Here is a 144179-nt window from a genome sequence, read left to right as displayed (position 1 = left end):
TATTGAGGCAAGATACGCGCTGGGTGATGAGCGTGGGATCTTTCACTATTGGGGATTGTGACTTGGTCCATCTCGATTGATGATTTTACCGAATATTTGACTGAAATTTATTTGTTATCGTCATGATTTAGGCTGATTGCCATTTTGGGCTTCTTGCCAACTATTTGAACCCTTCAGGGATTTTTATCACTGTTTCCTTACTGCTTGACTTATTATTTGAACTCAGTCCTATTGATATCTACTGTTTTACAAGCTCAGCCACTTTTACTCAAGTTTGAAACTAAAGCGATATTTCTACATCATGTTTTGGGCTGAGAACTACTATTTTACTAATGCCCAAGGGGCTTATGATGATTTCCGGACTGAGTAAGGCCGAGGGCCATATGTGAGGATATGCTGAGTGATATGAGGCCGAGGGCCTTAGTTACTATTTATGCCACACAGTGGCTTGAGTGATGTGAGGCCGAGTGATATGAGGCTGAGGGCCTGAGATACGTTATATGCCACGCAGTGGCTTGAGTGATGTGAGGATATGCTGAGTGATGATGCCACGAGGTGGCTTGATATAGCGATTGGGCCGTAAGGGGACCCTCCAGAGTCTGCACACCCATAGTGAGCGCGGGTACCCATTATGCTGAGTGATTGATACTATGCCCGAAGGGCTAATATGAGTGATTGTGAGGTAGCCCGCGGGGCTGGTACTGTTCTGAGAGTGAGCCCGAGGGGCTGATACTGTACTGAGTGACTGATACTGTGCCCGAGGGGCAGATTTCTTCTTGTTATTTTGATATTGTGCCCAAGGGGAAAATTTCTACTTGTATTTTGATACTGAGCCTGAGGGGCAGATTTCTACTTGTTATTTATTACCAAATTACCTATTTTAATTGCTTTAAAAGAGATTTCATTTGATACTTCACTAATTTACTGGTTTTAAGTGATTTCACTGCTTTTGTATAGAATGTTTTGTGCCTGTACATGTTTTCTTGCTTTCAGCCATTATTTATTATTATTACTCACTGAGTCGGAGTACTCACATTACTCCCTGCACCATGTGTGCAGATTCAGGCATAGCAGAGTCCGCACCTGAGCGTTGATTCCTTTCAGGCTAGGTAGTGATTTAGAGTTACGAGGTAGCTGTTGACGTCCGCAACCCCTTGTCTCTCTTATCCTCTATCATTTATGTTTTATTCAGACTGTTGTATCGGATTCCGTACTTTGTAGACCTATAGCAGATTCTGTAGTAGGTCAAGACTTGTGACACCCCGATTTGGGCTGTGTCGGGATGGTTTCCACTGTTGTTATCGTTAAAGTTTTCGCAACCTATGGATATTATATTATGTTTATTACTGTTTATGATAATTAACTGCTTAAAGAGGTGTCCTATTTTGGTCTGGCTGGCCTTGTCTTCACGAGAGGCGCCATCACGACTGGGTTCGGGAATTGGGTCATGACAATATATTATACTCCCTCCGTTTCAATTTATGTGAACGTATTTCCTTTTTGGTCTGTGCCAAAAAGAATGATTCCTTTCCTTATTTGGAAACAATTTACCTTTATGCAATGATTTATAGCCACACAAAATATATGTGCATCATTTTACACCACAAATTCAAAAGTCTTCTCTCTTTTCATAAACTCCGTGCCTAGTCAAATGGGTTCTCATAAATTGAAACCGAGGGAGTATATATATAAGCTATATTCGATATAATATTAGCCAATGCACTAAAACTTAGTGCACATTATATTGTAAGTGTGTGTGTGTGTGTATATAAAGAGGTGTTCTGTTTTGGTTTGGCTGGCCTTGTCTCCGCGAGAAGCGCCATCACGACCGGGTTCGAGGATTGGGTTGTGACATATATATATAAGCTATATTCGATATAATAATAGCTAATGCACTGATACTTAGTGCATAGTATAGTGTAAGTATATATATTATATATATAAGCTATATTCGATATAATATTAGATAATGCACTAATACTTAGTGCATAGTATAGTGTAAGTATATATATATATATATATATATATATATATATAAGCTATATTCGATATAATATTAGCTAATGCACTGATACTTAGTGCATAGTATAGTGTAAGTATATATATATATATATAAGCTATATTCGATATAATATTAGCTAATGCACTGATACTTAGTGCATAGTATAGTGTAAGTATATATATATATCTATATTCGATATAATATTAGCTAATGCACTGATACTTAGTGCATAATATAGTGTAAGTATATATATTATATAGAGTATATATATAAGCTATATTCGATATAATATTAGCCAATGCACTAAAACTTAGTGCATATATATAGTGTAAGTGTGTGTATATATATATATATATATATATATATATATATATATATATATATAAGCTATATTCTATACAGTATGACCTAATACACTTATACTCAGTGCATAGTATAGCGTAAGTATATATATTATATATATAAGCTATATTCGATATAATACTACCTAATACACTTATACTTAGTGCATAGGAAATCTTCTATTAACTGTGAATTCCTTGTTTTATTATTAATTCTCTTTGGATATTGTGACGACCCGACCAGTCGTCTCATGAGTTACCGCTCCATTTCCCCCATTTCAGCTTCTTTACGCTTTGTTATCCGTGTTTTATGTGATCGAGTTTATTAGTTCGAGTTCGGAGAGGATTTGGTAAGAAATGAGACACTGAGTCTCTTTTAAGAAGGCTTAAGTTAGAAAAGTCAACCGGATGTCGACTTATGTGTTAGAAGTCTCGGAAGTGAGTTCCAATAGTTCGGTTAGCTTCGGGAGGTGATTTGTGACTTAGGAGCGCGATCAGAATGAGTTTTGGAGTTGTAAAGAAGATTAAGGCTTGAATTGGCAAAATTGATATTTTGGCAAATTTCGGTTGATAGGCGAAATTTTGATATAGGGGTTGGAATGGAATTCCGAGAGTTGCAGTAGCTTCATTGTGTCATTTGGGATGTGTGTGCAAAATTTCAGGTCATTCGGACGAGATTTGATAGACCTTTTGATCGAAAGCATAATTTAAGAGTTCTTGGAGTTCTTAGGCCTGAATCCTATATTAAATTTGTGATTTGATGTTGTTGTGAGCGTTCCGTAGTTTTGAGCAAGTTTGAACGATGTCATGAGATGTGTTGGTACAATTGGTTTGAAGTTCCGGGAGTTCCGGGTAGGTTTCGGGATGTTTTAGTGCAAAAATCATAGCTGTAGCAGGCCTACAGGGGTTGCAGGCCCCAGAAGTCACCCATGCGGTCCGCACAAAATGAGTGCGCCCACGGTGAGTTCCGTGCGGACCGCACAAAAATGGATGCGGCCGTGGTAGGTGTCATGCGGACCGCACAAAATGGTGTGCGGCCGCGTGGGGAACGATCTGCTGGTCCTACTTTGGAAGCTCATAACTTTTGATCTACAATGAATTTTGAGGTAATTCAAAAACAAAAGATGTAGATCTTCGTGTCTAGTTTCCAGAAAAGTAAAGATATCACAATTTGGATATTTTTAGCAAAGGTTATGGCCAAAATACTAAAGGCTGTAACTGCAGAGGGAGGCCTGTGCGGCCGCACGTTGCCTTTGTGCGGACCGCACTGGCTTGTGCAGACCGCGTGTGTTTTCTTTAATATGTTGACCTAGAGAGCTCGGATTTTGGAGATTTTTCAAAGGTTTTTCAAGAAATTCATCGGGGTAAGTGATTTTAACTTAGATTTGGCTAGAATACATGAATCTATCACTAAATTCATCATTTAAATAGTGATTTGAGATGGAATTTGGGAAGAAAATTGTGAAACCTTTCAAAAATGTAAAATGATGATTTGAAGGACCTAATGGTATCGGAATTGGATAATTTTGGTATGGTTAGACTCGTGATGGTATGAGGATTCTGAAAATGTAACTTTTACCCGATTCTGAGACGTGGGCCCGGAGCTCGGGTTTTGCTAATTTCGAGATTTTTGATATTTTTCGAATGTTTTCGCTTGGGCTATGTTCCCTTAGCATATTGTGACGTATTCGTTCTGATTTTGGATAGATTCGACGCACGTGGAGGCCAATTCGAGGGGCAAAGGCATCGCAAGCTAGAGAATTAGCCAGTTCGAGGTGAGTAATGGTTGTAAATGATGTCCTGAGGATTTGAAACCCCGGATTGCACATCGTAGTGCTATATTGAGGCAAGATACGTGCTGGATGATAAGCGTGGGATCTTTCACTACTGGGGATTGTGACTTGGTCCATCCCGATTGATGACTTTACTGAATATTTGACTGAAATTCACTTGTATCATCATGATTTGGGCTGATTGCCATATTTGGGCTTCGTGCCAACTATTTGAACCCTTCGGGGATTTTTATCACTGTTTCCTCACTACTTGACTTATTATTTGAACTCAGTCCTGTTGCTATCTACTGTTTTACAAACTCAGCCACTTTTACTCAGTCATGTTTTGGGCTGAGGACTACCGTTTTACTAATGCCCAAGGGGCTTATGATGATTTCTGGACTGAGTGAGGCCGAGGGCCATATGTGAGGATATGCTGAGTGATATGAGGCCGAGGGCCTGAGATACTATTTATGCCATGCGGTGGCTTGAGTGATGTGAGGATATGCTGAGTGATGATGCCACGAGGTGGCTTGATATAGCGCTTGGGCCGTAAGGGGCCCCTCCGGAGTCTGCACACCCACAGTGAGCGCGGGTACCCATGTGATTTGAAATAGTGGTAACAATGACACTGTATGATGCAATTTGGTCAGGTAACAATGACTGACCATTATGCTTAGTGATTGTGAGGTAGCCCAATGGGCTGATACTGTACTGAGAGTGAGCCCAAGGGGCTGATACTATGCTGAGCGATTGATACTATGCCCGAGGGGCGGATTTCTACTTGTTAATTACCTGTTAAATTACATGTTTTACTTGTTTTAAAAAGGAATATCATTTGATTTCTTCACTGATTTACTACTTTAAGTGATTTTACTGCTTGATATGGAATTGCTTTGTGCCTTTACGTGTTTTCATACTTTCAGCCATTATTTGTAATTATTACTCACTGAGTCGGAGTACTCACATTACTCCCTGCACCGTGTGTGCAGATTCAGGTATAGCAGAGTCCGCACTTGAGCGCTAATTCCTTCCAGGCTAGGCAGTGATTTGGAGTTACGAGGTAGCTATTGACGTCCGCAGCCCCTTTGTCTTTCTTATCCTCTATCATTTATGTTTTCTTCAGACTGTTGTATCGGATTTCGTACTTTGTAGACCTATAGCAGATTCTGTAGTAGCTCATGACTTGTGACACCCCGGTTTGGGCTGTGTCAGGATGGTTCCTGCTGTTATTATCGTTAAATTGCGCAATTTTTGAACATTATATTATATGTTACTACTGTTTTTGATGATTAACTATTTAAAAGAGGTGTTCCGTTTTCGTATGGCTGGCCTTGTCTCCGCAAGAGGCGCCATCGCGACTGGGTTTGGGAATTGGGTCGTGACAAGTTGGTATCATAGCCTAGGTTACTTAGGTCTCACGAGTCATGAGCAGGTTTAGTCGAGTCTCGCGGATCGGTACGGAATGTCTGTATTTATCCTCGAGAGGCTGCAGAACCTTTAGGAAAAATTTCATATTCTTGAAACTCTTGTCGTGAGAACTTGTTGGTTCGAGTACTAAACTTCTGATATTCCATTCTCTCACAGATGGTGAGGATGCGAGCTACCGAACGAGGTGGACGACCACCAGTGCCACCCACTGAGGCTACCAGAGGTCGTGGACGCGGTCGTGGATGTGGCAGAGGTAGAGCAGCGAGGCCAGCACCTGTTGATACACCGTTTGCCCCGGCTCCGGATCAGGCTCCCGCTATGGATGCTCCAGCAGCTCCAGTTCAGGCACCAGTTGTGCCTATCGTGGTTCCGGGTCTTCAGGAGGCCTTGATACAGATATTATCAGTTTGCACTGGCCTGGCTCAGGCAATTTTATCCACTACAGCAGCAGCTACTTCACAGGCCGGGGGAGGCAATCAGACCCCCGCTGCTCGCACACTTGAGCAAGTAGTGCAGGGACTATAGATACTGAGGGCACCTCCAGCTCAGCCGGTTGCACCACCTCAGGAGTTTATTGTGCAAGTTATGCAGGATGATGAGCAGCGTCATCTTGAGAGGTTTGGTAGACTCCAGCCTCCGTTATTCAGTGGTGCCGAGGGCGAGGATGCCCAGGGTTTTCCTGATAAGTGTCAGCGGATGCTTTGTACAGCAGGGATTCTTGAGACTAGTGGTGTGGCATTTACCACGTTTCAGTTTACTGGGGCTGCCTTCACATGGTGGGAGGCGTATGAGAGGCATAGGCCGGTTGGAGAAGCGCCCCTTACTTGGTAGCAGTTCTCCACTCTCTTCTTGGAGAAGTATGTGCCGCAGTCTCGTAAAGAGGAGCTCCGTAGACAGTTTGAGTGGTTGCGATAGGGGGATATGACTGTGTCACAGTATGAGTCGAGGTTTTCTGAGTTGGCTCGTCATGCCATTTGGATGGTTCCGATAGATCGTGAGAGGATCAGGAGATTTGTTGATGGCCTTAACTATCACCTCTGTATTCTTATGACCCGAGAGAGGGTGTTGGGTGCTACGTTCGAGGAGGTGGTCGATATCGCTCGCGATATTGAGACGGTTCGCCGTCAGGATCGAGAGGAGAGGGAGGCCAAGAATCCTCGAGGATCTGGCAGTTATGGTTGTGCTTCTTCGAGGTGCCAGTTTCAGCATGGTAGAGGTCGTTCTTTTTGGCATGCTCAGTCAACCCGCCTAGAGTGTCACGGGGCATCTTCGGGTCATGGTCATCATGGATCTCAGCGGGGCCAGTCATCACTCAGTGCCCTTCCAGCCCAGAGTTCATCTCGTGCCCCGTCAGCTCAGGGTTCTTCTATGCCGAGTGCATCAGCTGGTCACTCCGGTGTGAGGGGTTCCCTTCAGTCCCCTTCTCTAGCACCTGAGAGTTGTTATGAGTGTGGAGAGTTTGGATATGTGTGGAGGCAGTGTCCTCGTCGTATGGCTAGTTCATCTCAGCAGAGGGGTCAGCCCTCGACTACTACTCCAGTTATCTCACCACCCACCCAGCCAGCTAGGGGTGGATGTCATGCAGCTAGGGGTCGCCCCAGAGGGGGAGGTCGATCAGGGGGCGGTCAGGCCCATTTCTATGCACTTTCTGGCAGACCAGATGCTATTGCTTCAGATGCTGTCATTACAGGTATTGTTTCAGTCTGCCATAGAGATGCCTCTGTATTATTTGATCCCGGTTCCACCTTTTCTTATGTGTCATCATACTTTGCTCGTTATTTGGGTACGCCCCGTGAGTTTCTTGCTTTACCTGTTCATGTATCTACCCCAGTGAGCGATACTGTTGTTGTAGACTGTGTGTACCAGTCATGTGTGGTGACTATTGGGGGTCTGGAGACCTGAGTGGATCTATTGCTATTGAGCATGATGGATTTTGATGTCATTTTGGGCATGGATTAGCTATCTCTGTGTCGTGCTATTCTAGACTGCTATGCTAAGACAGTCACTTTGGCTATGTCAGGTGTACCGCGGATCGAGTGGCGTGGTGTGACTGATTATACCCCTAGTAGAGTGATCTCTTTCTTGAAGGCCCAACGTATGGTTGGGAAAGGTTGCCTTTTATATCTAGCATTTGTGAGGGATGTTGGAGCTGAGACTCCTAGTATCAATTCTGTCCCAATTGTGAGGTATTTTCCCGATGTTTTTCTTGCAGACCTGTCGAACATGCCACCGGACAGGGATATTGATTTTGGTATTGACGTGCTACTGGGCACTCAACCCATTTCTATTCCGCCGTATCGTATGGCACCAACAGAGTTGAAGTAATTGAAAGAACAACTTCAGGAACTCCTAGATAAGGGGTTCATTCGGCCTAGTGTGTCCCTTTGGGGTGCACCAGTTTTGTTTGTGAAGAAAAAGGATGACACGATGAGAATGTGCATTGATTATAGGCAATTGAACAAAGTAACAATTAAGAACAAGTATCCTTTGCCTCGCATTGATGATTTATTTGATCAGCTTCAGGGAGCGAGGGTGTTCTCCAAGATTGATCTCCGTTCGGGTTATCACCAGTTGAAGATCAGTGATTCAGATATTCTTAAGACTGCCTTCAGGACCAGATATGGTCATTATGAGTTTCTTGTTATGTCTTTCGGGCTAACCAATGCCCAGCAGCATTCATGCATTTGATGAACAATGTATTTCGGCCTTATCTGGATTCATTCGTTATTGTATTCGTTGATGATATTCTGGTGTACTCGCGTAGTCAGGTGGAGCACGCGAAGCATTTGAGAGTTGTGTTGCAGAGACTGAGGGAGGAGAAGCTTTATGCAAAATTCTCCAAGTGTGAGTTTTGGCTTAGTTCAGTGGCTTTCTTGGGGCACGTGGTGTCCAGCGAGGGTATACAGGTTGATCCGAAGAAGATAGAGACGGTTCAGAGTTGGCCCAGACCGTCCTCAGCCATAGAGATTCGTAGCTTTCTTGGGTTAGTACGCTATTATCGCTGGTTTGTTCAGGGATTTTCATCCATTGCATCGCCCTTGACCAAATTGACTCAGAAGGGTGCTCCATTCGTATGGTCGGACGAGTGTGAGGAGATATTTCAGAAGCTCAAGACAGATTTGACCACAACTCCAGTGTTGGTTTTGCCATCAGCTTCAGGTTCATATACTGTGTATTGTGTTGCTTCAAGAGTTGGGATTGGTTGTGTGTTGATGCAGGAGGGTAGAGTTATTGCTTATGCTTCTCGGCAGTTGAAGCCCCATGAGAAGAACTACCCCATTCATGATTTGGAGTTGGCTGCCATAGTTCACGCATTAAAGATTTGGAGGCATTACTTGTATGGCGTATCTTGTGAGGTGTTCACTGATCATCGCAGTCTTCAGCATTTGTTCAGGCAAAAGGATCTTAATTTGAGGCAGCGGAGATGGTTGGTGTTGCTTAAGAATTATGATATCACTATTCTGTACCATCCAGGAAAGGCCAACGTGGTGGCCGATGCATTGAGCCGAAAGGCAGTGAGTATGGGGAGTCATATATTCCAGTTGGGGAGAGACCCCTTGCAGTTGATGTTTAGGCCTTGGCCAATCAGTTCGTGAGGTTGGATATTTCGGTGCCCAGTCGGGTGTTGTCTTGTGTGGTTTCTCGGTCTTCTTTATACGATCGCATCAGAGAGCGCCAGTATGATGATCCGCATTTGCTTGTCCTTAGTGACAGAGTCCAGCATGATGATGCCAGAGATGTGACCGTCGGGGATGATGGTGTGTTGTGGATGCAGGGCCGGATTTGTGTGCCCAATGTGGATGGGCTTAGAGAGCTAATTCTGGAGGAGGCCCATAGCTCATGGTATTCCATTCATCCGGGTGCTGCAAAGATGTATAAGGATTTGAGGCAGCACTATTGGTGGAGAAGAATGAAGAAAGATATTGTGGGATTTGTAGCTCGGTGTCTCAACTGTTAGTAGGTGAAGTATGAGCATCAGAGACCGGGTGGCTTGTTTCAGCAGATGGTTATTCCCGAGTGGAAGTGGGAGAGAATCACTATGGACTTTGTAGTTGGACTTCCTCGGACTTTGAAGAAGTTCGATGCTTTTTGGGTGATTGTGGATCGGCTGACCAAGTCTGGGCACTTCATTCCTATGTGTACTACCTATTCTTCAGAGTAGTTGGCAGGGATTTATATCCGGGAGATTGTTCGATTGCATGGCATTCCTATTTCCATCATCTCAGATAGAGGTACTCAGTTTACTTCACAGTTTTGGAGAGCCGTGCAGAGAGAGTTGGGTACTCAGGTAGAGTTGAGCACATTGTTTCATCCTCAGACGGACGGACAGTCCGAGCGTACTATTCAAATATTGGAGGACATGTTGCGTGCTTGTGTTATTGACTTTGGAGGTTCATGGGATAAGTTTCTACCACTTGCAGAGTTTGCTTACAACAACAGCTACCAGTCGAGTATTCAGATGGCTCCATATGAGGCTTTGTACGGGAGGCGGTGTAGATCTCCGGTTGGTTGGTTCGAGCCCGGCGAGGCTAGACTATTGGGGATAGATTTGGTTCAGGATACCTTAGAGAAGGTGAAGGTGATTCAGGAGAGGCTTCGTACAACGCAGTTACAACAGAAGAGTTAGGCGGACCAAAAGGTTCGAGATGTGTCCTACATGGTCGGTGAGAAGGTCTTGCTGAAGGTTTCACCCATGAAGGGTGTTATGAGATTTGGGAAGAAAGGCAAGTTGAGTCCCCGATTCATTGGGCCTTTTGAGCTGCTTCGGAGGATTGGGGAGGTGGCTTAAGAGCTTGCTTTACTACCCAGCCTGTCGAGTGTGCATCCGGTATTTCATGTTTCTATGCTCTGGAAGTATAGTGGGGATCCGTCTCATGTTTTGGACTACAACACAGTTCAGTTGGATGATGATTTGACCTTTGATGTGGAGCCAGTAGCTATTTTGGGTTGCTAGGTTCGGAAATTGAGGTCAAAGGATATAGCTTCAGTAAAGGTGCAGTGGAGGGGTCGGCCTGTGGAGGAGGCTACCTGGGAGATCGAGCGGCAGATACGGAGCAAATATCCTCATCTGTTTGAGGCTTCAGGTATGTTTCTTGACTCGTTCGAGGACGAACGTTTGTTTAAGTTAGGGAGGATGTGACGACCCGGCCAGTCGTCTCATGAGTTACCGCTCCATTTCCCCTATTTTAGCTTCTTTACGCTTCGTTATCCGTGTTTTATGTGATCGAGTTTATTAGTTCGAGTTCGGAGAGGATTTGGTAAGAAATGAGACACTTAGTCTCTTTTAAGAAGGCTTAAGTTGGAAAAGTCAACCGGATGTTGACTTATGTGATAGAAGGCTCGGAAGTGAGTTCCGATGGTTCGGTTAGCTTCGGGAGGTGATTTGTGACTTAGGAGCGCGATCAAAATGGGTTTTGGAGTTGTAGAGAAGATTTAGGCTTGAATTGGCGAAATTGATATTTTGGCAAATTCCGGTTGATAGGCGAGATTTTGATATAGGGGTCGGAATGGAATTCCGAGAGTTGCAGTAGCTTCATTGTATCATTTGGGATGTGTGTGCAAAATTTCAGGTCATTCAGACGAGATTTGATAGACCTTTTGATCGAAAGCATAATTTAAGAGTTCTTGGAGTTCTTAGGCCTGAATCCTATATTAAATTGGTGATTTGATGTTGTTGTGAGCGTTCTGAAGTTTTGAACAAGTTTGAACTATGTCATGTGATGTGTTGGAACAATTGGTTTGAAGTTTCGGGAGTTCCGGGTAGGTTCCGGGATGTTTTAGTACAAAAATCATAGCTGTAGCAGGCCTACAGGGGTTGCAGGCCCCAGAACTCACCCATGCGGTCCGCACAAAATGAGTGTGCCCACGGTGAGTTCCGTTCGGACCGCACAAAAATGGATGCGACCGCGGTAGGTGTCATGCGGACCGCACAAAATGGTGTGCGGCCGCGTGGGGAACGATCTGCAGGTCCTACTTTAGAAGCTCATATCTTTTGATCTACAAGGGATTTTGAGGTGATTGAAAAATGAAATTTGTAGCCCTTCGTGTTTAGTTTCCAGAAAGGTAAAGATATCGCTATTTGGACATCTGTAGAAAAAGTTATGGCCAAAATACTAAAGCCTGTCACTGTAGAGGGAGGCTTGTGTGGCCGCACGTTGCCTTTGTGCGGATCGCACTGGCTTGTGCGGACCGCGTGTGTTTTGGTGCGGCCCGCACTAGCTAATACCTGAGGGGTACCTATAAATATGAGGTTTTGGGTTTTATTTAATTTTTTGACCTAGAGAGCTCGGATTTTGGCGATTTTTCGAAGGTTTTTCAAGAAATTCATCGGTGTAAGTGATTTTAACTCAGATTTAGCTAGAATACATGAATCTATCACTAAATTCATCATTTAATTCGTGATTTGAGATGAAATTTGGGAAGAAAATTGTGAAACCTTTAAAAAATGTAAAATGGTGATTTGAAGGACCAAATGGTATCGAAATTGGATAATTTTGGTATGGTTAGACTCGTGAGGGTATGAGGATTCTGAAAATGTAACTTTTACCTGATTCCGAGACGTGGGCCCAGGGCTCGGGTTTTGCTAATTTTGAGATTTTTGATATTTTTCGAATGTTTTCGCTTGGGATTTGTTCCCTTCACATATTGTGACGTATTCGTTCTGATTTTGGATAGATTCGACGTGCGTGGAGGCCAATTCGAGGGGAAAAGGCGTCGCGAGCTAGAGAATTAGCCAGTTCGAGGTGAGTAATGGTTGTAAATGATGTCCTGAGGGTTTGAAACTCCGGATTGCACATCGTAGTGCTATATTGAGGCAAGATATGCACTGGATGATGAGCGTGGGGTCTTTCACTACTGGGGATTGTGCCTTGGTCCATCCCGATTGATGACTTTACTGAATATTTGACTGAAATTCATTTGTATCATCATGATTTGGGCTGATTGCCATATTTGGGCTTCGTGCCAACTATTTGAACCCTTCGGGGATTTTTATCGCTATTTCCTCACTACTTGACTTATTATTTGAACTCAGTCCTGTTGCTATCTACTGTTTTACAAACTCAGCCACTTTTACTCAGTTTTGAAACTAAAATGATATTTCTACATCATGTTTTGGGCTGAGGACTACCGTTTTACTAATGCCCAAGGGGCTTATGATAATTTCTGGACTAAGCGAGGCCGGGGGCCATATGTGAGGATATGCTGAGTGATATGAGGTCGAGGGCCTGAGATACTATTTATGCCATGCGGTGGCTTGAGTGATGTGAGGATATGCTGAGTGATGATGCCACGAGGTGGCTTGATATAGCGCTTGGGCCGTAAGGGCCCCCTCCGGAGTCTGCACACCCACAGTGAGCGTGGGTACCCATGTGATTTGAAACAGTGGTAACAATGACACTGTATGATGCAATTTGGTCAGGTAACAATGGCTGACCAATATGCTGAGTGATTGTGAGGTAGCCCGAGGGGCTGATACTATACTGAGAGTGAGCCCGAGGGGCTGATACTATGCTAAGCGATTGATACTGTGCCCGAGGGGCGGATTTCTACTTGTTAATTACCTGTTAAATTACCTGTTTTACTTGTTTTAAAAAGGAATATCAGTTGATTTTTTCACTGATTTACTGCTTTAAGTGATTTTACTGCTTTATATGGAATTGCTTTGTGCCTTTACGTGTTTTCATACTTTCAGCCATTATTTGTAATTATTACTCACTGAGTCGGAGTACTCACATTACTCCCTGCACCGTGTGTGCAGATTCAGGTATAGCAGAGTCCGCACTTGAGCGCTGATTCCTTCTAGGCTAGGTAGTGATTTGGAGTTACGAGGTAGCTGTTGACGTCTGCAGCCCCCTTGTCTCTCTTATCCTCTATCATTTATATTTTCTTCAGACTGTTGTATTGGATTCCGTACTTTGTAGACCTATAGCAGATTCTGTAGTAGCTCATGACTTGTGACACCCCGGTTTGGGCTGTGTCAGGATGGTTCCTGCTATTATTATCGTTAAATTCCGCAATTTATGAACATTATATTATATGTTACTACTGTTTTTGATGATTAACTGTTTAAAAGAGGTGTTCTGTTTTGGTTTGGCTGGCCTTGTCTCCGCGAGAAGCGCCATCACGACCGGGTTCGAGGATTGGGTTGTGACATATATATATAAGCTATATTCGATATAATAATAGCTAATGCACTGATACTTAGTGCATAGTATAGTGTAAATGTATATATTATATATATAAGCTATATTCGATATAATATTAGATAATGCACTAATACTTAGTGCATAGTATAGTGTAAGTATATATATATATATATATATATATATATATATAAGCTATATTCGATATAATATTAGCTAATGCACTGATACTTAGTGCATAGTATAGTGTAAGTATATATATTATATATATAAGCTATATTCGATATAATATTAGCTAATGCACTGATACTTAGTGCATAGTATAGTGTAAGTATATATATGTTGCACATCAATATATATATAGAAGCTATATTCGATATAATATTAGCTAATGCACTAGTACTTAGTGCATAGTATAGTGTAAGTATATACATATATATATATATATATATATATATATATGTGTATATATATATATATATATATATATATATCGAATATATCGAATATATAAGCTATATATATATATATATATATATATATATATATATATATATATATATATATATATATCGAATATAGCTTACACTATACTATGCACTAAGTACTAGTGCATTAGCTAATATTATATCGAATATAGCTTCTATATATATATTGATGTGCAACATCATTTTCTCACAGATAATGTTGAAAAAGGTCTTATCTACATGAAGTGTTGCAAAATAGAGGACCAAGTAGCAGATATCTTCACCAAATCACTGAGTAGAGAGCACTTTGAAAAGAATCGACGAGCATTGGAGTTGATAAAATCAAACTAAGCACCAGGTCCCTCGATGATTGGCTATGGAAGAATGAACAGGTAGAACTGCTAAAGAGTGTTTTATGGAAATTTCTAACTTATCTCTATACCTTTACAAGTTAACACGCATGGCAGCTATAAAGCAAACAAGTAGCTAATGATGTTGTATCTTGGTAAAAGGATGAGACTCACATTTACAAAACTATTTTAGGGAACCTGGTTCCTTTGACTCAGGTTAATAGTTCCTTTTTACTCTCATGCACATTATAAATGGCTATAAAATTGCCACATCATTAAATATTTCCGTCTCTCTCTTATCTCTTTAAAACTCAAACGTCACACCCGTTATAAACTGACCCGCCTAACCAGTAAATTATACCCGTTTGTAACCGGTCCCTCACCCTCTCTAAATAGCCCCAAAAGATGACAATTTCCCATCTATCCACATCAAATCCAAATATTTCCTTTATCTATCAAAACAAACCCTCTCTTTCTCGTGTCTTTACTTCCAACCTCCACTATGCATCAAAATCCATAAATTTCAAACACTTCCAATGTCATCCCTACTGTGTCTTCGTCTCACAAAGCACTAGAATGAGAGTCTGAGTCCCAACTGTTACCTAGTCAAAACCCCATACCAGACCAACAACCAATTACAGTTTCTTCTCCAACCCCATCGAGTTCTGGTTCTCACCGAAGTCGTAAACCCAAATCCCCAAAAGATTTATTGCTGAAAACCTCTCCCTCTGCCTAACTAAAAGAAATGGCAGACAACGAATCATTAGACGAATATGAGGGGCAAGAAGTCTCGAGTCAACAGGTTGGGAAAATTTCTGAAGCCCAACAAGATGTTGTTGGCAGTGGTGAAATATCAAAAGTTCCCTGTGTTACCATATGTCCTTAGTTTTGTTGTACCTTTGTTAAAGTGATCAACTTGTAATTCCTACTTAGCTTAGCTAGAAGCATTGTGTAGGAAATCATCTATAAAAGCATAAACCTTGTGCTTGTCTCTTGACTAGAGTTAGTCGAGTTGTGAGATTTGTAATAGAGTTATTTCAAAAAGGCTTAAAATAGAGTTATTACAAGTAGGTGAGGGATTAAGAGATTAATTCCGAGGTTACAATAGTTTTTCATTTGAATTTCCCTCAGTTAGTGAAATTGAAATTCTACGAGTGTAGGTCATGGTTTTAATCCCGTGATTGGGAGTTTTCCACGAAAAACTTGTCGTGTCATTTACTTATCTTTGATTGTGTGCGTTCTGTTGGAACTGACAGAGAATCAGGTTCTCTATACAGTTTGGTGGACCCTAAGTTTCTATCAATTGGTATCGGAACAGGTTCATTCTATCAGGCTAAAACCTAGAAATGATTCACATGGCTGCTCCACCATACTTCAAAGAAGGTCAATCAACCTACAGACCACCAAGATTCAATGGACAATACTACGGATTGTGAAAGATAAGGATGTATGATTTTATCACAGCTGAAGATTCAGAGCTCTGGGATGTTATTTGTGATGGACCCTTCATCCCTATAAAGACTACTAGCGAGCCATTAGTGATAGTTCCAAAGTTAAGGAAGGAGTATAACGATGCTGACCGTAAAGTTATACAGAAGAACTTCCGAGCAAAAAATATCCTCATCTGTGGTATTGGACCAGATGAGTATAACAGAATTTCTGCCTATCAATATGCCAAGGAGATCTGGGAAGCTCTCCAAACAGCACATGAAGGAACAACTCAAGTCAAGCAGTTAAAGATCGACATGCTCACCACTGAGTATGAACTATTAAGGATAAAGGATAATGAGTCCATTCAGGACATGCACACTCGATTCACCTCCATCATCAATGAGCTTCACTCTCTAGGAGAGATCATCCAAGGAAAAACTTTTCAGGAAAATACTTAGTGTATTACATGGTTCCTGGGAAAGCAAAGTCAATGCTATCATAGAGGCAAAGGATCTGCAAAAGCTGACCATTGATGAGCACATCGGGAATCTGAAGAGCTATGAAATGAAGAAAAATAAGGAACATGAAAGAAGAGAAACCAAAAAGGAGAAGAACCAGGTCCTCAAGGCCGACAACCATGACTCAAGTGGATAGGATGCTGATATAGCCTATTTGACAAAAAGGTTTTAGAAAATTGTTCGCAGAAACCGAGGCATTCCAAAAAAGGGTAGCTCCAACAGATCAAAAGGCTATGAATTGTGCCGTAAATGTGGGAAGCTAGGACATTTCATCAAAGCCTATCCTTTGCACAAGCAAGACTAGTACCAACATAACACAGACAAAATAGCTAAGAGGAACCCGATTCCTAACAGAAGATTCAAAAGAAGAGATGCTGCCGACAATGTTGTGAAGCAAGCTCTTGCTGCATAGAGAGATTCCCCTAGTGAATCTGGGGAAGATGATGAACAAGGGGACACCTTCAGGATGGTTGTTGAAAGCGAAGCTACTAAATATGACTCTATCTTTGCATTGATGGCAAAATCTGATGAGGATGAAGATGATGATGATGATAAGGTAAATTTTCTGGACGTTCAAAGAAATTTGAAGTCTTATTCTCAAAAAAGCTTATATCCTTGGAAAATGTCCTGATTTATGTTTATCATAATCTCATTAATGACAAAAATGTGTCAACTATGGAACTAGGAGAGATTGAACATGAGAGAGATGATCTGGTAGTCGTAGTAGTTGACTTAATTGAAACTATTGAGGATTTAAAAAAGGAAAATGATGCTTTAACTGAGAAAGCTTAAAACATAGATCATGAGAGAGATAACTTGTTGGTGGTAGTTTTGGATCTAAAAGAAACCATTGAGGAACTAAAAAGGTTAAACAACTCTGGGAACAATCAAAGGGAAGGGAAGTTGCAAGTGAGGCACACCTTAAGCTTGAAAATGAGCTAAAAATGGTTAAATCTAGTATGTGTGCTGAACTTGAAAGAAACAAACAACTTTAGGAAGATCTTGGCAGAGTTAAGAATGACCTAGAGAATATCTTAAGTAGGCCTGGTCCTCTAGTGTAGTCACTGCCATGTATAAGAACAATGGGGCGGAATAGGCAGGGAGTCGATAACTAGCTTTGCACACTGTGGTAACACTGGGCACTTTAAAGAAACTGTAAAGCTAAATTTCAATCCTAATAGAAAAATAAAGCTTTTGTTGAAAAAGCAACTACTGCTAAAGAACGTGGTCTCTCAAATAAAAATGTGTGATGCCTGCTTGGACAAGATGAAGTTTGATTCACCCTTTTACCTCACTACAAAGGACCCAAACTTGTTTGGGTTCCTAAGTCTAACCCTTTATTTCCATGTGTAGGGAGCAGTGAAACAAAGTGTCCAAAGATGGTATATGGATAGTGGCTACTCTAAGCATATGACTGGAAGCACCGATGATTTTCTTTCACTCAAAGCCTTGCAAGGAGGGAGTGTGTCCTTTTGCAATGGCAAAAAGGGATACATTCTGGGAGTAGGAAGAGCTGGAAAGACACCCACTCATTCAATTGAGAATGTGTACTATGTGAATAGATTTAAATATAGCCTACTAAGTGTGTCTCGAAAACGGAAAAAAGTGGAATTCTTATCAAAAACTTGCACTGTTACAAATCTTATAATTGGTGAAGTGGTTCTGATGACAAAAAGATTCAAAAATATGTATGTTGCTAATTTTGAGTCTTTAAACAATGGGAATCTTACATGCTTGAGTGTTGTTGATGATTGATAACGTCCACAACACACCTCGATAGGAGATGTGATACGGCCGTATGCAATATAATTTACCAAACGATAAGTCGGGGTCGAATCCACAGGGAGTTATAAGGGGTGTTAGGAGTATACACTTGAAAAAGCGAATGGATTAACCAAATTTGCATTTCTAGAAAAAGTTTTGATTTCTACTTGTACTGTTACTCTAATAATTGTAAGCTAAGGAAAAGAAACTAGAAATGATCAATTGTTTTTGGTGTTTACGAAATAGTTAAAAAGCCTAGGGATGTGATCGCTGAATGGGTTAAAGATGTTAATACTTATTTTATTGATTGGGGTATATTATAGCTCTTAACTCTAAATTACCCACTCAATACCTCTCGGTTAAAGAGTGATTTTGCCTAATTTGGCTTTCTCAAGTCCAAATGAGTATCAAATAAAATAGTTGATATAAGCTCAAGTCGGGTTCTTACTATCTCTAGTTGGAACCCTTTAATTAGGCTAATCAAAGTCTCAATTAACCCAATTCCTTGTTAGCCAAGTTATCCTAGACTAGGTCCCTCTTTCTCAAGTAGAGACTAAGTCAAAAAGGCATGAACCAATGTTTGTAACTACTAATTCTAAAACTGAAGCATGAACTAAGCAAAATAATCAATACCAAATCATAAACAAGAATTAAATTAAATACCCATAAGGTTTACACACTCGGGTTGGGTCACAACCCTAGTAAGAATCTAGCTACTCATAGTGGGAATTGAAGAATATTAAGAAGAAAAGCTAATTAAACTCATAATCAAAAATTAAAATGAAAAATATAATGTTTACACACTAATATAATCACAAACTTCCTAAAATGGGAAAATGTAACAGCTACAACAACTCAAACTTCGAAACTTAACCTAAAAATATGAAACTCTTATATTTATAGTGGCAAAAAATTCACTGAAATGCCCCTCGGGAGGTTCTGCGGTCGCACAATTCCATGTCCGCAGATTTCTTCTGTTGGCAGGAGCTAGGATTCTGCAGCCTCACATTTATGGATTGTGGCTGCAAAGTATCTTCTGCGGCTACACAATTCTTGTTCGGTTTACACTTCTGCAAGGCGGCAGGACTTGGTCTTTTTCACACTCTCTGAACTTTGAATCATTTGTCAGTGAAAACCTTGTTATGTGACCGCACATTTCTGCGGTCCGCAAAAATCTTTCTGCGGACCGCACTTCTTTATTTCGGCGCCTTTTTTTGCCTTGTGATTTGAAGCACTCCTTTTTGAGTCTGATTTCATTATAGGAGACCAAACTTCCAACGTTCCTGTAATTTGCAAAACTTCATTTGTTTCGAGAACATAAATCAATACTTTCAGACGAAAGCAAAAGCAAAAAGGTTCGAATAAGTAGTCAAAATCCCCACTTATCAACTCCCCAAACATAAGTCTTTGCTTGTCATCAAGCAAATAATTAGTTCCCACATCCTAAATTAAAGGGTCATTTCATTGAGTCAAAGGTGAGCCATTCACACATCAGTTGGGACCAACAATTACCCACACTAATCATGCATTATCAACGAGGGCACAAGTCAAATATTCATGCACATATAGTTCTAATGTGACATTTGAGCTTTAAGAATTGACTTTACTCATCAAGGACTCTTGTTCTATCATGTAGGTCATGGTGGACTTTAAGCTCTTCGTCCTCTACATTCCATTTTCCAAGGTCATTTAAGAAATTAGCACTCAATTCGAAGATTCATGAAAGGCTCACTCATCTCTCACAAGAGAATGTCACAAGTACGACTTCAAGTACCATAGGCTTGTCCCCCATGTAGATCTCCACTAATGTAAGCTCACTTAGTTTGAAATCAAGTAGGACATCTTTTGGGATGTAATGAAGACTTTTGTATTAGGGTAGGAGACCATATGGGTAAGTGGTTACACATTTCCTTAAGCACTCCACACTTTCATTTCTCGGCTCACAATTGCCAATTCTTATAGGCACTTTCTTTTCATTGGGGACTAGAGAGACTTAACATCACTCTTTCTTGTTCATCTCATTCTTTTATTTTTTCCTTTTTTGATTTCTCAATGTTTGCGATCATTACCTCTTTGTGAATCCATCAACCCTTCCACTTATTCACGTTTTTTATTTTTCTTTTTGTTCTTTTCTTTTCTTTCCTTCTTTTTCATAGAGATAATTTCTTTTCTCTTTTTTGTGCCTTGATACCTTTTTCAAATTCCTCATCTCTCCCCAAGCATATGTTTTAAGCCATTTGTTTCACAAGAGTGTTAAGGAAAGTCCGGGTGCCAAGAAATGGTCACGACAAAATGGGTAAAGGCTTATAACATGGTTATCAAATGAGAAAGGCTAGAGGCTCAAAGCGGTTGACTAGGGATAACATTGTTTGGCAATAGAAAACTCAAACGGGCCAAGGAGAGCCTACAATCACTTCTCAACCCGAGCAAAGCTTAGGATTTCTCCTTGAAACACATTCGAGGCAAGCTCTAGACTCTTCGCACGGATACTTGGACTAGCAACAATTCATCTCACCCCTCATGCAACTAGATTGTAAAAGAGGATAGAGTTGAGAGCCTACAAATACCAAATTCAAGTTTAAAGATCATTATAGTCCAATTAAACCACTCGATTATTACCAAAGTCAACTCAAGAGTCACAAAATCATTAACTAGAGCTATTTCTCTTAAAAACATTGTCTATAAACATAAGCATGTAGTTAAGTGTGTTGGTTCCAATTGTAGCATGGTTGACTCTTCGAGCATGACTTAATTAGGTCTTTTTATTCATTACTACTACTATTATTACCTAAACATAAAAGCGGACTCATTCCCTTAAGAAGGTTGTCACGCCACACATCGTCGGGGCGAGTCACTAGGTTCACACAACAACTACCTTTAACATGAACCATGGCGTTAAGAAAACCAAATTCTTATTATCTACTAAAGCATAAAAAGAAGCTACTTAACAAAACAAGAACTAATATGGAAAACAAAGATAAAGAAGTTAATAAGCAAAAACTACTAAAGTTAGACTGAATATACATCTTAAGAAAGAGTGAAAATAGATAAATACAAATAAGAAATGAAAAAGTATCATCAAATTATTACAGACCATATGTATCAAAGTGTATCAAATTTTTCAAATAAACTCCACCCCTCGAATAAAAATAAGCACTATCCCCAATGCTTAACAAAATAAGAGTAAAAGAGGAGAGGGTGAAGAAAAATCCCTATAGATCCTTGGACATCTTTGTGTCCCCAGCAATTTCATCACCCTTTGGATCAGCCAACTGAATCTCATCATCCTCAATTCTAGGTGTGGTTGCGTTGGCGAACATCTCAGGAACTACCTCATCAGTGTTGGCAGTAAGGTCTGGCTCTTCAAACTGGCCCGCTGGTGCTACCAGTACATATAGGGTTGAAGGATCTGAGGAGAACTGGTGTGGGTCAAGCAGTATATTAAAGGGAAGGTCTCCGGCTGTAGCAATTCTGGTCACCTCCCCCCGAAGCTTGTCCACTGATTTCTTGCTCACCTGGGACTTCCTCATCTTCTTTACTTCCTTTCCCAGCTCTTCAATCATTGGCCCGTGATGTACCAAGGTACTCATGATTGTCTTCTGGTTCTCCAAAATCTTCTCTAGTGTCTCATCAATGGTAGAAGGAGCATGAGAAGTGGATTGCACTACAAAAGTACTGGACAAGTGCGATCAGCTTTGCGGTAGCTGTCTGCATCCATTTGTTGAGACTCGCAACACAGATAGTGGAGCAACGGGCTTAGGCACTGCTTTAGAGAAACTCTAGGAGTTGTGGTAGTAGTTGTGGATGATGGTGGAGGCATAGCTGCGGAACATGAGGAAGGCTCAACCGAGGTGGATGGAATATTTGCTGTCTTGTAAATTACCACTGCTGGCTTATCAGACTGGCCTGTGGTGGTAGGAGGTTGTGCTTTCTTCTTCGGGTTGCTCGCATCCATAAGTGAATACCAATCTAAGGGCTTCTTTGCCTTCACCTTGGCATGAAAATTACTCGACTCTACCTTAACATAAGTGAGATACTCTGTAATAGTGTTGGGATAAAGGTAGGATGAGCTATCCTGCCGTGCGATCATTGAGGTGTTGGCCGACATCACATCACCCACATTGATTGGGTACCCTGCCAAGAGGGGGGAGGGTGTTGTTTTATATGGTATCCAATTTTTGCTTAACTTGATTATAGAAGGACCCGATTCTTCTTTGTGTTCCAACTACTACTGTTTACGGAATAATAAGTAAAGAAAATAAAGAACACAGAGATTTTTATGTGGAAAACACCTGACTCAAAAGGTAAAAAAACTGCGACCTACTACTCAGTAGGGTTTTCCCAAACTTCCACTAAAATCACTGAGCCAAAACCTACATTTACAAAAACTCTTTTGTAAACCTAGGATTAACTCTAATCCCGTTGTAGCACACAACCTCAACTATTGCGACAACTTCAAGTTAACTCTAACTTAAACACTCTAAGTACCTAATACAATTGCTTCTATATAAGCTGAAAGGTACAATGTAAAATCACCTACTACAATTGAACTAGAATAAAAGATAGACACTTGGAACTGATTTTTCTATCTGGTTCAAGTAGCTTCAGGATTGCACACTTGAATCACACGTAAATTGCTTGAAAAATTGCCTTGCTATTTTGCTAATTCACGTTTAACTTCTGCTTATGTGCATTACCTATAAAAGAGAACAACACTGATATTTAAGGGGTTAGTAATTAGAGATTGACTGGGATATAGATGCTACTCTTCTATGGTAGAAGAGTTCTAGTTGATCTCATACTCTAACATTATCCTCTTCCTAAATTGTGTTCTCTTCGTGTAAGGAGTCTTTCTCTCCTTATCCAATATGTAACCTTTTCGATCAGATCAGGAGATATTACTTCTGATAAATTAGATTTATCTCCTTTACGTGCATCTCATATGTTTGGGTTGATCACGACTGTGCTTCACAAGATAGACCTGGTCCATGTCTGAGTTCCTTTTGTCAGTCTTCAAAACTTTACATTTACTTGGGCCAACAAATTCTCCCTTTTTGATGATGATAAACTCTGTGCTTTTTACTCACTTAGACCTTGTAAGAACACAGCTTAACCATCAATACAAAGTTAAAAAATCCACTTATCATCAAGGACCAGGCTAATTAGGTTATAAATATCACTTATTCAGATTAGCACAATATCTCTTCCCCCTTTTGGTATCATCGAAAAGTTGCATAACAAAGTGTGAGTCCCAGATTTTAATAAGTACTCATGGCCACTGGGGCAAGTGCAAGTGCAATCATAGATTAATCATCTGTAATTAAGCAAACATATTTAAACTATCAAGGAAATATTAACATTCAACAAGAGCAAAAAATAATAGATATCATTGATAGAAGATATGTTGCTACCACAATCCACAACCAGAAAGTAAAAATATTCAAACCATAAGCAAAATGAAAGAAAAATCCCTAATTCGGGTCATTGAAGGTACTAGACAGGTTCAGGAGATAAAGGCTAGAATTCCTAAGGCTTGGGGGAGGTAGAGGGTTGGTTTTGGGCTTGGAAAAGATTCAGCATATTGTGAAGAATCCCATCATTCTTCTCTTTTTCCTTGGTAAGCTCAATTCTGAGGGCATCCCTCTTAGATTCAACCTCTGTCAAACGAGCCTTTAGCCTAGCTATATCAGCATCATTGGCCTCATTTTCCTAAAAACGATCCCTGACTTTACTGTTGATAGTTGTTTCCTTGGATGAACCAGGTTCATTTGGAATGACATTGACTAAATAGTCACAAGAAAGCAAAGTATTAATGCCAAAGTAATCCTTGCTTGTGGCCATTTCCCATTTCATCAGAGGCACATTGCACCTATCCAGAACCGTAGTCAGAATAGAGCCATAGGGGGTGGCATGAGCCTTGGAGCCATTGATAACCCTGTCCAGTAGCTTGATGATGAATGCAGGCCAGTGAATTTGCATTCCACTTTCAAGGCACTCCATCAGAACTAAGTCCATATAATTTACAATATGCCTTCTCTCTTGCCTGGGCAGTAGGCACTTGTTGACAAACTAAAAAATGACTTTGTGCTGTGACTTCATTTCACTCTTGTGAAAAAACTTAGCCTCATTCACTTCTGCAACATCACAGAATCTCCTACTGATTGTAAGGGCAGATGGAAGGGAATCCAGAGTTGGCCGCTTCTGTCTGGTGTAATCATCATATGCCTCAGCAGGGATGTCTAGAATCTCTCCCAGCTTCTCCGCATCAAATGTCACTTGAACTCCTTTGACTTTGCTTATAACTCTGCCATCTTTTACCTCAGCATTTGCCATGAATTCAATGATTTCATTTCTGGCCAATCTCCTATCCATCTGAATGACCATGTCCTTCTAGCCCTGAGCAACTAGGGTGTCAGCCAAACAAACCATACATGGTTCCAACAATTCTTTCAACAATCTTCCCTTCAAAAATTTTCTTTTACCAAACATTGCCAGCTTGTCTTTTTCACTATTAGACTCACTTTCTTCTTCACCACTCCATTCCTCATCTTTAGAAACTCTAACTTGTTTGCATTTCACTGTAGACATTGTCCTCTTGGCCAATGAAGGTTCAGCAGCCTTTGACACAGATGAAGACTTCTTAGAAGAAGTCTTGGAATTTTTGGGCTTGGGGGTATGAACCTCCATTGTTGTATGATCCTCCTGATGGACCTGTTCCATCTCCTGAGCTTCAACAGCTTCAGAGGAATCTGCAACCTTACCTTTTCCTTTATCTATCCTTTTCTTCTTACTTTCAGCCAAAGCTTTTTGTAGGTCATTCTCACTCTGTTTCACCTTGCTTCTTGTGGCTCTTCCCTTTGGCAAGGGAGTTTCAGTAGTTGTTCGGGAGGAAGCCTTTCGTTTCTTGGAAGGTTTAGCAGCACTAGGGCTTTTGGTGTGGGAGTTCTCCTTTTCTTTGGATAGTAACTTGCACCTACCTTTTTCAGAAGGTCTGCTAGAGTCTTTTCAGTTGATGAACTAGGTTCATCTCCCTGTGAGCTTAGATTAACTAGCCCCTCAGCAGCCTCCCCTGAACCACTTCCCCCTGACTTCTTGCCAATTTCTTTAATAGTTTCCTGTGCAACCCCACAAATAGCAGGTACATGCAATTCAGCAGTGGGTGAGTAATCATCCACTCCTTTCCCTTTTCCCCTTACATCACCACATTTACCCTCTCTCTTCTTTTCTTTTTCAAATTTCTTTTTACCTCCACTCCTTCCTAACTCAGGTAATTTCACATTCCTGATAGGCCCAACCAGAACAAACCTATTTTCTAAATTTTTAGCCAAAGAAGAACTTATCTTAAAAAGGAATTTTTGAGCCTTTTTAGAGTCAGAAGATCAAGGTCCTTCCCCCTCACTAGCAGATTTGAACGAATCAGAATCATATTCAGAATCAGAATCTTTGGCCTGACTTGCCTTTAATTTCTCATTCAATTTCTTTGAAAGAGCACTAGATGCCACCGTTTTGCGAGCAAGAATTTTACTCTCCTTCACCTGGGTTAGGGAGTCATGCTAGGTGGAGGAGGGGTAGATGAATCAGAGGGAGTAGGCTATGGAGGAGTTCCAGGGTTGTCTTGTGGCTTCGACATTATAGCTGATTTCTTGAGAGAATTGGTGAGTTAAACCTTTGGAGAAGAAAGCAATTGAAAGTGAAGAAGGTTTTTGATGGTTTTGAATTATGATGGTGGCAGAAAGTAATAATGAGTATTTAAAGGGAAAGACTCATTTAATGGAAAATGATAGCTTTAGCAGTCAATTAGAGGTCTAATGAACCCGAAATTGCAGGTTGAACGAACGGTTAGGCTTCCCTAGATTTTAGGCATTTTTTGTGGTTAGAATTCTAATAAGGACGAAACTAGTTCAAAGACAAACGGATAGGATTTTCTAATGTGTTGAACAATGGTAGGACTCTGCTCATGATTTAAATATTTATATTTCTAATTATGCAGAGTATAGAAAACATACCTTGGCATTCATATGAACCAATACTTATGAACCAAATTCTTCATTTAAAATTCTCTTGATCCTGCCTCAATTTACCACAATAGAGAAAATTATGTTAGAGATCAGTGAGTCATATTAACACATGTCACAAGAATATACTATTTACAGTATGAAGCTGAGTAAAAATTAATCTAGATATTTACACAAGTTCCAGATTTCCTAGCCATTATTTTCATATATTTTTTTCATTGTGCATTCTGAGCTGGTCCCATTAGGTGATCTTAATCATCCCTAATTCTAACCTGTTCTTTTCAAAACTTTCTCTAGTAAGTGCTTTAGTAAAGATGTCAGCAATTTGTTTATCAGTAGCCCAAAATTCTATGGTAATCAATCCTTTCTAATAGTTGTCCCTTAAGAAGTGATATCTAACATCTATGTACTTAGTCCAGTTATGATGAATTGGGTTCTTTGTCATACTTATAGCACTAGTTTTATCACAAAATATAGGAATGCAACCAACTTCAATGCCAAAATCTATCAGCTACTGTTTGATCCACAATAATTGAGCACAACAAGAGGCAACAACAACATATTCAGCCTCGGCAGTGGATAAGGCCACTGAATTCTACTTTTTAGTGGCCCATGATACAAGACATGTGATAGGTTACAAGTACCTTGGGCATAAGTACTTTACTTTATGATTTGATGATCTAACAAACTTACCATCCAGAACTAGATACGGAACCTATTACACATCTACAAGATCTTGAGATCACAAAGTTCAAGGTTGGGATTCAGCCCATGGGAAAGAAGGTGAATGCTATTACTGAATCAAAGGACCTGCAGAAGTTGACCATAGAAGAGCTGGTTGGAAATCTGAAGACCTATGAGATGAAGAGGAAGATAGACAGTGAAAGAAGAGAACCAAACAAAGAAAAGAACCTGGTACTCAAAGCTGATAGCAATGACTTAAGTGAGGAAGAGTAGAAGGAACAGCTTAGGGAACATTCCTCTACCAGTTCCCAAGGAGACTGTATGAAGTCACCTCTCCAGCAGGAAAGTTGCTGCCTGCACACGGTATTGTATAGGAATAGTGCAACAGTCAACTTTCTTTGGAAGGCTTTTTACCTACCTTGCTTACATCATTGTAAGTGATGTCACACACATATAAATACAATAAAGGAAGGTAAAATGACTTACTTCATGAGAGAACCAGATAAAGGACCTAAAGCATGTCTGGTACAATCATTCAAGTTAATCGACTCAAGATAATCTGGGTAGTGTGCTTTAGATTCACAAGAACCAGATTATGGACCTGATACCTTGGTGTTCCCCTGACAGAATTATAAGTCAACTGTACAGTTGGAAAGCAACTATAGAAAGTGACTGCCTGCAACAGTACAACAGACAGTGCAGTAATCACTTCACATTGAGATTGGACGTCACTAAGGTAATGTCTTTTGTAGTATAAACCTTATGCAAGGCACAAAATCCAGGTTCCAAGACCTGCAAAATCAGTAACGAAAATATTCTCTCAAGTGCAAGAACAACATCTCTCTCAAGAACAAAGTTGTTTCAACCTCAAGGAATGGATCTAAGATTGAAGATGTCTTAAGTCCTTAGGTTTGTTGAGTCTTTGTTATTTATTCTTCAATTATAACTCCTATCTTGCTTTCTTAGAAGCTGTTGTAGGAAACCCAAAATAACAAACCCTCCAAGCTTGTGTCTTGGCTAGAGTTAGTCGAGTTGTAAAGCCTTTGTAATAGAGTTATTACAAAGTGGCTTGTAATAGGGTTATTACAAGTTAGAGTGCTTAATGTCTTTGTCACTATAGAGTGACAAAGTGGCTTGTGGTGAGAACATCACAAGTTAGTCAAAGTCTTTGTAACTAGAGAGTCACAAAGTGGCGTGGGTGAGAGTGCCACAAGTTAGTTGAGTTGAATCCTTTGTAATAGAGGTATTACAATGTAGCTTGTAATAGGTGTTTACAAGTTAGTGAAGTTGAAAGCCTACAAGTGTAGGTCGTGGTTTTTGTCCTCTTGAGTTCGGATGTTTCCATGAAAAAAACCTTTATGTTCTTTCCTTATTGCCGAGCTATTGTGGCAATAATTAGAGAACCTGATTTACTATACTGATTGGTTGCACAGTCTGTTGCTTACAGTAGGAACTACTAGAGAATCTGGTTCTCTATACAGTGGGAACTTATCCTGTGTCTCTTCTACATACTGGTTGCGTATTTAGCACTGTACCAAACTGATATAGGACCAGATCGCTATACAGTTTGGTTCCTCAATATTTTCAGTGGAAACTCTTAGAGAACCCGGTTCTCTATACAATTTGGTGGACACTTACTTTCTAACAATTGGTATCAGAGCGGGTTCTTTCTAAATGGTTAACACATAGAAAGGATTTACATGGATGCTCTACCAGACTTTGAGGAAGGTCGATCAACCTACAGGCCACCAAGATTTCAAAAAATGGTTAGTAGAAATGGAGGCATTCCCAATAAGGGTAGCTCTAGCAGAAACACTAAAGGATATGATTATTGTCACAAGTGTCGAAAACCAGGACATTTGATCAAAGACTATCCTCTCCACAATCAGGTCCATTACAAACACAATGCTGGCAAGGTGGGTAAGAGGAACCTGGTCCCCTTCACAAAGGTCAAGAGAAGAAATGTCGTTGACAATATTGTAAAGCAAGTTCTGGCTGCCTGGAGAGATTCCTCTAGTTAATTTGAGGGTGATAATGAAAAGGAGGATACCTCCATGATGGCTGCTAAAAGAAAAACTGCAAAATATAATTCCATATTTGCATTAATGGCAAAATCTGATGAGGATGAAGAAGATGATGATGATGAGATAAACTTCTTTGAGTGTTCAAAGAAATCTAAAGTATTATTCTTCGAAAAAACTTATGTCTTTGGCTAATGTTTTAATTGATGCGTATCATAGTCTTATAAATGATAAAAATAACTTAACTATAGAACTGGGAGAAGCAGAACAATCGAGAGAAGATCTAGAAGTTCAAGTTATAGACTTAGAAGAAACCATTGAGAGTCTGAAGAAAGAAAAAGATGCCTTAACTAAAAAAATTGCAAACATATGACATGAGAGAGAAAATCTAGTGATTGTTATGGTCAATCTAAATGAGACCACTGAGTGTGTTAGATAGGAGAAAGAGGTTATAACTGAGAAGGTTGTTAACGTTGAGCATAAGAGAGATGACCTATCAGTTGTGGGTGTAGACCTAAAGAAAACAATTGAGGAACTAAAAATGGAAAGTAGGCCTGGGAACACTCAAAAGGGAAAGTTGCAAGTGAGGCATACATTAAGCTTGAAAGTGAGTTAAATTCAGTGAAGTCTAGTTTGTGTGCTGAGCTTGAGAAAAAAACAACTTCAAGAAGAACTAGGTAGAGTGAAGAGTGATCTTGAAAAATCACTCAAGTAGACCTGGTCCTCTGATGCTATCACTGCCCTGTACACAAACAAAAGGGGAAAATAGGTAGGGAATCGGGTTCCAAAAGGAAAAGACTCGCCACAACCCTTATAGCAAGTACGTTACTATACCTGACAATTGGCTTTGCACTCACTGTGGCAACACTATGCACTTTAAGGAAAATTGTAAGGTCAGAATTCATTCCCAATAGAAAAACAAAGTTTTTGCTGAAAAAGTCACTACTGCTACGGAACCTGGTCCTTCACATAAAAACCGTATAATGACTGCTTGGACCAAAAGAGCCCTCATTCACCCCTCTTCTCATTACAAGGACTCCTGTAAAGTTAAAATTCAGTCGTTGTAGAGAAATAAAGTTTTTTGAAAAGAGGCGTATTCATGAGGAACCTGGTTCCCAGAAAAGAAAATATGTGCTGCCTGTAGGCAAAAAGAAGTTTGATCCACCCATTCTATCATTATAAGGGACCCAAGCTGGCTTGGGTTCCTAAGTCAAATCATTGATTTAGTGTGCAGGGAACAATGAAAGGGAGCAGTCAATAGTGGAACATGGATAACGACTGCTCAAAGCTCATGACTGGAAGAACAAATGATTTCCTTTCACTGAAGGACCTGTAGGGAGGGAATGTATCATCTGGAAATGAAAGAAGTTGTACATTCTCGGTGTCGTAAAGGTTGGAAAGTCTCTCAAATCTGTGATTAAAGGAACAAAGTAGAGTTCTTGTCTAAAGTTTGTACAGTTACTAATCTGATGATTGGTGAAATGGTCTTAGTAACCAAAAGACACAAGAATATCTACGTTGCTGATTTTGAGTCTCTACAAGCTGGTAATATGATCTACTTGAAGAAGGACCAGGTTTGTGGTCTGCCAAATTCAAATTTCAAGGAGCACATAGTGTGTGATGCATGTGCTAAGGGAAATATCTGATATTTCAGATGGCAAGGTTGATATGATGAGTTAGATGAAGAAGGCAAGTGAAGACAATTTTATATCCTCTTCCACTTCTCAAGAGGAACCTAGTACCCTAATTGCTACCACTAAAGCTGAAGAAAGAGTTGGAGATGCAACATTAGGAACTCCTGATGTAGAACAAAATAGTGGAAGTCATGATTCTGTTGATGTCAATGATGATTCACATATGGAAGAACCTGGTCCTTCAATTTTGAAGTTCAAGTATCCAACTAGAAGCAAAAGAGTTCACATCCCTTCAAAATATAATCACATCCTTATACTTTGGTATTCAACCTAGTTCTAGGGTAAGGAACATGTTTTCCCTCTCAGCATTCTTGACTTAAATCAGCATAAGAACATCAAAGAAGCATTGAAAAATGCTAACTAGATAGCTGCTATGCAAGAAGAACTCCATTAGTTGAGAGGAATCAAATGTGGCCCTTGGTATCTAGGACTTCATATAGAATAGTGATTGGAACCTGGCCAAAACACTCTCAGTTGAAGGGTGCCAAGGGAAGTTTGAGGTATCCTAAGGGAACGAAAGACATGTCCCCATCTAGTGTTCAGGAGATTCTTTTGATTTGGTTGGATATGTTGATGCTGATTATGTTGAATATCTGGGTGACAAAAAAACACTTCTGGAACGGAACATTTTCCAGGGTCATACTTGATCTCACGGGGTACAAAGAAATAAACTGTGTGGCTCCTTCTACTGATGAAGCTGAATATGTGGTTGATGCTTCTTGTTCTGCTCAAATAGTATAGATCTGGTAATATCTTGAAGACTTTGGTGCATTTACAGCTTGAACCCGATACAAAACAAGAGGACAAAGCACATTTATGTCGGACACCATCTTCTCAGGGACAATGGGGAAAAGGTTCTGATTTGTATGAAGTTCTGGAAGACGAAGGATCAGGTAGCAGACATCTTCACCAAGGCGCTGAGCAGGAAACTTTTTGAAAGAAATTATCTGGAGTTGAGGTTTATCAAGCTCAACTGAGGACCTGGTCCCTCGATGATTAGCTATGTTAAGAAGGAAAGGTACAATGCAAAAAAGTGTTTTTCGGTGACATATAACTCAAATCTATACTATTACAGGTATACATATATTTCAGTTTCAGGACAAAAACAAGTAAGAATGACATTGCACTTCTAAGAGTCTTTGCTCAAAATTTTCAAAAACAGTCTCGGAACCTGGTTCCTGTGACTCAGGTTAGTAGTCTCTTCAATACTTATATGGCTTTTTAAGCTGCTGAAGCTCATGTCATCAATTTGTTTCTACCTTTCTCCTGCCTCTCCTCCTGACTTTTGAAGTCCAAAATGTTAAAACTTTTCTAAACTGACCCGTTGCCCCAAAAAGGCATTTCTCTATCTTACACCCAAATAAAACCGATTCTTTTCTTCAAAGCCAAAAATCAACATTGTCTCAAAATAATCCTTCTTTCCAAATATGCCAGAAGTGAACCCAACTTTCTCACTTTCTAAAAACCTAACTCCATTAGAATCAAAACCCCAAGAATTCTTTGGTAGATTTTGATGGAAGTTTAACTGAAAGGGAACATGGCAGATCTAATATGCTAGAGCGTATGGCTGAAGTTGTTGCTGGATTTGTGGAAGCCTTGAAGGATGGAGAAATTGGTAAATGTGAGGACTGAATGACGGACCTGATCCCTCAAGTCCTTCATATGAAGTTAATTTTAATGATGATCCTTTTCTCTTTGAGTTCTGTGTATAAATGATCTTTTGATCAGTAAAAAGGATTGATGAAAAGTAGGCTGATTGATGATGAAGTGGTGTGAGTTGCTGATGTTATTGTGGAAGAGAGAATGAAATGAAATCTTTTCCTGTAAGAAAGAATTTATTTAAAAAAAAAGGAGAGGGTTGGCTAAAAAAATGCAACAGATGATAAGGGCAAACAAATTGAGAAGAAAAAGAGGGAGACATGACTGCTTAGGGATAGAAAGGGTAGTGTAAGTGAGGAACCTGGTTCCTTACAGAAGTAAAAGGTTGAGCCATTAGGTTTGGAGGGAGCAGACTTTGAATTTTCAAAAAGTACTGTAAAGCAGAGCATTGACTCTAATATTGCCGAAAAATGGAGGAACTTCTTGACATTGTTGAGTTCCAAAAATAGAATCACCTCTTTGTTCCTCCAAGTCCCAATATTTTCTGAAGAAGACGTAAAAACTTCTATGTTTTGCGTGATACTATGATGCTATATGTGCATGAGACAGAGTCTTTTCTTGATGTGACAAAGCTTGGGGAGATTCTTGGTGATCTGATTGATGGTTCAACCTACTCATATAGGTTGAGAAGCTGGTCCTCGAGGACCCTTGGCAGAATAGAATACTAAGTTGAAGGGTGAGAATGAAAGATTGAGGAAACAGGTGGAGGAACTGAGAGAGCAGATGATAATTGATCAAAGGAGAGTAAATAAACGAATGGTTAAGCTCATCAAAGCCTTAGCTCCTTACTTTTCTTCCTGCCCAGTGATCCATGTCCTTCACTCCTTCAAAATTCCCTTGAATTCTTATCCTCTTTTAATCCCTATATTGGATGACATTGGTACTTCAGTTGTTTAAATTGTCATATAATGTATTGTTAAAACGACTGTGCTTTTGTTATAATTACTCCACTATGGGCAATCACTCTATTTTGTATCATGACATTCACTTGTTGTTCTTGTTACTGTTCATGTTGTGTTGCCCAAGTGGCCTGAGTTAATGTTGCTGAACGTTTTTTTGGTGGTACTTCTTCTGTTATTCTTTTAGATGATGCCAAAAGGGGGAAGTTATATAGGTGTCAACATGGGAGAGGAACAGAATCTAATTGATATATTGTGTTGTGCATGGAAGATGGATTTGCTCCGCAGGGGGAACATTACTGATGGCTCTGCTTCAGGGGGAACATGTTGAAAATATGTTGATTATACGTCTGATATGCAGGGAAACATTTGAGGAATATAGTTCTCAAGAGGAATAAATAAGTTTGGGTTTGTCATCATCAAAACGGGGGAAGGTAATCTAAGTTACTCTATGTCCTGTTTTGATGAGGACAAACGTTCTCAATGTACTGGGTACGGAGCAGATATGATCAAGTGCAGATAAGGAACCTGATTATTAGGGGGAATAATTCTGGGTTTGTCATTCATCAAAAAAGGGAAATTAATAAGTTATGGTACTTTGAGTTTTGATGATTTGCCAAACAGTCTTGAGGAACCAGTTGTGATCAGCTCCTTAGGTTCGGTTCTCATGGGGAATATGGCTGATTCATAGGGGGAACAATGTGGAGATCTAGTTCTCAAGGGGAATATCAATTCTAAGTTTGTCGTTATTAAAAAGGGGGAAATTGATAGGTTACAAGTACCTTGGGTATAAGTACTTTACTTTATATTTTGATGATCTAACAAACATACCATCCAGAACAAGATACGGAACCTGTTACACATCTACAAGACCTTGAGATCACAAAGTTCTAGGTTGGGATTCAGCCCATGGGAAAGAAGGTGAATGCTATTACTGAATCAAAGGACCTGCAGAAGTTGACCAAAGAAGAGCTGGTTGGAAATCTGAAGACCTATGAGATGAAGAGGAAGATAGACAATGAAAGAAAAATACCAAAGAAAGAAAAGAACCTGGTACTCAAAGCTGATAGCAATGACTTAAGTGAGGAAGAGTAGAAGGAACAACTTAGGGAGCATTCCCCTACCAGTTCCCAAGGAGACTGTATGAAGTCACCTCTCCAGCAGGAAAGTTGCTGCCTGCACACGCTATTGTATAGGAACAGTGCAACAATCAACTTTCTTTGGAAGGCTTTTTACCTACCTTGCTTACATCATTGTAAGTGATGTCACACACATATAAATACAATCAAGGAAGGTAAAATGACTTACTTCATGAGAGAACCAGATAAAGGACCTGAAGCATGTCTGGTACAATCATTCAAGTTAATCGACTCAAGATAATCTGGGTAGTGTGCTTTAGATTCACAGGAACCAGATTAGGGACCTGATTTGCGAAACAGTCTTGAGGAACCAGTTGTGATCAGCTCTTTAGGTTCAGTTCTCATGGGGAATATGTTTGATTCGCAGGGGGAACAATGTGGAGATCTAGTTCTCAAGGGTAATATCAATTCTAAGTTTGTCGTCATTAAAAAGGGGGAAATTGATAGGTTACAAGTACCTTGGGTATAAGTACTTTACTTTATGTTTTGATAATCTAACAAACTTACCATCCAGAACCAGATACGGAACCTGTTACACATCTACAAGACCTTGAGATCACAAAGTTCTAGGTTGGGATCCAGCCCTTGGGAAAGCAAGGTGAATGCTATTACAAAATCAAAGGACCTGCAGGATCTGACCATAGAAGAGCTGGTTGGACATCTAAAGACATACGAGATGAAAAGGAAGATAGATAGTGAAAGAAGAGAACCAAAGAAAGAAAAGAACCTGGTACTCAAAGCTGATAGCAATGACTCAAGTGAGGAAGAGTAGAAGGAACAGCTTAGGGAACAGGTCCCTACAAGTTCCTGAGGATACTGTATGAAGTCAACTCTCCATCAGGAAAGTTGCTGCATGCCCACGCTATTGTACAAGAATAGTGCAACAGTCAAATTTCTGTGGAAGGTTTTTTACCTACCTTGCTTACATCATTGTAAGTGATGTCACACACGTATAAATACAATCAAGGAAGGTAAAATGAGTTACTTCATGAGAGAACCAGATAAAGGACCTGAAGCATGTCTAGTACAATCATTCAAGTTAATCGACTCAAGATAATCTGGGTAGTGTTCTTTAGATTCACAGGAACCAGATTAGGGACCTGATACCTTGGGTTCCCCTAACAAAAGTATAAGTCAACTGTACAGTTGGAAAGCAACTACAGAAAGTGACTGCCTGCAACAGTGCAGCAGACAATGCAGCAGTCACTACCCATTGAGATTGGACATCACTAAGGTAATGTCTTTTGTAGTATAAACCTTATGCAAGGCACAAAATTCTGGTTCCAAGACTTGCAAAATCAATAACGAAAATATTTTCTCAAGTGCAAGAACAACCTCTCTCTCAAGAACAAAGCTACTTCAACCTCAAGGATCAGATCCAAGATTGAAGATGTCTTAAGTCCTTAGGTTTGTTGAGTCTTTGTTATTTATTCTTCAATTGTAACTCCTATCTTGCTTTCTTAGAAGCTGTTTTAGGAAACCCAAAGTCACAAACCCTCCAAGTTTGTGTCTTGGCTAAAGTTAGTCGAGTTTTAAAGCCCTTGTAATAGAGTTATTATAAAGTGTCTTGTAATAGGGTTATTACATGTTAGAGTGATTAAAGTCTTTGTCACTAGAGAGTGACAAAGTGGCTTGTGGTGAGAGTATCACAAGTTAGTCAAAGTTTTTATAACTAGAGAGTCACAAAGTGGCTTGTGGTGAGAGTGCCACAAGTTAGTTGAGTTGAATCCTTTGTAATAGAGGTATTACAAAGTGACTTGTAATAGGTGTTTACAAGTTAGTGAAGTTGAAAGCCTACAAGTGTAGGTCATGGTTTTTGTCCCCTTGTGTTGGGATTTTTCTATGTAAAAATCCTCTATGTTCTTTGCTTACTGCCAAGCTACTGTGGTAAAAATTAGAGAACCTGATTCCCTATACTAATTAGTTGTACAGTCTGTTGCTTACAATAGAAACTGGTAGAGAATCTAGTTCTCTATACAGTGGGAACTTATCATGTGTCTCATCTACATACTGGTTCCGCAGTTAGCACTGTACCAAACTGATATAGGACCAGATCACTGTACAGTTTGGTTCCTCAATATTTTCTGTTGAAACTCATAGTGAACCCGGTTCTCTATACAGTATGGTGGACGCTCAGTTTCTAACAACATGAACTAAGAAAATGAGCCATACCTTAGGTGCTCTTCATATCTACAAGGAAACCTGCATAGTCAACATTAGCATACCCCACTAGATTAAAATTACTACCTTTAGGGTACCAAAGACAAAGATCAGTAGTACCTTTCAAATATCTCAGTATCCTATTGACAAAAGTCAAGTGAGATTCCTTAGGATTTGCTTGAAAACAAGCACAAAGCCCTACAATGAAAATTATGTCAGGTCTGCTAGCAGTAAGATACAAAATTGAACCAATCATACCCCTATACAACTTCTGATCAACTAATGAACCAGGTTCATCTATGTCTAATTTAGTAGCTGTTGAAATGGGTGTGTATATTTCCTTTGATTCATCAATTTTAAACTGCTTAATCAACTCTTTTGCATATTTCTGCTGATGGATCATGGTTCCATTTGGATTTTGTTTGATCTGTAAGCCTAAGAAAAAGTTAAGCTCACCCATCATATTCATTTCAAACTCACTCCCCATTACTTTGGCAAAATCCTTACTTAGTTTGTCAGTGGTTGCCCATAAAATTATGTCATCAACATATATTTTTACTACAAGAAGATCCTTACCTTTTTCCTTCAGGAATAAAGTACTATCAATTTTACCTCTCTTGTAGCCATGTTCGAGTAGGAATTTAGACTGTCGTTCATACCATGCTCTAGAAGCCTGCTTGAGTCCATAGAGAGCCTTGTCTAATTTGTACACATGTTCCGGATACTCCTTGCTCTCAAACCCTGGAGGTTGTTTGACAAACACTTCTTCTTTTAGGTATCCATTCAGGAAGGCACTTTTTACGTCCATCTAATGAAGAGTGAATTCCATGTGTGTTGCAAAGGCTATGAGGAGTCTTACTGCCTCCAGCCTTGCAACTGGAGAAAAGGTCTCATCATAATCTATGCCCTCCTCTTGGCTATAACCTTGGACCACAATCTTGCCTTGTTCCTTGCAACTATTTCATCTTCATCAAGATTGTTTCTGAAGACCCATTTAGTGCCAATTATTGGTCTGTCCTTGGGTCATGGAACTAGATGCCAAACTTGACTTTTCTCAAACTGATTAAGTTCATCTTGCATTGCATTTATACAATCTGCATCTTGCAAAGTCTCAACAACATTTTTAGGTTCAATAAGAGATAAGAAAGCATCAAAAGCACATAGATTCTTTAATTGTGATCTAGTTTTAACTCCAGATATTGGATCAACAATTATGTTGGGATGAGAACTTTGATACTTGCAAGGTTTCACAACCAACTGGTTTCTGCTTGATCTTTCTTCCATGTTCTATTACTGAGGAACATGGTCATGGACAGGTTCCATTAGGGATTGGTTTCAGTTCTTCTTTGTTCAGTTCCCCTATCTTGTTGCCTTAGATGGAAGAACTTGTTCCATCACATGTTACTTCTTTTGGTTCATCCTTATCTTGAGTTGTGACTTCACTCAATTCTTTACAAGCCCAATAGCTTCTTCTTCATGTTCCTGTCTCTCAGAAAGAATGTTAGTTTCATCAAACACTACATGTACACTTTATTCTACACACAAAGTTATTTTGCTGTACACTTTATAAGCTTTGCTATGTTAAGAATATCCCAAAAATACTCCCTTATCACTTTTGGGATCAAACTTACTTAGGGAGTCCTTTCCATTATTGTGCACAAATCACTTGCATCCAAATGCCCTAAGATGGGATATATTTTGTTTTCTCCCTTTAAGTAACTCATAGGGAGTATTTTTCTACAAGAGGTATAGTCATGCATCTATTAATGATGTAACATGCAGTATTTACAGCCTCTGCCCAGAAGCTATGAGGCAGTTTACTAGAAAGAAGCATAGTCCTAGCCATATCTTCAAGAGTCCTATTCTTTCTTTCAACTACTCCATTTTGTTGAGAAATCCTATGGGTAGAGAAATTATGATCTATATAATGCTCATCACAAAATTTAGCAAACTTAGCATTTTCAAATTCAGTTCCAAGATCAGACCTGATTGATGCAAGTTGATTACCCAGTTGTATATGAGTTTGTCTAACAAAGGCAGTAAACATGTCAAATGCTTCATTCCTTAGATGTTAAAAACAGTACCCAGGTAAACCTAGAATAATCATCAACAAGTACCATCACATATTTCTTACCACCTCTACTCAATGTTCTCATTGGACCACAAAGATTCATATGAACCAGTTCTATCGTCCTGGTTGTGCTTACCATTTTCTTGCTTTTAAAAGATGATCTTACCTGCTTCTCCCTTGCACAGGCCTCACAAACTTGGTCTTTCTTGAACTTGATATTAGGTAACCCTATCACCAGGTCCTTGGAGACTAATTTGTTGAGTTGATTTAGAGTTGCATGACCAAGTCTTTTGTGCCACAGGAGGGGATCATTATCCAACACACTCAAGCAAGTGAGTTCATTTTCTAAAAGAGTGGACAAATCTACAATGTAAATATTGTTAACTCTTTTTCCCTGCAAAACAATCATGTCTGTGGTAAGATTAATCACAAAGTATTTGGTAGAGTAAATGCTACAAGGTTACCTCTATCACACAGTTGTGATACACTGATTAGGCTATATTTTAAGCCAGCTATCAAGTAGACATTCTTAATGGAATGTGAGTCTGTCTTACCTACCTTTCCAACCCCAATGATCTCACCTTTCTTCCCATTTCCAAAGGAGACATTACCTCCTTTTAGATCCTCAGGTGAAAGGAACTGGTTCTTGCTTCCAGTCATATGCTTTGAGCAACCACTATTCATGTACCATATTTGGCTACTTCCCTTCACTTGGACCTGCAAAATGAAATCAGGGATTAGTTTTAGGAACCAAACTAGTTTTGGTCCCTTTCTATAGGCAAATGGGTGAATTAAATTCCTCTTGGCCCATCCAGACAGCCTATTTTTCTCTTGAACAAAGGTTTTGTTCTTTTGACTGGCCTTTTCTTTTTCATTACATTCACTTTTGTAATGACCAATCTCGCCACAATGAGTGTAGATTTTGTTTTCAGGAAGTGTGATGTATTTGCTTTTGGGATCCCACTTAGGTTCTGGGGTCCCATAGCCAAGTCCTCTCTTATTGTTACTGTGGTGCTCCTGTAGCCAGGATAGTGCATCGGAGGATAGCCAAGTCCTCTCTTATTTCCAAAATTTTAATCTTGTCGCTGCGATGAATTACACTTACCTTTTGTTCATTATCTGATTCTCCAATGGCCATAATTGCTTGTTCATCTCCAGCTTCATCTTCTGAATCCTCATTTGATGTTTCTCCCCAAGCAACAACTATAGCCTTTGTTGATCCTTTGTTCCTTTTTGGTTGAACCTATTCCTTCTTCCTGTTCCTTCGTTCAACCCTTTCCTTCTTCCATTCAATTTCCCACTGAGGACAATTCTTGATCATGTGGACAGTCTTGCCACATTTGTAGCAGCCCTCGTTGGTCTGTTTCTCAGGAGCCCTTGGTTTGTTGAAGGTTGTACCTCTTGAAGAACCCTTTCCTCCCTTCAAGTACTTCTTGAAATACCTTGTGATCATGTCCATTTCATCATCCTCTAGATCTGCACCTTCAACAATTCTGAGAGTCAGACTCCTTTCCTTCTTGGGTGTATCTATTTTCATGGTTTGCCTTCTCAGTTCATAGGCAATGAGATTTCCAATCAGTTCATCCAACTTGAGAGTAGCAATGTTCTTTGATTCCTAAATAGCAGTGATTTTACTTTCCCAAGTTACTGGTAAGACCCTTGTCAAGATTTTCTCAACCTTTTCTTCTTCAAGGATAATTCTTATAAGAGATTTAAGTTCATTTGTTAGTGTTGTGAACCTTATGTACATCTCCTGGATAGTTTCTCCTTCCTTCACGGTGAAATTCTCATATTGAGAATATAACAATGTTCCTCTTGATCTCTTTACTTGAGGAGTTCCTTCATCGGGCACTTGTAAAGTGTCCCATATCTCCTTAGCAGTGATACAACTTTGAATCCTGCTGTACTCATCTGGACCTAGTCCACACACAAGCCATTTCTTGGCCATGGCATTCTTTTCCCATTTCTTCAAATCTTCAGCAGTGCTGTCATCTCTTGTCTTTGGCACGTCCACTCTTTCAGCATTCTTCTTTGTAGTAGCCAGGGGACCATTAGTGAATATGTCCCAGAGTTCATAGTCTTCTCCTATGTTGTGGTCTCTCATCCTGTTCTTCCACCAAGAATAATACTGACCATTAAAGAGTGGGGGCCTACCAGTGGATTGCCCTTCCTAGTTTCCAGGTGGTGCACTCATCTTGATGTGATCCTAAGGTGTTATCCTCTTCAAGGATAACCTGCTCTAATACCAATTGATGTTTTATACTTCAACACCACACAAGGGGGGGGGGGGTAATTTGTGTGGTACCCAATTTTTGCTTAACTTGATTATAGAAGGACCTAGTTCTTTTATGTGTTCCAACTGCTACTGTTTGCGGAATAATAAGTAAAGAAAATAAAGAACACAGAGATTTTTATGTGGAAAACATCTGGCTCAAAAGGTGAAAAAATCACGACCTACTACTCAGTAGGGATTTCCCAAACTTCCACTAACATCACTGAGTCAAAAACTGCATTTACAATAACTCTTTTGTAAACCTAGGATTAACTCTTATCTCGTTGTGGCACACAACCTTGTAGACATGTGATTTTGACCCTCCCCAATATTTTTCATATTTTAGCATGTAAATATTTAATTTAGGCCTAATATCGCTATTTCAGCTAATTTTGACTCTTTTACTTTATTTTATTACAAGAAAATAAAAATTACAAAAAATAGTTTCATTAATGTTTTGTAGTTATTTTTAATCTTGAAAAATACCAAAAATAGTTTTGTTTTAACGGTGAGTCTTATTTTAATAGTTATTTTACTTAAGTAGCATTAATTGGTAAATAAGGTCGTATTTTTAGTCATGTTTATGGAGAAACAATAAAATTTAGGCTCAAACATCCCATTTTAGGTCTAATTTTCGGACCTAGCTCATAATTCTCAAGCCCATAATTCCTAGGCCCATACCCCCTAACCTAATATAACCCTAAAAGACCTAAAGGGATCAGATTTTTGATAGGGAGCTAATGTCTAAGAGCTGAAAAATACAGAAAAGACAAAGCCTAGAACCCTAGGGAAATCAGCGTCGTTTTTCAGAAATAGAGGCCCCCCTTTGAATTGATCTTCTGAACAAAACCACAGACCTCCCCTCATCGGAAAAGCTCTCATGCCCCAGCAACCAAACACATGATCCCCTCTTGAACTTTTGCTTCTTCACCATTAAAAAAAAAAGAAAACCTGATCTCTCTTGAATCCAACAGCCATTGAACCTTATAAATGAACGACCCCCTCGTCTCACGTCCCTAAAGCTAACGCACATAAAAAGGGCAATGAAAAACAGAACGGGAAGGGAGAGGGATTAGACGTAACAGTGAGGGAAAAGAGATTCAAAAAATAAAAGAACAAAAATGAAGATTATCGCTTGATCTCCTGTAAAACGTTCATTACTGAAGTTGTTGTTCGAGTTCCAAAAATTCATTCGAGATCTGGAGTTTCCCATCGAGGTCTCCAATCATTGGTTCATGTGCTTGTTTAAGGTTTTTCTGGGTGTTCTGTCATTAATCAGGAGTTCAAAGATTTGGAATTTGAGGTCTGTTTTAATTCATACTTCCTCTGATTTTACGGTTCTTATTTGTTTATATATGGCCTTAGTCGAATAAATCGATTTGTCTAGTTTATTTAAGATATTCATCTTTCGTTCCTTCTAGTTCACTTTTTGATTAGACGACATGAATTTGAAGTTGCACATTCTGAACACATTATTTGTAGTTGAGTACTTTGATATTTGAATCTCGTCATCTGGGTTAAATTGATTCTGTTTGTTTGATAGTTCCTCTTTGTAATTGACAGTAATTTGAGTGTAAAAGCTTTATGACATAGGGATAGTTTCTTAAAAATTAGATTCGGCCTTTGCTGTATATTATGCATTGGACTTAATGGCCATTGCATTTGATTCTACTCGTTTTATTCTAGTTGAATGTTAATTGGTTCTGTGGGATATGAATTTGTTTGGGTGGTTAATGTCGGGGTGGTGGAAAGATGCGTATAAATTCTTGACCTAGCAATAATCTCAAATTAGTCTAAATATGAGTATCCTAGTGTAATGACCCGACCACTCGTTTCGAGCTTTTGCACTTTGATCGCCAGCTCTCGGGCATGACTTGCCCTGTATGATGTATTATGACTGATGTAAATCGTTGATTTTGGTTGTCACGAAAATCGGTATGAATTCGAAAGAACAGTCTCAATTGAAAGCTTTAAATTTGAAAGGTTTGACCAAGAGTTGACTTATTTGTATATGAGCTCGGATCGAAATTTTTATGATTTGGTTAATGATTGTAAATGATATCCTGAGGGTTTGAAATCCCGGATTCGCACATCGTAGTGCTATATTGAGGTGGGACACGCGCTTGATGATGAGCGTGGGCTCGTTTACTGTAGGGGATTGTGACTTGGTTCGTCCCAATTGATGCTTTTACTGCGTATTTGATTGAAACTTATTTGTTATCATCATTATTTGGACTGATTTCCATATTTGGGCTTCGAGCTAACTATTTGAACCCTCCGGGGATTTTTATCACTGTTTTGACCTACTACTTGAACTCAGTCGTATTGTTTTCCACTGTTGTACAACTCAGCCACTTTTACTCGGTTTTGAAACTAAAATGATATATTAAATGATGTTTTGAGGCTAAACACTACTGTTTTTACTAACGCCTGAGGGGCTTATGTGATTTCTGGACTGAGTATCGCCGAGGACCAGATCTGAGGATACTCTGGGATCAGGTTGTGCGCCGCAGCAGTGTTATGCTGTTATTGATATGAGGCCGAGAGCCTAGATTTGATGCCACGAGATGACTTGATATTGCGCTTGGGCCGTAAGGGGCCCCTCCTGCAGTCTGCATACCCCCAGTGAGCGCCGTCGACGAGATATATGGATCGGGCTGCACGCCGCAGCAGTGTTGGTACTGTTCTACGTGTTTACTTTACTTCATCTGTCTGCCATTATTTGTTGTTTGTGCTACTTCTTGTGATATCTATCTGATCGCGTAGCATTTATCTGTTAATTGAGTGTTGTGCCCGAGGGACGGATTTTCGTGCTTATCTGCACTATTTGTTTGCATTCATTTGCGTAACAGTTGAATAAGTCATTTTTAAAAGAGGTTTAAACTGAGCTAAGATGTTTTTCCAAGGATTTCACAGTTTCACTACTTTTATTCAAAGGGTTTTAGACTGCTCTATGCAGCATGTTGATGCATTTTTCGTGATTTCTTACTACTCAGTTATTATTTACCTTTATTACTCACTGAGTTGGAGTACTCACTTTACTCTCTGCACCTTATGTGCAGATGCAGGTATTTGTTCACCCGGTAGCGGGTTTTGAGCTGGTCGGAGGCTAAGTTATCGGAGTTTAGTGAGGTGACTGCCAGCGTTCGCAGCGCCGCATCTCTTCCTTTTGATTATCAGTCCTATTTTATATGTTTCAGGCCTTGCAGTTGTATTTATACTATAATAGATGCTTGTGACTTGGACACCCCGGTTTGGGCTATGTCGGGTTGTACATCCGCTAATTATTATCATTTCATCACATTTAAACTGCTTATGAACTGTTTAACCGCTTTAAATAGGATTTATTGGGCTTAGTTGGCTGGCCTTGTCTTCACGAGAGGCGCCATCATGACCGGATCGAGGATTGGGTCGTGACAAGTTGGTATCAGAGCCTAGGTTACATAGGTCTCACGAGTCATGAGCAAGTTTGGTAGAGTCTCGCGGATCGGTACAGAGACGTCTGTATTTTTCCTCGAGAGGCTGCAGAACCTTTATGAAAAACTCCACATTATTGAATTCTTATCATGCGTCTTTTATCCAGCTTGAAAAGTAACTCTTGAAATTCCTTCCACGAGCTCGCATGCACGCATGAGCGCTCAGTATCAGACGTTCTTTGATGGCTTGTGATTCCCTGATCGAGGAGGCGAGATGTGATCTCTGTGAGTTTGATGTTGGGCCAGTCTGGAGAACATGAGGCCGGATCATTGCCTCTGGCTTGAGCACCGAGGTGCTGATTGTGTGAGCAGGTGTGTTGCACTTATATATTTAGTATTTCCCCTATTAGTGGAAGTGACGGCTGGATAACTGTGTGGTAAGTATGTTAGTACTGCGAGATGTATTATGTGACTTGGAAGTAACGAGGAAGGTCGGCTGGAGGATAGAAGAACTATTAAGTGCTTGAATTCCATGTTGATTCGAAGTATAGCTCCGAGTTATGGGCGCGTGAAGGATCTTTTCATGTTTTCCAGTTGAGAGGTAAGTAAATTTTATGTTGCTGTACGAGTTCAGACTCAGGAAGACCAAGCGACTATGTAATGTGTATGATGGTGGAAGGTATACAGAAATGTTAGATTGAGGCGAAGCAGGTGGGTTATCTCCTGCAGAGTGTTCTGAAGTGGTGTAATCCTTATGTGTATGTTAGAAGATCTCATGTGTAAGTGAAAAGTGCGTGTTGAAATTTGAAATTTCAGGTCGCTTAAGAGAGTGGGCATAACTGTTGCGGGGATGAATACGAGATTTGCAAAAGATTTAAAATACTAGATGATCTGTGTTTTCACAAGCTTACAAAAGGATTTGAGCTTAATCTCACTAGGGTATTATGGAATCAATAGAGTATAAGTGTTATGAGTTATCGAGTGAATTTTTTCTATGGCACCGAGCCAAGTGGGGGAGTCTGTTGTGAATAGTTGGTTGCACGGTTAGGCGCTATGTTGGTTCCAATTTGAGGCGCACAGGTGAATCAGTTATGGCTTGCGGAAATTGAGACCGAGGATGACTCGAGTAGAGGAAATTTTTTAACAAAGGTTATATTATGCTTCATAGAGTAAGAAAAATCACGGGATGTCTTAAGTTGTTGTTGGTAAAGAATGCTCGGTGCATAGAGCAGGAAGTTGCCTGGATGGGTTGGGATGAGGATTTTATTCTGCGGTGTTAGAGTGTTAATGAGGCACGAGTGGTTCTGTTCGTTTGATCAGGCTAATTGTAGTTTGAAGAGAGTGAGCGACTCTCGAGAATGGTTCTAATATGTTCGAGGTTCTACATGTAACAATTGGGTATCTTAAAGTTGTATATGGGGTTAGAAACTGTGTTTTCATGGGAATAGGTCAAGACTTGTGATATTTCTATATTGAATATAGGACTCTATGTATCAGTATCAGGAAAGTAAAGGTAATGGATTTAGATTCGCAGGAAGTTCCTCGGAGTAAAGTGTTCCAGAATGTGGTGTTTCTGGGAGTAATTGAGTGAGTATTCAGCGGCTTATAGGTCTTAGACAGTGTGGTCTTGTGCTTGGGTCTAGTGTGGTGAGCCTAGGTTAAGGAATTGTGGTACTATAGCAAGAGAGAATATCAAGTTGAAAATGAATCAGATAGAAATTTAGATAGATGGAATAGTTTGATAGTAGACTCAATCGGTATGGTAAGGATATGATTAATTCCTTTTGTGTGTTCGAGGTAATGAGTTCTTTCAGGTATTTTGTGGCGATGCTCTTAGGTTTTGATGGCTTTCTTTGCTTGATCGAGTTAGAAGGATTCAGTCCTGACATGTCTGATTTGTGCAAAGGGAACTCGGAGAGTTCTTGATGGTTTTTACCACAGTTTGGAGATGTATATTTTCTATGGGCATGCGGAGCATGGGATGTATAGTGATTTTTCTTCTAGATTGAGACCAATGGAAAGTTCTTGACCAATTGAGTACGTAGATGTTTGTGGTTCGGAAGGAAGGTGAAGTTCTCATGTTATCCTGAGATGGTATGGTATATGCGGTGGGTTGTGGAGGTTTGACAATTGCATGTTGAAGGTTACGGTTCAGTTTTGAACAAAAAGTCATGAATTCTTAGGCAGCACGGGCAGTTTCAGATGATTAAGGAAGAGGTAGTGCTAATTGGGGTGATTTGACGAGGGTATGTGTTTCAGAAAAGACAATGTGATTAAGTTGATGGTACTTCGGTAGTATCACGACACTTTCTTGTTAGATCGACTGGTGATATTCGAGTTTGCTTGGGGCACAGGGAAATTTTTGAGTATCTATCGTGGAATGATTGGGTATTTGAGGTGTAGCATGTATTCGGACGGTGAAATTGGGATCGGATGTGGTGATTTATGGGCCGTGTGGATTTAGAGACGGAAGTTCTCATATTCAGGCTATGTTGTGGTTGTGGATCGTGTGTATTGGCATTGTTTAGCAACTATCGGGATTTGGAGGCTCGAGTGGATTTTTCTTTGTTAGTATGTTAGATGTTGGATGTGATGTTGGAGTTCAGACTGGTCGTCTCAGTGTTGGGTTATTCTGGACTATTACGCTATGGGCTATGCCGGAAATACCACAGGTTGAGTGGCGAGGGACGACATATTATGTTCTAGTAGGATGGTTTATATTTCAAAGACCCAGCGAACGACTAGGAAGGATTTCCTTTGTTAATTGAGCATTCCTGATGGATGTCAGTGCAGAGGATTCTACCACTGATTCAGTTCCGGTATTGAGGAACTCTCCGGATGTGTTCTTTGTGGCCGGGCATGTCGCCGGGCAGGGTTGTTGATTTCGGTATTGATTTGGTGCCGGGCACCATATCGTATGGCTCCAGCAGGAGTTATAGTAGTGGAAGGAGGATCTTCGGGCTTCTTTGATAAGGAGTTCGTTGGCAGGCCAATGTGGATACGTGTTCTAGCTGAGTTAGCTTAGTTGGCCCCAAGCTATATTGTTGAGGTACAAGTTGATTCGACCGTTATTGAGCTTACTAGTGATCTGGGAGATCTATGAGTTGCCTTTCTGTGTTATGAGATGTTATGATTTGTTGGTTGTGGGCACATATGGTGCGGTTCTATTAGGATTCATAGTGGAAGTCGAGCGGGAAAAGTAATTGGGTATTGCTCGGTGGATGGCGTATCGGGTACGTCGTATCGGGTCTACATGGTATATGTTCCTTTTTTCACCATGGGTGTAGTGATTTGCTTTGGTTCCTTGCGTCAAATTGTGTGCGGTTGTCAATTTCGAGCATAGTGACTTGAAGTGTTTCATGTAGAACAATGTTTGGATAGAATCTCACATTTTTTAAGCGAATCTAGTTGGAGATATGACCTTGCGGGTTAGATTCGGGTGTTCAATTTCTATGATGTGAGACGGGTCCTCAGTCTTGTGTTGTGGTGGTACAGGTGAGCTTGAGGTACAGCTCCTCCATTGAGTCATTTTCATGATTGAGTATGTTAGGACCGTTGCATATTGGCGCGCGTATTATGCCAGTTGAAGCTTAGGCCTTTATTGATGCGTCATTTCACCAGAGTGATGTGTTGGATTAGAGGAGATCGTTGGGATCATTAATGAATATGAACGGATTCGATTTCAGCATGGTAGGAGGATAATGTCGAGGTCCGGCTCAGAAATTTGCTATGGTATTTGCCAAAGGAGAAGTGGCTACATGAATAGTCGATCTCAGAAATGGTTATGGTTCAGTACGTATTTCATTTATCGTTGGCAGTATATGAAAGTGTTGGAATAAGACTTTAGTTTATAAGAGGTTTCTACCATTATTCGGTTGTTGTGGGAAACTGTTGTGAATAGAAGTTATCGCTACGAGTGTTTGAGTTATGTGGTATATTATGGGATTGCTCCCGAGGTTGCAGGCATGGGTTATTATAGCTGGTTCAGGTCTATTCAAAGTATAGGTGTGAGGTTTTGATTGTATTGATGGTTTCAGAAGTGAAAATGTGGTTCTATGGATTATGGGCCAGATTGGATTGTGCTATTTTAGTTGCAATGTGTTATCGGACCTATATGAGATAGGGTGACATGGGATCACCCCCGGGTATATGCATGGTAAAATCTTTCAGCTACGGTTGACTTTTAGAACAACTCTGGGTACGTTCGAGGACGAACGCGTGTTTAAGTGGGGGAGGATTTAAAGACCCGACCGGTCGTTTCGAGCTTTTGCACTTTGATCACCATTTCTCGGGCATGACTTGCCCCGTATGATGTATTATGACTGATGTAAATCATTGATTTTGGTTTTCACGGAAATCGGTATGAATTCGAAAGAATAGTCTCAGTTGAAAGGTTTGAATTTGAAAGGTTTGACCAAGAGTTGACTTATTTGTATATGAGCTCGTATCGGAATTTTTATGATTTGGTTAGCTTTGTTGGGTGATTTATGACTTAGGAGTGTGATCAGAATTGGTTTTGGAGGTTCGGAGTAGAAATAGGCTTGAATTGGCGAAGTTTGTATTTTGGCAATTTCTGGTTGATAGGTGAGATTTTGATCCGAGGGTCAGAATGGAATTCCGAGAGTTGTTGTAGCTTCGTTATGTCAATTGTGATGTGTTTGCAAAATTTCAGGTCATTCAGACATTGTTTGGTTGGGGTTTTGATCAAAAGCGTATTTCAGAAGTTTTTGGAAAACTTAGGCTTGAATTCGATGTGAATTGATGGATTTGCTGTTGTTTGAAGTGTTTTGATGATTGGAACTATTTTGAATAAGGTATTGGGTCATGTTCGTGCTTTTGGTTGAGGCCCCGGGGGCCTTGGGGTGATTTCGGATGGTTGGCGGGGAAATTGGAATTTGTGTTGCAGCTCAAGATTTTCTGGTTCTTGTATTTCCGCATCTGCGGTTTGTGGACCGCAGATGCGGGTGTATCATCGCAAAAGCGAATATGGGTGAGGCGAGCTGGACCGCAGAAGAGGCTAAAGGGATGCATCTGCGGAAGCGCAGATGCGGAAGTGGTTCGCAGATGCGGCTTAGGACGGTGTAGTGAACTCCGCAGAAGCGGATGTGTTGACCGCATATGCGGTACCGCAAAAGCGGATTTTGGACCGCAGATGCGGTCATGTCTGGGCAAAATGTATATATGTCTTCCTTCGCGATTTTTGAAGGGTTTAACCATTTTTGCACTCGGAATTGGGAGTTTGGGCGATTTTGAAGAGAGGAATCAAAGGGACTTCGTTGAGGTAAGGATTTTGGACTTAAAACACATTCATATAGTAGAATTTAATGAATTTAGGGTTGTAACTAATGGGTTAAAGGGCTAAAAATGGAGGATTAGGGCTTGAGTTTAAGAGGCCTTTAATGGAGGATTTGAGGGGAATTTGAACTCCGACTTTGATGTTGTTGATATGTATAAACTCGTGGAAGGATAAGGAACCCGTTGATGTAAAAATTTATGAGTTTCGAGAAGTGGGCCCGGGGCTCGGGTTTTTGGTAATTTCGGGATTTGTGTCCGTTATTGATTGTTTTCGCTTGGGCTTTGTTCCCTTAGCATATTGTGATGCATTCGTTCTGATTTTAGATAGATTCGATGCGCGTGGAGGCTGATTTGAGGGGCAAAGGCGTCGCGAGCTAGAGATTTCGCTGGTTCGAGGTGAGTAATGATTGTAAATGATATCCTGAGAGTTTGAAACCCCGGATTCGCACATCATAGTGCTATATTGAGGTGAGACACACACTTGATGATGAGCGTGGGGTGGTTTACTGTAGGGAATTTTGACTTGGTCCATCCCGATTGACGTTTTTACCGCGTATTTTATTGAAACTTATTTGTTATCATCATTATTTGGACTGATTGCTATATTTGGGCTTCGAGCTAACTATTTGAACCCTCCGAGGATTTTTATCACTATTTCCTCACTGTTTTGACCTACTACTTGAACTCAGTCGTATTTTTTTCCACTGTTGTACAACTCAGCCCCTTTTACTCGGTTTTGAAACTAAAATGATATATTAAATGATCTTTTTAGGCTAAGCACTACTGTTTTAATAACGCCTGAGGGGCTTATGTGATTTCTGGACTGAGTATAGCCGAGGATCAGATGTGAGGATACTATGGGATCAGGCTGTGCGCCGCAGCAGTGTTATACTGATATTGATATGAGGCCAAGGGCCTAGATTTGATGCCACAAGATGTCTTGATATTGTGCTTGGGCCGTAAGGGGCCCTTCTTGGAGTCTGCATACCCCCAGTGAGCGCCGTCGATGAGATATATGGATCGGGCTGCACGCCGCAGCAGTGTTGGTACTGTTCACCGTGTTTATTTTACTTCATCTGTCTGCCATTATTTGTTGTTTGTGCTACTTCTTGTGATATCTATCTGATCGCCTAGCATTTATCTGGTAATTGAGTGTTGTGCCCGAGGGCGGATTTTCGTGCTTATCTGCACTATTTGTTTGCATTCATTTGCGTAATAGTTGAAAAAATCATTTTTAAAAGAGGTTTAAACTGAGCTAAGATGTTTTTCCAAGGATTTCACAGTTTCACTACTTTTATTCAAAAGGTTTTAGACTGCTCTATACAGCATGTTGATGCATTTTTCGTGATTTCTTACTACTCAGTTATTATTTACCTTTATTACTCACTGAGTTGGAGTACTCACTTTACTCCCTGCACATTCTGTGCAGATGCAGGTATTTGTTCACCCGGTAGCGGGTTTTAAGCTGGTCGGAGGCTAAGTTATCGGAGTTTAGTGAGGTGACTGCCAGCGTTCGCAGCGCCACATCTCTTCCTTTTGTTTATCAGTCCTATTTTATATGTTTCAGGCCTTGCAGTTGTATTTATACTCTAATAGATGCTTGTGACTTGTGACACCCCGGTTTGGGCTATGTCGGGTTGTACTTCTGCTAATTATTATCATTTAATCACATTTAAACTGCTTATGAACTGTTTAATCGCTTTAAATAGGATTTATTGGGCTTAGTTGGCTGGCCTTGTCTTCACGAGAGGCGCCATCCCGACCGGATCGAGGATTTGGTCGTGACAAGTTGGTATTAGAGACTAGGTTACATAGGTCTCACGAGTCATGAGCAAGTTTGGTAGAGTCTCGCGGATCGGTACAGAGACGTCTGTATTTATCCTCGAGAGGCTGCAGAACCTTTAGGAAAAACTTCACATTCTTGAATTCTTATCGTGCGTCTTTGATCCAGCTTGTAAAGTAACTCTTGAAATTCCTTCCACGAGCTCGCATGCGCGCATGAGCGCTCAGTATCAGACGTTCTTTGATGGTTTGTGATTCCCTGATCGAGGGGCGAGTTATGATCTCTGTGAGTTTGATGTTGGGCCAGTTTGGAGAACTTGAGGCCGGATCTTTGCCTGTGGCTTGAGCACCGAGGTGCTGATTGTGTGAGCAAGTGTGTTGCACTTATATATTTAGTATTTCCGCTATTAGTGGAAGTGACGGCTGGATAACTGTGTGGTGAGTATGTTAGTACTGCGAGATGTATTATGTGACTTGGAAGTAACGAGGAAGGCCGGCTGGAGGATAGAAGAATTATTAGGTGCTTGAATTCCATCTTGATTCGAAGTATAGCTCTGAGTTGTGGGCGCGTGAAGGATCTTTTCATGTTTTCCAGTTGAGAGTGAAGTAAATTTTATGTTGCGGTACGAGTTCAGACTCAGGAAGACCAAGCAACTATGTAATATGTATGACGGTGGAAGGTATACAGAAATGTTAGATTGAGGCGAAGTAGGTGGGTTATCTCCTGCGGAGTGTTCTGACGTGGTGTGATCCTTATGTGTATGTTAGAAGATCTCATGTGTAAGTGAAAAGTGCGTGTTGAAATTTGAAATTTCAGATCGCTTAAGAGAGTGGGCATAACTGTTGTGAGGATGAATACGATATTTGCAGAAGATTTAAAATACTAGATGATCTGTGTTTTCACAAGCTTACAAAAGGATTTGAGCTTAATCTCACTATGGTATTGTGGAATCAATAGAGTATAAGTGTTATGAGTTATCGAGTGTATTTTGATCTACGGCACCGAGCCAAGTGGGGGAGTCTGTTGTGAGTAGTTGGTTGCATGGTTAGGTGCTATGTTGGTTCCAATTTGAGGCGTACGGGTGAATCAGTTATGGCTTGCGGAAATTGAGACCGAGGATGACTCGAGTAGAGGAAATTTTTTGACAAAGGTTATATTATGCTTCATAGAGTAAGAAAAATCACGGGATGTCTTAAGTTGTTGTTGGTAAGGAATGCTCGGTGCATAGAGCAGGAAGTTGCCTGGATGTGTTGGGATGAGGATTTTATTCTGCGGTGTCAGAGTGCTAATGAGGCACCGGTGGTTATGTTCGTTTGATCAGGCTAATTGTAGTTTGAAGAGAGTGAGCGACTTTCGAGAATGGTTCTAATGTGTTCGAGGTTCTACATGTAACAATTGGGTATCTTAAAGTTTTATTTGGGGTTAGAAACTGTGTTTTCATGGGAAGAGGTCAAGATTTGTGATATTTCTATATTAAATATAGGACTCTATGTATCAGTATCAGGAATGCAAAGGTAACAGATTTAGATTTGCAGGAAGTTCCTCGGAGTAAAGTGTTCCAGAATGTGGTGTTTCTGGGAGTAATTGAGTGAGTATTCAGCGGATTATATGTCTTAGATAGTGTGATCTTGTGCTTGGGTCTAGTGTGGTGAGCCTGGGTTAAGGAATTGTGGTACTACATCAAGAGAGAATATCAAGTTGAAAATGAATCAGAAGGAAATTTAGATAGATGGAATAGTTTGATAGTAGACCGAATCGGTATGGTAAGGATATGATTAATTCCTTGTGTGTGTTCGAGGTAATGAGTTCTTTCAAGTATTTTGTGGCGATGCTCTTAGGTTTTGATGGCTTTCTTTGCTTGATCGAGTTAGAAGGATTCAGTCCTGACATGTCTGATTTGTGCAAAGGGAACTCGGAGAGTTCTTGATGGTTTTTACCACAGTTTGGAGATGTATATTTTCTATGGGCATGCGGAGCATGGGATGTATAGTGATTTTTCTTCTAGATTGAGACCAATGGAAAGTTCTTGACCAATTGAGTACGTAGATGTTTGTGGCTCGGAAGGAAGGTGAAGTTCTCATGTTATCCTGAGATGGTATGGTAAATGCGGTGGGTTGTGGAGGTTTGACAATTGCATGTTGAAGGTTACGGTTCAGTTTTGAACAAAAAGTCATGAATTCTTAGGCAGCACGGGCAGTTTCAGATGATTAAGGAAGAGGTAGTGCTAATTGGGGTGATTTGACGAGGGTATGTGTTTCAGAAAAGACAATGTGATTAAGTTGATGGTACTTAGGTAGTATCACGACACTTTCTTGTTAGATCGACTGGTGATATTCGAGTTTGCTTGGGGCACAGGGAAATTTTTGAGTATCTATCATGGAATGATTGGGTATTTGAGGTGTAGCATGTATTCGTACGGTGAAATTGGGATCGGATGTGGTGATTTATGGGCCGTATGGATTTAGAGACGGAAGTTCTCATATTCAGGCTATGTTGTGGTTGTAGATCGTGTGTATTGGCACTGTTTAGCAACTATCGGGATTTGGAGGCTCAAGTGGATTTTTCTTTGTTAGTATGTTAGATGTTGGAGTTCAGACTGGTCGTCTCAGTATTGGGTTATTATGGACTATTACGCTATGGGCTATGCCGGAAATGCCACGGGTTGAGTGGCGAGGGGTGGCAAATTATGTTCTAGTAGGGTGGTTTATATTTCAAAGACCCAGCGAACGGCTAGGAAGGATTGCCTTTCTTAATTGAGCCTTCGTGATGGATGTCAGTGCAGAGGATTCTACCACTGATTCAGTTCCGGTGTTGAGGAACTCTCCGGGTGTGTTCCTTGTGGACGGGCATGTCGCCGGGTAGGTTGTTGATTTCGGTATTGATTTGGCGCCGGGCACCATATCGTATGGCTCCGGCAGGAGTTATAGTAGTGGAAGGAGGATCTTCGGGCTTCATTGATAAGGAGTTCGTTAGCAAGCCAATGTGGATGCGTGTTCTAGCTGAGTCAGCTTAGTTGGCCCCAAGATATATTGTTGAGGGACAGGTTGATTCGACCGTTATTGAGCTTACTAGCGATCTGGGAGATCTATGAGTTGCCTTTCTGTGTTGTGAGACGTTATGATTTGTTGGTTATGGGCACATATGGTGCGGATCTATTGGGATTCATAGTGGAAGTCGAGCGGGAAAAGTAATTGGGTGTTGCTCGGTGGATGGCATATCGGTTACGTCGTATCGGATCTGCATGTTATATGTTCCTTGTTTCACCATGGGTGTAGTGATTTGCTCTGGTTCCATGCGTCAAATTGTGTGCGGTTGTCGATTTCGAGTATAGTGACTTGAGGTGTTTCATGTGGAACAATGTTTGGATAGAATCGCACATTTTTGCAGCGAATCTAGTTGGAGATATGACCTTGCGGGTTAGATTTGGGTGTTCTATTTCTATGATGTGAGAGGGGTCCTCAGTCTTGTGTGGTGGTGGTACGGGTGAGCTTGAGGTACAACTCCTCCATTGAGTCATTTTCATGATTGAGTATGTTAGGACCGTTGCTTATTGGCGCGCGTATTATGCCAGTTGTGGCTTACGCCTCTATTGATGCGTCATGTCACCAAAGTGATGTGTTGATTAGAGGAGATCGTTGGGATCATTAATGAATATGAACGGATTCGATTTCAGCACGTTAGGAGGATAATGTCGAGGTTCGGCTCGGAAATTTGCTATGGTATTTGCCAAAGGAGAAGTGGCTACATGAATAGTCGATCTCTGAAATGGTTATGGTTCAGTGCATATTTCATTTATCGTTGGTAGTATATGAAAGTGTTGGAATGAGACTTTAGTTGATAAGAGGTTTTCTACCAGTATTCGGTTGTTGTGGGCAACTGCTGTGAATAGAAGTTATCGCTACGAGTGTTTGAGTTATGTGGTATATTATGGGATTGCTCCCGAGGTTGCAGGCATGGGTTATTATAGCTGGTTCAAGTCTATTCAAAGTGTAGGTGTGAGGTTTTGATTGTATTGATGGTTTCAGAAGTGGAAATGTGGTTCTATGGCTTATGGGCCATATTGGATTGTTCTATTTCAGTTGCAATGTGTTATCGGACCTATATGAGATAGGGTGACATGGGATCACCCCCGGGTATATGCATGGTAAAATCTTTCAGCTACGGGTTGGCTTTTAGAACAACTCTGGGTACGTTCGAGGACGAATGCGTGTTTAAGTGGGGGAGGATTTAACGACCCGACCGGTCATTTCGAGCTTTTGCACTTTGATACCCATTTCTCGAGAATGACTTGCCCCGTACGATATATTATAACTGCTGTAAATCATTGATTTTGGTTTTTACGAAAATCAGTATGAATTCGAAAGAATAGTGTCAATTGAAAGGTTTGAATTTGAAAGGTTTGACCAAGAGTTGACTTATTTGTATATGAGCTCGGATCGGAATTTTTATGATTTGGTTAGCTTTGTTGGGTGATTTATGACTTAGGAGTGTGATCAGAATTGGTTTTGGAGGTCCGGAGTAGAAATAGGCTTGAATTGACGAAGTTAGTATTTTGGCGATTTCTGGTTGATAGGTTAGATTTTGATCCGAGGGTCGGAATGGGATTCCGAGAGTTGTTGTAGCTTCGCTATGTCATTTGTGATGTGTGTGCAAAATTTCAGGTCATTCGGATGTTATTTGGTTGGGTTTTTGATCAAAAGCGTATTTCAGAAGTTTTTGGAAAACTTAGGCTTGAATTCGATGTGAATTGATGGATTTGATGTTGTTTGATGTGTTTTGATGATTGGAACTATTTTGAATAAGGTATTCGGTCATGTTCGTGCTTTTGGTTAAGGCCCCGGGGGCCTTGGGGTGATTTCGGATGGTTGGCGGGGAAATTGGAATTTGTGTTGCAGCTTTAGATTTGCTGGTTCTTGTATTTCCGCATCTGCGGTTTGTGGACCACAGATGCGGGTGTATCATCGCAAAAACGAAAATGGGTCAGGCGAGCTGGACCGCAGAAGAGGCTAAAGGGATCGCATCTGCGGAAGCGCAGATGCGGCTTAGGCCGGTGTAGTGAACTCCGCAGAAGCGGATGTGTTGACCGCATATGCGGTACCGCAAAAGCGGATTTTGGACCGCAGATGCGGTGATGTCTGGGCAAAATGTATATATGTCTTCCTTCTCGATTTTTGAAGGGTTTACCAATTTTGCACTCGGAATTGGGAGCTTTGGGCGATTTTGAAGAGAGGAATCAAAGAGATTTCGTTGAGGTAAGGATTTTGGACATAAAACACATTCATATAGTAGAATTTCATGAATTTAGGTGTCACGACCCGGATTTCCCACCATCGGGTGTCGTGATGGCACCTACTATCGGAGCCAGGCAAGCCAAATATTTAAAACACCTTTCCTGCTTTCTTTCAAACAATATAATAAACGAGACAAAATTTAAGCGGAAGATTTTAAATCTAAAGCAACTGAAAACCAAAAGTGTGGAAGTTTAATACACATCACTACCCAAGGTCTGGTGTCACTAGCTCACGGACTACTACAGAATACTACAAACAATGTCTGAAAGGAAATACATCGTGTTTGTCTGATACAAGATGAACAAACGAAAAACATGGAAAGGGACTTCGGCCTGCGAACGCCAGCTAGGCTACCTTGAGAGTCCCTGGACTGAAGACAGCTCCCAGAAATCCTACTGCTGTGGTCCGTAAGCTGCTCCCTGATCTGTGCACAAAAATTTGCACATAGTGTAGCATCAGCACAACCGACCCCATGTGCGGGTAAGTGCCTGGCCTAACCCCGGCGAAGTAGTGACGAGGCTAGACAACACCTACCACATTTAACCTATTCATATATATATACACCAAGTGCAAGAAAACAGTAACAAGATAATACAAAGTAAAACTGGGAGGGGACATGCTATCGGGGAGTAACAGATAAAAATGAAATATCAGAAATAAGCAGAAGAGACTCCGGTTCCCATGATATATATATATATATAAGCAGAAGAGACTCGGGTTCCCATGATATATATATATATAAGTGGACGGCGTGCCACACGATCCCATAATATCATATATAAGTGGACGGCGTGCCACACGATCCCATAATATCATATATAAGTGGACGGCGTGCCACACGATCCCATAATATCATATATAAGTGGACGGCGTGCCACACGATCCCATAATATCATATATAAGTGGACGGCGTGCCACACGATCCCATAATATCATATATAAGTGGACGACGTGCCACACGATCCCATAATATCATATATAAGTGGACGGCGTGCCACACGATCCCATAATATCATATATAAGTGGACGGCGTGCCACACGATCCCATAATATCATATATAAGTGGACGGCGTGCCACACGATCCCATAATATCATATATAAGTGGACAGCGTGCCACACGATCCCATAATATCATATATAAGTGGACGGCGTGCCACACGATCCCATAATATCATATATAAGTGGACGGCGTGCCACACGATCCCATAATATCATATATAAGTGGACGACGTGCCACACGATCCCATAATATCATATATAAGTGGACGGCGTGCCACACGATCCCATAATATCATATATAAGTGGACGGCGTGCCACACGATCCCATAATATCATATATAAAGTGGACGGCGTGCCACACGATCCCATAATATAGTTCATAATATCTGACTTCATTTAGTAGACCCCTTCAGGGGAGAATGACAACTCAATACCTTTAACCCGGCAAGGGTACAGCTAACAGCCCAAAATATCCTGACAAGGGAGAATATATATATCAGTCTACACATCCCGGCAAGGGAGTATTCACAACACATTCTCCTTTTTAAATCCATTCTTCCTCAACTAACACATTCATATTCGAGCTAACGCTCCAAAAGTACACCAATCGCAATTTTACCTCAACCGTTCATATTATGTGAAACTCATCAATTAAACAAGGAGCTTGTGTCACATTATTCGAATAAAAAGCAATCAAGACTCATGGTCATGCTAGACTCCGGTGCATAGATAACCGTCACCATGCCTATACACCGTACTCCACATTAGCAAGTAGCAAATATCATCCTAATCATATTCTCTCAAGCCAAAGTTAGAACAAACACATACCTCGAATGCTCCAAACTCAACTCACGCTTCTAGTATAGCTTTACCTCTTGATTCCACCACCAATCCGCTCGAATCTAGTCATAAGTTACTCAATCACATTAATAATTACTAAATGGATCAATCCCAATGCATGAAAATAAAATTTTCAAGGTTTTTCCCAAAAAGATCAAAAACACCCCCGGACCCACGTGGTCGAAACTCGAGGTTCGGACCAAAACCCGGTTACCCATTCTCCCACAAATCCAAGTATATGCTTTGTTTTGAAATCGGACCCAAAATTGAGGTCCAACTCCTCAATTTGTAGAAAACCTAGGTTCTACCCAAAACACCCAATTTCCCCCATGAAAATCTTTGTTTTAAAGTTGAAATCATGTTAAAAGATGTTAAGAAGTGAAGAAAATGAGTTAGAAATCACTTACCAATCGTTTTGAAGAAGAAAAGTTGTTTGGAAAATCGCCACTTAGGTTTTGGGTTTTTGAAAAGTGGAAAAAATGACTGAAAATCCCGAATTTATATATATGCTGGGGGCTGGCGCGGACCGCGCAGAAATGCACCGCGGCCGCGTGGCTGCCAGCGCGGACCGCACGGAAATGTACCGCGGCCGCGCCAAGGGAGGGAAGAAGTGGGCTCTCTCTGAACCCACCCAGCGCGGACCACACTGTTTTGGTGCGCGGACGCGCTGGTTAACCTGAAACCCTAACCCTCAGACTCAGCCACGCGGACCGCACAAGAATGCATCGCGGCCACACGGCTCCAGCGCGGACCGCGCGGAAATGACCGCAGCCGCGCTGGTGTCTGCAACACCTCAACCTGCATTTTCTTAAGTTCAAGACCTCCCGGGCCCCATTCAAAACTCACCTGAGCCCTCGGGGCTCCAAACCAAACATGCACACAACCTTAAAAACATCTTACGGACTTACTCGTGCGATCAAATTGCCAAAATAACATCATATACATAGGATCAAGCCTCAAACACATGTTTTTCTTTCAACTTTCACAAAACCTCAACTTCACCATTTTAAGTCCGAAACACGTCATATGATGTCCATTTTTAGCCAAACTTTACAGATAGTGCTTAAAACATATTTAAGACTCATACCGGGCGTCGGAACCAAAATACGAGCCCGATACCACAGTTTTCTGATCAATTTTCTTCTTCATTTTCCTTAATTAATTTCAGAAAACAATTTCGCACAAAAATTCATTTCTCGGGCTTGGGACCTCGGAATTTGATTCCGGGCACACACCCAAGTCCCATATTTTCCTACGGACCCTCCGGGACCGTCGAATCACAGGTCCGGGTCCGTTTACCCAAAATGTTGACCGAAGTCAACATTATGCATATTAATACCAAAATTCATCAAATGTTTCACATAATTCACATATTCTAACATAAAAACTTTCCAGCTACGCGCCCGAACTGCGCACGCCAATCGAGGCAACTAAAAGCGAGGTTTTCAAGGCATTGAAAGCGTGAAACAAGGAAGAACTACGGTGATGACCCTTCGGGTCGTCAGATTCTCCACCTCTAAAATAACCGTTCGTCCTCGAACGGACAAAAAAAGAAGTACCTGAGTCGGAAAATAAATGAGGATAACGGCTCCGCATATCGGACTCAGACTCCCAGGTCGATGCCTCAGGAGGCTGACCTCTCCACTGAACATGCACCGAAGGAAAACTGTTCAACCTCAACTGTCGAACCTGCCGGTCTAGAATAGCCACCGTCTCCTCCTCATATGACAGATCCTTGTCCAATTGGACAGTGCTAAAATCTAACACGTGCGATGGATCTCCGCGATACTTTCGGAGCATAGATACATGAAACACGGGATGCACAGCTGACAAGCTAGGTGGCAAGGCAAGTCTGTAAGCCACCTCTCCCACACGATCAAGAATCTCAAATGGACCGATGAACCTAGGGCTGAGCTTGCCCTTCTTCCCAAATCTCATCACGCCCTTCATAGGCGATACACGGAGCAATACCCGCTCACCAACCATGAAAGCAACATCGCTGACCTTGCGGTCTGCATAACTCTTCTGTCTGGACTGAGCTGTACGAAGTCTATCCTGAATAATCCTGACCTTGTCCAAGGCTTCCTGAACCAGATCTGTACCCAATAATCGAGCCTCTCCCGGCTCAAACCATCCAACTGGAGACCGACATCGCCTACCATACAGTGCCTCATACGGAGCCATCTGAATGCTGGACTGGTAGCTGTTGTTGTAGGCGAACTCTGCTAAAGGCAAAAACTGGTCCCACGATCCTCTGAAATCAATGACATAGGCTCGGAGCATGTCCTCAAGAATTTGAATAGTCCTCTCGGACTGACCGTCCGTCTGGGGATGAAATGTTGTACTAAACTCAACCTCGGTGCCCAACTCTCGCTGAACCGGTCTCCAGAAATGCGAGGTAAACTGCGTACCCCGATCCGAAATGATAGATAGTGCCACCCCATGAAGGCGAACAATCTCCCTGATATAAATCTCGGCTAACCTTTCGGACGAATAGGTGGCTGCAACAGGAACAAAATGCGCTGACTTGGTTAGCCTATCAATAATGACCCAAATTGCATCAAACCTTTTCCGAGTCATCGGAAGTCCAGTAACGAAATCCATCGTAATCCTCTCCCACTTCCACTCGGGAAGTGCAATCCTCTGAGATAGACCACCAGGTCTTTGATGCTCGTACTTAACCTACTGACAATTCAAACATCGAGCCACGTACACAACAATGTCTTTCTTCATCTTACGCCACCAATAGTGCTGCCTCCGATCCTGATACATCTTCGCGGTGCCCGGGTGAATAAAATACCGAGAACTGTGGGCCTCCGCTAAGATCAACTCTCGAATCCCATCAACATTGGGCACACAAACTCGCCCCTGCAATCTCAATACACCATCATCATCTAAGGTTACTTTCTTGGCACCTCCATGCTGCACCGTGTCTCTCAAGACACACAAATAGGGATCCTCAAACTGCCGCTCGCGGATACGCTCTAATAGTTAGGAACGAGCAACCGTGCAAGCTAACAATTTGATAGGCTCAAAAATATCCAACCTTACAAGACGATTGGCCAAGGCCTGAACATCCAAAGCAAGCGATCTCTGGCTGACTGGAATATAAGCAAGACTACCCATGCTGGCGGACATCCTGCTCAATGCATCAGACACCACATTGGCCTTCCCCGGGTGGTATAAGATAGTAACATCATAATCCTTTAGCAACTCTAACCACCTCATCTGCCTTAAATTCAACTCTTTCTGCTTGAACAGATACTGAAGACTCTTGTGATCAGTGTAAACCTCACATGTCACGCCATATAAGTAATGCCTCCAGATCTTCAAGGCATGAACAATGGCTACCAACTCGAGATCATGAACCGGATAATTCTTCTCGTGGATCTTCAACTGCCTTGAAGCATAGGCAATGACTTTGCCTTCCTGCATCAACATTGCACCAAGCCCAATATGAGACGCATCACAATAGACCGTATATGGCCCTGAACCTGTGGGTAAAACCAATACCGGTGCCGTAGTCAGAGCCGTCTTGAGCTTCTGAAAGCTCGCCTCACACTCGTCCGACCACCTGAACTGGACACCCTTCTGGGTCAATCTGGTCATAGGGGCTGAAATTGATGAAAACCCCTCCACGAAACGACGGTAGTAACCTGCTAACCCCAGGAAACTCCGAATATCCGTAGCTAAAGATGGTCGAGGCCAGTTCTTGACTGCCTCAATCTTCTTCGGGTCTACCTGAATACCTGCTGCTGATACGACATGACCCAGGAATGCGACCGAACTCAACCAAAACTCGCACTTTGAGAACTTAGCATACAATTGACTATCCTTTAGGGTCTGAAGGACCACTCTGAGGTGTTGCTCATGCTCCTCCTGACTGCGGGAGTATATAAGAATATCGTCAATGAAGACTATCACGAACAAGTCCAAATAAGGTCTGAACACTCGGTTCATCAACTCCATGAATGCTGCTGGGGCATTAGTCAATCCAAATGACATGACTAAAAACTCATAGTGCCCATACCGAGTGCGAAATGTTGTCTTGGGGACATTAGACGCCCTAATCCTCAGTTGATGATAACCATATCTCAAATCTATCTTTGAGAACACCCTTGCACCCTGAAGCTGGTGGAATAAATCATCGATCCTCGGTAGTGGATACTTATTCTTAATTGTAACCTTGTTCAATTACCGGTAATCGATGCACATTCTCATCGAACCATCCTTTTTCTTAACAAACAACACCAGCGCACCCCAAGGTGAAACACTAGGTCTAATGAAACCTTTCTCAAGAAAATCCTGCAGCTGTTCCTTTAACTCTTTCAACTCCGGCGGGGCCATACGATATGACGGGATAGAAATGGTCTGATTTCCCGGGGCCAAATCAATACAAAAGTCGATATCCCTGTCGGGCGGCATACCCGGAAAGTCTAAAGGGAAAACCTCAGGAAACTCCCGAACAACGGGCACAGAATCAATAGAAGGGGCCTCCGTGTTAGAATCGCAAACATACGCCAAGTAGGCGAAACATCCCTTCTCGACCATATGCCGAGCTTTCACATACGAGATAACACTGCGGGTACAATGACCAGAAGTCCCTCTCCACTCTAAATGGGGTAAATCCGGTAAGACTAAGGTTACGGTCTTGTCATGGCAATCCAAGATAGCATGGTACGGGGATAACCAATCCATCCCCAATATAACATCAAAGTCGACCATGTCCAAAAGCAACAAATCAACACGGGTCTCAAGACCCCCAAACACTACGATACAATAACGATGAACTTGGTCGACCACAATAGAATCACCCACCGGTGTTGACACATAAATAGGAATACTCAACGAGTCACTAGGCATAACCAAATAGGGTGCAAAATAGGACGACACATATAAATACGTAGATCCGGGATCAAATAGCACAGAAGCATCCCTATCACACACCAGAATAGTACCTGTAATCATAGCATCTGATGACTCAGCCTCTGGCCTGGCTGGCAAAGCATAACAACGGGGCTGGGCCCCACCTCCCTAAATCATATCCTTGGGACGATCTGCTGTTGGCTGACCCCTACCTCTAGTGGTCTGAGCTCCACCTCTAAGACCTCTACCTCCACCTTTATGTCCTCTACCCCCGCCTCTAGCTGGCTGGGCAGGCTGTGGGGTAACTGGTGCCTGGATCATCGGGCGAGAACCCTGCTGCTGCGAGTTGCTAGAAGCTCGAGGGCAATATCTGGGAATGTGACTCACATCGCCGCAAGTATAACAAGCCCTCGGCTGGTGAGTAAAACGAAGTGGTGGTGCACTGATAGGTGCTGATGGTGAACTGAAGAGCTGCTGGTCAAAATACTGCAGCTGAGAACCACGACCACCTGGTGTACCATGAGAAGCCTGGAGAGCTGACAGAAAGGGCCTCGAAGAATGGCCTCTACCATAAGAATCCCTACCTCCAGACGAGGTACCACTAAATCTACCAGAATGACGGGGCCTCTTATCAGACCCATGACCACCTCCCTGAGCAAGTGCCATCTCTATCCGGCGGGCACCATCTGCCGCCTCCTGAAATGAAATCTCACTACCGGCACTCATGGCCATCTAAACACGGATCGCCTGGGCCAACCCATCAATAAACCTCCGCACCCTCTCTCTATCGGTGAGGAGTATCACAATGGCATGACGAGAAAGATCAATGAATGGGGTCTCATACTGGGTGACCGTCATCGGACCCTGCTGGAGACGCTCAAACTGCCTGCGAAGAGTATCTCGCTGAGTAACTAGAAGAAACTTCCCCAGAAATAACTCTGAAAACTGATCCCAGGTCAGTGATGGCGACCCTGCTGGCCTGGCTAAACAGAAATCCCTCCACCAAGTCTTGGCGGATCCTGTCAGGCAAAAAGTGGCGAAATCGACCCCATTGGTCTCTACAATGCCCATAATCCGTAGAACCTCATGACAGCTGAATATGAAATCCTGAGCATCCTCTGAGGGAGTGCCACTATATGTAGTAGTGAAGATCTTGGTGAAACGATCAAGCCTCCACAAAGCATCCGCGGACATAGCCGCACCATCACTGGACTGAGCCGCAATACCTGGCTGCGCTACCACAGCTGGCTGAATTGCTGGAACCTGAGCCTGAGGAGCTACCGGCTCTGGAGTACGAGTATCGGGAGTCTGAACTCCTCCCCCAGCCTGAGATGTGGCTGGAGCTGCGGGAAGCAAACCCGCTCTAGAAATGCCCTCCATTAAGCCTACCAGTCGGACCAAAGCGTCCTGAAGCACTGCAGTGGCTATGAAACCCTCTGGGACCTGAGCTGGGCCCACTGGAACAGCTGGGGCCAGAACCTCCTCCTCAAAATCGACCTGAGGCTCCGTCGCTGGAAATGCTGCTCATGGCTGAGCCCTGCCCCAGCCTCGGCCTCACCCTCTGCCCCTAATAGGGGCTGCTGCTGGGGACTCAGGCTGTTGCGCCGTAGAAGAGGAAGCACGTGTCCTTGCCATCTGCGAAAGAACAGAGTGGAAAGACAATCAGTACTTGAGAAACAGAATCGCACGACAAGAATGAGAAAGGTGAAGTTTTCCTAACTCGGTAGCCTCTGTGGGATAAATACAGACGTCTCCGTACCGATCCCTCAGACTCTACTGAGCTTGTCCGTGAGTTGTGAGACCTAAGTAACCTAGGGCTCTGATACCAACTTGTCACGACCCGGATTTCCCACCATCGGGTGTCGTGATGGCACCTACTATCGGAGCTAGGCAAGCCAAATATTTAAAACACCTTTCCTGCTTTCTTTCAAATAATATAATAAACGAGACAAAATTTAAGCGAAAGACTTTAAATCTAAAGCAACTGAAAACCAAAAGTGTGGAGGTTTAATACACATCACAACCCAAGGTCTGGTGTCACTAGCTCACAGACTACTACAGAATACTACAAACAATGACTGAAAGGAAATACATCGTGTTTGTCTGATACAATATGAACAAACGAAAAACATGGAAAGGGACTTCGGCCTGCGAACGCCAGCTAGGCTACCTTGAGAGTCCCTGGACTGAAGACAGCTCCCAGAAATCCTACTGCTGTGGTCCGTAAGCTGCTCCCTGATCTGTGCACAAAAATTTGCACATAGTGTAGCATCAGCACAACCGACCCCATGTGCTGGTAAGTGCCTGGCCTAACCCCGGCGAAGTAGTGACAAGGCTAGACAACACCTACCACATTTAACCAATACAGATATATATACAACAAGTGCAAGAAAACAATAACAAGATAATACAAAGTAAAACTGGGAGGGGACATGCTATCGGGGAGTAACAGATAAAAATGAAATATCGGAAATAAGCAGAAGAGACTCCGGTTCCCATGATATATATATATATATATAAGTATATATATATATATATATATATATATATATATATATATATATATATATAAGTGGACGGCGTGCCACACGATCCCATAATATCATATATAAGTGGACGGCGTGCCACACGATCCCATAATATCATATATAAGTGGACGGCGTGCCACACGATCCCATAATATCATATATAAGTGGACGGCGTGCCACACGATCCCATAATATCATATATAAGTGGACGACGTGCCACACGATCCCATAATATCATATATAAGTGGACGGCGTGCCACACGATCCCATAATATCATATATAAGTGGACGGCATGCCACACGATCCCATAATATCATATATAAGTGGACGGCATGCCACACGATCCCATAATATCATATATAAGTGGACGACGTGCCACACGATCCCATAATATCATATATAAGTGGACGGCGTGCCACACGATCCCATAGTACAGTATATAAGTGGACGGCGTGCCACACGATCCCATAATATAGTTTATAATATCTGACTTCATATAGTAGACCCCTTCAGGGGAGAATAACAACTCAATACCTTTAACCCGGCAAGGGTACAACTAACGGCCTAAAATATCCCGACAAGGGAGAATATATATATCAGTCTACACATCCCGGCAAGGGAGTATTCACAACACATTCTCCTTTTTAAATCCATTCTTCCTCAACTAACACATTCATGTTCGAGCTAACGCTCCAAAAGTACACCAATCGCAATTTTACCTCAACCGTTCATATTATGTGAAACTCATCAAATAAACAAGGAGCTTGTGTCACATTATTCGAATTAAAAGCAATCAAGACTCATGGTCATGCTAGACTCGGATGCATATATAACCGTCACCATGCCTATACACCGTACTCCACATTAGCAAGTAGCAAATATCATCCTAATCCTATTCCCTCAAGCCAAAGTTAGAACAAACACTTACCTCGAATGCTCCAAACTCAACTCACGCTTCTAGTATAGCTTTACCTCTTGATTCCACCACCAATCCGCTCGAATCTAGTCATAAGTTACTCAATCACATTAATAATTACTAAATGGATCAATCCCAATGCATGAAAATAATTTTTACAAGGTTTTTCCCAAAAAGGTCAAAAACACCCCCGGACCCACGTGGTCGAAACTCGAGGTTCGGACCAAAACCCGGTTACCCATTCTCCCACGAATCCAAGTATATGCTTTGTTTTGAAATCGGACCCCAAATTGAGGTCCAACTCCTCAATTTGTAGAAAACCTAGGTTCTACCCAAAACACCCAATTTCCCCCATGAAAATCTTTGTTTTGAAGTTGAAATCATGTTAAAAGATGTTAAGAAGTGAAGAAAATGAGTTAGAAATCACTTACCAATCGTTTTGAAGAAGAAAAGTTGTTTGGAAAATCGCCTCTTAGGTTTTGGGTTTTTGAAAAGTGGAAAAAATGACTGAAAATCCCGAATTTATATATATGCTGGGGGCTGTCGCGGACCGCGTAGAAATGCACCGCGGCCGCGTGGCTGCCAGCGCGGACCGCGCGGAAATGTACCACGGCCGCACCGAGGGAGGGAAGAAGTGGGCTCTCTCTGAACCCACCTAGCGCGAACCGCACTGTTTTGGTGCGCGGCCGCGCTAGTTAACCTGAAACCCTAACCCTCAGACTCAGCCACGTGGACCGCACAAAAATGCATCACGGCCGCACGGCTCCAGCGCTGACCGCGCGGAAATGACCGCGGCCGCGCTGGTGTCTGCAACAACTGAACCTGCATTTTCTTAAGTCCAAGACCTCCCGGGCCCCATTCAAAACTCACCTGAGCCCCCGGGGCTCCAAACCAAACATACACACAACCTTAAAAACATCTTACAGACTTACTCGTGCGATCAAATCGCCAAAATAACATCATATACATAGGATCAAGCCTCAAACACATGATTTTCTTTCAACTTTCACAAAAACTCAACTTCCCCATTTTAAGTCCGAAACACGTCATATGACGTCCGTTTTTAGCCAAACTTTACAGATAGTGCTTAAAACATATTTAAGACTCATACCGGGCGTTGGAACCTAAATACGAGCCCGATACCATAGTTTTCTGATCAATTTTATTCTTCATTTTCCTTAATTAATTTCAGAAAACAATTTCACACAAAAATTCATTTCTCGGGCTTGGGACCTCGGAATTTGATTCCGGGAACACGCCCAAGTCCCATATTTTCCTACGGACCCTTCAGGACCGTCGAATCACAGGTCCGGGTCCGTTTACCCAAAATGTTGACCGAAGTCAATATTATGCATATTAATACCAAAATTCATCAAATGTTTCACATAATTCACATATTCTAACATAAAAACTTTCTGGCTACGCGCCCGAACTGCGCACGCCAATCGAGGCAACTAAAAGCAAGATTTTCAAGGCCTCGAAAGCGCGGAACAAGGAAGAACTACGGTGATGACACTTTGGGTCGTTACATTAGGGTTGTAACTAATGGGTTAAAGGGCTAAAAATGGAGGATTAGGGCTTGAGTTTAAGAGGCCTTTAATGGAGGATTTGAGGGGTCATTTGAACTCCGACTTTGATGTTGTTGATATGTATAAACTCGTGGAAGGATAAGGAACCCGTTGATGTAAAAATTTCTGAGTTTTGAGAAGTGGGCCCGGGGCTCGGGTTTTTGGTAATTTCAGGATTTGTGCCCGTTATTGATTGTTTTCGCTTGGGCTTTGTTCCCTTATCATATTGTGATGCATTTGTTCTGATTTTAGATAGATTCGATGCGCGTGGAGGCTGATTTGAGGGGCAAAGGCGTCGCGAGCTAGAGATTTTGCCGGTTCGAGGTGAGTAGTGATTGTAAATGATATTCTGAGGGTTTGAAACTTCGGATTCAAACATCATAGTGCTATATTGAGGTGAGACATGCGCTTGATGATGAGCGTGGGGTCGTTTACTATAGGGGATTTTGACTTGGTCCGTCCCGATTGACGCTTTTACCGCGTATTTTTTTGAAACTTATTTGTTATCATCATTATTTGGACTGATTGTCATATTTGGGCTTCGAGCCAACTATTTGAACCCTCCGAGGATTTTTATCACTATTTCCTCACTATTTTGACCTACTACTTGAACTCAGTCGTATTGTTTTCCACTGTTGTACAACTCAGCCACTTTTACTTGGTTTTGAAACTAAAATGATATATTAAATGATGTTTTGAGGCTGAGAACTACTGTTTTTACTAATGCCTGAGGGGCTTATCTGATTTCTAGACTGAGTATGGCCGAGGGCCAGATGTGAGGATACTATGGGATCGAGCTGCAAGCCACAATAATGTTATACTAATATTGATATGAGGCCGAGGGCCTAGATTTGATGCCACGAGATGGCTTGATATTGCGCTTGGGCCGTAAGGGGCCCCTCCCAGAGTCTGCACACCCCTAGTGAGCGCCATCGACGAGATATATGGATTGGGCTGCACACCGCAGCGATATATGGATTGGGTTACACGTCGCGACGGTGTTAGTACTGTTCTACGTATTTACTTTACTTCATCTGTCTGCCATTATCAGTTGTTTGTGCTACTTCATGTGATATCTATCTGATCGCCTAGCATTTATCTGTTAATTGAGTGTTGTGCCTGCCCATTTTCGTGCTTATCTACACTATTTGTTTGCATTCATTTGCGTAACAGTTGAAAAAGTCATTTTTAAAACAGTTTTAAACTAAGCTAAGATGTTTTTCCAAGGATTTCACAGTTTCACTGCTTTTATTCAAAGGGTTTTAGACTACTCTATACAGCATGTTGATGCATTTTTCATGATTTCTTACTGCTCAGTTATTATTTACCTTTATTACTCCTTGAGTTGGAGTACTCACTTTACTCCCTGCACCTCGTGTGCAGATGCAGGTATTTGTTCACCCAGTAGCGGGTTTTGAGATGGTCGGAGGCTAAGTTATCGGAGTTTAGTGAGGTGACTGCCAGCTTTCGCAGCACCGCATCTCTTCCTTTTGTTTATCAGTCCTATTTTATATGTTTCACGCCTTGCAGTTGTATTTATACTCTAATAGATGCTTGTGACTTGTGACTCCCCGGTTTGGGCTATGTCGGGTTGTACTTTCGCTAATTACTATCATTTAATCACATTTAAAATGCTTATGAACTGTTTAACCTCTTTAAATAGGATGTATTGGGTTTAGATGGCTGGCCTTGTCTTCATGAGAGGCGCTATCACGATCGGATAGGGGATTGGGTTGTGACATCTTGTTCATTTAGTTGGATGCTTTTTCCTTTAATAAAATTGAGGTGTTCCATACAATCACCTAGTCTATGGCCCTCACATGTTATAACTAGGAATTAAGAATAAATATCCGTATAAAAGCCTTTAGGCGTGCATTTCAAAATACAATTGTGATTGTGTACACGTTCGCGTGACATGGTTACAATTCTAAAAATCAATTCGGAGTATGTGTTTGTGCAACTTCGATCAAACTTTCTTAATAACGAAATTGTTTTAATAGGCCACTAACTAAATTTAGTTTATCTAGTTTGAGGTGTGCCATCCACAATTTAATCATTCGTGGCCCTCGTATTAATTTCATAACCTAGATATAAAAATGACAGATGTTTGTAGTTTGCTTTAGGCACGTTTAATACACTATCGTGGTTGTGGACACTGTCGCGTGATATGATTACGATTTCTAAAAACAAAATCGGAGTATGTGTTCGCGCAACTTCGGCCGAACATTCTTAATAATAATAAAGCGTTATTAACCGTGGACACATTCATGTGACATGATTTTTGATGCGCCAAACAAATTGGTACACGTGCGCATGACTTGTTTTAAGATAATTTCTTAATTAAAAAAGTCAAATGCACATAGGTTCTAAAATGAGTAACTAGACAATTTATTAAGCCAAGTATAATCAAACCGACCGTGCTAGAACCACGGAACTCGGGAATGCCTAACACCTTCTCCCGGGTTAACAGAATTCCTTACCCGAATTTCTGTGTTCGCAGACCGTGAATAGAGTCGACTTCCTCGATTCAGGATTTTAAACCGGTGACTTGGGACATCATAAATTATCCCAAGTGGCGATTCTGAATAAACAAAAACAATCCCGTTTCGATTGTTACTTAAATAAACCCAAAATCTTTGGTTCATGGTTCAAGAATTCGACCTTGTTAAAATGATTTTTACTTGGCTTCATTTATTGTTAATATTATTGTATTCTGTTAACCTTGTGTGCTAAATGCTATCTGTTTACCGCTTTAATATTGTTTGAGTTGTATACAACTGTCTTCTTACGCCACCCTTTTGAGTCTTCTTAAAATGGTGCACACGTTCGCGTGACTCGCTTTTTCTATAGAAATTATACCAAAAAGAATGAGGTTGGGCCAGCAACAAGGCCGGGCAGACTTTAGTGCTCCCGGTACGTTTCCCCCTCTTCGGCCCCAGTTGTCCGCTCGGGTAACCCATGTCTAGAACACAACCCAGGATTTAAACCTAGAAAAACACAGCCTCATGTCGGATCCCTAGTAGGAACGCTTGTTTGTATCATGTGCATTTGACTTAGGGGACTCAACACAGGGTTGGGTCTGTCTAGGAAAGGTGTACCCAAAATAACAGACCATCTTGATGAATCCTACGTGCTACATGTTGCATTTGTTCAAGGGTAAAAGGGTCATTTGGCGGACCAATGATAGTTGAGGGCAAATGAAAATGAAAAAAAGAAAAAAAGAGTGGGTGAAGTGTGAGGATAAAGCGAGTAGGGCCCAATTATGTTTTCTGTCATATTTTTGTTAAGAAAAAAAAAGAGCTCGAAAATTCAAAAAAAAAAAAGGATTTTGCACTTTTTCAGCATTTTTCGAAAAACAAAAAAACAAAAAAAAGGGGAAATGTAAAATCCAAAATGAGTTTACATGTTTCATCATTTTTCAAAGAAAAAAAGAAGACAAAAATATATTTTTTCTAAATTAGTTATTTTTTAATTCTTGCCCGTATCCAATCTGCCCGAACTACGCATACCTGATTCTTGTCTTTCGGGGCGTAATACGTAGGCAACCTACATAGGGTCCGGTCTTCCTAGTGAATCTTAGGTTCTTGGCTTTGCGGGGTCTTATCCAAATCTTGCATTTTTAGAGGCTTTTAGCCACATAGGTTAGTTTTAGAAAAATAGTTACAATCATGTCTTGTATGTGTCCAACAGGAAGGGTTATTGTCTTATCTAGCGTTCTAGGTCTTTAACTTTATTTTGTCTTAATTTTCTCATACAGGTGTGGATCTACTTACCGGAGTTTGGGCAGACAGACGCCTTAGGACCATCCAGTCAAGATCGCTCATTCAGGAGCTTGCTTAAGGATTTTTTTATTGATATGTTTTGAGTCTGCTTTATTTTTATGTCGTCTTTTACCTTCTAGTTTTGTATAATAATGCCAAGTCTTTTAGGTGAAATTAGAGTCTGTCATAGACTAGTTAAGCTAGTTGAGTCTTTTATTATGGTATTTCCTATATTGTATTTGAAAAAAAAAGATGTGTAATAAGTCAAAAATCTAAGAAAAAAGAGAAGAGATTTGCGTTTTTATATTTCTGTTAGATGTTTTCTCTAGAATACTAACTCTAGATGTTCAAAAAAATCTTTTGTGGGTTTCCTTAGGAAATTAATATCTAGAACTTAAAATAAAAATTGCTTTTATATTTCATTTAGTATATAAAGACTAAAAATTAAAAAAAAAAGAATTTTATTTTAGTACCTCTTTAAAAGGTTTTCTTTAAGGTATTAATTTCAAAAATCCAAAAAACATTTCTTTTGAGGTTCTTCTTTGGGAAATTAATGAAAAATAAAAAAAAAATTCTTTCTATTTTCACTAGAACTTTAGGATATTGTACATAGAAGGAAAAAAAATATTCTTTATCTTTTGTTTATCATTAAAGTTTCTTCTTTAGGTAATCAAAAATGAAATCCAAAAATATTTTTTATCTTATTCATTTTTCGTTTCGAAATCTTTCTTCAGGGATATTAAATGAAAATTCAAAATATTTTTCTTTTGTTTATTCTTTAGATTTCCTTCTTAAAAAAATAATCAAAAAAATATTTTTCTCTTGTAGGATTTTTTTCCTTAATAATTTCCCATAGAGTATTTGTTTCAAAAAGAAAAAAAGAGAAAAAATATATGCTCGATAAGATTGAGTTTAGAATAGGTTATAGAACATTAAGTCTAGAAAATTCAAAAAAAAAAGCATCTGGTTATTTTATTTTTCTTTTCTAATCAGAGTAGTCATTAAGGGAAAAAAAGAAAAGAAAAATAAATTGAGAACGTTAGTTTGTTTACTTTATTTTCGATCTTCCCAAACTATGCAAAGAACTTATTCATGCGGCGTCATGATGCATGACAACCTACATAGGGTTCGATTGAATCATTTTTATTATTATTAAAAGGAAAAGAAAAAAGAGAAAAAAGGATATGAATTATTGGTTATGAGAAATGAAAGGGAAGAAAAGAGCGATAATCAGTAAGAAAAAGAAAGGAAGGAAAATGAGCAAGCCAAGAAGTGCTAGAAAAGAAAAGACAAAGAAGGTTGAAATGAACAAAATTGGGATGATGCCAAGTGACCTTGTGACCCTCGAAGGCATTCTAGAACCGTTAATTGTTGCTAGGTGCATTACACACAATGTGATATTTGAAGCTGTTAAATGCCCTAACGTTAACATGATAACTTCATCTTGTTCCTTTTGTTATCTCCATTGAGCAGAGTTGATTTGTGGTTCTTAAGGTAACTCATCCATACAATACAAGATCAAAGAGTAAGGTAGTCATGGCCGGCAAAGAGTTCGACACAGGTGTTACTGATCTATCTAAGGGGATTATTGAATCAGAATCTGAGCTGAAAAAAGAGGTTCTAAGGTTGAAAGGACGGATGGCCGAAATATACCAAGCGTGGATTAGTGGGCATCCTCCACCATTGTTTCCCACTAACTGCACTGAGAGCCTTGTCACCATTCCGCCACTGTCACAAGTCCAGGATATCTCCTCACAACCTTTTCACACTCCACCCCCCCAGAACCACCTCATATCCCGCTCCTTTGACCACTCATGTTTTTGTATCTCATACACCTGCTACCTTTCCTCGATCCTCTAGCGAGACTATGTTCAAACTTCCCGAGGCCCAACATTATGCTCCAGAACCAATTTTCAAGTTCTCGGGACTATACAATTATGCTCCTCATTTTGAGCCTCCCGGTGAGACTGCAAATCCTGCTAAGACAGTGGAGCAAGATAAGATATCCAGAAAAGTGAAAGGTTTAAGATGCCAAAGTTTAATTTGTATGATGGGCGTGGAGATCCAGTAGCCCATCTGAGGGGTTATTGCAATAGAATGAGAAGTGTTAGCGGGAAAGATGAGTGGTTGATGGCATATTTCAGTAAGAGCCTAATTGGTGCAGTTTTGGAATGACATACTCGTCAAAATGGCGGTAAGTGGCATACCTGGGATGACATGGCTCAAGATTTTGTGCGGCACTTTCGGTACAATATAAACATTTTCCCCGACTGCTCCTCTCTATCTCAGATGGAAAAGAAACCCAAGGAAAGTTTTAGGGAATTTTGGCTTAGATGGAACGAACAAGTTGCTCAGGACAGTCCTCCCATTAATAGAAAAGATGTTGCTGAATCCCGCCCATGACAAGATCCGGGAGACATTCCTGCTAAATGCTTTCAGCCTCAATACTGACCCCATGAACATCCCCGAGCTCCATATAATTCACCCCGGTATTATCCTCTGAACAATGTTCGGTCATCTGTCCAACCACTGGGTCATTCCTCATGGCGAGCGCCAGCATCGCCTAGTGCACTTTTGCCTTCACATCATTTTCGAGCATCCAACAACTCTAGAAAACTGGGGCATGGAGGGAAACAAAGGCAAAAAAATAATTTCATGCCAATTGGAGAATCTTATACAAGCTTGTTAGGAAAGTTAAAACATTATGGCCTGATTGAGCCGCTCCTCGGATATACTCCGGACCCATATGCAAAAGGTTTTAATCCTATTGTACGGTGCATGTACCACTCTAATGTCTAGGGGCATATCATTGAAGATTGTCATGCTTTCAAAAGGGAACTAGAAAGAATGATTCAAGAAGGGATAATTGTGATCTAGAACAGTGACACCCAACATATCACGCAAAATCCTTTACCTACATATGATGATGCACACTCTATGGGGATGATGCGTAGTGACAGGGAGCATGAGAATTCTCTTGGGAACTTGCTGACTAAAGTTAATGATATTGAAACTGGTAATGGTCTTGGTAATATTGATGTGGAACTCAGTGGCTAAGATGTCGAGCTTGGTAATAGGAAAGACGCTCTTTTGTTGTCATTTCTGTTGTCCGGGTTATTTTAGGGTTGTAATCTGGATATTGTCTTGTGACTCAAACCCTTCTATCCTTTTATTTTGCCTAGTTCCTTTAGTCGTAGCAACTCATTTAGTGTTATCTAGTTTTGTTCCAGGGTTGTACCCCAGTTTATTTTTCTTGTCTTGTTGTTCAAACCCTTTTACCGTCTGTCTAATGCAATTTTCTGTATTCTGTTATGTCTAGTCATTTTTGTTTAGTTCTCTTTTCCTTTTATAGTTCTTTTATGCTGGCTCTAGTGATATGACATGCAAGCATAATTCTAGTCTGGTCTTAAAAGTTTGTTTAATCATGAAGCAATGAAATAATTTTGAAGATGATAGGGACACTTGAGGGAAATAAGTACAGATTTGGATATTTTGAGATCATTTGAAGCCCGATCCATGTGAAATTGGGGTAGATAGTTTGGAAAGTTAATGAGACGACAAGAATTTGATACAAGAGAGTGCGTCCCAACGATTTGAAACAAACAACTTTGAGTTCAAGTGCATCTAAAGTTACAAGATAAAGTCAAGAAAGTTTTCTCCGAATTGACAGAGGATATCCATTGTGAAGAGGGAATCACCCAACGAGGGTTCTATACTTGACAAGGCACTAAAGAAAGTGGAAGGCATATTAGTGATACCAATGCTGATGCTGCAAAAGAAATGCTATACATGATCTTCATTTTTCATTTTCAAGTTGCATGTGTTAACTTGGTTTTCTTAGAGATTGAGAGGCCCTCTTTCAGCTATCCAAACACTTTATACCCTTTGGTACCCCTTTTGAGCTTGTACTGATTTCTTTGACCTCCCCTCTTTTGGAATCAAGTTAGAGTCATACAAAAAAAGGGAAAAAAAAGAAAGAAAAAGATTTTTTTTGTCTCCATAGGTTTATTTTAGAAAGTTCATTCCAAAAGGAAAATTCAAAAAAAAAGAGAAGAGAAAATAGAGATAAAGAAAAAAAAGAAGAAAAAAGAAGGAAAAAAAGAGAGAAAAAGAAAAAAAAAGAAGGAAAAAGAGAAAAAGGCAAATAGCAACAACAAAACGTATCTTTGTGAACTACGTTCGACCTAATTTTGTCACCACAAGATACGTAGGTAGCGTTACGGTTCGGTCACACCAAATAAAATATTTCATAATCCCATGAAGTCGAGAGTGGGAAATTCCATAAAAAAGAGGGAAAAATATATTCAAATTCCCCTGTTTTAGAAATTGGGGCAAAGTTTTTAGAATGGATTCCAAAAGTTGTAAATAAATTAACCCCGTTGTCTTAGTTATTTTGAGCCTTTATTATATCTTTTCTTTCCAACCGTGTCCAAAAGCCACATTACAGTCCAAAAAAAGACCTCCTAGATAATCTCTGAGAGTGTTGAGTTTAGACATGCCAAGAGTATATGTTGTTTTTACCATGGTTAATGCCTTGTTATCTGCAGAATCAGAGGAGAATAAGAAGAAAAGACAAAATGAGAGAGTCTTATTGGTGAAAACCTTCACAGGCACCATAAGGCGATGATGAGTTGAGAGAAAGAACGGCTTGGTGGTGAAAACCCTCCGGGCGCTACAAGTCGAATAAGGATCGTGAATCAGATTGGATAATCGGAGCATTAAAGCCCAGTCTCACGGCTTAGGGGTATAACAAGAGTTGAACGTCAGACTTGCTTGAGAGATTAGGCCACTTGATCCAAAGGTGCATGTCATGGTCATTAGAAATGGTATCCACATCTGATAAGTCTCTACTTTTTAGTTTTCTTGTTAGGAAACATCTCTTTTCATTGTCCTTTACTCTGTTCCTTTTGTCTTGTTTACTTCCTCTTCCTGAGTCAGTTTGGTCAAAACAAGTGAGAAATGACTTCAAAATATGCTACCAGCTTTCCAATTGCACAAAGTGGATTCTGGCAAGCACATCAAAGTGGCATAAGTCAGGAAAGAACAGCGTGCGCACTGAGTGGGTAGCAAGTGACATGTTTTGGAATTCATGTGAAACACAAAGGTTCAGTATATGTCAATACATGAGCACAGTGCAACAAATGAATGGTATTGGGTTTGAATGGACCAGAGTTATTTTTCGTGATAAGGGTGATAGAGAAAGTGGTCAGTCAATAAATAGGCAAGGTTTTTCGAGTTGAAATCAAAGTTATCATGGGAAGTGAGGGAGCAATCGCCCTCAAAGTCAAGGCCACAAACCAAACACCATGTTTAAACTCACAAGTTTTCTTTGATTGAAACATGGACAAGAAATTATGTTTGTTCGGGAGAAACCCTACGTGGGAAAGCAGGTGCCAGACAGGCTCAACAATAAGTTTGCAGTACCCTCCTAGATAAGTTTTGAGATCCTTGCAAGTGACAAGGTCTGACGAGTATTTTACTTTTGGGAAGTATAACTTAGCATTTTAAATTTTTCACTTTTGAGATGAAGCTTGGTTTGAAATTTTCAGGATAGGGAAATCTATTTTAGAATTTATTGTGAAAACAAGAATTGGTTAACACTCACAGATGTTCCCAATATCAAACTGGGGCAGAATAATTTCTTTTGTTATGTCTGTTTTGTTGAAATCAGGACCTGGAGGACAAGGGAAGACATTGCAAGTTTCAAGAATAGAAAGAAGTTCATGCTCCAACAATCGGGCACCCACTTGGAGCAACAAGGGAAGACAGTTCAAAGAAAAGCAGTTTCAAGGAGAGGACAATTCAGGTTCAGCAATCAGGCACCCACTTGGAGAAACAAGGGAAGACAAGAAAAGCAGTTTCAAGAAGAGGATAATTCAGGTTCAGCAATCAGGGACCCACCTGGAGAAACAAGGGAAGACAGTTCTAAGGAAAAGCAGTCTCAAGAGAAAGAAGTTCACGTTCAGTAATCAGGCGCCCACCTGGAGAAACAAGGGAAGACGACACAAGTTCAAAGGAAAGCGGATCAAGCTCAGCAATCAAGCGCCCACCTGGAGAACAAGGAAGAACAACTCATGTTTCAAAGGAGAATGGTGCGAGTTTAGCAATCAGGCGCACACCTAGACAGCAAGGGAAAATGGTGCAAGTTTCTAAGGAAAACAGCTCCAAGTAGCAAGAGAATATGGTTCAAGTTCAGCAATCAGTAACCCACCCAGAGAACAAGCGAAAACAAGTCATGTTTCGAGGAAAGAGAATGCAAGTGTTGGAAATCAGGTACTCACCTGGAGAACAAAGGGAAAGCAGTAATGTTCAGAGGAAGATGGTTCAAGGTCAGCAATCAGGAGCCCACCTGGAGAACAATGGAAAACAAGTCAAGTTTCGAGGAAAAGCAGTGCAAGTGTTTGAAATCAAGCACCCACCTGGAGAACAAAGGAAAAGCAGTAATGTTCAAAGGAAGATAGGTCAAGTTCAGCAATCAGGAGTCCACTTGGAGAACAAGGGAAAATAGGTCAAGTTCGAGGAAATACAGTTCAAGTTTTGGCAATCAGGCTCCCATCTGGAGAGTAAGGGAATATAGTTTAAGTTTTGGAAATCAGGCGCCTACCTGGGGATCAAGGGAATACAGTTAAAGTTTTGGCAATCAGGCACCCACCTATAGAGAAAGGGAGTACAATTAAAGTTTTGGCAATCAGGCATCCACCTGGAAAGCAAGGGAATATAGTTAAAGTGTTGGCAATCAGGCGCCCACCTGGAGAGCAAGCGAATACGGTTAAAGTTTTGGCAATCAGGCACCCACCTCGAGAATAAGGAAAGTAGTTAAAGTTTCAAAGGAATACAACACATGTTTCAAGAGAAAACAGTTTAAGGTAACAAAGGGAATACAATTCAAATTTTGTTAATCAGGCGCTCGCCAGGAGAACAAGGGAACACAGTTCAAATGTTGGCAATCAGGCGCCACCTGGAGAATAATGGAATTCACTTTAGAATGTAATTTAAGTCAGCAATAACAGAAATTCGTAGCAAAAATGCGAGTCGATAGTCCGAGATTATCAACGTAAGTTAGTCACAATCCAGAATGAAAAAAAAGAAAGGCAAGAAGTGAATCCAAATGCAGAGGTTGATGAAAGATGTGAGTTGCTCAAGACATGAATGAAGTCACAAGCATGATATGTCCGGTTTTTATCCGAAAAGTTGAAGAAGAACGAGCTAACACCTGCAGCTAACAAACGCCAAGGTTCAAATCTAAAGTCTGCATGAAGAACCATTCAAGACTCAAGATCAAGCTTCAGAAGACTTATAGATAGGAATCTTGTAACTCGTAGTTTACAGGCTTAGGTAGTCTTTTTCATTTTTTAATTTTTGATGTAATAACAGGACCGCGGATCGGAACCTCGGCGGAATGCCACCTCGACCGTCTCTCCAACTCAGTATACTCCATCACTAGTGACGTCCAAATCCACTACTAAAAAGTAAATGGACACGTTCGCATGCAATATAGTTTACCCAACTATGAGTCGGGGTCGAATCCCACAAAGAACAATATGTAGGCGATTAGGAATGTAAGAGAATTATCACTTATCGCGCAATGCCAAACACTTAGAATTGATTTTGAAAATGTTTTATATCTAAATGCGGAAATGTAAACTAACCAAGAAAGCAAGTAAAAATGATCAATGGATACAAGTAAAGATACATCGGGATTTATACTCAAGTAACAATCCAATGTATTTTATGATTTTACAAATATGAGCGAGTTTATGTTAATTAGACACGGATAATAATTCTCTATTAGCTTCTTCTGAAGACTAACAAAACTTCCTAATTGAATTATCCCTAAAACAATTAAGAGATTAAGAACATCTAGAATGGCTACAAGTAGTTCAATCCTATCCCTAGGTAAAATCTATAAAATGAGGGTTAGAGCCTCAAGTTCTTGTTAATTAATCTTTTCCAACCCCAAATTATCTTTTCCAAAATTAATTCGGAGTTAATGGGTGAGTCCTAGGGTTATCTAATCCCTTTGGAAACATTAAAGAACAAGAATAATTAAAGAAACAATAACTCACTTTATAAAAGGATAAAAAACATTCAATACATAAGCACAACAAGGTATTTAATCCACACTTTAAACATGAATATTTCCATAAACAAGATTCAAGTGTTGGAAATAAATACTACACACTTAGATACATAGTACAAAGCAAGAAAATAAAGAAATAAACATAAATGTGTAAGAAATCCTTAACCACAAGCTTGAAATCTTCAAAACTCAACTGTGTGTGCAAACCCTAGCTTGAATTGGTTTTGAAAACGTTTTATATCTAAATGCGGAAATGTAAACTAACCAAGAAAGCAAGTAAAATGATCAATGGATACAAGTAAGGATGCATCGGGATTTATACTCAAGTAATGATCCAATGTATTTCATGATTTTATAAATATGAGCGAGTTTATGTTAATTAGACATGGATAATAATTCTCAATTAGCTTCTTCTGAAGACTAACAAAACTTCCTAATTGAAATATTCCTAAAACAATTAAGAGACTAACCACATCCAGAATGGCTACAAGTAGTTCAATCCTATCCCTAGGTATAATCTATAAAATGAGGGTTAAAGCCTCAAGTTCTTGTTAATTAATCTTTTCCAACCCCAAATTCTCTTTTCCAAAATTAATTCGGAGTTAATGGGTGAGTCCTAGGGTTATATAATCCCTTTGGAAACATTAAAGAACAAGAATATTTACCAAGCCACAATTTTCCCTACCTGTTAAAAGCTTTTGCTCTTTGATAGGCTATGTTACAACCTATATCCACATGTGTTAGTTCATGCCATATATTAGTTAACATAAATCCAAGAAGGAATTATCTTTGAGATGATAAGAAGTCAATCCTATTGGTCTTAAGTGATACAAGAGTGTATAAGGGTGATTAACAAGTATTAGAAGTTAAATGAATCAAGGATGTTGTAACTCGTATTTTCAAGTAATCTAGCGGTGCTTAATACACTCAAGAGTTCATTTATTAAGGTATTTTAATTATATAATATCCGTATCATAAGTCTTGAAGTCAAACGAGTTATGAAACAAAAGTCGACAAAAGTTGTCGCAACTTAGGTTCATAATTTTACTTATACATTAGGTCAAATATTTCTAATCTTTTCTCCTCATTTACAAGGAATTACGGGGTGATCTACCAACCAAAATAAATATCTATTAGTCTAGTTTCTAACTCATTAAACCGTTCATCGATACGATCTCGGAGTAGAGAGATATTCGCGTTTTTGCGAGACTGCGCCAAGCACCTCTCTATGGGGCCCACTAAGACGGTTTAAGATATTTGGACCTATATAGGATGCCTCCAACCGGTTTTAAGTCATTTCTTCTCACTATTTTCAGACCTTAGAACCCTAGGAACATTCTCTCAAGGTTCTCTCAAGATTCAAGACTTAAAAAGGGGCAAACAACACAAATCAAGTCTCGGGAATTCCAGGGCGCTAGTAAGTCTCTTGTTCTTCTTGTTGTTGCTCATTTTTGTGTCGTTCCAGCTCGTGTGGGAGGTTGTTTTAAAGGTTTTATGTTCTGTAAATACTCCCTCATGTTCTTAATATCAATCCTAAGTGATTTCAAGCCTTCTAAAGTGATTCTAGTGCCGAAAAACACTAATTGATCGCTAGTTTTGCTTTTTTGTTGTTGTGGCAGCATTGGAGGGATATTTCATGGAAATTTAAGGTCAAATTGGAGTTGTTATTTATGGATAAAGGTAAGGAACCTCTTACTCTATATCTATTTAAGATTATCCAAGTTGCGGCTAAGCCATTGAAGCTAGAACTTGTGAAATATATATCGAAAGGCTTGGTAGTAATGTTATTGTTTTGTGGACTGTTTTGCGTTGCTGTTGGGCTGCGTATTTTACTACTGTTTTGTGGAGTTTTTGAGGAGTAAGGGTGTGGAGAAACACCATATATATGTAGGGTTATGGGCTGATAGTTATTCGTAACATTTCCAGGTTGTTTGACACGACTACGGTGGTCGTCGTATGTATGGAGTGATTAGGTTGTGTGTGGAATATTTTGGGAGGCTCAATATGTTTATTATTGATGTTGTTTGGTCTGTTTGGTGACTGTTTTGAATGGTGTGAGGTCATATATATAGGGGAGGTGATGTCTGTTTCATCGTAAGGTTGTGGTCGATACCTAATAGATATGACGCTTAAATGATAACGATAGTATCGTTTCTCTTATTGTAGACTAAGGAGTTTTGAAAATTGCATAGCTTGAGATTGGGGAAGTATATACAAGGTATGTGAGTCTATCCCTTTCCTTCTTTTGCACGACTCCGATTGTACATAATGTAATGAACAAGCTTCCAAGATACTCTACTCTTAGAAGCTAGCAGTACTTACATTGTTTTCCCTCTTATGGAACGATTGATGTTAATGTTGCTTCTCTTATTCTTATGTTATCAATGTTGTTGGTACTTCCTGATTCTTATAAAGTTCATAGTGAATAGTTAGTCCTAATAACGTGTACAGAGGATACCAACCTTACGTCACTCCGAAAGGTTTAGAATGTGATTCCATGAGTCGAGCATGCATTATATATATGTATCTATTTTACTCTACCGAGCCACGCTATAGTTGGCCGGGTACAACACCTATTGTGCAACCACTGATCAGTTGGGTTTTACCGAGCTCCACGTGGCCGGGTACGATTCTACCGAGCCTTATGATGGCCAATTACGATTTTTTACCGAGCCTATTATGGCCGGGTATGATATGATGATGATGATGCCCACAGAGGCGAATGTTTTAAGGGTTCATGTATTTATACATATGTATCATGCATTTCATGTAAGTAGCCCTCAGATGTACTAAGATGTTACAGGTTGTATATTCTCTATCCTTGCTTACATTACTGATCGTATTTATGGTTCCCTGCCTTACATACTCAGTACTTTATTCGTACTGACGTCCTTTTATTTGTGGACGCTGCATGTCGTGCTGCAGGTCCTGATAGACAGGCAGGTGCAGCTCCCCCACCACAGTAGGCTGTCCAGTTCAGCGGTGATTGGCGAGATCCCTTCTCCGGACTTGCCTTGGTCTTGGTATGCATTTTTGTTATAGACATTATGGGTATGTTGGGGCCCTGTTCCGGCTATGTTGCAGCACTTATGTTCCTTTAGAGGCTCATAGACAGGTGTCGACTCATGTATAGTTTGGTATGCCTTGTCGGCTAGTTTTGTTGTATAGTCTTTCATAGTAGCGTGGTAGCTCATACCTTATATGTAGTTTCTTGATTGTCTGGTCATCCCCTGCTATGTATGTTCATGCCGTCATATTTTATTGCTGGTTGTCCATGATCCAGGTCTACCATTTATATTGATCTCGTCAACCCTAAAAGATAATAATGAAGGTTAGATGAAATGTACGTTAGTGCTAGGCAAGTTTGATCGGGTGCTAGTCATGGCCCTCCAGTTTGGGTCGTGACAAACTTGGTATCAGAGCAAGTCTATCCTAGGGGTTGTCTATGAGCCGTGTCTAGTAGATTCTTGATTATGGATGTGTAGCGTGCCACATTTATAATCAAGAGGCTACATGACATCTAGGGTTGTTACCTTCTTCCTGAATCTAGATCGTGCGTAGATTTGAGTCGTAAGTGTTCGTCTCTAATATTCACCTTGTTTTTTCAGTGATGCCTTCGACTAGGAAGCAAACGATTAGTAGACGGCTTGATACAGCAGCGGGAGAGGGTACCAGTCAGGTGCCCCAAGTCAGAGTAGGACAAAGTGAGGCTCAGAGTGAGATGCCCTCTCATACCTCATCTACTCCATCTCCTCCAGAGGATATTATAAGGCACTCAGCGCCTCCAGTTCCTCCGTCTGGCACTCCAGACCAGGATATGCGGAGTCCTTTGCAGTTATTGACTTAATTGGTAGCTGCTCAGGCTCAGAGGCAGAATACAGGTGCTGCTGAGAAACCAGTTAGTACAAGAGTTCGTGATTTTATTAATTTACACCCTCCAGTGTTTACCGGATCAGACCCCAAGGAGGACCCACAGACTTTTATTGACCAGGTTCATCGTACACTTCGGATTATGTATGTTAGTGATACAGAGGTAGTAGAGTTGGATTCTTGTCGGCTACGGGATTTAGCGGTTCTCTAGTATGATAGTTGGGAGAGATCTAGGGGTCCGAACCCTCCTCCAGCTGTGTGGAAGGAATTTTCTGAGGCCTTTCTTCGTCACTACTTGCCAGTTGAGATACGACGAGCTAGAGCTGATAAGTTCTTGAACCTTAGACAAGGTAATATGAGTGTGCGAGAGTACAATATGCAGTTTGATTCTTTGGCAAGGTATGCTCCCCATATGGTGGCCGAGATGAGTGATAGGGTGCATATGTTCGTGAATGGGTTGGGACCACATCTGATAAATGAGTGTACGACAGCCTCCTTGGTGGAGGGCATGGATATTTCCCGTATTCAAGCTTATGCCCAGACCCTAGAGGATCGTAAGCGCCAGCAGAGGGCAGTTAGGGAGCAGGATAGGGGTCAGCATAAGAGGGCGAGATTTGTAGGGTGTTCTGATGGCTTCAGAGGCAGCATCAGGCCACAATTTTTGAGGAGTTCGGCACCACCTGTAGCTAGTGCTCCTCCACAATTTCAGAGGCCTCGATATGATCGATCCTATTTTGGTCCAGGTCAGAGTTCGCGGACATCTGGCTCGCAACATCACAGGGATACTAGTCAGATGAGACCCCCAACACCACATTGTGATCAGTGTGGCAAGGCCCACTTTGGACTGTGTCGTCGAGGTTCTGATGCATGCTATTCGTGCGGACAGCCTGGCCATATGATGCGGGATTGTCCTAATAGAGGAGGTGATGGTATGGCTCAGCCGACTGGATCTGTATCTGGTTCTTCCTCATCAGTTCGACCTCCAGCACGGGGTTTTCAATAATCGATAGGTCGTGGTAGGGGTAGAGGTGCAGTGCCGAGTTTGAGTGGTGCTCAAAATCGAACCTATGCTCTAGTAGGTCGACAGGATCTCGAGTCGTATCCAGATGTTGTTACAGGTATTATATCTGTGTTTTCTTGTGATGTATATGCGCTGATTGATCCGGGATCTACATTATCATATGTTACACCCTTTGTGGCTAATAAGTTTGGCATTGAACCTGAATTGATAAGTAAACCCCTTGCGGTATCTACTTCGATAGGAGATTCTGTGATTGCTAGAAGGGTATATAGATTGCACTGTGATGATTTGTAGTCGTCAAACCTCGACAAATTTTTTTTGAGTTAGAAATGGTTAATTTTGATGTGATAATGGGAATAGACTGGTTGGCCTCATGCTATGCAAATGTTGACTGTCGTACGAAGATGGTTAGGTTCCAATTTTTGGGTGAACCCATCATTGAATGGAAAGGGAACATTGCTACACCGAAAGGTAGGTTTATTTCCTATCTTAAGGCAACAAAAATGATCTCAAAAGGTTACATTTATCATCTCGTTCGCGTTAGGGATGCAGAGGCGAAACCGCCTACTTTACAATCAATCCCTGTGGTCAACGAATTCCCAGATGTTTTCCCATATGAACTCCCAGGCCTTCCTCCTGAAAGGGAGATTGAGTTTAGCATTGATGTGTTGCCTGACACTCAACCGATCTCTATTCCTCCATACAGAATGGCCCCGGCAGAGTTGCGAGAGTTGAAGGTGCAGTTGAAGGACTTGTTGGATAAGGGCTTTATTAGGCCTAGCACTTCACCTTGGGGTGCACCAGTCCTATTCGTGCGGAAGAAAGACGGGTCGTTACGGATGTGTATCGACTATCGACAGTTGAATAAGTCTACTATAAAGAACAAGTATCCACTTCCAAGAATTGATGACCTGTTTGACCAACTCCAGGGTGCCAAGTATTTCTCCAAGATTGATTTACGTTCAGGGTATCATCAGGTGAGGGTTAGGGAGAAGGATATTCCAAAGACGGCCTTCCGGACAAGATATGGGCACTTTGAGTTCTTGGTGATGTCGTTCGGGCTAACAAATGCCCCAGCAACTTTTATGGATCTCATGAATACTATATTCAGGCCCTATCTTGATGTGTTCATGATTGTATTCATTGATGACATTCTAGTGTATTCTCGTTCGGAGGCAGAACATGCGGGCCACTTGCGGATAGTATTACAGACGCTTCAAGATCGTAAGTTATATGCTAAGCTCTCCAAATGTGAATTCTGGCTGAACTCAGTAGCATTCCTTGGCCATGTGATATCTGATGAGGGTATTAGTGTCGACACTCAGAAGATCGATGCAGTAAAGAATTGGCCGAGACCTACAACACCATCAGAAGTCTGCAGCTTCCTAGGGCTAGCAGGATATTATAGGCGGTTTGTAGAAGGATTTTCCTCTATATCATCACCATTGACTAAGTTAACACAGAAAGCTACCAAATTCCAGTGGTCTGACACTTGTGAACATAGTTTTCAGGAGCTGAAGAATCGATTGACATCCGCACCAGTGCTCACTCTTACTGAAGGAACAGAAGGTTATGTGGTATATTGTGATGCCTCAGGTATAGGTTTGGGGTGCGTATTGATGCAGCATGGGAATGTGATTGCTTATGCATCAAGACAATTGAAGAAGCATGAAAAGAATTATCCAACCCATGATTTGGAATTGGCTGCAGTAATATATGCTTTGAAGATATGGCGGCACTACTTATACGGCGTCCATGTTGACATCTACACAGATCACAAGAGTTTACAATACATCTTCAAGCAGAAAGAGTTGAATTTGAGGCAGCGTGGGTGGCTTGAATTATTGAAAGACTACGACGTCGAGATATTGTATCATCCCGGTAAAGCCAATGTTGTGGCAGACGCTCTCAGCCGTAAATCAATGAGAAGCTTAGTATATATTGAGGCAGGTATATGGGGGTTGATTAAAGAGCTTCATCAGCTAGACAATATGAGAATCAGATTGTTAGACTCTGATGACGGAGGTGTTACTGTACAGAATACATCAGAATCATCTTTGGTAGCCGAGGTAAAAGCACGACAATATGAAGATCCTATCTTAGTACGATTAAGAGAAAGCATTCAACAATGTAAAAGTATGGCTTTTGGGATTGGAAAAGACGGGGCATTGAGATACCAGAGCCGATTGTGTGTGCTTAATGTGGCAGGGTTGCGAGAGAAGATTATGAATGAGATTCATCAATCCCGATATTCCATCCATCCCGGCTCGACAAAGATGTATCATGATATCAAGGAGCAGTATTGGTGGGATAATATGAAGAAGTCTATTACAGAATTTGTAGCCCAGTGTCCCAATTGTCAACAAGTAAAGATAGAACATCAGAAACCCGGTGGATTGCTTTAAAATATAGAGATTCTGACCTGGAAGTGGGAGGTGATTAATATGGACTTCATTATTGGATTACCCCGCTCTTATCATAAGTTTGACTCCATCTGGGTGATAATTGATCGACTTACAAAATGTGCCCATTTTCTGCCAGTGAAGACAACTTACACGACTGAAAATTATGCGAAGTTGTATATCAAGGTGATTGTTAGGCTTCATGGTGTGCCCATATCTATTATATCAGAACGAGGAGCTCAATTTACGGCTAACTTTTGGAGGTCTTTCCAGAAGGGTTTAGGCACACAAGTAAATCTCAGCACTGCATTTCATCCGCAGACTGACGGACAGGCTGAACGTACCATTCAGACACTGGAAGATATGCTACGAGCATGTGTTCTAGATTTTAAGGGGAATTGGGATGATCATCTTCCACTCATAGAATTCGCCTACAATAATAGCTACCATTCCAGTATTAAAATGGCCCCATACGAGACACTATACGGGAGGAGAAACAGAATTATATGGGCCAGATTTGATTTACCAAGCTATTGAGAAGGTGAAAGTGATACAGGAGCGATTGAGGACGGCACAAAGCAGGCAAAAATCTTATTCTGATGTCCGACGTCGTGATCTAGAGTTTGAGGTTGGTGATTGGGTTTTCCTGAGGATCTCACCAATGAAGGGTATTATGCGTTTTGGGAAGAAAGGTAAGCTGAGTCCAAGGTATATCGGGCCTTATAAAATTCTTCGATGAATTGGACAGGTTGCTTATGAGTTAGAATTGCCATCCGAATTGGAATTTGTCCACCCGGTATTCCATGTATCTATGTTGAGAAAATGTATTGGAGACCCTTCTCGAGTCGTCCCTATCAAATATGTACAAGTTACAGAGGACCTATCATATGAAGAAGTGCTAGTGGCAATATTAGATCGGCAAGTCCGCAAGCTGATAACAAAAGATGTAGCTTCCGTCAAAGTATTGCGGAGGAACAAAAATACGGAAGAAATGACATGGGAAGCAGAAGAGTAGATGAAGTCTAAATACCCTTACTTATTCCAGAATGAAGATAACAAGGATGCTGGTGGAAGACAGGATACATTGGAAGGTGAAACGGCTCTATGAGGTAAGCAATAATTTGAGAATACTCCTCCTTAATACAAAATGGTGATATGTAGATAATGTAAATACGCATAATGCTTTGTGTAGCCTTGTGAAGCCATATGTTGGGCTTACTTACTTGCAAGTTTTGCTAGTGACCATTTTATAGGGGAAAATTGATCGGAAATTTCCATTGGAATCCACGATGATTTAAACTCCCCATAAACCCTTACATTCGAGGACGAATGTTCCTAAGGGGGAGGGTGTTACAACCTATATCCACATGTGTTAGTTCATGCCATATATTAGTTAACATAAATCCAAGAAGGAATTATCTTTGAGATGATAAGAAGTCAATCCTATTGGTTTTAAGTGATACAAGAGTGTATAAGGGTGATTAACAAGTATTAGAAGTTAAATGAATCAAGGATGTTGTAACTCGTATTTTCAGGTAAATCTAGCGGTGCTTAATACACTCAAGAGTTAATTTATTAAGGTATTTTAATCATATAATATCCGTATCATAAGTCTTGAAGTCAAACGAGTTATGAAACAAAAGTCGACAAAAGTTGTCGCAACTTAGGTTCATAATTTTACTTAAACATTAGGTCAAATATTTATAATCTTTTCTCCTAATTTACAAGGAATTATGGGGAGATATACCAACAAAATTAAAGATCTATGAGTCTAGTTTCCAAATCATTAAACCTTTCATCGATACGATCTCGGAGTAGAGAGATATTCGCGTTTTCGCGAGACTGCGCCAAGCACCTCTCTATGGGGCCCACTAAGGCGGTTTAAGATATTTGGACCTATATAGGATGCCTCCAACCCGTTTTAAGTCATTTCTTCTCACTATTTTCAGACCTTAGAACCCTAGGAACATCCTCTCAAGGTTATCTCAAGATTCAAGACTTAAAAAAGGGGCAAACAACACAAATCAAGTGTCGGGAATTCCGTGGCGCTAGTAAGTCTCTTGTTCTTCTTGTTGTTGCTCATTTTTGTGTCATTCCAGCTCGTGTGGGAGGTTGTTTTAAAGTTTTTATGTTCTGTAAATACTCCCTCATGTTTTTAATATCAATCCTAGGTGATTTCAAGCTTTCTAAAGTGATTCTAGTGCCGAAAAACACTAATTGATCGCTAGTTTCGCTTTTTTGTTGTTGTGGCAGCATTGGAGGGATATTTCATGGAAATTTAAGGTCAAATTGGAGTTTTTATTTCTGTATAAAGCTAAGGAACCTCTTACTCTATATTTATTTAAGATTATCCAAGTTGCGGCTAAGCCATTGAAGCTAGAACTTGTGAAATATATATCGAAAGGCTTGGTAGTAATGTTATTATTTTGTGGACTGTTTTGCGTTGCTGTTGGGATGCGTATTTTACTACTGTTTTGTGGAGTTTTGGAGGAGGAAGGGTGTGGAGAAACACCATATATATGTAGGGTTATGGGCTGATAGTTATTCGTAACATTTCCAGGTTGTTTGACACGACTACGGTGGTCGTCGTATGTATGGAGTGATTAGGTTGTGTGTGGACTATTTTGGGAGGCTCAATATGTTTATTATTGATGTTGTTTGGGCTGTTTGGTGACTGTTTTGAATGGTGTGAGGTCATATATATAGGGGAGGTGCTGTCCGTTTCATCGTAAAATAGGTTGTGGTCGATACATAATAGTTATGACGCTTAAATAATAACGATAGTATCGTTTCTCTTATTGTAGACTAAGGAGTTTTGACAATTGCATAGATTGAGATTGGGGAAGTATATACAAGGTATGTGAGGCTATCCCTTTCCTTCTCTTGCACGACTCCGATTGTACATAATGTAATGAATGAGCTTCCAAGATACTCTACTCTTAGAAGCTAGCAGTACTTACATTGTTTTCCCTCTTATGGAACGATTGATGTTAATGTTGCTTCTCTTATTATTATGTTATCAATGTTGTTGGTACTTCCTGATTCTTATAAGGTTCATAGTGAAGAGTTAGTCCTAATAACGTGTACAGAGGATACCGACCTTACGTCACTCCGAAAGGTTTAGAATGTGATTCCATGAGTCGAGCATGCATTATATATATGTATCTATTTTACTCTACCGAGCCACGCTATAGTTGGTCGGGTACGGCACCTATTGTGCAACCACTGATCAGTTGGGTTTTACCGAGCTCCACGTGGCCGGGTACGATTCTACCGAGCCTTATGATGGTCGGGTACGTTTTTTTTACCGAGCCTATTATGGCCGGGTATGATATGATGATGATGATGCCCACTGAGGCGAATGTTTTAAGGGTTTATATATTTATACATATGTATCATGCATTTCATGTAAGTAGCCCTCAGAGGTACTAAGATGTTACAGGTTGTATATTCTCTATCCTTGCTTACATTACTGATCGTATTTATGGTTCCCTACCTTACATACTCAGTACTTTATTCGTACTGACGTCCTTTTAATTGTGGACGTTGCATGTCGTGCTGCAGGTCCTGATAGACAGGCAGGTGCAGCTCCCCCACCATAGTAGGTTGTCCAGTTCAGCGGTGATTGGCGAGATCCCTTTTTCGGACATGCCTTGGTCTTGGTATGCATTTTTGTTATAGACATTGTGGGTATGTCGGGGCCCTGTTCTGGCTATGTTGCAGCACTTATGTTCCTTTAGAGGCTCATAGACAAGTGTCGACTCATGTATAGTTTGGTATGCCTTGTCGGCTAGTTTTGTTGTATAGTCTTTCATAGTAGCGTGGTAGCTCATACCTTATATGTAGTTTCTTGATTGTCTGGTCATCCCCTGCTATGTATGTTCATGCCGTCATATTTTATTGCTGGTTGTCCCTGATCCAGGTCTACCATTTATATTGATCTCGTCAGCCCTAAAAGATAATAATGAAGGTTAGATGAAATGTATGTTGGTGCTCGGCAAGTGTGGTCGGGTGCTAGTCATTGCCCTCCAGTTTGAGTCGTGACATTAATCCACACTTTAAACATGAATATTTCCATAAACAAGATTCAAGTGTTGGAAATAAATAGTACACACTTAGATATATAGTACAAAGCAAGGAAATAAAGAAATAAATATAAATGGGTAAGAAATCCTTAACCACAAGCTTGAAATCTTCAAAACTCAAGTGTATGTGCAAACCCTAGCTTCAAGACTTGTTCTTCTCTAGTCTATGAAACTGAAAAATAAGCCAAAGATCTGCCAAAGATTTGCTTGGACGAGTATAAAAATGGTTTGGGAATGAGAAAATTTGAAATGCCTAATTTGCCCAGGTCTGATGCCCATTGACCGCATCTGCGAATGAATTCACGCAGATGTGAATACCTTATCGCAGAAGCGGGATATTGAAATATGCTTGACACCGCAGATGAGGACTCCAAAAGCGTAGATGTGCTACCGCAGAAGCGGAAAGCCACTCGCAGATGCGATTCCTGAGAAAAGGCCTAGCTCTGCAGATGCGTGTCCACTCCCGCAGATGCGAGGTTGCTTCTGCGACCACTCTTCCTCAGATGCGGAATCACTAGAGAATTTCGCATTGTTTTCACCCCTTTTTGCTCAATTCCACTTCAATTCAATTCAAATCACTTCGTAGCATTATTTACCTGAAAATCTAACAATACACACCATAAATGACCTCATATTATAGTTAAAGGACATAAAAGCTAAGGAAAAAAGACTAGATTGAGTGGTAAAATCACCACTCATCATTCACCTCATTCACTTCTGACTACACGTGGTCTGGTTCCTTTATAGCCAAGGATATGTAGGTAGCTCAGATACCAGGGCTCGGTCACATTCCTTTTCTCTTAGTTTTGGTCTCTCAAAATAAGGGTCGGGTCAAAAACCTGTTTAGTCATTCTTTGTCTGAAAATACTTTGTATTCCCAGTCAAAGAAGGGCAGCTGTAGATATGTGATTTTTGACCCTCTCCAAGATTTTTCATACTTTAGCATGTAAATATTTAATTTAGGCCTAATGTCGCTATTTCAACTAATTTTGACTCTTTTACTTTATTTTATTACAAGAAAATGAAAATTACAAACAACAGTTTCATTAATATTTTGTAGTCATTTTTAATCTTGAAAAATAACAAAAATAGTTTTGTTTTAACTGTCAGTCTTATTTTAATAGTTATTTTACTTAAGTGGGATTAATTGGTAAATAAGGTCGTATTTTTAGTCTTGTTTACGGAGAAAGAATAAAATTTGGACTCAAACATCCAATTTTTAGGTCTAATTTTCGGACCTAGCCCATAATTCCTAGGCCCATACCCCCCAAACATAATATAACCCTAAAAGACCTAAAAGGATCAGATTTTTTTATAGGGAGCTAACGTCTATGAGCTAAAAAATACAGAAAAGACAAAGCCTAGAACCCTAGGGAAATCAGCATCGTTTTTCATGAAATAGAGGTCCCCCTTTGAATTTGATCTTCTATACAAAACCACAGACCTCCCCCCATTGGAAAAGCTCTCACGCCGCAGCAACCAAACACACGACCCCTCTTGAAATCTTGCTTCTTCACCATTAAAAAAAAAAAAGAAAACCTGATCTCTCTTGAACCCAACAGCCATTGAACCTTTCAAACGAATGACCCCTCGTCTCACGTCCCTGAAGCTAACGCACACAAAAAGGGCAAAGAAAAACAGAACAGGGAGGGAGAGGGGTTAGACTTAACAATGAGGGAAAAGAGATTCAAAAAACAAAAGAACAAAAATGAATATTATCGCTTGATCTCCTGTAAAACGTTCATTACTGAAGTTGTTGTTCGAGTTCCAAAAATCCGTTCGAGATATGGAGTTGCCAATCGAAGACTCCGATCGTAGGTTCATGTGCTCGTTTAAGGTTTTGCTGTGTGTTCTGTCATTAATTAGGAGTTCAAAGATTTGGACATTGAGGTCCGTTTTGATTCATACTTTCTCTGATTTTATGGTTCTTATTTCTTTATATATGGCCTTAGTTGAATAAATTGATTTTGTCTTGTTTATTTAGGATATTCATCTTTCATTCCTTCTAGTTCACTTTCTGATTAAACGACATGAATTTGAAGTTGCATATTCTGAAAACATTATTTGTAGTTGAGTACTTTGATATTTGAATATCGTCACCAGGGTTAAATTGATTCTGTTTGTTTGACAATTCCTCTTTGTAATTGACAGCAATTTGAGTGTAAAGGCTTGATGATATAGGGATAGTTTCTTAAAAATCAGATTCGGCCTTTGCTATATATTGTGCATTGGACTTAATGGCCATTGCATTTGATTCTACTTGTTTTATTCTAGCTGAATGTTAATTTGTTCTGTAGGATACAAATTTGTTTGCGTGGTTAATGTTGGGGCGGTAGAGAGATGCGTATAAATTCTTGACCTAGCAATAATCTCAAATTAGTATAAATATGAGTATCCTAGTTCATTTAGTTGGATGCTTTTTCCTTTAATAAAATTGAGGTGTGCCATACAATCACCTAGTCTATGGCCCTCACATGTTATAACTAGGCATTAAAAATAAATATTCGTAGAAAATCCTTTAGGCGTGCGTTTAAAATATAATTGTGATTGTGTACATGTTCGCGTGACATGGTTACAATTCTAAAAATCAATTCAGAGTATGCGTTCGCGCAACTTCGATCAAACTTTCTTAATAACAAAATTGTTTTAATAGGCTACTAATTAAATTTAGTTTATCTAATATAAGGTGTGCCATCCACAATTTAATCATTCGTGGCCCTCGTATTAATTTCATAACCTAGATATAAAAATGACAAATGTTCGTAGTTTTTCTGTAGGCACGTTTAATACACTATCGTGGTTGTGGACACGTTCGTGTGACATGATTACGATTTCTAAAAATAAAACCGGAGTATGCGTTCACGCCACTTCGGCCGAATTTTCTTAATAATAATAAAGCGTTATTAATTATGGACACATTCGCGTGACATGATTTTTGACACGCCAAATAAATGGGTACACGTGCGCGTGACCTGTTTTAAGATAATTTCTTAATTAAAAGAGGCAAATGCACATAGGTTCTAAAATGAGTAACTAGATAATTTATTAAGCCAAGTATAATCAAAGCGACCGTGGTAGAACCATGGAACTTGGGAATGCCTAACACCTTCTCCCGGGTTAACAGAATTCCTAACCCGAATTTCTGTGTTCGCAGACTGTGAATAGAGTCGACATCCTCGTTTTGGGATTTTAAACCGATGACTTGGGACACCATAAATTATCCCAAGTGGTGACTTTGAATAAACAAAAATAATCCCATTTCGATTGTCACTTAAATTGAAAAAAACATCCCATATACCCTTTTGGGGTGGTAAAAAGGAGGTGTGACAAGCCTCAACTGTTGCGACAACTTCAAGTTAACTCTAACTTGAACACTCTAAGTACCTAATACAATTGCGTCTATAAAAGCCGAAAGGTACAATGTAAAATTACCTACTATAATTGTACTAGAATAAAAGATAGACACTTGGAACTGGTTCTTCTATTTGGTTCAAGTAGCTTCAGGATTGCACGCTTGAATCACACGTAAATTGCATGCAAAATTGCCTTGCTATTTTGCTAATTCACGTTTAACTTCTGCTTATGTGCATTACCTGTAAAAGAGAACAACACTAATATTTAAGGGGTTAGTAATTAGAGATTGACTGGGATACAAATGCTACTCTTCTATGGTAGAAGAGTTCTAGTTTATCTCATACTCTAACACTATCCTCTTCCTAATCTGTGTTCTTTTTGTGTAAAGTGTCTTTCTCTCCTTATCCAATATGCAACCTTTTCGATCAGATCAGGAGATATTACTTCTGATAAGTTAGATTCATCTCCTTCACGTGCATCTCACATGTTTGGGTTGATCACGACAGTGCTTTACGAGATGGACCTGGTCCATGTCTGAGTTCCTTTTGTCAGTCTTCAAAACTTCACATTTACTTGGGCCAACAGAAGTACTGTAAGATGAAGACGGCTCGTCCCGGAGCTGGTCTCTCCATTGGGGCCTCGACTGTGTGGCCAGATGCTCTTGAATAGAGGCTGAGTTACACTTTGACACTTCCCTAGACGGGATATATGAGCTAGTCACGGAGAGGTCTGCACCTCTCCCTCTACCGGAGTTGCTTTCTTTCTTATCGTCTTTTGTTGGCCAAGGGGCAAGGCACTTTTGCCTCGACCCCGAGAAGGTTCACCTCTCCCTTTTGAAGTGTCGCTTTATCCTCCTGATTATATCATTGTCTGTATCAAGCAGAGATGATTATTAGTTACAATTCGATGTTTAAACATATACAGGAGACATGCAAGTAAAGGATAAACCATAAGACATAATGGGGGTGTACAGTTAAATCATGCTTGCTGGGAAAGTGATCTGCGATCCGTACAATTTCACTTGTGGCCGCATATGTGAACTCGCAGACCACATATTTTTGTTGTGCGACCGCAGAAGTTAAGTGCGGTCCACACAATTTGACTTGCGGTCGCACCTTTAAATCCCAAAAATGCTAATCTCTGATGACAGAGAATTGACCAATCTGCGGCAACAAGAGGATTTTTGTGGTCCAAAAAATTAGATTTGCGGCCGCACATTGGAGTCTCAAGGTGAGTACTCTCTGATGACAGAAGATATGTCGTTTTGTGGCTGCAAAGGGATTTCTACGTTCAGCACATTTGAACTTGCGGTCGCAGATTCCTTCATCTCTGAGTTGCCCAAATACATCATCTGCGGACTGCACAAATTCAAGTGCTGCCGCGGATTTCAAAAGTTACGTACAAACCACATTTTTCTACTTAGGATTATTCAGTTTCTTGCACAATTAGACATGGCAACATTATGGAAACATGAAATTATACTAACCTAGTCCCCATAGAGCATGTATCAAGTTAACCCAGTTCAGATCTATCCCACATATACATACCATGGAACTCAAATAACAGATGGCCTAAAAAGAACTAAAAAACTACAAATTAAACTAACTAAAAATATTATTATAAAATTGAAGCACACCAGATAGAGTGAGTGCTATGAGTGACTAATTAAGGAGGCTTTTTGTGTGGACAGTGAAAATCTTTAAGAAAATTTATCACGGCACAATGATTGTTCAAAGCGGGAAAAATGTAAAGTGAGGCCTACAATGCTATTTATACACACTGGTAGATAAGGGGAAGAAAGGCGAGTTCGGCTGCACATTTTCATGTGCGGTCCACACTCTATCACATGAGGACCTCATCTCAGAACCTCATATGCAATCTGCTCATTTTCAGGTGCGGCCGCAGATTTCATGTGCGATTGCATATCGACCTCCACACTGACAAGCTTAAACTTCAGAGAGTTGGTATTTTTGACATCTCAATTATGCGGTCTGCAAGAGGAATGTGTAGCCGCTATTCTCTTCTACTATAGTACATAGAAATGCGTGGTTCACACAAATAAAAGGCGGTGCGCACAAGTTTTGAATGATTAGCCATATTTTGTCAACAATTCTTGTAAGTCACACTCATTCCTGTAGCACACTTCAAATCAAGTTAGAATAAAAATAGCGTCTAACTACAAAAGAAAAAGGACAAGAAACATGGGTTGCCTCCCAAGAAGTACATGATTTAACACCGCATCAGGACGCAGAATACCCCAAGTGAAATTAATGACCGCCACCATGTGGCAATCTCCAACTTTTCCCAAGTATTGCTTCACTCGGTGACCATTCACTCAGAATACTTTATTATTTTTGTTCTTCAAGTCTAATGCACCAAAATGTATCATACCCACAATTTCAAAAAGGACCACTCTATTTGGATTTTACCTTCCCGAGAAACATACTCAACCTTGAGTTAAGCAATTTCACTTGCGGCCACAGATGCGAACTCGCGGACTGCACATTTTTGTTGTGCGGTCGCAGAAATGAAGTTGAGTTCGCACAATTTGACTTGCGGCCGCACCTCTGAATACCAAAAATGCTAACTATCTGATGACAGATAATTGACCATTCTGCGGCCGCAAGAGGATTTCTACGGTCTGCACAATTAGACTTGCGACCACACATTGGAGTCTCAAAGTGAGTACTCTTGGATGATAGAAGATGTGTTGTTCTACGGTCGCAAAGGGAATTCAAGACTGCAAAATTTCACCTACGGTGGCATATGTGAACTCGCACACCACACATTTTTGTTGTGCGGCCGCAGAAGTGAAGTATGGTCCGCACAATTTGACTTGGGGCCGCACCTCTAAATCCCGAAAAGGCTAACTCTCTAATGATAGAGAATTGACCAATATGCGGCCACAAGAAGATTTATGCGGTCTGCACAATTAGACTTGTAGCCGCACACTAGAGTATTAAAGTGAGTACTCTATGATTACAAAAGATGTGTTGCACTGCGGCTGCAAAGGAAATACTACATTACGTACAATTTTACTTGCAGCTGCAAATTCCTTCTTCTCCAAGTTGCCCAAATTCATCATCTATGGACCGCATAAATTCAAGTGCGACCGTAGATCTCAAAAGTTAGGTACAGACCACATTTTCTACATAGGTTTGTCCAATTTCTTTCACAATTAGACATGGAAACATTATAGAAACATGAAATTATACCAACCCAATTCATGTAGAACATGTATCAAGTTAACCTAGTTCAGATCTACCCCACATATACATACAATAGAACTCTAATAATAGATGGCCTTAAAAGAACTAAAAATCTACAAATTAAACTAACTAAAAATATTATTATGAAATTGAAGCATACCAGATAGAGTGAGTGCAATGAGTGACTAATCGAGGAGGCTTTGTGTGTGAACAGTGAAAATCTTCAAGAAAACTTAGGAGGGCACAATGTTTGTTCAAAGGGGGAAAAGTGTAAAGTGAGGCCTGTAGTGCTATTTATACCAACTGTTGGATAATGGGAAGAAGGGCGAGTTGCGGCTGCATATTTTCTTGTGTGGTCCACACTCTATCACCTGAGGACCTCATCTCAGAACCTTATCTGTGGTCCATACATTTTGAGGTACGGCCGCAGATTTCACGTGCGATCGCAAATCGACCTCCGCGCTGACAAGCTTAAACTTTAGTGAGTTGTTATTTTTGATATCTCAATTGTGCGGTCTGTAAGAGGAATGTGCAGCCTCAATTCTCTTCTCCTATAGCACATAGAAATGTGCGATCGCACAATTTTTTACCTAACTACAAAAGAAAAAGTAAAATAAACATGGGTTGCCTCTCAAGAAGCGCCTGATTTAACATCTCGGCACGGTGCAGAATACCCTCAAGTGAAATGAATGACCGGCCACGACGTGGCTATCTCCAACTTTTCTTAAGCAATGCTTCACCCGGTGATAATTGACTCAAAATACTTCATTGTTTTGTTCTTCAAGTCTAATTCACCAAAATGGTGTCACACCCACACTTTTTCTAAAGGACCACTCCATTTGGATTTTAGCTTCCTGGAAAACATCCTCACTCAACCTTGAGTTAAACAACAATACAAGATCGCCCAACATGAACTCTTTGTTCCAAATGTATATGTCATGAAGATATTTCATCTTTTTTTTTTGTACAAGGATGAACTTGCATAAGCATTGTACCAGAACTAATCTAATTCATTCAAGTGTGCAAACTCTCAAGTTAGCGGCTACATCCCAATCAAGATTCAACTTCTTTAGAGCCCACATGGATTTGTGCTTTAGCTCCACCGGAAGATTACAAGTTTTCCAGAACACCAACCGGTATGGCGACATTCCGATAGGTGTTTTGTAAGCCGTCTGATAAGGCCATAATGCATCATTAAGCTTCTTGGATCAATCCGCCCGATTACCATTTACCGTTTTGGACAAGATACTCTTATCTTCCAGTTGGAAACATCCACTTGCCCACTAGCTTGTGGGTGATAGGGAGTCGTGACTTTGTGAGTAACAACATACTTGCTAGGTAAAGTGTCGAAAGCCTTGTTGTAAAAATGTGAGCCCTCATCGCTTATTATAGCACGCGGAGTACCAAACCTTGTGAAAATATTCTTCTTCAAGAATGTGACTACACTTATCACCTCATTATTGGGCAAAGCAATAGCCTCAAACCATTTTGACACATAATCCACTGCGACCAAATTGTTGGTGTTTTCACAAGAACTCACAAAAGGTCCCATGAAGTCAATACCCCACACATCAAAAATATTAATCTCTAAAATGGTTGTAAGAGGCATTCATTTTTCTTTGAGATTCCACCGGCCCGTTGACATTCATCACATCTTTTCACTAACTCACTTGCATCCTTGTAAAGAGTGGACCAATAGAATCCACAACTAAGCACTTTGGTTACCGTTCTCGCTCCACCATGATGGCCACCATATGGTGAAGAATGACAATCCCAAAGAATTTAACCTTGCTCTATTTTAGTACACATCTTCTAATCACCTCATCCGTACAAATCAAGAAAAGGTATGGTTCATCCCTATAATAATCTTGACAATCCCGTTTGAGCTTTTTTCTTTGGTTTGTAGAGAACTCATTTAGAATGATTCCACAAACAAGAAAATTTGCTAGAATCGCGAACCATGGCACCTCTTTCATTGAAATAGACAAGGGTTTCTCTTCGGGGAAAGAGATTGATTTCAAGGCCATCATGCGGTCTCTCCTCCTCCTCCAAACGAGACAAATGGTCCGCCACTTGGTTTTCACACCCTTTTCTATCTTGGATGTCAATATCAAATTCTTGCAACAATAATACCCATCTCATCAACCGAGCTTTGGAGTCCTTTTTGCTCATAAGGTAACAAAGTGCCGCATGATCCACGTGGACAATGACTTTTGCACCAATAAAGTATGGGTGGAACTTCTCAATTGCAAATACAATAGGAAGGAGCTCTTTCTAAGTAATGGTATAGTTAACTTGGGCACTATTCATAGCCTTACCAGCATATTAGAACAAATGAAAAATCTTGTTGTTGTGTTGCCCCAAAACAGCCCCAACTGCTACGTCACTTGCATCACACATGAGTTCAAAAGGCAAACTCCAATTTGGAGCGGTGATGATGGGAGTAGTTGTCAACTTGAGCTACAACAATTCAAAAACTCTCATGCAATCATCATTGAAGTTAAACCTAGTATCCTTCTCAAGAAATTTGCACAACGAGTTCACCACTTTGGATAAATATTTGATGAAGCGCCAGTAAAAACCCGTGTGGCTTAAGAAACCCCGCACACCCTTCACCGAAGTTGGAGGTGGAACTTTAGAAATCACCTCAATCTTTGCCTTTTCAACTTCAATTCCATTCCTTGAGATTTTTTGTGGACAAGGACAATGCCTTCCTCGACCATGAAATGGTATTTCTCCCAATTGGGCAACAAATTGTTTTCTTCACATCTACCCAACACTTAGTCCAAATTTGCAAGAATCATCAAAACAATCTCCAACCACCGAGAAGTCATCCATGAAAACTTCAAGGTAGTACTCCACCATGTCCATCAAAAAAGAAATCATACACCATTGAAAAGTCACTGGTGCATTGTACAAACCAAATGGCATCCGCTTGAAAGAGAAAGTACTGTAGGGATATGTAAAGGTTGTTTTCTCTTGATCTTCCGGAGAAATGCGAATTTGGTTGTAGCCTGAGTACCCATCAAGGAAGAAATAAAAAGCACGGTCGGCCAATCTATCTAGCATTTGATCTAAGAAAGGAAGTGGAAAGTGATCATTCCTTGTGACTTTGTTGAGCTTTCGATAGTCCATATATCACCCTCCAACCGGTCACTGTTCTTGTAGGAATCAATTCATTCTTATCATTTATGACCACCATCATGCCTCCCTTCTTTGAGACACATTTATTTGGAGATGTCCATGAACTATCGGAGATGCGGTAGATAACCCCAGCATCTAACTAATTGATAATCTCCTTTTTGACAACTTATTGTATAGCCTCATTGAGTCTCCTTTGATGTTCAATATATGGTTTTGTGCCATCCTTCAATTTGAGCTTATGCATGCAAAAGGCGGGATGTGGAATAGCCTTTTTCTTCTTTTGTAGCACCGCCAATGTAGAATCTACCTGCACATTAGTTAAACAAGAGGAAAGAATAATCGGTAAAGTAGAACAAGGACCAAGAAATTCATAGCGAAGATGTGGAGGAAATGACTTCAACTCCAAGGTAGGAGGCTCTTTAATAAAAGGCTTTGCAGGAGGAGTTGTCCTATTTTCTCCAAAGATAATTTCTGGGGTGCATAGTTGTACGACCCCATTCCTTGCAAAGAGTTCACACATTCCATGAAGCCATCAATCTCTTCATCCTCAAAGTTGATCAAGACAGCATCCAACATATCACCAACATTGATTGTAGCACGTGTATCATCAATAATAACATCGCCACCAAGTCCACAAAGAACAGACCTCATTACTATTTGATTGCCGCATAGACTTACACGCATGGAATACAACTTTTTAATAACCAACCCAAAAGGTAAGTTCTCCAGCTTCAACATCACAAAGATCCTTCCCCTTAGGAAGGAATGATCTCCCAAGAAAGTCGGCACTTCATAATCAACCTCACAATCTAAAATGACAAAATCCGCCGGAAGAATGAATTTATCAACACGAACCAAGACATCTTCAATCACTTCCAAGTGCCTCTTCATAGTGCGATCTGTCATTTGCAATATCATAGAGGTGGGTCTTGGCTTCCCAATTCCCAAAGTCTTGAAAACGGAGTAGGGCATCAAATTGATACTTGTCCCAAGATCACAAAGAGATTTAGCAAACTCGGCACTTCCAATTGTACAAGGAATCGTGAAAGTATCGGGATCCTCCAACTTAGGATCCATTGAATGCACAATTGCACTCACTTGATGAGTGACTTTGACGGTTGCAAAATTCATTGACCGCTTTTTTGTCACAAGATCCTTCATAAGTTTTGCATAACCGGGCATTTGTTCCAAAGCTTAAACTAATGGCACATTGATTGAGAGACTCTTCATCATTTCAATTAACTTCTTGAAATGATTCTCACAATTTTGTTTGACAAGTCTTTGAGGGTATGGATGTAGATGCTTAGGCAATGGTGCCTTAGCTTTTTGCACTACCGACTCTGATATGTCAACAATGTGTTCCCTAGACGGGTTCACCTCCTCTTGAGTCTCTTCCATGCTATAATTAATATCAATCCGAACTTCATCATTAGGTTGTACCACATTGTTCGAGATCTCTTCTTCTTATATCACTTGATCATCATCAGTAAGTTTCCTTCCACTTGAGGTGGGTGCATTCCCGCTTCTTCCACTTCTTGTGATAATCGCCATGGCATGTCCCGTGTTGTTACCACCCTTTGGGTTTACCACTGTGTCACTTGGTAGTGCCCTCTTAGGAAGAGAATTTAAAGCTTAATAGATTTTCCTCATTTGAACTTCTAGGTTGCGGATTGATGTGTTGTGTAAGGCAAGTTGGGAATCCGAATCAGCATTCTTTTCAATCATTTGCTTGAAGATATTTTCAATACACTCCATCTTATTGTTTGAAGAAAATGAACCATGGGAAGGATAAGGAGGCCGGTTGTTCGATTGTTGGTGTCACACCTCCTTTTTGCGCGTCCGGCCCCGAAGGGTTAAATGCGCGAGGGAGTTTTTCCAATTTAAGTGACAATATTCGAAATGGGATTATTTATTTAATTCAGAGTCGCCACTTGGGAAAGGTTTGGTTTTTGGTTTCCCAAGTCACCCGTTTATCTTGAATCCCAAATCGAGGAAATTTTCGACTTTTCCAAATGAAGCCTGCGAACCAGAAATTCTAAGTAAGGAATTCTATTGACCCGAGGGAAGGTGTTAGGCACCCTCGAATCTCGTGGTTCTAGCACAGTCGCTTAAATTGTTATAATGGCTAAATATCTGATTTAAATACATGTTGTGACTTATGTGCTTTTATTAAGTTTAAACCGCATTTATTATTATCATTTATTTTTATAGAATTGCAACGTAGTGAAAATGCATCTCGAACCACGTCACAATCAATGCACTCGTAGTTGTTAACACACTTCAACTCCGTTGAGATTTGAATTTGGGCCACATAAATGCGCACCCGAACTTAAGAATATAATTTGATTAAATCGGGCCTAAAGAGTCTGATGCGTTATTATCTTTGGGGAAGACAGTGAAATTCACTAAACAGTCATTCCGAAATTCTAAGTATTTATTATGATCGATTATTGAGGGCCCCGCGATTTGCGTTTTATTTGGCGAGGCTCGTCTCATTTATTTTAAGGATATTCTAAAGTGACTACATTTCTATTAAAAATAAGAAGAGAAAGAGGAAAATCTTACTTAGCTACATGATACAAACATAACATATTACGTACTAGGTTAAGACAGAAAGGAAAATTACTTAAAATTTGAAATTATAAATAAATACAAAACTCGACAAAATGATGTAGTCCAAGAAGATTAATTATCATATAACTAGGTTAACTCCGCATAATTATGTGAACAGACGAATAATTATTTTTTGACTATTCAAAATAACATTAACCTTGATTCTTAGTGCTTATTCGAAAGTTTATTAGATCTGAATTTTAAACCATCTTGCTAGATTCACGCCTATTAGATTAAAGCTTTTAACCCTGCAGCATTGATTCGTACTCTCCAAATAGGTAAAACCTACCGATTCTATAAAATTAGCCACTTCGTTTAAATGGTGAGCCGATGCTAACATTAATTACTAATCTACGCTATTTAACCTTTATTGAAACATGGAATTCAAACAAGAGAGTTGACATTAATGATTAATCTGTTGGCATTATTAAAGCTTTGATTAAAGCTTTAATCTATTAGATTAAAGCTTTTAACCCTGCAGCATTGATTCGTACTCTCCAAATAGGTAAAACCTACCGATTCTATAAAATTAGCCACTTCGTTTAAATGGTGAGCCGATGCTAACATTAATTACTAATCTACGCTATTTAACCTTTATTGAAACATGGAATTCAAACAAGAGAGTTGACATTAATGATTAATCTGTTGGCATTAACTAACGTAATATGAAAGTTTGTTTGAAATATGTTTTAAAATCAAACTGGATCGGGCCATGACAACACGACTCGAAGATCCAATGGGATACATACAAATGCCCGCTAATATTCTGTGTTATATCATCATCACCAACCATACTAGATTGATAAAACATATGGAAATATGTCTAGTCGATACAGCACCGTGCTATTTAACAGTCCCCAAAATCAAGTTCGAGTACGTTCTAATTCACACAAATTAAATACAATTGGGATGAGCTTAAACAATCACAAACTATTTTATCATTCATCTTATTGCTACATCTTGAGCATAGATACTGTGAAGCAGACGAGCATTCATTTATTTCATTTCAACTCCAATCTTCAAGCTTAACATCAACACATGGTTTCAGAAGTATGTACTTGGAAATGCTTACAAATGAAGAAGAAGATGGAAGCAGAAAATTAGCAGCAAAACAAATGGCAGCAGTGACCACAAATAATAGCAACGAACAGCAGTAGTAGCAACAAATGAACAGCAGAATAAATTCCAGTGCAAGATGCAACTATAACCGATGGAAAGCAGTAGCAAAAATGACAGCAGCAAACAGTAGAGTAGAATCAAGACCCCAGATGGACAAAACCCAGAAACAACCCAATGAAACAAGCACCCAGTAGACTCTGTCGGGACTTGGAAATACCAGTGTTAATCAACAGGCCGAAATAGGTGAAATCAAGATATCAATGGGAAAACAGTTTTTGATTTTCAGAACCCCTCTTTTGGAACTCTCTCTTTTTGAAACTATCTATTATCCTCTTTTTGATTTTCAGAACTAATGCCCTGAACTCTCTACTGTCTGATTGACCCTTTCTAATTCAGAACTCTTTTTTTCCTCTTTAGCTTGTGTCCTGCTGTATTTATCCTAGCATCAGCCCATTCAAAACAGCCTGTTAGACCATTCAAACTCCCTCCCATGTTCTCCTGCTGTTTTTCCACTCAAAGATAAAATAAAACCCTTCCCATGAGATTCCCCTGACAAAAACTATTTTCATTATTAAAATGTCGTTATCATTTTATTAAACTAAACCAAACATGGGCAGCAGGAATGTATCCTGACAGCACATGCTGTCCAATTGACCCTAATTCATTAAAGAACTACAAATTGCCATGCTTTTCTGATTTCCAGCCATTAAAGGCACTCAATATGTCATTAATTCCACTATTGGTCAATTAATTCCATTAGTTGAATCAATGTTTTAGTACCTTATTGTCAGCTCATCTTGCCTTTAAGCATTTCAGAATTTTATAACCCCAAACCAAACCTTTTAAAACCCCTGACCATTACTGTTTTATCCCAACTTCAACAAAAAAGAAATTCTGAACTTATGGGAGTTCAAATTCAACAAACTATCCTAACTGAATTCCAACTATTGTATTATAGCTAACAAACCATTCACAGATAGTTTTCAAACAACCAGCTAATCGACAATGGTTCGATCAAATCATATGAAGTTTCAGAAATCAGGACATTTGAACATTCAGTCCTATGAAACTAATCGACAACGTTTATCTAATCGACTATATTAATTATAAAGTAGAACAATCAGTCGATTAAACAAATAATACAAATAGGGCATGAACTGTTCTTGACAATTTTGCACGATACAGGGAAAAACCAGGCATTATTGATTCGACGATGTTAATCATATTGAAATATGTATACTACTATACGGATTCAAACAACAGAATAAACAATCGACCAAATAACAGGTCTTATGGAGATGGAGAACAACTAACAACAGAAATCCCAAAATAAACAAACAAACTAAATAAACATGCCGATAAACTAATCTAGACTAAATAGATAACAAAAGGGAACAGTGAACAAACCAGAAAAGCTTAAATACAGATGACCCAGGCCCGAGCTTGATTTGCCCGTTTGAAGTCGAACAAATCCTAACCGAGGTGTTCTCGACCGAGAACACTTCGATTAGGGTCTACTAGACCCCAAACTTCCGTTTAAATCCAAACACACTCCACAAATTCTTGTGTTCTAGGGTTCGAATCTCCAGATTTGGGGTTTTGGGATTTGTGGGTAAATTCGGACCAAACCAAGCTTGGTTTGTTCACGAGGAAGGTCAAGGGGATACCTTGTATGAATTTGGGGTAGGTCGGTGTAGATCGAGGTCCGGCTCGAATCTTCAAATGAAGATTCGAGATGGTGGGGAAAGATTCGAGACCCACGGCTAGTGGATCTATGTTCAGGGGGTCGAGGAGGTCCTAGGGTGTTAAGATGGTGATCACCGGCATCCTTGCCGCCGGGTTTATGGCGAGGGGAAAGGGGGGCGGCGCTATGGTTCTAAAGGGTTTGGGTATGGTGAAGACGACCTAAGGGCAGGGGGGGTCTGGCTTGGGGGCGTGGGGTAAGAGGGATGGGCTTATATACGGGGTAGGTGAGTGGATCCAAGCCGTTGGATCTGATGAGATCAACGGTTTGGATTACTTTAACTATATGAAACGGGGTCGTTTGGTCTTATGCTGGAACGGATCAAACCGTCTTTCATTTTGTCGGGTTAAGTAATGGGTAAGGGAGATGGGACGAGGGCCGTCAGATCGACCTGGTTTGAACGTCTGAGATGGATTGTCCTTGAAACGATGTAGTTTTGGTGGCCTGGGAGATGGGTTGCTTGGACCGGCTGCCTTGGGCTGCTTTTGGGCCTCAAATTTTAAAAAGAAAATAGGCCCAATCCGATTTTTAAACCAATTTGCACTCTTTTCTTTTATTTTCTAATTTTAAAACACAAAACCTAATTAAAAATGAAATTAAACACCCATTAATTAGCACTTAACACAATTATCACAAACATATTAAAATATTTAAATAGGTAAAATTACACTATGGCGACAAATAGAATAAAAGATGCATATTTTTTGTGATTTTCCTTTTAATAACCGAATTATGGTTTAATTAAACACGACATATATATTTTGTATTTTTTGTTTGATAAGACTGAATAAGAATGGACAGAACCACAAATAACTACCAAAAAATGTCACGTAAATTCCAAAAATTGTACGGCGAGACAATTTGTTATTATTTTGATTTCTTTTGGAGTGATTGTCGCGTAAACAAAAATCACGTGCTCACAGCTGCCCCTCTTTGTCCGAAAACACAGAGAGTTTTCGTGCAAAGATAAAGTGAGCGGATATGAGCGATTTTTGCCTATTGGAATACTCCGTGTGAAGCATATTTTGAAAGATTTGACCGAATCTTTGTTTCAAAGATTTCCTACATATCCTGGGCTAAACAGGAATCAGGTCAATGTAGTTCGGGAAATTTTGGTAGCTGGGACTACCATGGGATGACAATGCTTGTTGTTACTGCTGCTGCTGTTGCCACTACTGCTTACCGACCGCCTTATTACAACCAAAGGAAACTAAACCTGATCTAACTATTTATGCCTGTCAACCGCTAGTTACAAGATTCCTATCTATAATTCTTTTCCAACTTGATCTTGGGTCTTAGCTGATTCTTCTTGTAGACTTCGATCCGAATCTTGATGCTCGCAAATTGCAGGCGCTTGTTTATTTCTGCGATATTGAGTGAGACGGGATTGGCGGAGCTCGGTACCTTAATCAAATTTTGGAGCGATCCGCCCTTTGTTTGTTCCAATACCTCGGAACATATTCTTTTGTCCTTTTCTTCTTTTCTTTATTCTGGACTGAGACTCATCACGTAGGTCGTCTCGATCCATGCGCCTCGAGGTCAAACCTGCTGAAACAACAAAACAAACGAACAAAATTTTCTGCCCCAGTTTCACTAGGAAAATTTCGTGAGTTAATTGCCATAATAATCTACAGCACTAATGCGGGGATAAAAAAAACTATTCTGCAAAACGCAACTCAGAGGCTGGAGCCCTAATGTCACCAAAGGTAAAAATGCTCAGTTCAAGGTTGGAGCCCTAATGCTGGCTAAATGGAAAAATGCTCAGTTCAGGGTTGGAGCCCTAATGCTGGCTAAATGGAAAAATGCTCAGTTCAGGGTTGGGCCCTAATGCTGGCTAATTGGAAAATGCTCAGTTCAGGGTTGGAGCCCTAATGATGGCTTACATAAAAATGCTCAGCTCAGGGTTGGAGCCCTAATGCTGGCTAACAGAAAAATGCTCAGTCCAGGGTTGAAGCCTTAATGTTGGCTAAATGGAAAATGCTCAGTTCAGGGTTGGAGCCCTAATGCTGGCTAACAGAAAAATGCTCAGTTCAGGGTTGGAGCCCTATGGTTGGCTAACAGGAAAATGCTCAGTTCAGGGTTGGAGCCCTAATGCTGGCTAAATAGAAAATGCTCAGTTCAGGGTTGGAGCCCTAATGCTGGCTAAATGGAAAACGCTCAGTTCAGGGTTGAAGCCCTAATGCTGGCTAAATGGAAAAATGCTCAGTTCAGTGTTGGAGCCCTAATGTTGGCTAAATGGAAAATGCTCAGTTCAGCTGGCTAACAGAAAAATGCTCAGTTCAGGGTTGGAGCCCTAATGCTAGCTAAATGGAAATTGCTCAGTTCAGGGTTGGAGCCCTAATGCTGGCTAACAGAAAAATGCTTAGTTCAGGGTTGGAGCCCTAATGCTGGCTAACAGAAAAATGCTCAGTTCAGGGTTGAAGCCCTAATGCTGGCTAAATGGAAAATGCTCAGTTCAGGGTTGGAGCCCTAATGCTGGCTAACAAAAAAATGCTCAGTTCAGGGTTGGAGCCCTAATGCTGGCTAATAGGAAAAATGCTCAGTTCAGGGTTGGAGCCCTAATGCTGGCTAAATGGAAAATGCTCAGTTCAGGGTTGAAGCCCTAATGCTGGCTAAATGGAAAAATGCTCAGTTCAGGGTTGGAGCCCTAATGCTGGCTAACAGAAAAATGCTCAGTTCAGGGTTGAAGCCCTAATGCTGGCTAAATGGAAAAATGCTCAGTTTTGTGTTGGAGCCCTAATGCTGGCTAAATGAAAAATGCTAAGTTCACGGTTGGATCCCTAATGCTGGCTAACAGAAAAATGCTCAGTTCAGGGTTGGAGCCCTAATGCTGGCTAAAAGGAAAATGCTCATGATTCTAACTGACCCTCTTTTTTGAGTTTTCTTCTTTTAGTAAAATGTAAAGAGAATTTTGGGGAAACTTCCCTTTTAAGTGGATTCCTTATTGGCGAGCCATTTCTTGCACTCATGTATTTCTTTCTTTTTGGGCGACAACCTGCTTCTTGTACGGTTGCTTTGGATCACACCTGTTTTAATTTTCAAACAAAGGACAATTGTTAGTTCGGAAATGGCGGTTGGTTCGGTGACCTTGATTGTTCCAGTTGCTTTGTTGCGTCCTTATTTCTGTTGAGAAACTTTGCCATTGATTGGATTCACAGGCGAAACCCTTTGGACTGCTCAGACTTATGTTTCCAGATTTTGCGATGATTTGCCTTGTAAGGCTTTGGTTTTTTTTTTTTTTGTATCATCCTGTTCTGCTTGGGGATTTTCTAGTGGGGATTTTTATTGGGGAGACTCTGTGGGGATTTGTACAAGGGGAGGCTCTGTGGGGATTTGTCTAAAGGGAACTCTGTGGGGATTTTTTACAAAGCAGACTCGCTGGGGATTTGCTGGGGCAGACTCTTTGGGGAATTTTTACAAAGGGAGGCTCTGTGCAGATCTTTACAAAGGGAAACCCTGTGGGGATTTGTCTTTGGGGATTTTTTTTTTAATATATGGGTGTGGCTCTACTTCGAATGCAGCCAACATCATGATCCATCGGGTTTGGACAAACGTACCACTGAAGCGGGGTATTTACTTCTTACGAAACGGAATTCCGTGAAACCAGTCCTGCCACCTATTCTTTCCTGGTATATCTGGAACTTGGAGTTAAAATGGAAGGGATTCAAAGAAAAGTAAAATGAAGAACGGAGAAAGCAAATTTTAGAAGAGAGGTGTCCCTTTCGGGACAAGAAGGACTTATCTGATGCAAAACTTGCTGACTTTAAATTGACATGACATGCTTTTTGGACTGGATGCCTGACCTTCAATGAACTTGCATTTCCTCATGAACCAAAAAATGTATCTATGTTTCCAAATCGGTGGAACTTTGCTGAGACTTCCTGAGGTGGAGTCATCCTTTCGGCCGACAGCGCCCTTTGCGGGTTTTCGCTAGTTGACCTCTATCATTTCTCTTCTTGTCGTCGCTTGATAGCACTCTTTTCGAGTTTTTACTAAACAAGCTCTCTCATTTTGGTTTCTCTACTCCCGTCGCCTTGCGGTGCCCGAAGGTTTTCACCGACAAGACTCTCTCGTTTTATTTTTCTCAATTCTGAATGTACTGGCCTTCAATCATGATATCTCTTGGCTCCCCTACCTTTGGTAATTGATCCGAAGGACTTGTTCTTGGTAAAGAATGGTGGATGACACTACAACTTCTAAGCCGTTCGGTGTGCCCCGGTTTCGATTTCAGGGTAAATGAGATTTTATTGTTGGTGTTACTGAACCTCAGAGAGAGGCTGCCTACGTATCCTTTCGGAATCAAGTCAGACGTAGTTCAGGCTCAATCAATGTTTTGTTTTGTTTGTTTTCTTCTTTTTCCTCTTTTTTTCTTTTTTTTTTCTTTTTTTTCTTTTTTTTCTTTTTTCTTTCTTTTTTTTTTGCTTTCTTTTTTTTTGATAGGTAGCCAAAGAAATGTAACCGGCTCAAAGGGCTTGTAGAGAGAGTTGATAGTGTTTGGGGTAGTGGGAATAAAACCTTCATCATTTCAAATGTGTCAGGACCACTGGAGTATAACTCAGATATAGTACCTTTTGACTGCATCCGCATTCACTGTTGTTTCAGGATCATTTCTTTCAATATCACCTAGATACAATGCTCCTCTCGGCAATATCTTCCTGATGATGTATGGGCCTTTCCAATTTGGAGCAAATTTTCCTTTCGCTTCCTGGTGATGGGGCAGAATGCGCCTCAATACCAGTTGACCCACTTCAAATTCCTGGGTCGGACTTTCTTGTTGTAAGCACAGGCCATTCTTCGTTGGTACAACTGCCCGTGACAAACCGCAGCCATTCGTTTCTCGTCAATCAAAGTCAATTGCTCCAATCGAGTCTTAACCCACTCGCTATCTTCAATTTCTGCTTCGACAATGGTTCGGAGCGAAGGAATTTCTACCTCTGCTGGTATCACAGCCTCGGTCCCATAAACCAACAGATAAGGGGTTGCTCCTACTGACGTGCGTACCGTAGTGCAATATCCTAATAATGCAAAGGGTAAATGTTCATGCCACTCTCGGGAACTCTGGATCGTCTTCCTCAAAATCTTCTTGATGTTCTTGTTTGCTGCTTCTACAGTGCCATTGGCCTTGGGCCGATAAGGAGTGGAATTCCTATGCGTTATTTTGAACTGCTCGCAGACATCTCCCATCAAGTGACTATTCAGGTTTGCTGCGTTATCTGTGATGATAGTTGCAGGAATACCAAAACGACAGATAAGATTTGAATGTACAAAATCCACTACAGCTTTTTTAGTGACCGACTTGAGAGTGACAGCCTCTGCCCATTTTGTGAAGTAGTCGATAGCAACCAATATAAATCTGTGTCCATTTGAGGCATTCGGCTCGATCGGACCAATGACGTCCATACCCAAAACAACGAATGGCCAAGGTGCAGACATGGGATACAGTTCTGTGGGGGGCGCATGAATCAAATCACCGTGCACCTGACACTGATGACACTTTCGAATGAAGCTAAAACAGTCCTTTTCCATGGTCATCCAATAATAACCTGCTCGAAGGATTTTCTTTTCCAAAACATACCCGTTCATGTGGGGCCCGCACACTCCTGTGTGTACTTCGTGCATGATCCTTCTCGCCTCCTCGGCGTCAACACATCTTAGTAGATTGAGGTCCGGGGTCCTCTTATACAACAACTCGCCGCTCAAAAAGAAAGCACTTGCATGCCGCCTAATGGTTCTCTTTTGATCACCAGTAGCATGCTCGGGGTATTCTTGTGTCTTCAAGAACCTCTTGATATCATGGTACCATGGCTGTGTACACGATCCTACCTCGATTATGTTACAGTAACTGTGTCTCTCCCTGATTTGGATTTCCAAGGGATCGACGTGGGCATTGCCTGGGTAGGGTAGCATAGAAGCCAAGGTAGCAAGTGCATCCGCTAGTTCATTGTGACACCGCGGGATATACTGGAACTCTATTGATTTAAAACGCTTTCCGAGGTCCTCCACGTGCTGTTGGTAAGGAATAAGCTTGATATCCTGAGTTTCCCATTCACCTTGGGCTTGCCGGATAATCAGGTCAGAATCTCCCATAATCAATAAATCTTCGACATCCTGATCGATCGCCATATGCATGCCCATGATGCAGGCTTCATACTCAGCTGTATTGTTCGTGCAAAAGAAACGCAGTCTAGCTGTGGCAGGATAATGCTGACCAGAGGGCGAGATCAAAATTGCCCCGATTCCTACACCTTTGGCGTTTACGGCCCCATCAAAGAACATCTTCCAAACATGAGCGTTTTCCGAGACTACTTCTACGGTGTTTATTTCTTCGTCCGGAAAATAAGTACTCAATGGTTGGTATTCTTCATCAACCGGGTTTTCGGCCAAGTGGTCGGCTAACGCCTGGGCTTTCATTGTCGTGCGGGTGACATAGACTATGTCAAATTCAGTAAGCAAGATTTGCCACTTGGCCAGTCTTCCATTAGGCATTGGTTTCTGAAATATATACTTCAAAGGATCTAGCCTGCTTATGAGGTAAGTAGTGTGAGCTTGGAGATAATGTCTCAACTTTTGAGCAACCCACATCAAAGCACAACACGTTCTTTCTAGCAGAGTGTACTTGGCCTCGTAGCTGGTGAATTTCTTGCTCAAGTAGTAGATCGCTTGTTCCTTCTTTCCGGTTATGTCATGTTTCCCGAGAAAGCAACTGAAAGAATTTTCCAAGACTGTCAGATACAAGAACAGTGGTCTCTCTGGCTCTGGCTGGACCAAAAATTGGGGGATTTGAAAGATATTCTTTGATTTTGTCAAAAGCTTCTTGACACTCAGCCGTCCATTTGATCGCCGCGTCTTTCCTTAATAACTTAAATATGGGCTCACAAGTGCTAGTCAGCTGGGCAATGAATCGGCTGATATAGTTTAACCTGCCCAACAGACTCATCACGTCTTTCTTCGTTCTTGGGGGAGGTAGATCTCTGATAGATTTTATCTTTGTTGGATCTAATTCGATACCTCTCCTGCTTACTATGAAACCCAAAAGCTTGCCCGATGGGACTCCGAAAGCGCATTTGGCTGGGTTCAGCTTCAAGTCGTACTTCCTCAGTCTCTCGAAGAATTTCCTCAAGTCTTGGATATGATTGTCCCGCGTCCTGGACTTGACTATCACGTCGTCCACATACACCTCTATTTCTTGATGCATCATGTCATGAAAAATGGTTGTCATGGCCCTCATGTAAGTTTCCCCAGCATTCTTCAGACCAAACGGCATAACCCGATAACAGTAAGTGCCCCAAGGTGTAGTGAAAGCAGTCTTCTCGGCGTCTTCTTCATCCATCAACACCTGATGATACCCAGCGTAACAATCTACGAAAGACTGTATCTCATGTTTGGCGCAATTATCAACAAGGATGTGGATGTTGGGCAACGGGAAATTGTCTTTGGGACTCGCCCTATTCAAGTCTCGATAATCCACACATACCCGAGTCTTCCCATCTTTTTTCGGCACTAGAACTACATTTGCCAACCACGTGGTGTACTGGACTACCCGAATTACTCCTGTTTTCAGCTGCTTAGTGATCTCTTCTTTAATTTTGTCACTGACATCAGTTTTGAACTTTCTTTGCTTTTGTTGAACTGGAGGACAATCAGGGTGAATTGGCAATTTATGAACCACTAGATCAACACCTAATCCTGGCATGTCATCGTATAACCAAGCAAACACATCTTTAAATTCAAAAAGGAGTTGAATTATCGTGTCTTGCATTTTCTCGTCCGTGTGAATGCTTATTTTGGTCTCTCGGATTTCTTCAGGAGTTTCCAAATTAACCGGTTCGGTGTCATTCACATTCGGCTTAGGTTTATTGTCAAAGTGTTCCAATTCTCGGTTTATTTCCCTAAAAGCCTCTTCTTCGTCATATTCTGGTTCTTGGTTCATTATTTCACAATTAAATAGCTCGTTGTGATCTGGGCGTGAAGTCTGCAAGCATGTCATATTATTTAAAGTCGCATTATTATAACTGAAAGAAAAGATAAAGGAAAAATAACAAAAATCAGAACAAAGGAAAAAAATGAGAAAATAATGATTTTTATTTTCTTGGAATTTGGAAGATAACAATGTTTATAACTCAGGAATTCAAAACAACAATTGAAGGGAAAAACATCCAAGTTATATCCTGGGGATAACTCGTGATGCAGGAAGGGTGGCAGGACAGGTCTACCCGGACTCCCGTCTAGTAGGGAATGGCGTGGCCTCCTAGTTTCGAAGCTTGGCGTTTGGCCCCACATATAGCATCTCAGCGGTGCTTGTGCCTTCTCCTGGTTAAACCATGTGAGCTTCGTAGAGCATTTCTCTCATTGCCCCACATATCTCCTCGATCTTTTCGGCCGTGAAAACCTCATCGTCTTCTTCTTCGGTGTATTTTGGTCCGACGAAAGTTTCATATAAATCCGGCAATGGCCGAGGCAGTTTCCAACCCTCATTTTTCCTCTTCTTTTCCCACTCTTCATCTTTTGGAGTGGGTTGAAAACCTATCCCAAAAAGTTTCTTGGTGGAAGGCAAAGTGATGGGTTCCGTTATTCCTTGCAATGTTCGTCCGAGCCCTTTCCCTGGCCTGAATCCATGCCAGATCATCTCTTTAGCCACCATGATTGAGGCGTTAGACAAGAAAGGTTGGGGGTAAGGTCTTCCCTCTTCATACTGCTCTGCTAGCACAACTTCGAAAGCCTGATAAACCGTGTGCTCGCTCCCTTCCCTTGGTTCAAGATATGGGATGGATGGGTCCCGATAAATAGACTGTTCGTTTTCTCCGTGGACCACAATTTCCCGGTCTTCGTACTCAAACTTCACCATTTGGTGAAGAGTGGAAGGTACAGCCCCTGCCGCATGAATCCAAGGTCTGCCGAGGAGAAAATTGTAGGACGTATCCATGTCAAGCACCTGGAAAGTTATTTCAAACTCCACTGGTCCTATAGTCAACACCAAGTCTATTTCCCCGAGGGTGTCCCTCTTGACACCATCAAAAGTCCTTACGCAGACATTATTGGGGCGGATTCTTCCGGTCCCAATCTCCATTCTCTGTAGCGTAGAGAGCGGACAGATGTCAACACCTGAACCTCCATCCAACATTACCCGCTTGACTTAGTAGTCTTCGCATTTAACTGTCAGATGCAAGGCTTTGTTGTGAGCCACTCCCTCTGGGGGTAAGTTGTTCTTGCTGAAAGAAACCTAGTTAACGGCGAAGAACCTCTCCGTCATTCGTTCTAGTTGTTCGACTGAGGTTTCAACTGGTACGTATGCTTCGTTCAGGGTCTTGAGCAAGATCTTTTGGTGTTCAGCCGACTTCATCAGCAGAGATAGGATGGACACTTGCTCGGGGCACTTGCGTAGTTGATCTACCACTTCGTAGTCTGGCATTTTCATCTTTTGGAAGAAAACTTCCGCTTCTTCAACACTTACAGGCTTCTTTGGTGGGAAGCGTCTTCGTGTGGCGTTGTTTAACTCTTGAGTGTTCGAATACCTTCCAACGAAAGTATTTTCCGGAAGTTCTCCCGTGACCTCTCTTCCTTTCTATGTAACCATCGTTCTTTGATAGTTCCACGGTACTGTGGATGGGTTTGTCATTGGCTTTTGTGGCACGCGTCCGATAACCACTGGCTCATTCAGCCGAGGTGGTTAAATTGTCCCCCGGACCACATAGGCCCCTTTTGGTACGTACATTGGTTTTGCCCTTTTGACTTCGAAACTCTGCGGCTTCTCTGCTCGACCTCGTGGGACGTAAAGAACTTCATTCCTTACGGGCACCATCGTTACTGTCTTTTTCTCCACCTTCTCTTCGGGCTCGCCCTTGACAGTACTGACCTTCTTTTCCCCTTTCTCTAGCTTCGGGGTGGTTTTAGGCCTTTTCCTTGCATCGACGATGGCGATTATAGCTTTTAAAGGAGGATCAAATTCTTTGTCCTCACAAATCATTCCAATCAGCGGCCCGTTATTGTGAGCAGGCAACGGATTGTTAGTCACATTTGGGACCTCCTCGTCCCTTAGTACTATTTTCCCCTGCTCTATTAAATTCTCGACTACCCTTTTCAAAGCCCAGCAGTCATTTGTATCGTTCCCTTCCACTCCTGAATGATAGGCGCATCTAACACCGGCTTTGTAAGTAGGTGATGCCGGATTGTGCCTTGTCTGAGGGACTGGCTGCAGGAAACCCAACTGGACTAGCTTTGGGAACAAAGTAGAATACGGTTCACCGATGGGTGTGAAAGTCCGCCTTCTAGGTGGGTCCTGAGGGCGGAGGTTATTTTGAGGAGGTTGTGGATTATAGTGGTTGCGGTAGGGAGGCTGATTTCTGCGAGGTGGAGCTTGGCCTCGATTGGCTTGCTGTGGCGGATGGACAAAGGGCTGGGTGTTCATGACCATGTAGGGTTGAGGAGCATATGTCACATTTTGGTGGGGGTAATAGTGTTGTGGGGTTCTTTCTGGAAAACGGGGCCTGGGATTACGATATTCTCTTGCTTCTGATGCTGCCATGGTCGTTTCTTCCTTTTTATTTCCTCTTGCCATTCCTCCGGACCCGCTTTGGACGGCTTGGGAGGTTGCCCTTATGGCTGCCTGACTTAAGATTCTACCCGTTTTCAAACCGTTCTCCACTATCTCCCCGATCTTGATTGCTTCCGCGAAAGGCTTTCCCATGGCTGACATCATGTTCTGGAAATAGTCTGATTCTTGAGCCTGGAGAAAAGTAGTGACCATTTCTATCTTATCCATGGGAGGTTTTACCCTCGATGCCTGCTCGCGCCACATAATAGCATATTCTCTGAAGCTTTCTAAAGGTTTCTTCTTCAAGTTTGACAGAGAATTTCGGTCTGGTGTAATGTCGATGTTATACTGGAATTTTCTGACAAAATCTCTGCCGAGATCATCCCATAGATGCCATCGAGATATATCTTGGTCCATATACCATTCTAAGGCTATTCCTACCAGACTTTCCCCGAAATATGCCATTAGCAATTCCTCTTTGCCGCCGGCTCCCCGCAGTTGGTTGCAATATTTCTTGAGATGAGCAATGGGGTCACCGTGCCCGTCGTACTTCTCAAACTTTGGGGTTCTGAGACCCACGAGTAGGTGCACGTGAGGGAGTATGCACAGATCGGTATAGGAGATGCTCTTTTGTCCGCTCAAACCTTGCATGTTTTTCAAACTCTGTTTAAGGCTTCTCATTCTTTTGGCCATCTCATCTTGTTCAGCAATTTTGGGGTTCTGATCCTGCCCAGGTGCAAACTCGCATTGAGGCTGTGGAGGATGAGTGTTGGTGGCGAACCGAGTTGGTTCCAGTGAGAAAGATGGTGCTTGGAATGTGAATGAGGATGAGTCAAAATTTGGCTTGTGTGTAGCGGGTTGTGCCACAATTGGACATGGAGGTGCAGTAAAGATGTTTGTAGCTACATCTGTTGTTGACGTCCGGGGATAAGAATCAGAGGGCGATCCAGCAGAGAAGGCCGAAATGGCTGGGTACCCGAATGGGGCAGCCGGATAGCTTATGGGGACGTTAGAAGTCCCACTTGTCCTTGAGAACAACTCAGGGAATCCAGGGATAACACTTGGTGGCTCTTTTCCGTTATTCCAATCATCCAGCATTTCCAACATACGGAGCCGCAGGATTCTATTTTCCTCCGTACTTGCGGACTCGGGCGCAAGGACGGCCGAGATCGAACTCTCCTCGGAAACAGGAACTGTTGGCAAAGGAATTTCTGAAGACATTTCTATGCTTCCCTTTGATCTTGTGAAGTAAGTGTGAGTACCGCCCCTTGACTTAACAACAGGTAATTGAACACTCCCTTTCGACCTCGTGAAGTATGAATGTGAGGCCAGACTTTCACCAAACCAACCGCCTTTTCTAAAACCTGGAAGGACTTAACGACAAACGAACGGTTAGTTCGAAACAAATAACAGATAGGCAATCTCACGTTGGGGCATGATGCACCTAACAGTTAAGTGAATTTCTACATGTTTGCAACGAAAGCATGCGTCATTCCGGCTTCCTTTTAGGCTTCCCTTTTATTTTTTTATTTTTTTTATTTGTTTTTTGTTTTTATTTTTTTTTCTCTCTTTTTATTACTGTCTTCAATTTTTGCAGTTAAGATGTGACCGGATCTGATGGGGATTGCCTACGTATCACGATGTCGCGTGAATCAGATCATTACGTAGTTCAAAGCAGATGAGTGTAAAAGAAGCACACATTTTATTACTGAAACGATCTATTACAACCAACATTTTTGAAAAAGGAAAAACAAACCTTGAAAATAAACATAGACTCAAACAGACTAATGCACCCTGCTGCGAAAAGACAGACAAACGATGCTAAGATACAGACTCGACCTATGAATACATTAAGGTTTCGAAAATTGGTGCCTGCGGGGCATCGTTTGGCCTCGCCGCGGTCCTAGGTGTGAGATCCCTTTCAAGTTGTTCCAGCTCATGCATGGTCTGCTTAACATAACCCATCACTGCCGAGAGAACGGTAATGCTGGTCATGTTCTCACACCGTAGACACCGTCTGATGATGGCACGGGCAATGGTCCTGATCTTATCTCTGGTTTGCTTCTTCTCTATGAGCAGGCGTTTTATCTGATCACTACATGTCTTTAAAACCTGAGAATCCTGCATATGCTGATTCTTCAGTTGTCGTACTTCTACCTTCATCCGGGCCAACAAGTCGTAACAGTATCTGCTCTCAATTTGGAAATCCTCGGCCTGATTAACTGCTTTAACCTCAAGTGTAGCCATTTCTCTCTTCATTTCGGCAACAGTTTTCTCGTGGTCGCGTTTCAATTGATTCAAGTATCAGCGATGCTTATCTGCTCTTGTACGCCACTGCACCTTGAGCTCTGCCATGACGTTTTCAGACTCTTCTAAACCATCTCGCCATTCCCTGACTTCACTTTTCAACCCTTTTATCAACTGCTCGTCTGATCGACTCCTTGTTTGTTCCTCAAGAGCCAATCTCAATTTCTGGATTTGGGCCCTAAGTTCTTCATTTTCTTGGGCCAATCTATTCTTTTCGCCTCGATCGGTAGCAACTTGCACGTTGTGCTCATATTTTAGACCTTCCACTTGTTGCTTCAACCTGCTGATTTCGGTACGATAGCCTCTTTCTTTTGCCAACCAATCCCACTGCTTTTGCGATGACTCGGCGAAATTCAGGATGTGGGGTCTTTTAGCCGGCCTTTCATGTTCGATTTCTCTTCTATGCCATGCAAGGTAACCCGGTGCCATTTCACTTTTGGCCCTATCTTGCACACAAGTATCTTCTTTCAAATATTGACATTCATTCCAGATCTGGCGGATTTTTGCTTCAGGAAATTGCCCGTCAGGGCTTATCTCAATTGTTTAAGCACTAAGATCTTCCTTGTGTGGTACTATCTGGTATCTTCCGAGTTGTCTCAAGACTCGGCAGGGCGCGTAGGGTTGAATGCTCTTAAGTCCCATCAGTAGGAAATGAGTTCTAGTTGCTGGCATATACATGATCTCATCAACAGGCAACCATCCCAGTGTCCATTGTATTTGGCTGGCATTAAGAGCTTGAAAGAATGAGGTCCATGCCATAACTCCTTTGGGCAGACTGATTTCTTTGGTTCTCGTGTAAAACTCTTCTATGCAAGTTTTCTCCGAGGAATCATGGCTTAAAAGCTCGAAACGATGGCAGAGATGTTCAGTCATCCACATTTGTAGCAGCAAGTTACAACCTTCGAAGAAATTTTTGAAGGCTGTGAGAGCTCGAAAGATATCGGATACCACCATAGGCGCGAAAGTACTGTCATTTTGAGTGAGCAAAGTACTGACGACCCCGGATATCTTCAGATCAATATTTTCATCTTTCCTTGGAAATACTAGAAGGCCCAAAAACGTTATCATGAAAGCCACCCGTCTGTGGTTATCCCACTTCTGACGACTACCTTTGCTGCATAGCTTGTTAATCCGATTGTTGAATCCTCCTACATGACCATACCTGTCGTATATGAAGCATGGATTACAAAAACCGGCGGCCAAATCTGGGTTGTGGACCGTCCTGGGTATTTTTAGTGAGTCTTGGAACCGATGCACCGTGACAGCCCTTGGGGCGACCAGGTATCTTTGCCTTAATGGAAGTTCAGCAATTCTGATGTACCCAGCCATTTCCTCCAGAGTCGGGGTGAGTTCAAAATCGGAAAAATGGAAAACATTGTGCGCTGGGTCCCAGTAGGTGACCAAAGCTCTTATGATATCTCCCCGAGGCTGGATTTCCAGTAAACCCGTGAGACCTTTCAGATATTTCTTGACCTCATCTTGCCCCTCAGCACCTAGATCATTCCACCATAGCCGTAACTTGACAGGGATTTTAGTCATTATCGAAAAGTGTTCATTTTGCATCGTGCTCATCCTGCACATTTATTAAGGTGACTTTAAAAAATATTTTGACTATTTTTCTAAAAAAGAAGATCAGATTTTCGAACACGGCCTTTCAGCACTTCGGGGATGAAGATTTTAAGGCTGTGTGGGTCAACTGGACAAAAAATCCTAAACATGACCAAAAAGGTGGCTGTTTATGCAAAGTCAGCCTTCCGGCGTCCCTTTCGGGAACATTCGGTTATTTATGACAAAACAGCATCACATGCCTTATTCACAACTCTTTTTGTCGTTTTTCAAATTCTAAAACTCAATATTGCAAACACGACCTTTCAACGTCTTGGGGATGAAGATTTTTAAGGCTGTGTGGGTCAACTGGACCAAAGACCCTAAACATGACCCAAAAGGTGGCTGTTTATGCAAAGTCAGCCTTCCGGCGTCCCTTTCGGGAACATTCGGCTATTTATGACAAAACAACATCACCTGACTTCTTTATGACAGAATTAAAATTTTGACATGTTTTTTATTTATTTGTTTTTGGCTATTTTAGCAAAAAAAGGGGGTTGGACCCGATGAGGGTTGCCTACGTATCTCACATCCGGTGAGAATCAAACCGGCATAGTTCGGGACGATTAGGCGTAGAGGAAATGAACTAAACCCCTTCTGAATACAATCTTTTAAAGAAAAGGAGAAAATATTTTTATATTTTGTTTTGTTTTTTTTTATTTTTGAAAAGAGATGAAGACTAAAGAAATATTTTTCTTTGAACTTTTTTTTTTACTTTTTTTTTTTGAAATTTCGAAAAATCTTTTAAGGAAGTATTTGGACTATTAGTCTGAATTTATAAAAGAGATATTACAAAAGAAACAACATTTTTTTTGTATTTTGAATTTTCCCTTTTTTTTACTTTTAAATAAATATATATTTTTTTGGATTTTGAAAGTGATTAAAAGGAATTTTTTTATATATGTTTTTTAATAAATCAAACTAAAAGACAAATTTTGTTTTCATTTTTTCTTTTTTTTTAAGAAAATTCCGGCGAGGTTTTGACACTACTTGGACATTGGTTTTATTTTTCCAAAAATAAGTAATTATCTCCCTACGATGCTATTTTTTTTTAAAGTTTTTTTTTAGCTACGATGCTATTTAAAGTTAAAGTAATTAAAGTTTTTAAGTAATTATCTCCCTACGATGCTATTTTTTTGAAACCGGTCAGCATGCAGAATTGAAGCAAATAAATGCACAAAACAAATGGGATGCAGGAGGATGGTCTTTTCATTTCAGGTTGTCTGTCCTAGACGGACCCAACCCCTGTGTTGAGTCCCCTATGTCAAATGCAACATGATGCAAATAAACGTTCCTACTAGGGATCCGACATGAGGTTTTGTTATACTAGGTTTATAACCTGGGTATATGTTCTAGACTGTGTACCCGAGCGGACAACTCGAGTCGAGGAGAGGGCTACGTACCGGGGACCCGCGAGATCGTCCGGCTTTGTAACTTGTCCGGCCTCTTTCTTATTTCAGGTATTGACACTAACAGAATAGGGAGTCTCGACCAGCGAGCTTCTCTCCGGAGATAAGAAGAGAAGGGTTTTGGCACAATTTATATACAGTTCAGATAATATCAAAGCGGTAAAAGACAACATTTAGCACGTTATGCCCAAACATGTAATAAAGATCAGATAATAAAGCCAAATATAACAATTATTCTAAGCTCGAATTCTAAACCCTGAACTAACGTTCTGGGTTAAAAATTCCCAGCAGAGTCGCCAGAGCTGTCACACCTCCTTTTTGCGCGTCAGGCCCCGAATGGTTAAATGCGCGAGGGAGTTTTTCCAATTTAAGTGACAATATTCGAAATGAGATTATTTATTTAATTCAGAGTCGCCACTTGGGAAAGGTTTGGTTTTTGGTGTCCCAAGTCTCCGGTTTATCTTGAATCCCAAATCTAGGAAATTTTCGACTTTTCCAAATGAAGTCTGCGAACCAGAAATTCTAAGTAAGGAATTCTGTTGACCCGAGGGAAGGTGTTAGGCACCTTCGAATCCCATGGTTCTAGCACGGTCGCTTAAATTGTTATAATGGCTAAATATCTTATTTAAATATATGTTGTGACTTATGTGCTTTTATTAAGTTTAAACCGCTTTTATTATTATCATTTATTTTTATAGAATTGCAACGTCGTGAAAATGCATCTCGAACCACGTCACAATCAATGCACCCGTAGTTGTTAACACACTTCAACTCCATTGAGATTTGAATTTGGGCCACATAAATGCGCACCCGAACTTAAGAATATAATTTGATTAAATCGCGCCGAAAGAGTCTGACGCGTTATTATCTTTGGGGAAGACAGTGAAATTCACTAAACAGTCATTCCCAAATTCTAAGTATTTATTATGATCGATTATTGAGGGCCCCGCGATTTGCGTTTTATTTGGCGAGGCTCGTCTCATTTATTTTAAGGATATTCTAAAGTTACTACATTTCTATTAAAAATAAGAAGAGAAAGAGGAAAATCTCACTTAGCTACATGTTACAAGCATAACATATTACGTACTAGATTAAGACAGAAAGGAAAATTACTTAAAATTTAAAATTATAAATAAATACAAAACTCGATAAAATGATGTAGTCCAAGAAGATTAATTATCATATAACTAGGTTAACTCCGCATAATTATGTGAACAGACGAATAATTATTTTTTGACTATTCAAAATAACATTAACCTTGATTCTTAGTGCTTATTCGAAAGTTTATTAGATCTGAATTTTAGACCATCTTGCTAGATTCACGCCTATTAGATTAAAGCTTTTAACCCTGCAGCATTGATTCGTACTCTCCAAATAGGTAAAACCTACCGATTCTATAAAATTAGTAGCCACTTCGTTTAAATGGTGAGCCGATGCTAACATTAATTATTAATCTACGCTATTTAACCTTTATTGAAACATAGAATTCAAACAAGAGAGTTGACATTAATGGTTAATCCGTTGGCATTAACTAACGTAATATGAAAGTTTGTTTGAAAGATGTGTTAAAATCAAACTGGATCGGGCCATGACAAAACGACTCGAAGGTCCAATGGGATACATACAAATGCACGCTAATATTCTGTGTTATATCATCATCACCAACCATACTAGATTGCTAAAACATATGGAAATATGTCTAGTCGATCTAGCACCGTGCTATTTAACAGTCCCCAAAATCGATTTCGAGTACGTTCTAATTCACACAATATAAATACAATTGGGATGAGCTTAAACAATCACAAACTATTTTATCATTCATCCTATTGCTATATCTTGAGCATAGATACTGTGAAGCAAACGAGCATTCATTTATTTCATTTCAACTCCAATCTTCAAGCTTAACATCAACACATGGTTTCAGATGTATGTACCTGGAAATGCTTACAAATGAAGAAGAAGATGGAAGCAGAAAATCAGCAGCAAAACAAATGGCAGCAGTGACCACAAATAACAGCAACGAACAGCAGCAGTAGCAACAAATGAACAGCAGAATAAATTCCAGTGCAAGATGCAACTATAACCGATGGAAAGCAGTAGCAAAAATGACAGCAGCAAACAGTAGAGTAGAATCAATACCCCAGATGGACAAAACCCAGAAACAATCCAATGAAACAAACACCCAGTAGACTCAGTCGGGACTTGGAAATACCAGTGTTAATCAATAGGCTGAAATAGGTGAAATCAAGATATCAATGGGAAACAGTTTCTGATTTTCAGAACCCCTTTTTGGAACTCTCTCTTTTTGAAACTATCTACTATCCTCTTTCTGATTTTCAGAACTAATGCCCTGAACTCTCTATTGTCTGATTGACCCTTTCTAATTCAGAACTCTTTTTTGCCTTTTTAGCTTGTGTCCTACTCTATTTTTCCTAGCATCAGCCCATTCAAAACAGCCTGTTAGACCATTCAAACTCCCTCACATGTTCTCCTGCTGTTTTTCCACTCAAAGATAAAATAAAACCCTTCCCATGAGATTCCCCTGACAAAAACTATTTTCATTATTAAAATGTCGTTATCATTTTATTAAACTAAACCAAACATGGGCAGCAGGAATGTATCCTGACAGCACATGCTGTCCAATTGACCCTAATTCATTAAAGAACTACAAATTGCCATGCTTTTCTGATTTCCAGCCATTAAAGGCACTCAATATGTCATTAATTCCACTATTGGTCAATTAATTCCATTACTTGAATCAATGTTTTAGTACCTTATTGTCAGCTCAACTTGCCTTTAAGCATTTCAGAATTTTATAACCCCAAACCAAACCTTTTAAAACCCCTGACCATTACTGTTTTATCCCAACTTCAACAAAAATGAAATTCTGAACTTATGGGAGTTCAAATTCAACAAACTATCCTAACTAAATTCCAACTATTGTATTATAGCTAACAAACCATTCACAGATAGTTTTCAAACAACCAGCTAATCGACAATGGTTCGATCAAATCATATGAAGTTATCAAGAATCAAGACATTTGAACATTCAGTCCTATGAAACTAATCGACGACGTTTATCTAATCGACTATATTAATTATAACGTAGAAAAATCAGTCGATTAAACAAATAATACAAATAGGGCATGAACTGTTCTTGACAATTTTGCACGATACAGGGAAAAACCAGGCATTATTGATTCGACGATGTTAATCATATTGAAATATGTATACTACTATACGGATTCAACATAACAGAATAAACAATCGACCAAATAACAGGTCTTATGGAGATGGAGAACAACTGACAACAGAAATCCCAAAATAAACAAACAAACTAAATAAACATGCCGATAAACTAATCTAGACTAAATAGATAACAAAAGGGAACAGTGAACAAACCAGAAAAGCTTAAACACAGATGACCCAGGACCGAGCTTGATTTGCCCGTTTGAAGTCGAACAAATCCTAACTGAGGTGTTCTCGACCGAGAACACTTCGATTAGGGTCTACTAGACCCCAAACTTCCGTTTAAATCCAAACAGACTCCATAAATTCTTGTGTTCTAGGGTTCGAATCTTCAGATTTGGGGTTTTGGGATTTGTGGGTAGATTCAGACCAAACCAAGCTTGGTTTGGTCACGAGGAAGGTCAAGGGGATACCTGGTATGAATTTGTGGTAGGTCGGTGTAGATCGAGGTCCGGCTCGAATCTTCAAATGAAGATTCGAGATGGTGGGGGAAGATTCGAGACCCACGGCTAGTGGATCTGTGTTCAGGGGGTCAAGGAGGTCCTAGGGTGTTAAGATGGTGGTCACCGGCGTCCTTGCCGCCGGGTTTATGGCGAGGGGAAAGGGGGGCGGCGCTAGGGTTCTAAAGGGTTTGGGTCTGGTGAAGACGACCTAAGGGCAGGGGGGGTCTGGCTTGGGGGCGTGGGGTAAGAGGGATGGGCTTATATACGGGGTAGGTGAGTGGATCCAAGCCGATGGATCTAATGAGATCAACGGTTTGGATTACTTTAACTATATGAAATGGGGTCGTTTTGTCTTATGCTGGAACGGATCAAACCGGGTTTCATTGGGTCGGGTTAAGTAATGGGTAAGGGAGATGGGACTAGGGCCGTCAGATCGACCTGGTTTGAACGGCTGAGATGGATTGTCCTTTAAATGACGTAGTTTTGGTGTCAAACTACATCGTTTTGGTGGCCTGGGAGATGGGTTGCTTGGACCGGCTGCCTTGGGCTGCTTTTGGGCCTCAAATTTTAAAAAGAAAACAGGCCCAATCCGATTTTTAAACCAATTTGCACTCTTTTCTTTTATTTTCTAATTTTAAAACACAAAACCTAATTAAAAATGAAATTAAACACCCATTAATTAGCACTTAACACAATTATCACACACATATTAAAATATTTAAATAGGTAAAATTACACCATGGCGACAAATAGAATAAAAGATGCATATTTTTTGTGATTTTCCTTTTAATAGCCGAATTATGGTTTAATTACACACGACATATATATTTTGTATTTTTTGTTTGATAAGACTAAATAAGAATGGACAGAACCACAAATAACTACCAAAAAATGTCACGTAAATTCCAAAAATTGTACGGCGAGACCATTTGTTATTATTTTGATTTCTTTTGGAGTGATTGTCGCGTAAACAAAAATCACGTGCTCACAGTTGGTATATCTGGGGCCTTTGAAAACCCAACCCCTGAGTGCCTTGATTGTTGCTCCATCCGCCTTGATTGTTACCCCCCTAATTTCCTTGGTTATTTCCATTCCAATTTCTTTGATTATTGTTGTTATGCCAATTCCCGTGATTTTTGCCACCACTCCAATTTCCTTGATTGCTAGAATTCCAATTGCCTTGATTATTTTGTTGTCACCATTGTTGTTGGCTTGGGCCTTGGCTCGTGTAGTGGTTCATTCAGCTCTTTCTTGAATGCCAAAATCTCATCTCGAAGTGTAGACATGTGTCCGGGAGAGAAGAACTTTGCAATGAACTTTATTGCCAATTCATTCCAAGTGTGAATTGAATAGTTTGGCAATCGTTCCAACCAATCTAAAGCTTTCCTCTGTAGAGAGAAGGGAAAAAACCTTAGCCTAAATGCATCCTCGGAGACATTTGTTTGTTTGCTCTCCCAACAAGTGTTCACAAACCCCTTCAAATGTTTATAAGCATTTTGTGTTGGAGCACCGGTGAAGAATCCTCGTTTCTAAAGTAAAGTGAGCATCACATTTATTATTTGGAAATTTCACGCCCTAATACGGGGAGGGACTATTGCACTAGCATTACCTTCGTTGGGCAATATATGGTGTTGAGCCGCTCGTGGTGGAGGCAGGGTGGAGGGGGTACATTGTCATGAGGCACCCGGCCTCTTCGATTGCCATGAGGTTCAAGAGGTACCTCCTCGACTTGCTCAACCTCGTCGTCCACATCCCCCAAAGGCACATTTCTGAGATCATTATTATCCTCCATAATTGTACCTAAAATTTTCTCACACAAGTTAGTCACACTGAAGGAAAAGAAGATATTTCAAAAACTAACCAAATATATAGCAAATACCATTTTAAATTCTCGGCAACAGTGCCAAATTTTTATGACGTCCACAACATACCTCGATAGGAGATATGATACTGTTGTATGCAATATAATTTACCTAACTATGAGTCGGGGTTGAATCTACAGGGAGTTATAAGCCGTGTTAGGAGTATAAACTTGAAGAAAGCGAATGGATTAACAAAATTTGTAACTCCACAAAAAGTTTTGATTTTTACTTCTACTATTAGTTTAACAATTATAAGCTACGGAAAAGAAACTAGAAATGAACGATTGTTTTTGGTGTTTTTTCAAATAATTAAAAAGCCTATGGATGTGACCATAACCTAGGTGTTCGCCGAATGGGTTAAAGATGTTAATAATTATTTTATTGATTGGGGTGTATTATAGATCTCAACTCCACATTACCCACTCAATACCTCTCGGTCAAAGAGTCACTTTTCCCAATTTGGCTTTCTCAAGTCAAAATGGTTATCAAATTAAATAGTTGTTATGAGCTGAAATGGGGTTCTTACTATCTCTAGTTTGAACCCTTTGATTAGACTAATCAAACTCTTAATTAACCCAATTCCTTGTTACCCAAGCTATCCTCGACTAGGTCCCTCTTTTTCAAGTAGAGACTAAGTCACAAAGACATGAATCAATGTTTGCAACCATTAATTCTAAAATTGAAGCAAGAACTAAGCTAAATAATCAACACCCAATCATAAAAAGAATTAAATTAAATACCTATAAAGTTTATACACTAGGGTTGGGTCACAACCCTAGTAAGTATCTAGCTACTCATAGTGAGAACTGAAGAAATAAAGAAGAAAAGCTAGTTAAACTCATAATCAAAGATTAAAATGATAAAATATAATGTTTAAATACTAAAATAATCACAAACATCCTAAAATGGCAAAATGTAACGGCTACAACAGCTCAAACTTCGAAACATAACCTAAATATATGAAACTCATCTATTTATAGTGGCCTAAATTTCATTAACAAAAATGCCCCTCGAGTGGTTCTGCGGCTACACAATTCCATGTGCGGTCTGCAGAATTCTTCACTTGGCAGGAACTAGGATTCTACAGCCGCACATTTCTGGATTGCGGCTGCGAAGTATTTTCTACGGCCGCACCATTCTTATGGGGTCCGCGCTTCAACAAGGCGTAAAGGACTTGGTCTTTTTCATACTCTCTGAACTTTGAATTATTTGTCAGTGAAAACCATGTTCTGTGACCGCACAATTCATGTGATGTCCACACATTGGCCAAAGTTCTACTGGGAGCTTTTACTTGGTCTGCGATCGTAGATGGAAGTCTGTGATCCGCACTTCTTCTGCGGCCGCGAAAATCCTTCTGCAGACTGCATTTCTTTCCTTTTACGCCCTTTATTGCCTTATGATTCATAACACTCCTTTTTTATTCGGATTTCATTATGAGAGACCAAACTTCCAACATTCTTGCAATTTGCACAATTTCATTAGTTTCGGGAACATAATTCAATACTTTCGGACTAAAACAAAAGAAAAAAGGTGTTAATATCTAGTCAAAATTCCCACTTATCAACTCTCCCAAACTTATGTCTTTGCTTGTACTCAAGCAAATAAATTAGTTCCCATCTCTTAAAGTTAATGGTCATTTTAGCGATTGGGACATGCAAGCTTTTCGTTGCTAAACAAGCTGGTCAAGAAGGACTTGGTTCGTGGGCTGGCAAAGTCAAGATTAAAAGGCCACAGGGTGTGTGATGCATGTGTAAACGGAAAGCAAGTCAGGTCCTCCTTCAATCACAAAAAGGAAGTAAGCACTTCTAGGCCACTTGATCTCCTCCATAGGGATCTGTGTGGACCTACGAGGGTGTCAAGTAGAGAGGAAAGAAGTACATTTTTGCCATAGTTGTTGACTACTCCAGATTCACATGGTCAATGTTCCTCAAAACCAAGGATGAAACTTTTCCAATTTTTGTTGTCTTTGTGAAGCAGATTCGAGTGATGATGAGCCATAATGTAGTGAGTATAAGATCCGATCAAGGTACATAGTTCACTAATGCAAAATTCGACGAATTTTGTGCTGAGAATGGTATAAGTCAAAAATGTTCAGCTCCTAAAACACCCCAACAAAATGGTGTTATGCAGAGGAAAAATAGGACTCTTGAAGACATGGCAAGGACTATGCTGATTGACAATGGTGTTGTAAAAGGTTTTTGGGCAGAGGCAGTCAACACTACTTGCTATTTGGTGAACAGGTGCATGATTATGTCACTTTTGAACAAAACCCTATATGAATTGCTGAACGAGGGAAAACTCAAGCTAACTAACTTGAGAATGCTTGGCTGCAAATGTTTCGTTCTAAATAATAGTGAGGAAGCACTAGGAAAATTTGATACCAAGACTGATGAAGGTATATTTCTTGGATATTCCTCACAAAGCAAAGCATAAAAGGTCTACAACAAAAGGACTCAATGTGTTGAAGAAAACATGCATGTAATCTTTGATGAATCATACCACTTCTGTGGGAAAGATTCACTTGATAAGATTGATCAAGACAGAGAATAGTCAAAGGTTCCTGTAGAAGCCACTGATATGGCAAATGGAAAGGGTGACATGATGAGTCAAATCAAATAATCCAATGAAGAAGATGAAGTAGAATCTCCAGCTGATACAGAAAAACCTAGTTCCACTAACACAACAACTGAAGCAGAGAATAGAGTTTTCCGATGTAGTGCAAGAACTCCTGATGCTGAGGCACTAAATCCTCCATTTATGCAAACAATGGATCCCATTCAGAGCAACATAGGTCTTCTCACAAAGAGATTCATGTATATAACTGGAAGCACAAAAGTTTACATCCTCTCTAAAATGTGATCACTCCTCTTGATTCGGGAATTCAAACCAGATCAAAGACTAGAAGCTCTCTTGCCTTCTCAGTATTCCCTTTGCAAATTTAGCCAAAGAATATCAAGGAGGCATTGAAAGATGCTGGCAGGATTACTGCTATGCAAGATGAACTTCATCAAGTTGAGAGGAACCGCGTATGGCACCTGGTTCCTCGACCCTCAGACAGAACTGTTATAGGAACTAGGTTGGTGTTCATAAACAAGCTTGATGAGTTTGGAAATATAACAAGGAACAAGGCCATGTTAGTAGTGTAAGGCTACAATCAAAAAGAAGTGATCAAATGTGATGAGACCTTTCGCCCAATAGCTCGAATGGAAGCCATCAGAATCCTTATTGCCTTTGCATCTCATATGGAATTCAAATTGTTCCAAATGGATGTCAAAAGTGCATTTTTAAATGGATATTTAAAGGAAGAAGTCTTTGTCAAACAACTATATGGTTTTGTGTATCATGAGCATGATGAACATGTATTCAAACTTTACAAGGCATTATATGGGCTAAATAGGCCCCTTAAGCATGGTAGGAAATGTTGTCTAAATTCCTTCTTGAAAATGGCTTTACAAGAGGAAAAATGGACAACACCCCATTTCTGAAGAGATGTGGGAGGAACTTGCTCATTGGCAGATCATATCTGACTCTCTTTCTCATTTTGGTTCATAGGTTTGAATTAAAATATGCAGTTCTTGAAATAGGAGTACCATTTGACAGGGTGCATGATGTACATGGATTTGAATATCAACAATCGAACCCCAAATTTAATGATGTTTTCAACAAGGCAATGATCAATCACACAACTGTAATCATGAAAAGAATACTTGAAAATTACAAAGGTTTTGAGAACATTAAAAGTTTGGTTGATGTTGGAGGTAGTCTTGGAGTCAATCTCAAGATGATTACATCGAAATACCCCACAATTAAGGGCACTAGCTTTGATTTTCCACATGTTATTCAACATTCCCCTTTCTATCGTGGTACCTTCTCATTCTTAGTTTTATTGTTTACTTTGCTTTGATATTTTGGTCCAACACTAGTTAAATTTACTTAATTCATATCATATACAATCATTAGAGATTTACCTTATATACATTGAAATGCTAAATATTACTCCTATTATAGCTTCTAGCTTCGTAACGTAGATATACAGGAAGTGTCACAGTCAGAGGCACATCTAGTTTAAGGGATATGAGTTTGCGTGAACCCATACTTTTTTTTCTAAACTGTATATAATAATGTTATATTTCTTCAAAATTACATAAATATATGTGTGTACACCCATGCTCAAAGATTTCTATGGTACAATTATTATTTGATGTACCTCTATAAGTGAAATTGGCCGTTCAAATTCCACTTCGTACGGTCTTACTTTCGACACGGAATATATATATATATATATATGTGTGTGTGTGTGTGTGTGTGTGTGTGTGTGTGTGAAAATCACTAAAAATTTAAAAAGTATATAATTTTGAACCTATAATTTTTAAAGTGTAGTAGGTTTATGGTAAGATACTAAAGTTAAACAGTCAAATCTAAATTTTTGATCTACCTTTTCATAATAGTACGCCCATCCTCTTGAAATTCTGGATCCGCCTCTGATCACAGTAATGTCACATTGCATGATTATGTAATTATATCAAACTAATTTAAACCTCATCCAAAATGATAGAGTTTTGTCAAGTGATAGAATGTTTTCTTATACATGCACAATCAATTCTTAACTTGAATTAACTTTGTGTTCATAATATTGTAGGGGTGGAACATGTCGGGGGAGATATGTTTGATAGTGTTCCAGAAGGAGATGCTATTTTTATGAAGGTATGTCAAAATCTTTGAGAAATCGAATAGGTTTAGCAAAAAAAATAATAAATGACTTCTTGTTTTTATGAAATTTCAAATAATTTTAAAACAAATTCAGTTTGTCAAAACAACTAATATTTGAAAGTGGGTGAAGTAATCAATTCAAGTTCCACAAGATATTTGTTGGTCTTGGTTGTTCCTTTCTTCTGGACCCCTTCCTAGATTCAAGGCGTTTCGATCCTTGGCTACTGAAGCTGGATTCAAGGCGTCAACTTAATATGTTGTGTTTGTAACTTTTGGGTCATGAAATTCTGCAAGTAGATTTCTATTGTGCGTTGAGTTTCTTCTACTCTGAGTATCCTTTTATGATAGTCTGGGACTGGAGTTGCATCTTAGTCCAGATTGAATGTTGATATTCAAAATAATATTTCTATTATTCCCTTGTTAATATAAGTTGTTTAGGGTTATTGCACTTGTGACGAACCGGCCGTTCGTTTTGAGAATTTACGCCTCGATCCCTTATTAACTACTTTTTCGTATTTGTTTATGATATTGTAATTCGATGGGATGATTCGTTTTGAGTTTCAGAGTGTTTTGGGACATTTAGTCCATAAATGAGAGCTTAAGCATTATAATTTGGATCGTAGTCGGAACGGTATGAAGACCGCCTCAGAATGGAATTCCGCCAATTCCATTAGCTCTGTTGGGTGATTTCGGGCTTAAGGGCGTGTTCAGATTGGATTTTGGATGTGATGATCCAAAAGGTCATCACTTGAGTTAGAAACAAATTCTGTGTTCTGAGGCCTTAAAACCTCTTTTGTACCTTACCTCGATTTGTGTACATGATCCGAATATATATCCGAAAAGCTGGTATGTAAAATATGAGAAGTAGACATTTCTAGAGCTAAAATTTGATTATGGTTGACTTTGGTCAATATTTAGAGCAAACAGACCCGGATCTGTGTTCCGACGATCTTGAGAGGTCCGCAGTAAAATATAAAACTTGGGCGTATGCCCAGAAATGAATTTCAAGGTCCCAAGCCTTAGAGATCAATTTTTAAAAGAAATTATTTTGCTGAATTACTTATGAAATAAAGAAAAGAATTAATGTTTGAAACCATTGGTATCGGGCCCGTATTTTGGTTCCAGAGCCCGGTACAAACTTGTTAAAGTATTTAAATGATAACTGTGAAATTTGGTGAAAATGGAGTTTATTTGACGTGATTTGGACCTCCGGTTGAAGAGTTATGAACTTTAAGTGTTCTTGATGAAAATGATGAGTTTTTGAGGTTTAATTCATAGTTACTGATGTTATTTTGAGGATTTGATTGCACGAGCAAGTCCGTATGATGTTTTTGGGTTACTGTGCATGTTTGGTTTGGAGCCCCGAGGGCTCGGGTGAGTTTTGGATAGGTCACAGAGTGTTTTGCACAGAAGCCTGGCTCGCAATTGCGAGCTCGCATTTGCGAAAAACCCATCGCATTTGCGAAGACTGGGCTGGGTAGGGAACCTTCGCAATTGCGAAGCTTATGTCGCAATTGCGACCTTAGCAGGCACTACATTTGCGACCAATGGTTCGCATTTGCGAAGTAAGCAGATCTAGGCATCCTTCGCAATTGTGAAGCTTTTGCCGCAATTGAGAGTTTGCATTTGCGAACATATCATCGCAATTGCAATACCTGCGCCTGTGTAAATAATAACTTAGCCGAAAATTTCTCATTTTCAAACTTTCTCAAAACCTAAACATCTTTGGGCGATTTTTCAAAGGCAACTCTTCTTCCAAATCAATTGCAAATCAATTCTAACTCGTTTTCTTCAATTTTTAATATCTTTTCGCATGATTTAAACTCAAAATCAAGGGTTTTCATGGGGAAATTGAGTGTTTTGGGTAGAACATAGGTTTTTCAAATTTTGGGGAGTTGGACCCCGATTTGAGGTCCGATTTCAAAATAAATTATATATTTGGGTTCATGGTTGAATGGGTAATCGGGTTTTGGTTCGAACCTCGGGTTTTGACCATGTGGGCTCGGGGTTGATTTTTGACGTTTGGGGAAAACGTTGAAAAACTTATTTTCATGCATTAGAATTGATTCATTTAGCATTTATTGATATAGTTAAGTAACTTGTGGCAAGATACAAGCGAATTGATAGTGGAATCAAGAGGTAAATCTACAATTGAGGCTTGAACTGTGTTCGTGGCATCGAGGTAAGTGTTTGGTCTAACCTTTGCTTGAGGGATTAGGAGTTGTGTCTTATTTGCTACGCGTTAACTGTGGAGTACGACGTATAGGCATGGTGACGAGTATCTATACGTCAGTGTCAAACATGCCCGTGAGTCTTGTATTGTAATTTGTATGACTCCGTAGTGGTTTATTCATGCTTCATATGAGAATTACATTATTGTTCCATTGTTGGGATGTTGTTGTAATATTATTGTTCCCTTGCCGTGATGTTGTCGTAATATTAGTGTTCCCTTGCCGGGATGTTGTTGTGATATTATTATTCCCTTGTCGGGATGTCATTGTAATATTTTTGTTCCCTTGTCGGGGTTCTTTTATGATTGGTGTTGATAAATAAAATGGGAGCGGGTTGCACGCCTGCAACGGTAAGATATGAAATGGGAGCAGGTTGCACGCCTGCAACGGTAATATGTGAAATGGGAGCGGGTTTTATGATTAGTGTTGATAAATGAAATGGGAGAGGGTTGCACGCCTACAACGGTAAGATATGAAATGGGAGCGGGTTGCACGCCTGCAACGGTAATATATGAAATAAGGAGCGGGTTGCACGCCTGCAATGATAATATGTGGAATGGGAGCGGGTTACATGCCTGCAACGGTAATATGTGAAATGGGAGCGGGTTGCACGCCTGCAACAGTACTATATGAAATGGGATCGGGTTGCACGCCTGCAACGGTATTACATGTGTACTTGATTTCCTTATTTCCTTATCTTTTGCTGGTAATTATTTTATGGCGTTCCTTACATTTTTCTACTGTTATTCTGTTATTATCTGTTACTGCCCGCAGCATGTTTCCCCCGCCCAACTTTAGCTGTAATTATCTGCTTTTATTTCCGCTGTATATGATTTAACTACATAGGTTTATTTGGTAGTATGGTCCTAGCCTCGTTACTACTTCGCCGAGGTTAGGCTAGGCACTTAGCAGCACATGGGATTAGTTGTGCTGATACTACACTCTGCCCTGTGTGCAAATACTGATACTGGAGCCTTTGGACCGTTATGAGGGTGATGTCTTCAGTCCATTCAGGCGACCGGAGGTAGTCCTGTAGGCGTCCGCGGGCCTTGGAGTCTCATCCTATCTTTTCTCTTTTTGTTTTTACTTATTCAGAGACAGACTTATGTATTTCATTCAGACCTTATTTGTAGTATTCTTAGACAGCCTGTGACTTGTGACACCAAATTCTGGGTAGTATTGTACCTCAAATTATGTAGCAGTGTTTGGTTGAATTATTAAGTTTTCGTCTTCCGCATTTTTCGGTTATTTAATTTACTCCGCTATTTAATCACTTATTATTTTAAATTGTTGAACATGTTTAATAAAAAAGGTAATGATTTTATAATATTTGACTTGCATAGCTTCCACGAGTAGGCGCCATCACGACTCTTGAGGGTGGAAAATTCGGGTCGTGACAAGTTGGTATCAGTGCTTTAGGTTACATAGGTCTTGCAATTTACGGACAAGCTTAGTAGAGTCTGAGAGATCGGTACGAAGATGTCTATATTAATCCCCCTGAGGCTACAGAGTTAGGAAAAACTTCACATCTATTCTTTCATGCCATGCGGTTTGGTTTCTCAATGCTAATTGAATTTCTACTTTGTTCTTTCATAGATGGCGAGAACAGATGCTTCCTCATCCACTGATTAGCAGACCGAGCCCCCAGCAGCAGCAACACCAGCAGCGGAGCCTCAAGTTGAGTTTGATGATGAGGTTCCGGCACAGGCAGTTTCGATGGGCCCAGCTCAGGTCCAAAAGGGGTTCATTGCTACCCCAGTACTCCAGGATGCTCAGGTCCGTCTAGTAGGCCTTATGGAGAGTATGACCCGGGCAGGCTTGCTTCCTGTTGCATCAGCCGTCTATCAGGCTGGAGGAGGAGCCCAAACACCTGCGACTCGCAATCCAGAGCAGATGGCTCCCCAGTTTCAGACTCCAGCAGCTCAGCTAGTTGGAACAGTTCAGCTGGGTGTGGTAGCTCAGACCGGTGATGGAGCAGCTATATCTGCTGATTCCTTTTGGAGATTGGACAGGTTCACCAAGCTCTTCACTACCACTTTCAGCGATGCATCTTCTGAGGATCCCCAGAATTATTTGGACAACTGTCATGAGGTTCTCAGAAACATGGGGATAGTGGAGACCAATGGGGTCGACTTTGCTACTTTTCGCTTATCTGGATCCGCCAAGACTTGGTGGAGGGATTATTGTTTGGCTAGACTAGTTGGGTCACCAGCTTTGACTTGTGATCAGTTTTTTCAACTGTTTTAGGAGACGTTTCTTCCTGTCACTCAGAGAGAGATCTATCGGAGGTAGTTTGAGCGTCTTCAACAGGGTTTTATAACTGTTAGTTAGTACGAGACCAGGTTTATTAATTTGGCTTGTCATGCTCTACTTATACTCCCCACTGAGAGAGAGAGTGAGGAGGTTCATTGAGGGACTCATTCAGCCTATTCGACTTCAGATGGCTAAGGAGACGGGGAGTGAGATTTCTTTTTAGGAGGCGGCCAATGTGGCCAGGAGAGTTGAGATTGTTCTGTCGCATGGAGGCTGTCAGGGGTCTGACAAGAGGCCTCGTCATTCAGGAAGATTCAGTGGTGCCTCATCTAGAGAAAGGGATTCGTATGGTAGTGGCCATCCTCCTAGGCCTTTTCAGTCAGTACTTCAGGTTTCTCACTGTACTTCAGGTGGTTGCGGTTCTCATATGCAGTATTTTGATCAGCAGTCCTACAGTGCACCACCAGCTCCTATCAGTGCACCGCCTCTTCAGAGTTTTCAGTGTTGTCAGCCCCAACAGTCGAGGGCTTGTTTTACTTGTGGCGACACAAGGCACATTGCTAGATATTGCCCTCGAGCACCGAGCAGTTCTCAGCACCATGGTTTTCGTGCCATGGTTCAGGCCCAGCCAGCTAAAGGTGGGGGTAGAGGTGCTAGAGGTAGAGGTATTAGAGGTGGAGCTCAAGCCGCTAGAGGTGGAGGCCAGCCAGCAACAGGTCGTCCCAGAGATGTAGTTCAGAGTGGTGGGACCCAGCCCCGATGTTATGCTCTTCTAGGTAGACGTGAGGCTGAGGCTTCCGATGCAGTTATCATAGGTATTGTTTTGGTTTGTAGTAGAGATGCTTCAGTTCTATTTGATCCAGGATATACATACTCCTATGTGTCATCTTATTTTGCACCGTATCTGGTCATGCCTAGTGATTCTTTGAGTGCTCATGTATATGTGTCTACACCGGTGGGTGATTCTATAGTGGTAGATAGAGTCCATCGTTCGTATATAGTTGTGATTGGGGGTCTTGAGACTCTTGTAGATTTATTACTTCTGGACATGTGTATGCAGCGAAATCAAAGGGCCTAATTTCTTGTTATCAAGTCAATTCAAAAGAATGTCTCGAGACCTTGAGGATGTGGAGTTGCGACTGAGTTCCCTCCATCGGGGATCGTCGAGGCCCGACTCAAAGAAGACGAAGATTGAGGCTAGAGCAAAACGGGAAATTCCCAAGGCACCAACAAAGTCTGATAGAGCCGGCCTACCCAGAGCCTGTATCGAGGCATCGCATCTGGCCATCCCATCTCCATGCTTTTACAATTAATATATGTTGTACTATAACGGGATTCCCCTCCTATATAAAGGGAATCCTCACCACTTTGTAAAGTGTTGTTGTTGCTCCAACCATTCTACACAAGATTAATAATAACTCCCTCTCTCTTTTCTCTCTAACTTACTCGCTCGAGGCGACTCTTTCCATTTAGTGCTTACATACTTGTTATTATTTTATTGCTTGATACTGGCCTTAAAGAGCCTTCTTTAATTATATCCTAACTGTTATTCCTTTCCCGGTAATCCTCAATAGTTCGAGCTCGAACCCAGGCATCAACCTCGAGGCCTTTCATCGATCAGTCCGAGGCCCGTGTAGCAACCCCCTCGGTTCGATTAATGCCCCATTTTAGGTTGTATTTCGTCGATTAAACTTCATATGCCTAGCATCAACTGCTCTAACAACTATCATAAAAATAGATTACGTATTTTTAGAGTCACATTTACAAATTTAATTATTGTTACCATTTTTATGGTAAACAATTTGGCTCCCACCGTGGGGCTGAAAATAATAGTAATTATTTTCTTGCTGGTTTCATTACACAAATGCAAGTTATCTTTCACTCTTTTTCTTGTCCAAAATCTTTTGATTTCAGGACAAAATGTCTGGCTCAGTAAACAGGGTTGAGAACAACAACCTCGAAAACCACGGGGAAAGCGGTGTGGCTGTTCCAATCGTCGGCGCGCCACCGCAAAATCCTGATAATGCGCCCAGATTAATTTCAGCGGACACGGATTCACAGGACGCATAGTAGGTCGACGAAACCTCACACACCAACAGGAGCATACGACATGGTGACCAACAGGAAGCCCAAAAAATCCCAGCCCGGGAAGAACAGGAAGTTAGTCTTCATGTTATTTTTGAAATGTTGCAGGCACAACAGTTGGCTATCGCTCAATCGCAAAGCCACCCGAAGACTCCCAGCACAGTAGCACCGGAAACTACTCCCCTAGCCGAATAGGTACTGGAGAGGTCAAGCAACAACGGATCAGTTGTCGATCCTGCCATCGTGAAAATGCTGGAGGACCTCACCAAAAGGATCGAGTCAGGCGAGAAAATGATAGCAACCAATGATAAGAAGGTCGAAACTTATAACTTCAGAGTCAACCAAATCCCGAGCGCGCCCCCGATCCTGAAGAGTGTAGATTTGAGGAAGTTCATACAATGGTCATTCCTAGAGGAAGCGACTCCGAAACCCATTCAAAAGAAGTTCAGAATGCCGGAACTCCCTAAGTACAACGGGACCTCAGATCCCGACAAACACGTTACTGCCTATACGTGCGCGATGAAAGGCAATAACACAAAAGACGATGAGATCAAGTCTGTCTTATTGAAGAGGTTGGGAGAAATTCTCTCAAAGGGGGCCATGATGTAGTATCATAAGCCTAGCTCCCAACCCAATAAACTTACTTACCATACTAGTGGATTCCTTCATAAGGCACACGCCGGTGCCATCGAAGCAACGACGAGAAATCCCGACACGTCCGAGATTAAGCAAAGGGAGAATGAAATGCTACAAAAATTCGCAGCTCATTCCCAGATGGAACGAACGGAACTACCCTCGGTCTCAGACGAGTGGGCGGTGCAGGTAGTTGAAATAGAACTCGATCGAGTATCCAGGCAAGACCCAGTCCAACGCCCACATCCTGCACCAGTCGCAAATCAAGGTCATGGATGACCAGCTGGGAGCCCCCTCTGGTTCGGTATACCCAAGTAGGCTCCTAGCAAAGAATCTGATGCCAAAGAAAGAAAGATACCGCCTGTACGCTGCAGATAGGAGGAATTGCCCGAGGAATATCCTCGAGGAATACCCTGAGAGATATTTTCGAGGAATCGTCAACAGAGCTAGATTCGACGGGGACACGAGGCAAGCGAGGGTGCCACGCCCATCAGGATACAATTTCAACATCGCTGGATCAGACATTGTGTTCACCATTAGCAAAACCAGGGATGCCAAATGGCCCAGGCCTATTCAGTCGAATCCCTCTCAGAGGAATCACAGCTTGGTGTGTGAACTATATAATACATACGGCCACAGGGCCGAAGATGGCCACCAGCTCCAAAGGAAAATAGCCAAACTACTCAATAAAAATCACCGCGGAGAATTGTCAAGCAATCGGGCTCGAGTTCAGTTTCGAGTAAGGAAGGCGGACAAGAAGAACGAAGCAAATGGGCTGCGACATATTACCATGATAGCGGAGGAGCGACGACACTCTCCAGGAACTTATAAAGGGGAGGGTAAAAATGCCCGTCACCAGAAAAAAGTGGATCCGGGTATATATTTCCCAGGATGCCCTCACATTCAGCGAAGAGGACACCGAGACCTTGTCTCAACCTCACACTGACGCACTAGTAACGTTCTTCTTCATTCGATCCATTTCAAATAAAACATGTGCTCATGAATTCAGGTGGCTCGTTCAACATTGTCGGGCCAAGGATGATAGGGCAGCTCGGACCGCCAGCCCAAATCATGCCTGCCTCTCAAATCTTTGGTGGACTCCACACGGTGATCGAGATGGAGAGAAGAAAAACCATTCTCTCAGTCAGCACGGCCGGCACAGACCAAAAAGCAAAGTTCTGTATCATCAAAGGAGGCGCAAAGCATGAACACCTTATTTAGATGGTCGCAGATGCACTGTATGAAGGCAGTGTCGTCCCCTCTTCACCAAAGGATGAAATCATCCGCAAGGGACGAAATTAAAATAGTCGGTAGGAACAACACGCGACAAGGGGAATGTTCGCATCACATAACGTAGTGCCGGCACCAATATCTCCACTCTCGAAAGAGTCAAGGGTAATCAAACCATATCTTCAGCCAAGCCCGATTAAACACAACGGAGGGATGTACAAAGTCCTCGCTCCAAAATAGTAGGGACATATCGGGCCTCGGAACATCGCCTGTGCACCCTGCGATAAGGTAAGACCACCTCCTTCTTTCGTTATTTTACACTAACCCGTATGCAAACACCCAGCCAGGGCGTTCAGAAGTGTTAACCCTACCCGAAGATCCTGAGGCCTTAATGGCACTCGTCGCACTCTTCCCCCTCGGTCGAGCTTTTGTCCCGAAGAGGGTCTCGCCAACAATGTTCTTAGAGGGGCGACGTGCCTCCTAATGAGGATCCGACAAGCTTGCAGGGATTCTTTTGCAATCAACCCCGAACACTGGAAGGCACCCCCTTTAGGACGCAGTCCTCTCGGAAGGGTCGGGGAATGACAGACTAAGTTCCAATAGGAAATAATGTACCAGGCCAAACGGTCAAAAGAGTCGTGCCCGTGCAGGCCGAGCTCATGGAAACAAAACAACATGTACTTACGCCAAGCAATCAAAGAATATTTTTCGCCAAAAGCATCTCGTACTCCAAAAAAAATTTAGCATACTCACAGCAAGGATCCCCCCATCAAGTATGTCTAGAAATACTCGTAGACTTAGCATCAACAATTTGATACCCACATGACCCAGGGTCGGAACTCCGTGCTCGCAAGACATTAACGAGGCAATTCCGAGCTTATGAGTAACGACTTTTGAGCCTAAGCAAACTCGATGACTCAGAGACAGTTGTCAATCCCCATTCACTGAAAACCCTGAGGCTGTAAGACCTCGAGAGGGCAAAACTCGGTCTAGCCAGATCTATTTTACATTATAAAAAAAATAATTGTAAGACCTCAACAGGCATGAAAAAGCTGTAAGACCTCATCAGGCATGAAAAAACTATAAGACCTCAATAGGCATGAAAAAACTGTAAGACCTCAACAGGCATAAAAATTTTGTAAGACCTTACTATAGGCATAAATCTCGATCCCGAAGTTCAGACTATATGTCGCATTTGTAAGACTCCCGAAAGGGCATACCCTCGATATAGACGCCTAATCTATTACGCCCTGAAATATTACGCCGATATCACATTCCGTAGTATTATATTGTGACAATGTTGTACTCTGCAGTAATATATTACGATAATGTTACACCCAGCAGTATTACATTACGATGATGTTACGCTTCGCAATATTAAGTTAAGACAGTGTTGCAACCTGAAGTATTTTACGTGGAATTTGTCGTAAGGTTATTGACATCAGTCCAAGTAAAAGATTATTTGGAGGTTATAAGGATTATGCTATTTCACAAGTAATTAGTAAATTCGTGAAGGTAAGAGGGTAGGTAATATCGAAGAAAATGAATTTCGTCGAAGTTTGGCATTTTGAGATGAATTACAGTCCGAGCTAAAATACCCAATATTTATGGACTAGGGCCATACAAGGTACCATATGACCACAGTAGTATAATATATAAAGTATATATAAAGTATTTTAAAAAGATAATAAATAAAATTTTAAGTAATTTGTTGTAATATTTAAATTATGCGGGTAATGAATTAATTATCGGGTAACGAAATATTACCCAGTTAACAAATAAATGGATAAAAATTAAATATTCCACCACATCCCCACGTGACAATAAGCAACATCCTAAAGAGATGACTAAGGGTAATTTATTATTAGGTGGCAATAAATTAAAAAGGAAAAGCCTTCAACATTTAAAAGAATCAAACAAAATCTCTTAAAGTGATCCCTTGAAAACGTGAGGATGCCAAATATATCTTTTAAGGGATCAAGAGATACATATCTTCTTCAACATTTAAAAGCATCAAACAAATCTCTTAAAGAGATTCTTTAAAAATATTATGAAGTTATATATATATTTCAAGGATTTAATATATATATCTTCTTTACTGTGGAGAGAATCCAAATCTCATAAAGAGATCTTTTATATGTTAGGGAGCTTCATTTGTTTTAAGGATTAAGAAATGCATATCTTATTCATGGGAGGGAATAGAAGAGGCCTATCTGATGCTAACGAAAAAGAGAAAGAACCTAAAGCCAACATTGAAGGCCATCTGTAGCTAAGGATTTTTAATAATTCAAACAGATGTTTCGTAGTATCGTAAGCAACATGAGATTTTGCAATTTTAAGGTAGTGCGGTGTAAACCTTCTCAAGAATATCATACGAATTTTTTCCTACTCCAGGTATGTTAAGGTTATCCGTTCTTTCTTTTGGCATGGTCCAAATTATATACATCGTTTCCATAAATTACTTTATTCATAGAATTATTAGGGGTGCTATATTCTTGATTCCCCTTGAAAATTATTATTATTTGTTGTTCATGGGTCTCAGATAATACGCGGTTGGAAAAGTTTATCCGGAAGGAATATCGAGATTATTATGTATTTTTCATGCATTTCACTGATTTATACATGTGCATTGACCTATGACCAGCTGGTGTTATACACGCGTATATATATTAATATATGTATATGATATATGGGAAAAGGTTACGACGTTATATACGCACCACCACCTGATCAGTTGGTATATGTTGATGATGTTGCCCACAGTGGCTGAAATATGATTCAAACGGCGTTATATACGCATATATATGCATGTATATATATATGTATATGGGATATGGGAAAGGTTGTGGCGTTATATACGCACCACCACCTGATCAGCTGGTATACGATGA

At 40.7% G+C, this 144179-nt stretch overlaps 1 protein-coding gene across 1 annotated transcript; it reads left to right on the top strand.

Annotated features, from left to right (window-relative positions):
• The first annotated feature begins 15952 nt into the window (after positions 1–15952).
• Positions 15953–16396, top strand: LOC142164631 (uncharacterized). The gene has a single exon (XM_075222796.1). It carries the CDS (start codon positions 15953–15955, stop codon positions 16394–16396), a length of 444 nt encoding a protein of 147 aa, XP_075078897.1.
• The last annotated feature ends 127783 nt before the right edge of the window (positions 16397–144179 follow it).

This window comes from Nicotiana tabacum, chromosome 1, assembly GCF_000715075.1.
Source record: "Nicotiana tabacum cultivar K326 chromosome 1, ASM71507v2, whole genome shotgun sequence".
Classification (NCBI taxonomy): Eukaryota; Viridiplantae; Streptophyta; class Magnoliopsida; order Solanales; family Solanaceae; genus Nicotiana; species Nicotiana tabacum.
The sequence above is the reverse complement of the archived record's forward strand: the minus strand, read 5'-3'. Positions and strand labels throughout refer to the sequence as shown.

What these genes read in the sequence shown, in the direction of transcription:
- LOC142164631 (XM_075222796.1), top strand. Translation starts at nt 15,953, where the DNA reads ATGTATGATTTTATCACAGCTGAAGATTCAGAGCTCTGGGATGTTATT.